At 40.7% G+C, this 121896-nt stretch overlaps 1 protein-coding gene across 1 annotated transcript; it reads left to right on the top strand.

Moving 5' to 3' along the window:
- The first annotated feature begins 9334 nt into the window (after positions 1-9334).
- LOC137049057 (uncharacterized) lies at positions 9335-118776 on the top strand. Its single transcript, XM_067427450.1, has 29 exons — positions 9335-9405; positions 10290-10393; positions 24717-25068; positions 25142-26753; positions 35810-36187; positions 36482-36904; positions 37199-37621; positions 37916-38338; positions 38717-39166; positions 55462-55884; positions 56179-56601; positions 98527-98949; positions 99320-99769; positions 100065-100487; positions 100782-101204; positions 101576-102025; positions 102404-102853; positions 103148-103570; positions 103942-104391; positions 104684-105106; positions 105401-105823; positions 106119-106541; positions 106836-107258; positions 114338-114580; positions 114748-115005; positions 117379-117693; positions 117773-118021; positions 118107-118190; positions 118469-118776. Exons 3-29 carry the CDS (start codon positions 24735-24737, stop codon positions 118533-118535), a joined length of 11289 nt encoding a protein of 3762 aa, XP_067283551.1. The 5' UTR covers positions 9335-9405; positions 10290-10393; positions 24717-24734; the 3' UTR covers positions 118536-118776.
- Positions 118777-121896: the final 3120 nt, after the last annotated feature.

Below are 121896 nucleotides of genomic sequence, written 5' to 3' on the forward strand. Positions count from 1 at the left end.
CATTCAATCACTGAGGTCATCAATTTTGTGAAGAAACAGGTGTGAATCAGGTGGCCCCTATTTAAGGATGAAGCCAACACTTGTTGAACATGCATTTGAAAGCTGAGGAAAATGGGTCGTTCAAGACATTGTTCAGAAGAACAGCGTACTTTGATTAAAAAGTTGATTAGAGAGGGGAAAACCTATAAAGAGGTGCAAAAAATGATAGGCTGTTCAGCTAAAATGATCTCCAATGCCTTAAAATGGAGAGCAAAACCAGAGAGACGTGGAAGAAAACGGAAGACAACCATCAAAATGGATCGAAGAATAACCAGAATGGCAAAGGCTCAGCCAATGATCACCTCCAGGATGATCAAAGACAGTCTGGAGTTACCTGTAAGTACTGTGACAGTTAGAAGACGTCTGTGTGAAGTTAATCTATTTTCAAGAATCCCCCGCAAAGTCCCTCTGTTAAAAAAAAGGCATGTGCAGTAGAGGTTACAATTTGCCAAAGAACACATCAACTGGCCTAAAGAGAAATGGAGGAACATTTTGTGAACTGATGAGAGTAAAATTGTTCTTTTTGGGTCCAAGGGCCACAGGCAGTTTGTGAGACGACCCCCAAACTCTGAATTCAAGCCACAGTACACAGTGAAGACAGTGAAGCATGGAGGTGCAAGCATCATGATATGGGCATGTTTCTCCTACTATGGTGTTGGGCCTATTTATCGCATACCAGGGATCATGGATCAGTTTGCATATGTTAAAATACTTGAAGAGGTCATGTTGCCCTATGCTGAAGAGGACATGCCCTTGAAATGGTTGGTTCAACAAGACAATGACCCAAAACACACTAGTAAACGGGCAAAGTCTTGGTTCCAAACCAACAAAATTAATGTTATGGAGTGGCCAGCCCAATCTCCAGACTTTAATCCAATTGAGAACTTGTGGGGTGATATCAAAAATGCTGTTTCTGAAGCAAAACCAAGAAATGTGAATGAATTGTGGAATGTTGTTAAAGAATCATGGAGTGGAATAACAGCTGAGAGGTGCCACAAGTTGGTTGACTCCATGCCACACAGATGTCAAGCAGTTTTAAAAAACTGTGGTCATACAACTAAATATTAGTTTAGTGATTCACAGGATTGCTAAATCCCAGAAAAAAAAAATGTTTGTACAAAATAGTTTTGAGTTTGTACAGTCAAAGGTAGACACTGCTATTTTTTTTAACACACCCCTTTCAACTAATTGCCCAATTGCACAGCCTTAAGAGCGTGCATATCATGAATGCTGGGTCTTGTTTGTTTTCTGACAATCTACTGAACCTACTGGTAACTTGTTTGCCACGTAGCAATAAAAAATATACTAAAAACCTTGATTATTCTGGTTAGTCACATTGTACTGCTATTATTTTGAACAAGACTGTATCTTGAATTATATGTTGTAACTCCAAGAGTTCACTAAACTGAGAAGTGTTTTGCTGAGAGAACTGAGGAGAACTCACTACAGCTGATACTAAGCATGCGCGTGTGCGAACGTACAGAGGTTCTACAGTTAATAGTTCTCCAATCCGAACTGAGACAAGTTTAGTTTTGCTAACGAAAGGCTAATACGTTTTTCTCAAAACAAAATGTTAAAACATAGGCCACATTGACAAGATAACCCTCAGTGGAGATTCTTGTTGAAGAAAAAGGCATAAAAGATAAGTTTTTAGCTAGAGTTTAGTACAACTAACTAATGGATGATAAACTGTTTCAGAAGAAATATCTGAACATTTCCTATTGCATGTGGATGTTTATTAGGGGGCGGGATAAACGGTTGTCTTTCAAACTTCCTCTGCATGGCGTGCACGCGATAGGATAGCGCTAAAACCAACCAGAGCAACGAAGGTGAAGCAGAGCTCGCTGACTGATTAAACATTCTTTTCTCAGAGAAAAGCTTAACTCCAAGTCTTCCAGAATTGCGGTCAAAGCTGATTCGAAAGACCGCCATTCGCCAGTTTCTGTGTTTACTAGAAGCACGCAAACGCATTTCGGCCGTTGTCATTATGGCCCCGCCCACCGACTCTATACACGATGTGATTGGCCGATTTAGGCGATTACAGCTTAGAAGTGTATTGAGAGTTGCTAGACGACACTCGCGGGCAGATTCGATTTGCTGCCGCTAGGGTGCGTCTAGATTTCTAGGCTAGGTTTTTTTTGTATACTCATAAGCACTGTCCAGTGTGTTTGGAATTGTCCGCGCTAGGCTAGCTCTCCAACCCTAGTGCATGCTGCGCTCTACCTGCAGCTCTATTGTTCCGCTTGGCGGGGCAGTGGCCAAACAAGGCCCGCTCCTTTCTTCAGATGCCAATCCAGAGCCGGTGATAGCCGGTTTGGGAGAGGCCACGGAGAGTTGGGATGATCGGGTGTAGACCGAGGAGTGTCAGTGTAGCATTCACGGGGTGAATCGGTTTCGCTGGAGGCGGGTGAGGAATGCTCTGACGATATAAATATTCAAGCAGGGAAGATCGCTGTTCACCCCGAGGTGAGTGGAAGTGAAGTGATGGTCCTTGCAATGGTCTGTATTGGAGAGTGGCAACAAAGTTTGTAGGTTGTCACCTGCCATGATACAGACAGAGCCGGCCCAAGCCTTTATGGGGCCCTAAGCAGAATTTTATTTGGGGGCCCCTCGGTACCGATTGACTATTTTCAATTCTTGATAATAATCGCACACCCATTATCAATTTTATTAGTTGTAGCTGTGTTACTTACATCATGTCTGTCTGTCATGTTTTTACCCTTATACGGTTTTTGATTGTAGCAAACCCACAAGAGTTCATTTGCACTTTAATATTCAAAGTCTTACGGTACGGTTCAGACTGGGATATGTACGATTTAAACTTTTTTTTTTTTAAAGAAGTCTCATGCTAAATATGCTCAGAATTCGTTACCCCAGGACTCTTTTGAACTTTCTGAATAGAAAGTTCAAAAGAACAGGATTTATCTAAAATAGAAAGCTTTCAAAGAATCCTAAAAAAGATGTTTACACAACTGTTTTCAACATGATAATAAAAAATAAATGTTTCTTGAGCAGCAAATCATCATGAGAATAATCTGTGAAGCATCATGTGACAGTGAAGACTGGTGTAATGATGTTGAAAATTCAACTTTGATCACAGGAATGCATTACAATTTACTTGATATTCATATCATATATGAATATCATATATATATATATATATATATATATATATATATATATATATATATATATATATATATATATATATATATAATAGAAAGCAGCTATTTTAAATTGCAATAATATTTCACAATTTAACTGTTTTAACTGTAGATTTGATCAAATAAATGCAGCCTTTGGTGAGCAGAGACTTTTAAAACAAGAAATAGTGGATTTCTTTCAAACATTAAGCAGAGCTTTTATTTTGGCGGAAATTCACGCAGAAAGACATCAGTACTTCTGTTGACAACAGCATATTCATAAATGATTCTCGTTACAAATTTGGGAAGGCTTTTTGGGAAGAACGAATTTGCATTCCCCCCCCAAAAAAAGAAGATAATTTTGAGCGACTCGATTATAGCACTTGCAGAGAAGCATTTACTGAAACTGGAAGCTATGCGGTAGCCTACTCCGTCCAAAACATACAGCATGTCAAATAAGATATTTGCACTAAACCAAAGCGCATTCTCAAATCCATCCATTCATTAAAAAGGTTACCAGGCAACTGACGAGTAGCGCCGTTTCAGCGCCAATTTTTTTCTCGCACTGTGGACTTTGAACCCTGACGAACAAGCTTCAGTCCAGCCGATGGCACCGCGAGCTCGTGCAGCGCTGTCAGAATCAATCCGTGCATATATTAGAAAACGTAACATTTTGCAGTTTATTTAGTAATTGTTTTAAGGCCATAAAGGTGATTTCAAACATAAAGGAACATACAGCTAGCCTGACAAGCCAGACCCACATCAAGATGTTTGGTCTGGAAACTCACCATTGACGGGGCAGGATAAACGGTTGTCTTTCAAACTCCCTCTGCACGCGATAGGATAGCGCTACCACCAGAGCAACGAAGGTGAAACAGAGCTTGTTGATAGATTAAACATTCGCCGTATCCGGTCGGCAAAACTCTGAACACGTCTTCCCTTTTTAAGAATGACTTCAGTGCCGTTCTTTGTTCTTTTCTCAGAGAAAAGCTTAACTCCAAGTCTTCCAGACTCGCGGTCAAAGCTGATTCGAAAGACCGCCGTTTGCCAGTTTCTGTGTTTACTAGAAGCACGCAAACGCAACTCGGCCGTCGTCATTATGGCCCCGCCCACCGACTCTACACGATGTGATTGGCCCGGCAAGAGTTAGGCGAATATAGCTCAGAAGGGTATTGAGAGTTGCTAGACGACACTTGCGGGCAGATTAAACTTGCTGCTGCTAAGGTGCGTCTAGATTTCTAGGCTAACATACAGCGGCAGCAGGAAGTTATTTCAAGTGCTCTTGGGGGCCCCCTGGTGGCCAAGGGGGCCCTAAGCAACCGTTTAGTTCGCTTATGCCTTGGGCCGGCCCTGGATACAGAGAAGCTTGTAGTTTCTTTTTTCACTTCAGTAAAATCAGAGGTGCCGATCTATCCAGACTGGGTAGAAGTAACCCTGTGAAATAGCGTGTTGAGTTGTAAGTATGTTGAGCATACAAGACTACATGCTTTGATTTGTCAAAACAATCAGAATGCACTGGAACCGCTAACCTCTTGCTATGTACCAACAGAAAAGGAAAATGCAGTGTCATGCAATTTGCAGCAGGGTTCCACAAGTGGTGCCTGGAAATCCATGCTGTCCGACTCGAAGTCGATCGGTGGTGTGTGCGCGCACTAACACTAACGTTGGCTTCTTCGCATGATTCCAGTGGGGCTGTCGGCTGCGGGTTCTCTTGCACCCCCCTCTGTTTCGGTGGAGTAATCGCAACTTTGTTGGTCAAGAGGACTTCCCCAGTACTGAGAGGGGAAATCCGTGCTTTCCTCAGCAAAATGGCAGTTGGAGTTTTGCCACAAGGAAAGATGGAGGAAAAGGTATTTCAACATTAATTCCTCCTCCTAAAAAACAAACAAAAACATTTGCAGCAGTTGAACACACAACTTAGAGTGGTTAATGTGTCAAGATCAAAAATGCTTGCACTATGTCACCTGTTCTGCGCTCTGCATCCTTGGGATTGCATCAGTGGTTTTGGCCAAAGCATCTTGCCGCAATCCACCGGGAAAATAAAAACGTTTCTGAGGTTTTATTTTGAGGGGACTGCACACAAATTCCGGGTCCTGCCGTTCGGACTGTACCTCGCACACGTCTTGCATATGCACAAAATGTTCAGAAGTGCCGATGGCTCCACTGCGTCATAAGGGCATGAGTGTTCGCCTTTTTGGACAACCTGCTCCTGGCCGCAGACAGCAGGGAACATGCAGTGTTACAAACACAGGTGCTTGTTTCCCTTCTACAAGCTCGGAGGTTTTTAATAAATCTCAAAAAAAGCCTCTTGGTTCCGTGTCAATGGATTTCATATCTCAGTGTTTAGAGATAGATTCAGTACAGAATACAGCTATGCTGCCAGTATGAAGGGTCGAACATTTTTCGGCGTCTTTCGGCGGGGCATTCGAGTGTGTTTTCGTAAAGTGTTGGTACTGCTGGCGCTCATGGCCTCAATGATAGCAGTCGTCCGGCTTTGTCTCCTCTTTATGCGTACATTTCAGAGATGGGCACTGAGCACTGGTCTGAATGTTGCGCAGCATTTAAACAGATGAGTGACTATAATGCCGTTTTGTATTCAAACTCTGATATCATTATCTGGAGTTACAGGTGGTCCTTTTGGCATTACAGCATTTTACTCAGCACTTACAGGGCAGACGTTTTAGTCAGAATGGACAACACGATAGTATTGTTGTATATAAACAGACATGGAGGTACTCGCTCTCTTCCTCTGTTGCCACTCACGGACGCTTCTCCTGATATGGGCCACCGAGCATTTAGCGTTGCTCCGAGCAGTGTATGTCCTGGGCCCAGAAGCAGACAGAGTACACAGCTTCATTACTTGAGGAAAAGCACCGATACCACTTGCTAAATTTTACTCAAGTACAAGTAAAAGTACTACAGTCAGATGTCTACTTAGGTAAAAGTACTAAAGTACTTATTTTTAAAAGTACTTGAGTATCAAGAGTAGCCTACAAGAGTACATTTTCTAAATATTGCATTACTTCTGCCACATTACTTACATTTATGTATAGAAACGTCCTACATGGAGTTATGAAAAATGTAATGAAAAACCTTGGAGAATGTAAAAGGAATTGAAAGTGAAATCAAGTCATTTTCATCTTTTTACCATCTTGCTTTATTTAACATTTTTCACTTGACCACAAGGCAATAGCACAATGGCAACGCTCTGACAAACCTCTGCTAGAGTTTTAATGGATGTTTTGCAGCCAAATTTGAACCTGACTGTGTTAAAAACGCAGCATACTCAAGAAAATCATGGGTTGGCACATTCCCGGATGGACCTGATGCATCTTCATCCATGGTTTCATCTCTTATCTAAGGGTGCTTTCACACCTGCCTCATTTAGTTCGGTTGAATCGTACTAGAGTTCGTTTCCCTCTTTGGTGCGGTTCGTTTGGTCAGGTCTGAAAGCAGCAATCGCACTCGGATGCGCACCAAAAGCGGACCAAACAAGCGTACCGAGACCTCCTTGAAGAGGTGGTCTCGGTACCCTTTCAAACAAACTCTGGAACGGTTTGTTTGTGGTGAGAACGTGATCCGACCTCGAACAGAACCAACTGCAAAAGTACTGATCATTTTTGGACTGAACCAGCTGCCGTAGTCGGCTGCGCTGACATTGTGTGCATGATATTATTACCTGATAGATCGTTGGCAATATTTTCGGAAGATGGAAGCATGTCAAGAGTTAATAATTAATGCACGCCTCCTCTTGAAGTGACGAGCGATGCACGCTCGCCGTCTGCAGTGCATTACAACATTGTTTTCATGTCGCATCCGTGCTTCATTATAGAAATGTTTTGTTTGCATACTGTGGTAAATACACACCGTGTAGTAGATTATGGCCAGGGACAAAACTGGCCCGCGTAGTCGTCTCTCCATAGTGTTATTATATTTTGCTGGCTTTGCCTCTCCTGTTGGAATTTTCCCACATGTAAATTCTGACCAATTGAAAAGCAGTTTAGGAAATACGCCATGGCCAATGAGTGATGTGGATGTTGTCACATGCCTGCGTTTTGGTTCGTTTCAACTGGTTCGGACCAAAGCAATCAGTGTGGTGTGAAAAGGAACCAAAAAATCTGAAAAATGCAACAATGTATAATTGTTTGCCCTTGGTTCGGACCAAATGAACCGAACTAGAGATGTGAAAGCACCCTAAGGGTGCATTCACACTTGTCATGTTTGGTTCGATTAAAACGAACCCTGGTGCGGTTGCTCGGTTAGTGCGGTTTATTTGAACATATGTGAACGCTGCCGTCCGAACCCTGTGCGCACCAAACAAGCGGACCGAGACCGCTAAAAAGATGGGTCTCGGTCCGCTTCCAAACGAACTCTGGTGCGGTTCGATTGATATATGAACGCAAAACGGAACAAAGACATGTAACCGGACCAAAAACCAGACATATAATGTCACAAGATGCAACGCATAGTCAGCTGATTTAACGATGCGGAAAGATCGGTGTATCCAAAATGAATAACTTTCATTTTAGAGGGCAACCGTGGAGGAACGACGAAGTGCCTAATCAATATTTGGTCAGACGAGCATGTTTCGAAAATGCTAGAAAAAACACTCAAAAAGCATACCTGGCTCTTCTCATCAAAGTTCCTGTGTTGCCCATTATTAGCAGGTACAGACGACAGAACGGCCGTCTCTTTTCTACACAACGGAGTAAATCCTGCTGCTGTTTTGAATGTTTTGAACATTTTATGAGCTCTTCATTCTCAGCGGGTAAAAATAATGCCACATGTACACGCATAAAATGATCGCGTTTAATCCAGCACACAGCGTTGTTTTGAATGTTTTGAACATTTCATGAGCTCTTCATGAGTTCTCTGGTAAAAAATAATGCAATATGTAGGCTACACGCATGATCGCGTTTAATCCAGCACACAGCGTTGTTTTGAATGTTTTGAACATTTCATGAGCTCTTCATGAGTTCTCTGGTAAAAAATAATGCCATATGTACACGCATAAAATGCCCGCGCGTGTAATCCGCACACAGCATTGTTTTGAATGTTCGGTAAGCGAGCTCCTACGTCATATAAGCCGACCAATCAGGTTGTTACCGTCTCCCTATGCCTTTGGTTCGGTAACTTTAGGTTCGCTGTTAAAAATGCCTGTGTGAACGCTAAGCGGACCAGGACTATTATGTTTTGTTTTTGTTTTTTGGTCCTGACCAAACGAACCAAACTAACCGAACTACAAGTGTGAACGCACCCTAAATCTGATCATGGAGTTGACTTTGGTGGAAAGCTGAAGGTGATTGTGCAGGGACAGCCTAACAGCAATCCAAACACGTTTGAGAGGGAAACAACAAATTGAGGGTTTCCGAGATTTTCTTTTTTCCTTTTGTTTATTTTTTATTTAGAAGTAGTAATGGGTACTTACGGTTATGGATAGAAATGTAGTGGAGTAAAGAGTACAATATTTGCCTCTCAAATGTATTTCATGAATACTCCCCAAAAATGATACTCAAGTAAAGTACAGCTCCCTCAAAATTAACGATAAAACCCTGATAAAACTTTTCTTTTTATCAAGAAATAAAAAAGTTTTCCTTTTTATTATATTTCCAGTTACTGTTTTTGGTGGTTTCTCATTGTCCACTCCCCTTGTGTTGACTTAATCCTAGTTTCTGTGTACATATTCATTATTAATTTGTCTACAAAGCTCTATTCCAGGAAAAAGAGGTGACCCATAAGTAAATTGATGTATGTAAAAAATCACTGTTTGGGCAACGGTGTGTCATTCTGAACATGTACTCTTCACTCTACTAGGTAGGCCTACGCATAGTTCAGTTTAACATTATCATATAAAGCCATTCTCAGATTATCTTAAAATATATAAGGAAAAGGTCCATGGGCCTGCTCATAATAATTAAATGTCCTGCTATTATATCAGCATTTGCCACAGAAAATTTATATTTATAATTCAGGTAAATGTATTGGTAATACAGCGGTTTCCTGAGAGCTAATATAATTAATAATACTGTGAGTAACTGATTGAGGAATTCAGTGAGAAAGTCCGAATATATTATGTGATTTCCCATTAAAAAATGTGCATATAATATAGTATGGCTATGGGGACATCTAGAGACAATAGACACAACGGTCTGGTTCTGGAGAGGAAGCAACGCATACACTCGAGTTTCCTGTACAGTCGGAAGTTGCCGTAGATGCATGGCAGGTAATTTATCTCCAGTCCAAATTGTTAACATAGCTTCGTTTGACATTTTTTAATGGACCACATGTCGCTGGAATTGATTATTCGTTCCATTTCATATCAGAAGTAAAGCCAGTCTGATCAAAGATCACTTCACAAACTCTTCCGAGTTTAGTAGTAGCTAATCAGCACATGGCTTAGCCTAACTTACATGGATCGCATCTTATGTTTTATTCATGAATGATCGTTTAATTTATTTCTGCGTATATGCTTGTCATGTATTGCCAAATTGTATGTTCTGAAAGCATATCGTGTATTGTTATTAATCGCGTCGCATGGCTAAACCCCATTATTTCTTTATCACCAATTAGAGCCTTAAGAATAGCCTACTTTGAAACGAATGAATCAAACTAAAACACAAAGTATTCTAGCACTCACAAACTTTAACTGTTATGAACGGCTTGAGTCACTTTTTTTTATTTTTTATTTAGTCTTGGTTTTGGTTTCGGTTTTGTTTTTGTTTCTCTCCAGAAAGTGCCGTTTAGCGTTCAGTTCAGCGATTCAGCTCCGTACAATCCGGTAACTCCTGAGTTTAGGATTTTTTTAACTGTTCTTTCAAATAATCGGCTCATATTAGGCTAATTACTGGTTTGTGTGATTGATCGCGAGGGGCTAAAACTTCTAGGACATTCTTTCACGACAACGGTAAAGATTCGATTTACAACAGTTGCTTTATGATTTAATAATTCAATATAATTCATAATAATAAATGCCACTGTAATGTATTGATGACGTTGGAGAGCGAGAACTGAACATGTGTATTCAGAGTCTATAATGCAGATGGTGACGCAATAGCGCCTCACAGCGTTCACTCATTACATTTCAACATGTTCACATCATACACACAGGACAGACACATTGGTGGATATTTAGTTCTGCTCAGCTTGAATGAGTGCTGTGGGTGAGATTCCTCTGTGAATGCTTCTGTTCCAGAATTTCTTCTCATGTTCAGGTAAGCAGAAGGAGAAATGCATGATTTTAATCATATTTAACTATTTGCTAAGAAAGTTCATACATTTTTATGCATTAATTTTACATTTTTAAAGGCTACTATTAAGAAGCACTTTGATATGTGGGGATCAGTCTGAATAAAGATTGATGTGCCTTGTGTTGGCAATACATCTTCAGATATAAATATTCTTTACAATGTAAATTAAGACATGTAATATTGTTGAACGCATATGCTTAAAGGGATACTCTACCGCTTTTTCATATTAAACTGTTATTCTCTTAACTTAATCTCGATATATTTTGCTATATCTCGATATACGATATATATCTCTATCTTTACAGGGAAAATAACCCCCTAAAAACGGCAAAAACAAATATGCCAAATATCATAGTCTTTTTTTTATTGAAGTGCATAGAGGTAGTCAGTTCATGTAGGAACAAAGTGCTTTTGACATTAAAAAAAAAACTCCCTGGTTAAATAAATATGAATAATTTAATTTTAAATTAAAATAATACATATAGCCTTCTTTTCATTCATTTCATGCTTTCAAAAGACTCCCCTTTTTACAGTTAAAGTAATCAGTAAGCATTTTGCAGAAAGATGGGGGCATGACTGAGATATAAATAAACCGATTTTGTCATAACACCACTTACTGTTAAATTTGTATCAAAATTCAAACAGTAGGCTAAATGTCACGCTCTTTACTAAAGCGTGACTGAGCGCCTCATCATGCGGCTCATGTAGGCTACACATGAGGCGAGCTTCCCTTCTTTTCCAGTTACAGAACGAAATATCAACGTCAGAACGTCAGGTAGGCCAGGGCTCGCAAAATTTTGAAATTCCTGGTAGCCCTTCGGGCAGACACCCTTGAGATTTTGGCAGCCTGAAAATAATTTAACCAGCCCGAATAAAAATTAAAATAAAATGTATGTAGAAAATCGGATAGGAGTTGAAATATCAATTAAAAACAAAAACACATGTATTTGGTTCTAACTGAGCTGAAATTTCTATGAATTTCTATCCTGACCTTTATTTTTTTGGATAAGCAGAACTGAAATATCTTTGTAAATCCATGCGCCTCTTAACATGTTTGCGCACACAGAGTAGCGTCATTGTTCTCACAATTTTCCCCACTGCACGTGCAATCTTTCATTCAGCAACAACAACAAAAAAATACTATATTGTATATGTATATATATATATATATATATATATATATATATATTAGTCCTGGGGAAAAATTAATCGTGATTAATCGTATCCAAAATAAAAGTTTGTGTTTTCATAATGTGTGTACTGCAGGGCTCGCAAAATCGCCTGCCCGACGTCCCGGGGCTAATGCGTTTTCCAGTCGGGCTACCAAAATGCATCACCTCCCTTCACGACGGGCTATCTTAAATTGTGAAAGAATTCCTTTTTTTGATGTGCGTTCAGGGGCGGATTGGCAATCGGGAATACCGGGAACAATCCCGAACGGCCGGTCCATTTCAGGCCGAACCGGCCGCTGGGCAAAACGTTTTTATTTATATACACACACACACTGTAAAAAATTTCTAGTGTTTTCAACGAATTATTTAGTAACTAGTTCCACAGATTTTTTACGTTAACTCAATTTCGTTCTAGAAATTGTTACCTGAATTAATATTTTTTAATTGGCTCAAACTTGACTTCAACATTAAAATGTATGTTTGCTCAATTATTTTTCAAGTTAATTGAATTAATAATTTTTAGTTGGCTCAAACTTGACTTCAACTTTAAAATGTACGTTTACTCAACCTGTTTTTATAATTAATTCAACTAAAACGTTTTAATTAGGGGTTTCATTTTAAAATGGTTTTAACTGTTACTAGAAATTGCAGGTGAACTAGTTACATGTTATAGTGAGGATAAAAACAAATTAAAGCACATTGTATCATCTGCATTTATAACATTTGGCATACAAACAATACATTTTCATAAGAATTCATTTCAAATTTCTTTAAATAATAAAAAAATGACCAAAGCCTGTGTCACTTTTCTATAATGTCTTTAATGCACCTTTAGTTTTGAAAACACACACAGTCAAAGTAGATACAGTGGAGCATTCTTGCTACTTGTCAGGGTTTCAGCTGAAAAAGGGATAGTTCACCCATTTAGTCGCCCTCATGTTGTTCAAATACTGTATAATTTTCTTTGTTCTGCTGAACACAAAATAAGATATTTGGAAGAATGTTTGTAACAAAGCAGATAGAGCAACCATTACCATAGTATTTCCCCCCCCACTATGGTAGTGATTGGTTGCTCCATCTGCTTGGTTACAAACATTCTTCCAAATATCTTATTTTGTGTTCAGCAGAACAAAGAAACTCATACAGGTTTGGAACAACATGAGGGTAAATGACAGAATTTTCATTTTTGGGTTAACTATCCCTTTAAGAAGAACTGACTGGCTTGGATGAGAAACTTTGCAACGACAAAGCATTAATGGATATCTTGGTCACACCCTGTTGGAGAAAGAAAGAGAAATTAATTATAGTAAAAAAAATATATATTCTTTATACATTTTATCAATATTAAGAATTTACTTCCATGTGTGACTAAACTAAAGTTTAGAATTCGTCTCACTTGAGAGGACGATGAAATGAGCGCCATGGTGTTTGACAAGTTTCAGTAAATTTGCACGTATAAAAATCATCACCATGGCACCTTGGCCTATAGCTAATGAGAGAAAGTTTGTCTGACACAAAAATAGCACACAACACGCTGAGATTAAATCTAAAATACATTATATAGTATTATAGTTTAAAACAAAATTATGTATTATTACTTAAACATGGTTAAAGACCACATTAACGTAACGTAAATCATTTATTCGATGACGAGTGAACTTGACGTAGCATCACTTAAGCCTAAATAATCCCTATTTCCCTTGGATATATTTACTTCTAATGTACTTCTTACTTCACGTCTAACGTTAAATATCCACACAAGCCTAATATGTTCGACATATTTGTCTTGTCAATTTAATCATTAACACTTACCTGACGCGTGAACTGCATCCTCAAAATAGCTGCTGCTGCCTTTCTGGTGAACCTCGCGAAGTCCTTTGATCTGTATCCTTCCGCGAAATCTAACAAGCAATACAGATCCTTCCGCGTAGTCAAACAAGCTCTTGTACGTATTGTAACAACCGGATATAATGGAGGCAGAGAACATTACACCAGGATGGCAGTTTACAATCAATTACTTTATTATTAGTTAAAACAAAACACTTTATAAAACACGTTACCCCCCTTGTTATGGGTGCAGTCGTAAGGGACGGGATCACGTCAGCAGGGAAGTCACTCGGGGGTTCCCCTTGTCGATTGCATCACAGTAGGCTTAAATTATTCTCTCCGGTTCAGCATCCTCCACAGTCCGGGTGCGGGTCAGATCACTTAACAGTTCATTCTGTGCCTTTAAAGAGCTCTCCTATCCAGCGCTTGAACCCCTAACTCTCTATTGCATTTGCCCCCCACTAACTGACTATCTTCACCGCCGGAGACACTATTTGTCCCGAGCGGCCGTCTAGCATTCCCCACAAATGAGAGCTCCTCGCACAAGCAATTCACACCGTCTCTCTCGAGCGTCCCGCACCCATTCCATAAATAATCAGGGTTCACCCGCATCACCTGTGCACATTCATTTAATTACGAGTAGCTTATACGTTAACCATAGCCACTCCCACAACCTACTACAGTATTCATTAAAATTAGGCAGATTAAATGCCACAATTAACTACATGTTCATGAATTATATATGTATATTAAATATGTAATATGTAAGTGTTGTAGGATCCATTTTCTCATTATAATGCAGATACCATCATAAACAAAACATGGAAAATACATCTAATTTCACAAATATTGTTCTGATATAGGCTATTTTAACAGCTCATTTCAACAGCACAAACAATAATCTATTTACCATAGTAAAATATTGTGTGTAAATATTGTGTTGGCCAAAGCCTACTTTTATAAAATGTTGACTGGATTCGCGTTTTTTAGTCCAGTCAACATTTGCAATTCTAAATGTTAACTGGATTTGAATATATCAATTAATTTAATGTTTTTCAAATATATTTCTGCAGACTTAATATAATTAGTCTTAACTAAGCACAAGTAAGAAAATTAGTTCAACATATATTTTTTTGCTCTTCCAACATTTTATTAATTGGAGTTTTTAGAGTGTGTATATATATATATATATATGATACGTAACATTACCGTATCGGCCTGTGGCCGGCTGCTCAGCTGCAGCGGACCGCAGCTGTGTGTCAGTGTGTGTGTGTTTCAGACCGGGCCAAACCAATACTTCCAATCTTCCAACTTGGACTGATCCTCGTATTTCCTGACATCCGATTGGCTCAAAGGAGTTTACTTGGTTAGGTTTGGATATGTGTGAATGCTCAGCAACAGGAGACAGGCGGTAAAAATGGCGAAAAGAAGAAAAGAAGAGAAAGAAATGGGTGGTGCCGAAAAAATAAGAATGAAAAAGAAAAAAATGTTGGCACAAGAGGCAGCTAAATATGCCTAATTAACGGACCTTTTCTGCACTGAAAAGGGTGCTGTGGCAGGAGGTGCAGATGAGGAAGGACCCAGCAGCATGGACAGGATAGGTGCACGATTAGGCCGGCGAGCAGCGGCGACACGCTGACACACTGCCTGTGCGTGATGTTTCTGTTGAGTGTCAGCTGCGTGGCATTTGCGTACCACATTTGCACACCAGAAACGTGTCTGACGCGGCGCTGCTGCTAGGTGTCATGATAAGCCTCTGGTGATATATCTGTTTAAATTACATTTATATCTGCATTTATGTCAACCTAGAGACTTTCAAACATCAAAATGTAATATATTAATATTTATTTGTGTCAAAATGACAAACATCTTTTCCTATTCTATTTTGCTTGGAAACGCTTCCAATACACTTGTGTATAGGGCTGGGCGATATGGCGATATAATTTTCCATATCAGTCGATATCGATAAATAACACAATAAATGTAACATTTTTATTTCTTTAAAATGTAAAGGCATATTTTTGCTCATGAATGAAATATGTAGAAAGCAGACAGTTAACTGTGACAGTTTAAACTATCCTTTATTGTCAAAACATGATAAACACTTCCCGACAGGTGAACAATTTATTAAAACTGAGGTAGATTTATTTATTAAAATATTAATTGTGGTAAGCATTTTTTTTTTACTCAACACTGTATATCAATAACATCATCACTTAATTGTGTAAGTAGTAAAACACTAAAAATGCAAACAGGCAAAAAAGAAAAGCGTTTTAAGTTAAGAAACATTTTGAGTCCTCCCTCTCTTGCATCACAGTGGATTGGTCCACCATGCATCGCTCTCTCACTCACACACACACACACACACGCCCATCGCACCGACGCCGACACACACACACACACCTCACCGACAGTGGGCCGGTCGGGAGATGAGGGAGAGAGAGCAAAGGTCAGTATTTGCAGATCTCCAGAGCTCTGTCTAGTCTATTTTATTCATTTTAAACATCGGATGATATTATTTCTCGTTTGATACAGGCGATGCTGAGCCAATAATACATCACCAAAGACAAACAATTATGATAGCAATGTACAAGTCCGATGTTTTAGTGATTATAGTTTGGTAGCGTTAGCTTGCAAGTCACCCACTACAACTAACAAGGTAATAAGCCTGCTGTGTGTGAATGTAGTTTATAGATTTACCGCTGTGTTGGCTTAATGTTACTTCGAAGAAGCACGATAATATAATAAATTCCACGTAGTGAACCTATGATAAGCAGCCCACGCACGTCGCTCTGTTTTATGTCGGATGGGATCGCCAAAATATCTCCAAACCACTGAAGTTGAGCGAACTAACTTGTCAACGATATCTGTGTCCTCCGAGCTGGTTGTGAGCGCTGCATTTTCTTCACTATTGCTCATTTTTATGGCTCCACTTCACTCCGATCCTCCCAGCCTGTCAGCCACTGACTGTAAACAGCAGCGCGTGCAGCACCCAGAAGCCTGGTCTGCAATACGCATGCGCAGCATTACACATAGCGCGTAAGCATTATATCGAGGATCTATCAAACTGTTCTTATCGTTTTATCGAGGAATATTATATCGTGATAATTATCGTTATCGTTTTATCGCCCAGCCCTACTTGTGTCACATAAAAAATAGAGGTCTGTTCTATTTCTAGCATGCACGCGTTTTCCGCGGTCAGGCCCCGCCCTGTCACGCAGCTCTAACCTGTTAACATGGGAGCTGAAATAAAAACGGACATGCCACGCATCCAGTCTGTCGCCGCCTGCCTTAGTGATAAATGACACAAAATATTGATTTGAAAAGGAGTTTATTGATTTAAAAACGATTGTATTGATACTGCTAAGAAAACAGTCCATTCCGGCGTGGTGAACAATTGAGTGAAGAGATGAGTTGGAGCTTAGGACCCCATTAGCATGCCTGATCTAAATCTGTTCTTGCCATAACTTGTAACTAACAGGAGCTGTCTAAACTGTTAATAAGAGAAATTGTAATATACACAAATATTATTTTATGGTTCTTTGTATTTGAAAAAAGTGTAATTGTAACATATTTTTCTGATTATTACGATAAAAAAATAATGACAATTAAAATTACATTACGAATTGCTGTGAATACGGTAAGCCAGTATCAGGGCAGTAGAAGCTCAGATAAAGCTCCGCTAGCACGATCATAGGATCACTTTAGCTTTATGCTATGCTACTATCTAAGCTGACTAAAAAACAGACTAACAATGAGAAATATTTAATTTCACAGTCTATAGCTTCAGTTAAATATAAGTTTCTGAAACGTATAAGTTAAAATACATGAATGACTCGTTATAACGTAGTACAAATGTCTTCTATAATAATTGATTTTGTATGATTTGTAACCAGGCACTAAAGCGATTACACATAAAACGTTCTTTGAACCAATCCTATTGCTTGGGTCCTAAGCTCGGACTCATCTCTTCAGTAGGACTAATTTGTTCACCACAATGTCTCTATGGTTAGAATCCTGCATGTCCATGGCAATGCAGTGCAGCGCTGAAAAGGGGTGGGGCTACATAAACTATAAGCAAGGAATGTCTGTAAGGAGTCTATGTATGTATATTAGCTGTTAAGGTCAGTGATGGAGAGGGACAGTTTGATTATGACCCCTGCAGTCATATTGATGAGGAGGGAGAGAAGGAGGAGCAGCAGGAGAAAGCAGAGCAGAAGGAGGAGGAGCATGAGGAAGGAAAGCAGCAGGAGAAAGCAGAGCAGAAGGAGAATGGAAGCAGAACAAAAACTGACAGGTACAGGGGCTGTGTGTAGGACTGGGTATACAATAATATTATGCATAAAAAGAATAAGATTTCACTAGTTCACACTTACATCAAATTAAATAGAGTAAAGATTATGCGTATTTGGCGTGCTGTCCGGGGGAGGGCGCTGGGCTCGGAATTTGGCCCGAACCCAGAGTACCCCCCCCTTTAGAATCAAGTGAGGAGATGGGGTGGTGGAGGGATGCTAAAATGAAAATGGTCAACGAAAGAAGGTAAATCAGCTGCATTTATACACCCCTCTTATCGTTGATTAGCTTGATGTGCTCCACTTGTGTTTAATTAGGTTTAATTATATGAGCGTGCTCCGCTTGTGTTTAGTCAGGTTTAATTATCTGCACGTGCTCCTCCCGAAATTTTGTTAATAAAAACTTCACATAGTGACGTCACGTTCTTCTCATGCAGTACAACCAGTACAGACAGAGGCAGGGTCCAACACAGGTGAAGATGCACCAGGGATAGACCTAAACAGAGCTGAAGATGAGGGCTTTGATTTTTATACACGTCCGGCCTCCAAAAAATTATTTTTTTTCTTACCACCCTCAACAACCCACCAGAAAAGTCACGACTATTTATCATACTAAAGATTATGAGAAAGTGGCTCACATACTGTAAGAAAGAACACTCACTGTACTGCACAGTATGTTTGGCATATGCAAAGCCATCTGCAAGTGAAAGTGCGTTTATTAAGGGGGGAATGACAGCCTGGAAGCATGTACATCAGAGAATAGAAGAGCACGAAAGAAACCAAGTTTCTTTCACAGAGACAGTGCAGAAGCATATTTTATGATGGCCAGTCAAGCAGACATAGTAAGCTTACTAAGTGGAAAACAAGTGTCTCTTCACCGTGACCAAGTCAGAAAGAAACGCCAAGTCATGGACCATGTCATTGAAGTGATAAAAGTCATTGGAAAGTGTGGTCTTAGCTATAGAGGCACCAAATTTGAAGCTGCATACACATGGGACAACATTGCTGTTGATCATGGAAACTTCTTGGAAATGAGAATTCTGCTGAGCAAATTTGATGTCTCTCTGCAAGAACATGTAAATTAATGTGTGCAAAAAAGCCAAAGCCTAAATAAGACAGAGGTTAAAGGCAGAGGATCTTTCGTTACACTGCTCTCTAAAACATCCTTCAACAAAGTGATTGATGTAATCAGCCACTTAATCAAAGTAAGCATTTCAAGGGAAGTAAGGCAAGCAGGAATGTTTTCTCTGCAGATTGACACCACGCAAGATGTTACCTCCACAGATCAATGTGCTGTTATCCTCAGATATGTGACTGATGTGGTCCATGAGAAGCTCATAGGTGTGGTTGATTGTGAGTCATCAACTGGAGAGTATTTTGTGGAGCTACTTAAAAAAACTCTAGCAAAGGTGGATATTGAGCAATGGTGGATATTGTGTTGGCAACTCAACCGATGGAGCCACAAAAATGCAAGGCCAATACAAGGGGTTCTCTGCTTTACTGGCATCAGAGTCTCCTAACCAAGTGCACATCTGGTGCTATGCACATGTGCTTAATCTTGTTCTGGGTGACACCACGAGTGCTGTGATAGAAAATGCATCCCTTTTCTCCATAGTAAACGATGTTGCTGTATTTATCAAGGACTCATACAAGCGTATGAAAATGTGGGAGGAAGTGAGTGATGACAAGTGACACAGACGGCTGTCTCCTATAGGGGAGACAAGATGGTGGGCCAAGGACCAGGCCCTAAGCAAGATATTTGGCTGTTTTGGTAACCCTGACAATGCTTTGTATGTTGATTTAATCTTAACACTGAAAAGGATAGTGGAAGATATGTCAATCAAAGCACATGTCAGAGCAAGAGCTAAGGGATACATGGAGGCCCTACTGAAGCATGAGACAGTGCTGACAGCACAGCTATTCTTGAGAATCTTTGAGATTACCTCACCACTCTCCAGATACCTCCAGACCAGTGGCATGGACCTAATCACTGCTCATCGACTAGTTATGGGGGCCCAAGACATCCTAAAATCCTGCAACAGGGACATGGATGGTGTCACAAAAGCTGCAAATATCTTTGTTGAATGGGCTAACAAGGAGCTGGAGGAGAATGGATCTAAAGAAGTGGTTCAGGGGGCTCTACCTGAAAAAACCCCCAGAAAGAAGTCCATGCCAGGTGAAGTAGCACAGGAAGAACATTCGTTGAATACAGAGGATCAGTACAGGATCAATGTGCACAATGTCATTTTGGACACAGTGACTCAGAGCATTCAGACTCGCTATTCTGCAAATGGAGCTCTTTATGATGATTTTGCATGCCTCGACCCAAGGAATTTTAGTACACTAAGAGATAGGTGGCTTCCATCTGAATCACTCAAACACCTCAGTAAATGCCTCCTTAGGTTCGATGAAAGAGCAACATCTGGAAGGCTCAATGCCGAGCTCTGCAGTCTGGCCAACCAGTGGGAGAGACTTAAGTTGCCACATTTAGAGTCATACACTGTCCGGGCTGCAGGAGAGACTAAAGATGGAGAAGACATGGAACTGAATAACCCCAGCTGTACCTCCTTTAAAGACTGTGCAATTTGTGTTTATCATATCCTCTCCAAATACAACCTCTTCACTGATGCCTATCACGTCATTGGACTGGCCTACAAGTTCTTGCTTACACTCTCTTTCAGTCAAGTGGCCTGTGAGAGGACCTTTTCTACTCTCAAGTTTGTAAAGAACAGACTGAGGAGCACCCTGACACAGGAGTGTCTTGAGGCATTCATGATAATGTGCACAGAGAAAGAGATCCTAATGACTTAAGACAACGATGGAGTCATAGACAGATTTGCAAAGTCGAGTAAACTCCTCCAAAGATTGCTGGTGATGTGAGGTAGGACAGTTGTAGGCACACACACACTGAGGAGGAGAAAAGAGGAAGAGGAGCAGTAGGATTGAGGAGGAGGAACAGCAGGAGAGAGAAGGATGAGAAGATAGGAAGAGGAGCAGCAGGAGGAGAGAGGAGCAGCAGGAGAGAGGAGGAGGATAAAGGAGGAAGAGGAACAGCAGGAGGAGAAGAGGAGGATAAAAGAGGAAGAGGAGCAGCAGGAGAAGAAAGAAGGAGCAGCAGCAGGAGGAGAGAGGAGGAGGATAAAAGAGGAAGAGGAGCAGCAGGAGAAGAAAGGAGGAGCAGCAGCAGGAGGAGAGAGGAGCAGCAGGAGAGAGGAGGAGGATAAAAGAGGAAGAGGAGCAGCAGGAGAAGAAAGAACGAGCAGCAGCAGGAGAGAGGAGGATAAAAGAGGAAGAGGAGCAGCAGGAGGAGAGAGGAGAAAGGAGGAAGAGGAGCAGCAGGAGAGAGGAGAAAAGAGGAGGAGCAGGAGAGAGAAGAAAGGAGGAGCACCAGCAGGAGGAGAGAGGAGGAGGAGAAGAGAGGAAGAGGAGCAGGAGAGAGAAGGAGAAAGAGGAGAAAAAAGGAAGAGGAGCAGCAGGAGAAGAGAGAAGCAGGAGAGGAGGAGGAGGAGAAAAAAGGAGGAGCAGCAGCAGGAGGAGAGAGGAGCAGCAGGAAAAAGGAGGAGGAGGAGAAGAGAGGAAGAGGATCAGCAGGAGAAGAGAGAAGCAGGAGAAGAAAGGAGGAGGAGAAGAGAGGAAGAGGAGCAGCAGGAGGAGGAGAAAAGAGGAAGAGGAGCAGCAGGAGATAGGAGGAGGAGAAGAGAGGAAGAGGAGCAGCAGGAGGAGAAGGAGAGAGGAAGAGGAGCAGCAGGAGGAGAGAGGAGGAGGAGAGAGGAAGAGGAACAGCAGGAGGAGAGGAGGAGGAGGAGGAGAGAGGAAGAGGAGCGGAGGGAGGAGAGAGGAGAAAGGAGGAAGAGGAGCAGCAGGAGAGAGGAGAAAAGAGGAGGAGCAGGAGAGAGAAGATAGGAGGAGCACCAGCAGGAGGAGAGAGGAGGAGGAGAAGAGAGGAAGAGGAGCAGGAGAGAGAAGGAGAAAGAGGAGAAAAAAGGAAGAGGAGCAGCAGGAGAAGAGAGAAGCAGGAGAGGAGGAGGAGGAGAAAAAAGGAAGAGGAGCAGCAGGAGAAGAGAGAAGCAGGAGAGGAGGAGGAGGAGAAAAAAGGAGGAGCAGCAGCAGGAGGAGAGAGGAGCAGCAGGAAAAAGGAGGAGGAGGAGAAGAGAGGAAGAGGATCAGCAGGAGAAGAGAGAAGCAGGAGAAGAAAGGAGGAGGAGAAGAGAGGAAGAGGAGCAGCAGGAGGAGGAGAAAAGAGGAAGAGGAGCAGCAGGAGATAGGAGGAGGAGAAGAGAGGAAGAGGAGCAGCAGGAGGAGAAGGAGAGAGGAAGAGGAGCAGTAGGAGGAGAGAGGAGGAGGAGAGAGGAAGAGGAACAGCAGGAGGAGAGGAGGAGGAGGAGAGAGGAAGAGGAGCGGAGGGAGAAGAGAGGAAGAGGAGCAACAGGAGGAGAGAGAAGCAGGAGAAGAAAGGATGAGCAGCAGCAGGAGAAAGGAGGAGGATAAGAGAGGAAGAGGAGCGGCAGGAGGAGGAGAAGAGAGGAAGAGGAGCAGCAGGAGATAGGAGGAGGAGAAGAGAGGAAGAGGAGCAGCAGGAGGAGAAGGAGAGAGGAGGAGGAGAGAGGAATAGGAATAGAAGCAGCAGGAGGAGAGAGGAGGAGGAGAAGAGAGGAAGAGGAGTGGAGGGAGGAGAAGAGAGGAAGAGGAACAACAGGAGGAGGAGAGGGGGAGGAGGAGAAGCAGAAGGAGGGGGAGGAGGAGCAGGAGCAGGAGAGAGGATGAGGAGATGAAAGGAGGAGCAGGAGAGAGGAGGATGAGAAAAGAGAAAGAGGAGCAGCAGGAGGAGGAGAAAAGAGGAAGAGCAGGATCCAGGAAACAGACAGGTAGAGGGGCAGTGTGCAGGGCTGGGTAGGCAATCATATTAGGCATATAAATCAATCAAAGCTTTATTAAAGGGTTAGTTCACCCAAAAATGAAAATTCTGTCATCATTTACTCTCCCTCAAACCTGCATGAATTTCTTTCTTCTGCTGAACATAAAGGAAGATATTTGGAAGAATGTTTGTATATAAGCAGATTTTGAGCCCTATTGACTACCATAGTAGGGGAAATAATACTATGGTAGTCAATAGGGCTCAAAATCTGCTTATATACAAACATTCTTCCAAATATCTTCCTTTATGTTCAGCAGAAGAAATTCATGCAGGTTTGGAACAACTTGAGGGAGAGTAAATGATGACACAATTTTCATTTTTGGGTGAACTAACCCTTTAATAAAGCAAATTGACACGCACACAAAAATAGAAAAATACAGCACAATGTTACATATTTACATATATGATAAAATGCCAATAGTTCCACATACTAGATAATAACCTGACTGAAGCACAGATTGAATTAGAAAAATAGAATATTATTCTTTGCCATATTTATTACTCATGTTCTTCTCATGCATATGTTATGTAGCTGTACAATCAGTAAGCAGAGGCAGGGTCCAGCACAGGGGAAGCTGAGGCAGGGAGAGTTGAATGTGAGTAGCCTACACACACACACACACACACACACACACACACACACACACACACACACACACACACAATCTCTATTGTATGGGACTGCATTGTAGTTTTTAAGTATGAGTGGGTGTGTATTTTTAACTATTTTAACACTCTGACTGACTATACACATGACATGATGGTAGTTAGCAGCATTTAGTAGTTACTTACTTGTCAATAACGCACACAATACTGCCCAATATATAACAATAACAAAGAACAGTCTTCACTACTTCGCCACTGCGTACGATCTAGTTCAGTATAACAGGAACATCGTTAGAAGTCACTGCTTTAGATATGTGCAATACGTTACTGTCACCTGCTGGCTTTGTTGTGGAACTTAGAGAACTTTGTACAATAATATATGTAGTATATATGAGTTTATATTTTTGTTGCTGAATAAAAGAGATTGCACGCGCAGTGGGCAAAATTGTGAAAACAATGACACTTTATTGTGTGTGCGCAAACATGTTAAGAGGCGCATTGATTTACAAAGATATTTCAGTTCTGCTTATCCAAAAAAATAAAGGTCAGGATAGAAATTCATAGAAATTTCAGCTCAGTTAGAACCAAATACATGTGTTTTTGTTTTTAATTAATATTTGACTCCTATCCAATTTTCTACATACATTTTATTTTAGTTTTTATTCGGGCTGGTTAAATTATTTTCGGGCTACCAAAATCTCAAGGGTGCCTGCCCGAAGGGCTACCTGGGATTTTTAAATTTTGTGAGCCCTGGTCTCGCACCAATATTGTCAATCACCTGACTGTGGGTGAAACTTGCGATTTGAACTATGATGAACATTAATATTGCTTTATGAATTTTAGCAAGCAGTTGTGTCAGAGGAAAAATCGTGGTCTCTAAACTAAGTCTTAAACAACGCACACGCTTGTCAACATGATAACTAATCCTAACCTGGTTGGCTAGCAGAAAACATGCAGAAAACCCACGTAATTTAAAAATACTACTGTTAATGTGACACAAAATGTAGTTTTAAGTCCTTTTCAGGCGAGAAAGTAGTTGTATAAAGCTCAAATATTTGGTTTGTTTATAAAGAGAGCGCCTTTTTTAAAATTTGACCTGGCGTTTTCTGAGTTGTAGGATCCACACTATCAGCGGGCCCTCAGCGAGCCCTCAGCGCTCATTAACCCGGCAAGATCAGCCTTTCCTCGGTTAGTCCTTCTTACATTTGCCGCTGACTCTGATGTCATTGATGTTATGACATTTTTAGGTATAGTTTTACTGTTGTAGATAGCACTAACTTTGTTTGACTAAATTGTTCACATTATTTTTTGTATAGCTTCTTATACGTTTTACTTATAGTTTATCATTGATCACACAAACTGATTTAAAAAAAAGAGACTGGCCTGGGTTTTATGTCATATTTGTTGAGGGAATAACATAGTTTAATATGAAAAAGCGGTCGTGTATCCCTTTAAAATTCTGTCTTGTACCTCAGGTTTGAAGTGCCTGCAGCATGGCGTGTGCACGGCAATCTGCTATTGAGTACCTCGAAAACGCCAGGATAAAACTCATCAAATATATGAAGAACTTTCCTCTGATCATTGAAAATCTTTATCAGAAGAGGGTCTTCAATGACGATAACGTTGATGATCTCAAAGCCGAGAGGACAGAGTTTGATAAAGCCAGATGTATATTGGATTGGGTCATTAAAAAAGGGGAAGAAGCCAGTTATGAATTACTCAGGATTCTGGATGTCACTAAGAAGAGGACATTGGATCCTGATTTACACCCCTGGATCAGCTGTTTTCCCTTCAGATGGGAAGATGGAGAGATCAGCTATTCATTTGGTGAGTAGATAAATAAAAAAATTAAAAAAAAGACAAATTTCAATACAAATGTTTGTTTTTGCTGCTGTTTTAGGTACAAAACCATGTCAAAACTATCAGACAGCGCTCAAGAAGAAGGCAAAAAGGATTCTGAAGGACCAGAGGGAACGTTGCCGTACATATCTAGACGAGGCACAAGTAAACTTCCATTTTATACCTGTTGTTTTAGAGACAGACCCTGTGGTGAAAACTCTGTGTAAAATAAACCGCAAAACCAAAAAATTCCGAAAGCTACGGCCAAAAAAACTGAGAGCTTACATTCCTAAGCAACAAGCACTTTCACCTGTGGATCTGCTGAGATGCCAAGACAAAAACATCCTCCTCATAGGCAAACCTGGAATAGGCAAGACTACAGTTGTCCAGGAAGTGTTGCGTCTGTGGGCAGAGAAAGATGATAGAGAGCTGGACTACATGTTTTACTTTGATGAAAGTGTTTTGGCTAGTTCTAGCAATGACGATTTGGAATCTCTTTTGTTTAAAGTGTATTTGAAACCAATGGATAAAGACAGAAAAGACGTGTTTGAAGATATTGAGGAAAACTCTGAGAATGTTGTCATTGTATTGGATGGTGAGACATATTTGGAAAAAAATTCCACCTTATGGAAGATCTTGACCCACGAGCTCCTGCCTGATGCTAAGATTATAATGACATGCAGATCAGAGGTGGAATATGATCCACTTTTCTCCAACTGGCCGACATGGAAAGTGTATGTCCAAGGGTTCAGTGAAGAGTCTATCAACACTTACTACCAGAGTATGATGGGTCACAATCCTGTTCTTCTAGATGTTGTTTTGAAGAATAAAGAGCTCTTCAGTCTCAGCCATGTGCCAATGTATGCATCCATGATTGTAGACTTGATTCAATTTAAAAACGGCAACATTTTCAACCATCGACACACAGTCACAGAAATGTACAGCCACATTTTCCGTGTTGCTGTGAAGAAACCAATTGAGCAAATAGATAAGTACTTCAAAGACATAAAAGCTCAGGTTCAATCCTTGATGGAAAATGCATTCAATGCAACTATGCAGAAAACCCTAAACCTTATTAGCTGTGGTGAGACAGACATTTGTCGTGCTTTTCTGAAGATGATCACAATAAGAGACTCGCCTACATCTGCAACAACATACTGTGCGTTTCTCCACAACACAATGCAGGAATTCTTCTCAGCGTTGTGGCTTCTTGGACATCCAGATGAAATTGAGAAAGTCCTACAACTCTGTCAGACTGAGGAGCATAAACACATGAGACATGTTCTTCCCTTCCTTTGTGGACTTCTGGGAGAACACAACATTAAACTCATCAAGTGTCTCTTCCCAGAGGATCAGATAAAGAAAACATCTGATTGGTTCATTGAGAAGTTTTTGGAAACTTTCCTCCAACCTCAGAGTGGAAGTGAAGAGTTTGATCTTCTCTATGTGTGTCAGTGCTTGTATGAGCTCCAGTCTCCTAAAGCGTGCTCAATGTTCCTGGACAAGATGGACCATCAGCTTGAGCCTGAAGAAGATCTTGACCCTCATCAATGTTGTGCTTTGGCTTATGTGATTACTCAGTCCACAGATAAAGAGGTGTATCTGAATTTGGAGGACTGTAACATGACTGACACAGGAATGAACATGATGCTCAGCTGCTCATCCAAGATAAGGTAAGGAATAGAGATATATCGCAATATAAAAAAGTGACAAAAAATCTGTTGCAATATATTGTTTTTTTCTCTCCAAGACTGAGCTTACTGTATTTATACGGTGTAGTTCACCCAAACATGAATATTCATCATGTATTCACCCTTGTGTCGTTTCAAACTCATAAGATTTTCATTCATCGTATTTTTATGAAACCTGAGAGATTTCTGTCTCTCCATTAAAGGTGGGGTAAGTGCTATCTGGTAACTGTTGTTGATATTTCAAATCACCAAAACAAACACGCCCCTACCCCCAAAAAGGGTCTCGGCCCTATTTAGATAGCTCCGCCCCACACATGCGTAACCCAGACAACGACTATGGCAGACTCTGTGTGTAACTAATCCAGGTCGAATATTCAATAAAAAAGTCACCCCTTCTATCACAAAAACACAAACTAGTTCTCATGAACAACTCGATAGAACACAAGCCGACGGTCCAGCTAACGACATATTACAATTATGACAGGATTAGGATTATATAGGTCATGAAAAGAGGAAACAAATATATATTATAGTATCTTACTTGTAGGATTGTGACTTGTATTTTGTGAGCTGATGCTTGCAACAAACAGTGAGGAGATTATTAGATGCTCCATACGGTGTGGAAATGAACGGGTCTTTATCATCGCTGAAGGGAGTACGATTGCAAATGGACAAACAAGCAAACATGACACACGAGCATATTCAAGCAAAAACCAGCATATATTAGTTCTTGGCTAATGTCCGTTATGTTTATCTTTTGTTTTGAATAATGACGTTGAGCCTCTCTTCTCACCATCAATAGTAGACACGCCCCTTACCTGCTGATTGGCTACATGTTTGTTATTCCACTTGGCCCGAGGCCTTTTTCTAAAACGGTTTTGAAATAACACTTACCCCACCTTTAAAGTCCATTCCTCTAAAAGAGAGACGGTATTAACATTGTGACATGGCATGTGACTTGCAGAAGCCAATGGCACATGTCGCTGTGCTAAGCACATCTGGTCTCCGTTGGCATGTCATTTGGATAGTGTCATGTGTCACTTAATTTGTCGCAAAACACTGACACAGAGTCGCGGAACGTCGCCGTTTGTTGTGACACCTCCAGTAGCGACTGACAGATGAGTTGAGCAGCTATACTGATGTATTTATGACACTAAATACTAAATAAATAACATAATTTAATGATATTTTATAATAAATGTCAATTAAATGCATTTACGTCTGTAATATTTTTTTCAAACATGTTTTTTGTGTCACATCTGTGTTTGAGTGGCTTGTGCCACTGAATGTTTTGTAATACCACTGGTTTTGAATGTTGTTTATCACGTAAAGTTGCGTGCCTGTTCTAGGAAAGACAATAAATAAATATATCATGGGTCACTACAAATAAGCCATTTATTGCATCTCTTACTGTAAACCTTTATTTGTGCATGATGCTGCACTCATGCCTGTAGGTGTCAATATTCAGTTGCACATGCCACTTAAATACAGATGTGCCGCAAACTGACCACATTTGAAAAATATTACAGATTTATTTTAAAACATTTATTTTTAAATATCACTAAATTATGCTATTTATTTATGATTTAGTGTCACAATTGCTTCAGTAAATGCCAATGAAGACTGGATGTGCAACTAAGCATAGTGACATGTGCCATTGGCTTCTGTGCGTCAGATGCCAAACTTAAAAGATCCAAAAAGGTCATGAAGGCATGTAAAAATAATTAATGGCACAATTTAAAAAACCTTGATCTAGGCCACAGCAAAAACCTTTGTTGCAAATATAATTTACATTACTTTTAAGATTAATAAAACAAATATTGGCAAAGGGCATGAAGGTTTTTCTATTGCATACAGAAGACCTTTGCTAGAGATGAGGCAAATAATGGCATTGCAGTCCACACTACATAGTCCACCTCGTTTATACTACAATCCGGACTCGTATGGACGGCTGCGGACAGCACAGGAAACCAATTGAGTTGGTTTCGGTACACTCGCTAACAGGACTACTTGTATTTAGTACTGAAATTGTATGCTCAGATCTGCTCAGCGCCATGTTGAAGTAGTTTTTAGTCACATGACTGCTGCGGAGCCCTGGAGGGCAAAACAGCCAAAGAACTGCAGCACAAGAACTGCTGCCAATAAATTAAAAATAAATAAATAAATAAAAAAGTGAAGTATTTGCTGCAGTATTTCATTCATTTACATTTACATTTAATCATTTAGCAGACGCTTTTATCCAAAGCGACTTACAAAAAAAGGGTAGAGCAATAGAAGCAACGAAACAAACAAAGCCAACAACCTGTAAGAGCTGTAAGAAATCTCAATTAATTAGCAGAGTACACAACTTTTTTTATTTTTTTTTTTTATTTTTTTTTTATAGCCAGCTACAACAAATACTCACGTACGGAAAATACAGAACACTGGATTTGGATAGCTAAGATAACAACCCATTAGGACTAAGGCTGATGCCCCAACTGTTGTCGTTAATGCGGATTCAGTGGCCCAATGGGTTGGTTTTGTATGGCATTCTAGCTAAACGCGCAGCAATAGCCATCGACAGCAAAAACTCACGTACGCAAAATACAGAACACTGGGTTTTGGTAGCTATGATAACTATGTAACATACCCGCCTGAAGGCACAAATCCGGATGAGAGACGTAGATATGATCAGTAAGTGCTATTCTGTATTGGTCAAGTGCAATAGGAAAAGTGCAATTGGAAAAGATGTGTCTTAAGATGTTTTTTAAAAATGGCTACAGACTCGGCAGCACGAATTGAGATCGGCAGGTCATTCCACCAGGTGGGAACGGTCCAGGAAAATGTCCGTGAGAGCGATTTCATGCCTCTTTGGGAAGGAACCACGAGGCGCCGCTCATTCGCAGAACGCAAGCTTCTGGAGGGTGTGTAAGTCTGAACAATTGAGTTTAGGTATAATGGTGCAGAACCAGTGGTTGTTTTGTAGGCGAGAACTAGAGCCTTGAATTTGATGCGAGCAGCCATTGGCAACCAGTGCAGTTTGATGAAGAGAGGCGTAACATGCGTTCTCTTCGGCTCATTAAAGACCACTCTCGCCGCTGCATTCTGGATCAGCTGCAAGGGTTTGATAGTGCATGCTGGAAGCCCAGCCAGAAGAGCATTACAATAATCCAGTCTGGAGAGAACAAGAGCTTGAACCAGGAGTTGTGCAGCCTGTTCTGATAGGAAGGGTCTAATCTTTCTAATGTTGTATAAAGCAAATCTGCAGGACCGGGCTGTTGCAGTAATGTGGTCAGTGAAGTTTAACTGGTCATCAATCACAACTCCAAGGTTCCTGGCTGTCCTTGATGGAGTTATGGTCGATGAACCAAGCTGAATGGAGAAATTTTGATGAAGTGCTGGGTTGGTTGAGAAAACAAGTAATTCTGTCTTTGCAAGATTGAGTTTAAGATGATGCTCTTTCATCCAGTCAGAAATGTCTGTCAGACAGGCAGCGATACGAACACTGACTGTAGGATCATCTGGTTGAAATGAGAAGTAGAGTTGAGTGTCATCAGCATAGCAGTGATAGGAAAAGCCATGTTTCTGAATGACGGAACCTAATGATGACATGTAGATGGAGAAGAGAAGTGGTCCAAGGACTGAGCCCTGGGGAACCCCAGTAGCTAGATGATGTGACTTAGACACTACACCTCTCCATGACACCCTGTAGGACCTACCAGAGAGGTAAGACCTGAACCACTGGAGGGCAGTTCCTGAGATACCCATCGTCTTAAGTGTTGACAGGAGGATCTGGTGGTTAACTGTGTCAAAAGCAGCAGACAGATCCAGCAGAATGAGCACTGAGGATTTGGAAGCTGCTTTTGCCAGTCTCAGTGCCTCAGTTACCGAGAGCAAGGCAGTCTCAGTCGAATGGCCGCTTTTGAAGCCGGATTGGTTGTTGTCTAGGAGGTTGTCCCTTTCAAGAAACATAGAGAGTTGATTGAACACAACTCGCTCAAGGGTCTTTGCAATGAAAGGCAGAAGGGATACCGGTCGGTAGTTTTCTAAAAGTGCTGGATTCAGAGAGGGTTTCTTAAGCAGTGGAGTTACCCGAGCCTGCTTAAATGCTGTGGGAAAGGTTCCCGTGTGAAGAGAAGTGTTGACAATGTGAGTGAGTGCAGGAGTGATTGAAGAAGAAATGGCCTGAAGGAGGTGAGTGGGTATAGGATCAAGTGGACAGGTAGTAGGGTGATTGGAAAGGATGAGTTTAGAAATATCTGCCTCGGAGAGCGGAGAGAAGGATGGAAGCGTGTTCGTGTTAGTTGTTGAGATGTGCTTGTCAGTTTGTGATGAGGAGAACTGTTTGCTGATGAGGGATGTTTTGTTTGTAAAAAATGATGCAAAGTCATCAGCTGTAAGAGTTGATGAAGGAGGGGGAGGAGGAGGACAAAGGAGAGAGGAGAATGTTTTAAAGAGTTTGCGAGAGTCAGAGCATTTGTTGATTTTGTTGTGGTAGTATGTTGTTTTAGCAGTGGAGACATTTGTAGAGAAAGAAGAGAGAAGTGACTGATACAAGGTAAGGTCAGTATAGTTTTTAGATTTCCGCCATTTCCTCTCTGCCGCCCTGAGTCCAGAGCGATGTTCACGGAGAACATCAGACAGCCAGGGGGCAGATGGGGTGGGGCGGGCTGGTCTGGATGAGAGGGGGCAAAAACTGTCTAAGGAGGATGTTAGAGTGGAGCAAAGAGTGTTGGTAGCACTGTTAGTGTCCAGTACTGAGAACTGAGCAGGTGGAGGGAGTGAAGATGATACCATAGTGGATAGGCGAGAGGGAGAGAGGGAGCGTAAATTACGCCGAAAGGTGATCTGTGTTGGAGTGCGTGTTGTATCAGGAGTCAGTATGAGGTTAAGAGTGATGAGAAAGTGGTCTGAGGTGTGTAATGGAGTAACTAAAGTGTTGTCCGTGGAGCAGTTGCGTGTGTATACAAGGTCTAATTGGTTACCTGATCTGTGAGTAGCCGTAGTAGAATTCACTAAAAACAAAGGGACATTTTTAAAATGCTTAACATAAAAAAACTTAGGGTGAGTTGCACCAATAAGGATTAAATTAAGCAAAGTTTAACGCTAATCAAGGATTTGTTGAACTGGGCTGATATTTATTTTAAATGTTTTTTGCACCACTTAATTTTAAACCCAGATTAAAGGACAACTCCGGCGAATTTTTAAGTTTATCTTGATCGTTATATCTTTGTGAGTACAGTCTATAGAAAAAAAAAAAAAACGAACCGGGTTGGTGCTTGCAACGCGGAGCTATTACAGTTAATGCCCAGAGCCCCCCCCCTCAGCTACAACGGCAGTTATGGGGGCATAAACGTAAAGGGTGTCTTTGTGCCTCTAAACAGACACAAAATGCAAATAAAATGTCTGTCCAACATGAACAGGTCCCCTACATGACAAAGAGATGAGTTTAGCTACAACGGAGTTCCCACGGGACTTCAGCGCAAGACACAGCTAGCCGTCTAAAACAGGTGAATTTAAACAATGGCCAAGTGGCTAAACACATCTTGTTGTCATGTAAGGGCCCTGTTCATGTTGAACAGACAGTTTAATTGCATTTTGTGTTTGTTAAGAGGCCCAAAGACACCCTTTACGTTTATGCCTCCATAACTGCCGTTGTAGCTGAGGGGGGGCTCTGGGCATTAACTGTAATAGCTCTGTGTTGCAAACACCAATCCGGTTCTTTTTTTTCTTCTATAGACTGTACTCACAAAGATATAACGGTCAAGATATACTTAAAAATTCACCGGAGTTGTCCTTTAATAAAGTCCTTCTGAACTTTATAAAGTAAAGTTTCGACCGATTGCCTTCCATATTCAACTTATGGGAAAAGTGTTGAAAGTTCCTCTGCAGTTCAAAATGCTTACGCTAGCGTAACACTTTTTCTACAGAATGTGATCAGCTGGAACTTTACTTAAAAAAGTTTAGTCTGGTTACAGTTTAGGGCTATGATATTAACCTAATTTTATTTTTATTTTAAAATATTACATTACTTAACTATTATAGAGTGCAACTTCCTGCCCTTCACATCAGTCAGCAGTTTCTCCCTAAACTTAAACTTAATGTCAGATTTAAAAAATAATAAAAAGAGCTATTAAAGAGATGCACGCTGTGTGTGTGTGCATGCTGCGAAACGGACCGATTTGCACATTGTACTTTAGGCTTCATGTCTACACAACAAGTAGCCTAAGTCAAAATGACCGGCTTGCAGCTTACACACGGTTCATACCCAATGGGTAGAAATGGGAGAATGATATTATTAGATCTGCATTTGGTCTTAAAGGGGCAGCAGTCTAATAAACCTGCTGACGATTGAGACATTAATGTGGATCAAACAAAAGAAAAGCAAAGAGAAAATTACTCGCAGCCCTTGAATGAATAACTTTAGCTTTAAACATTAATCTATCAATTTATACAGTGAAAACATTTCTTATTTCTTTTGTAGGCCATATTACATTATGTTAGTAGACCTTCCTGAAATTGAAGCAGTTTTTTTCATTTGTGTCTTTGTTTTATTGTGTATTGATTTGACCATTTGTTTGCACGTTATTTCTTTGTTCTTATATTGTATCTTATCTTATGCATATAAAACACAAAAAATTCCTGCACGCTGGTGCATTTACCAATTTTGTTCAAATATTGCTGTTTCTTTTGCTATTACTTTCCGACTATAAAGCAATGTTAATTATGTTCTTAAAGGGATCCCCTGGTGTTGAGACTTGTATGGCTTAATATAACATAAATGATGTCTCTTACTGAATTATGTAGTAGAAAACCCATTAAAGATCTACGTTATTTAAAAAATCGATTTTATATTTGGACCATGGGCGGCGCCATTTTGTTTGCGTTCTAGGTTGATGACGTAGAGTGGTTGAACTCCTCAATCAGCTGGCGTTACCCGTAGCTATTTTTACCACAACGCAACTCGAAAATTGTTTCAGAGTTAAACAAAACCAATGAATTGCTTTGTAATTGTACTAAAAACACACTCAAACATACATGTGCAAACAAACTCACCTACACAAACAGATCGGCGGGCGGGCACACACACCTGACAGACTGCGTTGTCTCAATCGAGATGTTGGGCTGCTCAGTCTCCATGACAGGGGCTGAATCTGAAATCGACCCCCTATACCCTGAAATAGGGCATTATTTGAAGGGACGGCCATTTGTAGTGGTGTCCGACATCATAGTGGACATGTTCGAGTGCAGTCATTCAGTCTCACGTTGCACCGCAATAACGAGTGTAAAGCCGATTTACAAACAGCTGTCCGACTTCACGCACCCAAACATACATGTGCACACAAACTCTCTCTCTCACACAGACTCACACACACCCCAACAGATCGGCGCGAACACACACACACACACACACACACACACACACACACACACCCCAACAGATCGGCGCGAACACACGCACTGCGTGCGCGCATACATAACCCATGTTGATATCATAGATAGACTGTTGATATGCAGTAGATTAACTGTAATGCCTAATGTAACCAGCAGAGGGAAATATCTAGGTAGGATGATGGGATAAGTTAACGTGAGGAAGAGAGGCAGGATGTTTTGGTGATGATGCATGGGATTGGTTTGTGCATTAAAGTTTGAGCACAAGCTCAGTGAATTAACCTCAATCTTTAAACTTTCACTTTTAAGACACAAATTACTTTCGCTACTTTTGTTCACTAATACAACTTGAAGGAGTTAATGAAGACGATCGAGTGCGTGAAGTCGGACAGCTGTTGTGTGTAAATCGGCTTTACACTCGTTATTGCGGTGAACGTGAGACTGAATGACTGCACTTGAACATGTCCACTATGGTGTCGGACACCACTACAAATGGCCGTCCCTTCAAATAATGCCCTATTTCAAGGTATAGGGGGTCGATTTCGGATTCAGCCCCTGTCGTGGAGACTGAGCAGCCCAACATCTCGATTGAGACAGCAGTCTGTCAGGTGTGTGTGCCCGCCCGCCGATCTGTTTGTGACTTGTGTAGGTGAGTTTGTTTGCACATGTATGTTTGAGTGTGTTTTTAGTACAATTACAAAGCAATTCATTGGTTTTGTTTAACTCTGAAACAATTTTCGAGTTGCGTTGTGGTAAAAATAGCTACGGGTAACGCCAGCTGATTGAGGAGTTCAACCATTCTACGTCATCAACCTAGAACGCAAACAAAATGGCGCCGCCCATGGTCCAAATATAAAATCGATTTTTTAAATAACGTAGATCTTTCATGGGTTTTCTACTACATAATTCAGTAAGAGACATAATTTATGTTATATTAAGCCATACAAGTCTCAACACCAGGGGATCCCTTTAATTGAGTTATAGAATATAGAAAATAGAATATAGAAAATATATAGAATGCTATAATAAACAATTTTGCAACAGGAAAAAATCAATAATAAATCCACTCTATAGTGGATTCCAAGTGATCAGTGGACACTCATGTAACAATGTGAAGTGCGATATTTTTTTTTTATTTTTATTTTTTATTCATAACAAGTCAATGTTATGTTTACACCTGATGTTTACAGTCAGTGCTTAGAATGGAGATGAAGATCGCTGGATAAAGGGCTAAATTTGGATCTGTTCCTTGCAAACAGATTCTCAAGCTTTGGATTACAGCAAACAAATAAAACTGATGTCTTGTGAATTTGTTGTGTTTTGATGTGTTATTGTATTGTCAGTCATTGCACAGGAGAAATAATTCAGCAAGTAGACGATTAAACTGCATTTTATAAATGTGACTGAAAACATGTCATTGATATGACAATTAACGTTAAATACAATATATTCAAAAATTACATTAATGCCACAATTTTAATATTCAACTGCTACACATTCACAGGTATATGAAAATATTTAATGTTTTTAGTGCTGTTAATACATAAATATTTTATGTTGTAGTGTTTGTGAAAACAACTTATTCTCAAGAGATCACGTTGAACTAACATAATTCTAAGCCTGTTTTAAAAAATCTATATTAATTGTTTTTGAATTCTGTGTTTCAGATTAAAGATTTGGGAAAACCCACTGAAGCAAATCTCATTCTTTCGAGAATTCTTCCATAAAGCATCACAATGCAGTTGCAACTTTTTTGATGTGAGAGACCGTTACAAACAAGAACAACTCAATGCCCTACTGGATCTTTGCTCACATGTGAAGAACTATGAGACTCAAACAGGCAGGAGTTTCCTTCCAGCATTACAGTCAGTTTTCCAGTTACCTGATGTCTGGATCATAGATCTCTCACAGAGAAAGACCTCCGTCCTCCTGGAAGTGCTGAAACTACAAACAGTGAAGAAACCAGTAGAGCTGAGAGGATGTTCAGAGGAAGAGAGTGAAATGAAGAGTTTCCTTCAGTGTCTGCCCTACATCTCACAGCTGAGGTACCTGAACTTTTGGATAGTCACTTACAGCCTTATCAATTAAAATTGTTTTATTGTATTTTAGATTTGTATATGTAGCAGATTTTTGTCATTTAAATCTTCTTTATTTTGTACATTTATTAGTTTTTAAGTAAATTGTCTTTATTGTTTCCTTTAATTCACTTCATCTGTTGTGTTTATAACAAAGAACACTTAAAGTAGCATGTAAAGACACAAATACAGTGTTTTTGACTGTTTATCATTGTCAGAGTTCTGTGATATGTCTGTTTATACTCATTTTTCATCTGGAAACAGGTTTGAAAATGTGAATATCAGTCTTGCAGTCCAGTTTGTCGTTCGACTCTTCATTAAAGCAGCGGAGACTGAGACACCGACAGGAGAGCAGATGCTGAAACTGTTAACATCAGTCTGCACCTACAGCTCTTTTTCTTCTGAAAGGACTGACAGAATTAAACAGAGTGATTTCCTGCTGGATCTTTGCTCACATCTGAAGAGCTATGAGACTCAAACAGGCAGGAGTTTCCCTCCAGCATTACAGTCAGTTTTCCAGTCACCTGATGTCTGGATCATAGATCTCTCAGAGAGAAAGACCTCCGTCCTCCTGGAAGTGCTGAAACTACAAACAGTGAAGAAACCAGTAGAGCTGAGAGGATGTTCAGAGGAAGAGAGTGAAATGAAGAGTCTCCTTCAGTGTCTGCCCTACATCTCACAGCTGAGGTACCTGAACTTTTGGATAGTCACTTACAGCCTTATCAATTAAAATTGTTTTATTGTATTTTAGATTTGTATATGTAGCAGATTTTTGTCATTTAAATCTTCTTTAATTTGTACATTTATTAGTTTTTAAGTAAATTGTCTTTATTGTTTCCTTTAAATCACTTCATCTGTTGTGTTTATAACAAAGCAGACTTAAAGTAGCATGTAAAGACACAAATACAGTGTTTTTGACTGTTTATCATTGTCAGAGTTGTGTGATATGTCTGTTTATACTCATTTTTCATGTGGAAACAGGTTTGAAAATGTGAATATCAGTCTTGCAGTCCAGTTTGTCGTTCGACTCTTCATTAAAGCAGCGGAGACTGAGACACCGACAGGAGAGCAGATGCTGAAACTGTTAACATCAGTCTGCACCTACAGCTCTTTTTCTTCTGAATGGACTGACAGAATTAAACAGAGTGATTTCCTGCTGGATCTTTGCTCACATCTGAAGAACTATGAGACTCAAACAGGCAGGAGTTTCCTTCCAGCATTACAGTCAGTTTTCCAGTTACCTGATGTCTGGATCATAGATCTCTCACAGAGAAAGACCTCCGTCCTCCTGGAAGTGCTGAAACTACAAACAGTGAAGAAACCAGTAGAGCTGAGAGGATGTTCAGAGGAAGAGAGTGAAATGAAGAGTTTCCTTCAGTGTCTGCCCTACATCTCACAGCTGAGGTACCTGAACTTTTGGATAGTCACTTACAGCCTTATCAATTAAAATAGTTTTATTGTATTTTAGATTTGTATATGTAGCAGATTTTTGTCATTTAAATCTTCTTTATTTTGTACATTTATTAGTTTTTAAGTAAATTGTCTTTATTGTTTCCTTTAATTCACTTCATCTGTTGTGTTTATAACAAAGAAGACTTAAAGTAGCATGTAAAGACACAAATACAGTGTTTTTGACTGTTTATCATTGTCAGAGTTCTGTGATATGTCTGTTTATACTCATTTTTCATGTGGAAACAGGTTTGAAAATGTGAATATCAGTCTTGCAGTCCAGTTTGTCGTTCGACTCTTCATTAAAGCAGCGGAGACTGAGACACCAACAGGAGAGCAGATGCTGAAACTGTTAACATCAGTCTGCACCTACAGCTCTTTTCCTTCTGAATGGACTGACAGAATTAAACAGAGTGATTTCCTGCTGGATCTTTGCTCACATCCGAAGAACTATGAGACTCAAACAGGCAGGATTTTCCCTCCAGCATTACAGTCAGTTTTCCAGTTACCTGATGTCTGGATCATAGATCTCTCACAGAGAAAGACCTCCGTCCTCCTGGAAGTGCTGAAACTACAAACAGTGAAGAAACCAGTAAAGCTGAGAGGATGTTCAGAGGAAGAGAGTGAAATGAAGAGTTTCCTTCAGTGTCTGCCCTACATCTCACGGCTGAGGTGAGATATTGTACAGCCTCTTACTTAACATGCTTTAAAAAAAAATGGAGTAGGTATTTGTGTATTAAATGGATCATTTAAAAATAATTGTTTTGTATTGATTTCTGGATGCAGAAATGTGTATATTTGATTGAAAAGTCACAGAGAAGCTGGAAAACAGTCAGTAAATGTAAACTGACTCGTTAAAAAAACCCTCAAATAATATTTTATTTGGACCTTGGAAAAAAGTGAAATAAATGTCATTAGGTTATGTCCTCTTATATAAATGATGCTGTTATATTCCTTCTTATCAGATTAATTGTTTTTGTTTGTATAGTTGTTTTATAATGCTGTGTTATCATAAATTATTGAGATTTTTGGTTCTCTGTATTTGATCAGGTTTTGGGGTGTGGGTGATAATGAAGATCTAAGAATGTCATCAGTAAGGTTCCTGCTGAAGCTCAGTGTTGCTGCAGAAGAAAATGACAGAGTTAAAGGAACAAGATTCTCTATTCTGCTGTCATCTGTGTGCAGTTACGTAACCTTCCCTTTTGATGAAGACATGGATGAATTTATTCCTTATTATCAGAGTGATTTCCTGCTGGATCTTTGCACACATCTGAAGAGCTTTGAGACTCAAACAGGCAGGAGTTTCCCTCCAGCATTACAGTCAGTTTTCCAGTCACCTGATGTCTGGATCATAGATCTCTCAGAGAGAAAGACCTCCGTCCTCCTGGAAGTGCTGAAACTACAAACAGTGAAGAAACCAGTAGAGCTGAGAGGATGTTCAGAGGAAGAGAGTGAAATGAAGAGTCTCCTTCAGTGTCTGCCCTACATCTCACAGCTGAGGTACCTGAACTTTTGGATAGTCACTTTTTGGATTTGTATTTGTAGCAGATTTATGTCATTTAAACAGTGTTTTACAGTAAATCATCTTTATTCTTTTGGTAACACTTTAAAATAGTGATCTATCATTAATGAATAACTACACAGGAACAGGTGAGTAATGCATTATTGACATTCTAGTAACTACTATTAACCAACAAAAAACTAACAATGATTAAGAAATAAGTAAGAAATAGTGCTAATTCGAATATGAACTACAGTAAATGATAAACGGACTGCATTTATATAGCGCTTTCAACAGACCTATGGCCATCCAAAGCGCTTTACATATTGCCTCACATTCACCCATTCATTCACCGACGGCAGTGTCAGCCATGCAAGGCACCATCCAGCTCATCGAGAGCAGCTGGTGTTAGGTGTCTTGCTCATAGACGCCTTGATTTATAGACAACCTACATGAGCCACTGAGCCACTGCCACCAGTGAACTACTATATACAGGTTCATAATTAATGTGTATAATGCATAATGTATAATTAATTCTAAAGTGAAGATTATGGTAACCCAGTAGTAATGACTTGGGTATTATTAAATCCTTCAGCAGGAACTCACAAATTTTTGGATCAGTATTTTAAAGTGAGAAACATGATAATGCTCTAGTAGTGACTGATGTGATTTGTAAACTTTTGAGATTTTTGTAAGGTTTTGGATCGTAATGACTGAAGAGTTACTACATACTTCTGTAGGAATTACTACTTATTTGGATCATTATTCTAAAGTGAAGATCATGATAGTCCATTAGTAATTAATTAAGTGTTAATAACCAAAACTTTACAAAAACCTCAAAAGTTTTCAATGATTTCAGTAATTACTAGAGAGTTGTGTTTTTCCACTTTAGAATACTGATCCATATAATTAGTAATTACTTCTAAAATGATTTGGTAATACTTGAGTCATTAATTCTGTATGGGATCAGATTCCCGCCAATCGTATTGCAGACAAGCATCAAAAAATAATAAGCGTGGGTCAAAAAATTTAAAACACATGTGAAAATATAACGCACACAAATGAAAAATCAATGCAAAGTTACCCAGAATCTCAAACAACGTGGTCATAGAAATACAAATAATAAGCGTGAGTGAAACATTTAAACAAGTTTAAAATTATATTGTTAAAAAAAAAGATCTGAATTGCACACAAAATCATGTTTTCTGCTGTTATTTTCATTTTTTGTATGCCTGTGCTCTTTTCTCCTTTGCTCTTGTTTCCACATTCTGCGCTTGCGTTTCCAAATGTTGCAGTTTGAGTTTCATGTTAATCAGAGGCGGGTCTAAGCATCACCATATGTCCACTAGTTCTAGATTGACAGCTCATCTTGTAGCCAATCAATCAAAGAGGGAAGTTGACGTCACAAAGCCACTCATGCCGCTTCAGTTCAGCCAGCCGCTGTTGACTTGAGCTATGAGTTTAACGCGTTCTCTATCACTGTATCGGTAAGGAAATACATTATTTTATTGTTATAAATATAATCTTAGGAATCTATTCTTTTTTTATGATAGTCGTTTTAGGTGGGTTTCTCACAATTAAAGCAGTCAAATGAACGTGATCACGACTGGGTGCTTACCAACGCTTGGCTGGCCACTTAGTTCAACAAGTATAAAAAGCATTCTCTTAAACCTATTTAAACCTTTTAATAAACAGGTTATTGAGCTGTTTACACTGTCATATACAGTGAATGAGTATGCACAGCGACAGGAAATAAAAATGAACGCAAAAAGTGAGAAAAGAGTGAGAAAATTAATGAAGTAAAAACAAGTTTAAACTCTGTTTTCCTTTTTATATATTTAGATAATTTTGAATTCATGATTCAGTTTTGAGCAATATAATTTTAAACTTGTTTAAATGTTTGACTCACGCTTATTATTTGTATTTCTATGACCACGTTGTTTGTGATTCTGGGTAACTTTGCATTGATTTTTCAGTTTTGTGCATTATATTTTCACGTATTTTAAAATTTTTGATTAACGCTTATCATTTTTTTATGCTTGGCAGGAATCTGATCCCATACTACTGGGTTAACATTACCTTCACTTTAAAGCAGCACTTGGCAACTTTTGCACTCGGGGTCCCCCTATAGTTTGGAAAAAATAATGTCCTCAACTACTGTCGTAAGCTCTGTCATCCTACACAGGGGATGCCATCGCGCATACATTTGTTGACATGACAGCCCTGATAGCCCTAAACTAGTGATGCACGAGTCGTCTCATAACCCGCGGACCCCGTATGTCTATTTAATGGTCGCGGGTGCGGGGCGGGTTGTAAAAATATATACAGTGGTGTGGTGCGGGCCAAATAACTTCATAAAAGTGGCGCCGCGGGTTGGTGCAGCACTAACAGTTCCCCTGAACACTGCAGGAGGAGTTCACATGCAGGTGTTCTTCTGGCGGCGCGTGTGAAATGTCCTCATCCCAGGTACAGTCAGTGGCATATGTTTTAGCATGTCATTTGAATATAATTTCATGGGTTTTATTTTTTTTCAAACGCCAAATAATCACGATGCTCACGTTTACAAGCCAGCGTCATTATAGTAGTCTATTGGTTAGCGTTTTACAGAATCTATATGATATTTCAGTTCAATGTTTGAGTGGTAGGCAATCACCTTAACAAGCATGACAGCATCGGTCGGGCACGACTCCTTCAGCTCACGCCAACGAGCAAACGCTGGTCCGATGTTGATCCTCGTCCTGCCTTTAATCCCATCACTTTTTCGTTTCCTCTTATTGCTTTCCTCCAACAAAACCTTTACTTTCTTCTTTGTCTGTGCTGCTTCGGACATGACTATATAATCCGACGAACAAAGTTGGGCTCACACGTCTGAATTTAAGGAAGTGTGGGTGTTGGTGGAAGTGACGTATATGCCGTAAAGCAGTCGAATTTTGTAGTTCTTTTTGTTCTCGGGTTACTACCCGAAACCCGAAGTTTAAAAGTATGATTAAAAACGATACAGACCCCATCAGTCTATGGCAGACGTGTCATTCAACCTATTGTAAGTCGATTTATCATCAAAAGAGTCTTGAAAATATATTATGAAGGTTGAAAAGTTACCTAGTGCTGCTTTAAAATTAATGATACATTATGCATTATTCATGTTAATTATGAACCTGTATATAGTAGTACCAAGTAGTCCTGTTGGAGTTATGAAAAAATGTGTAGCTATTGATTAGCTAATAGTGAACTACAGTAGCGTACTGTGGGGTTTCAGTCAGGGCCTTCACTAACGATCAACACGCCCCACGCCATAACAACACACACACACACGATCAACAAGCCCCACGCCGTCGCCATAACAACACACACACACCCACATGTTTGTTTTTGTGACATATGGGGACATTCCATAGGCGCAATGGTTTTTATACCTTACAAACTGTATTTTCTATCCCCCTACACTGCCACTGCCCCTAAACCTACCCATCACAGGAAACATTCTGCATTTTTACTTTCTAAAAAAACCTCATCCTGTATGATTTAACGTTATAAGCATTTTGAAAAGTGGGGACATGGCCAATGTCCTCATATTTCACCCTCTCCTTGTAATACCTGTGTCATAATAATACACATTTGTGTCAGCACACATACACACACACACACACACACACAATACAATAATGCACTGTACGTAATACTACTACGAACTTTGCTTTCATAGTGTTCGTTGGGAAGGGGGCAAGCAAAAAGTACAAGCGAGACAAAAAGGCAATTTGACTATTTATTGATGATACTGCACTCACCTGTCACCGTTTAGGCAAATGGTGAAAAGAATCCAAATCAGCTGGCACAAATACTCTTAAACAAACAAAAATACGGACCAACAGATCATCCAAAGAAACAGAAAAAACACTGCTTGTTAGCTAACATTACCGGCTTGACATCAGGATCGATCATTCGCACGCAGCCCGTCATCTGCGGCGGCCATAGTTTATTTCACACAGAATTCTCACAACCCGTGAAAAGTTCAGACGGCTGATGACATCAGCAGGGGGTAGCACATCGACACATCGCTGGGCTTCTGGGCCGTTCTATCACTACACAAATTTTGATTGGCTAATGACCCACGTCAGTCAAAGCTATGGTCCAATGGAAAATAGCAGCTTCAATGGAAGGCAAGCTATTCTACTAGTGCTGGTCCTCGGGGCTGTGATGCGTTTAGATGATGACATATGGAAAATACACCAAAAAAAAATACATTCTTTCTGGAAATATAATCGTAACTATATATATATATATATATATATACAGTCTTGTTCAAAATAATAGCAGTACAATGTGACTAACCAGAATAATCAAGGTTTTTCGTATATTATTGCTACGTGGCAAACAAGTTACCAGTAGGTTCAGTAGATTCTCAGAAAACAAATGAGACCCAGCATTCATGATATGCAGGCTCTTAACGCTGTGCAATTGGGCAATTAGTTGAATTAGTTGAAAGGGGTGTGTTCAAAAAAATAGCAGTGTGGCATTCAATCACTGAGGTCATCAATTTTGTGAAGAAACAGGTGTGAATCAGGTGGCCCCTATTTAAGGATGAAGCCAACACTTGTTGAACATGCATTTGAAAGCTGAGGAAAATGGGTCGTTCAAGACATTGTTCAGAAGAACAGCGTACTTTGATTAAAAAGTTGATTAGAGAGGGGAAAACCTATAAAGAGGTGCAAAAAATGATAGGCTGTTCAGCTAAAATGATCTCCAATGCCTTAAAATGGAGAGCAAAACCAGAGAGACGTGGAAGAAAACGGAAGACAACCATCAAAATGGATAGAAGAATAACCAGAATGGCAAAGGCTCAGCCAATGATCACCTCCAGGATGATCAAAGACAGTCTGGAGTTACCTGTAAGTACTGTGACAGTTAGAAGACGTCTGTGTGAAGCTAATCTATTTTCAAGAATCCCCCGCAAAGTCCCTCTGTTAAAAAAAAGGCATGTGCAGAAGAGGTTACAATTTGCCAAAGAACACATCAACTGGCCTAAAGAGAAATGGAGGAACATTTTGTGGACTGATGAGAGTAAAATTGTTCTTTTTGGGTCCAAGGGCCACAGGCAGTTTGTGAGACGACCCCCAAACTCTGAATTCAAGCCACAGTACACAGTGAAGACAGTGAAGCATGGAGGTGCAAGCATCATGATATGGGCATGTTTCTCCTACTATGGTGTTGGGCCTATTTATCGCATACCAGGGATCATGGATCAGTTTGCATATGTTAAAATACTTGAAGAGGTCATGTTGCCCTATGCTGAAGAGGACATGCCCTTGAAATGGTTGTTTCAACAAGACAATGACCCAAAACACACTAGTAAACGGGCAAAGTCTTGGTTCCAAACCAACAAAATTAATGTTATGGAGTGGCCAGCCCAATCTCCAGATCTTAATCCAATTGAGAACTTGTGGGGTGATATCAAAAATGCTGTTTCTGAAGCAAAACCAAGAAAAGTGAATGAATTGTGGAATGTTGTTAAAGAATCATGGAGTGGAATAACAGTTGAGAGGTGCCACAAGTTGGTTGACTCCATGCCACACAGATGTCAAGCAGTTTTAAAAAACTGTGGTCATACAACTAAATATTAGTTTAGTGATTCACAGGATTGCTAAATCCCAGAAAAAAATTTTTTTTGTTCCAAAATAGTTTTGAGTTTGTACAGTCAAAGGTAGACACTGCTATTTTTTTGAACACACCCCTTTCAACTAATTGCCCAATTGCACAGCCTTAAGAGCGTGCATATCATGAATGCTGGGTCTTGTTTGTTTTCTGACAATCTACTGAACCTACTGGTAACTTGTTTGCCACGTAGCAATAAAAAATATACTAAAAACCTTGATTATTCTGGTTAGTCACATTGTACTGCTATTATTTTGAACAAGACTGTATATATGAAACGAACTATCCGCTCTTAGCAAAATCGCCAAGTAAATACACCAACATGCTTCACCATGTACACGACCTGACCGGATTACTTTTCAGCGTGCGTCCTTATATGACGTACACAGCGCGCGCTGCGCTATAATGTTGACAAGAGAGGGATAAACGTTTTATTTCGTGAGAAGTTATGAAGATAATGTTGGCATAATGACACTGTCCCTAAACCTACAAATGTAACAATCAGCTACTTCAACTGCGCCTGACATTAGAATTATTTTTTTCTGAAATGATTTTTACACTTTACAACTTGTAAAGTGTAAAAAATTAATAATAATAATAATAATAATAATAATAAATGTTATTTATAATGCACTTTATATAAAACAAAATCTCAAAGTGCTACAGAATTAAAAAAACAAAACAATCAACAACAATAAATAAATAAGTAAATTAATAAAATAAAATAAATAAAACTGAAAAATAAAATAAAATAAAATAAAGAAGTAACAAGTCAATTAAAAGCTCTGCTAAAAAGGTGGGTTTTAAGACCACGCTTAAAAGCATCTATAGTCTGTGGAGTCCGCAGGTGGTCAGGGAGAGCGTTCCACAGACTGGGGGTTGCAGAGCAGAAGGCCCGATCTCCCATAGTACGGAGATTGGCTGTGGGAGTTTTAAGGCGATACAGCGAAACAGAGCGGAGGTTACGAGTGGCTGTTTGTGTGGTGAGGAGTTCCTTAAGATAGGAGGGAGCATCACCATGGATGCACTGGTGGGTAAGGAGAGAAATCTTGTACTCGATCCTGAACGACACAGGAAGCCAGTGGAGTGATTTTAGAATGGGGGTGATGTGGTCGTATTTGCGTACCCTCATGAGGATCCTAGCAGCGCTGTTCTGAATACACTGCAGCCTCTGGAGATTTTTGCTAGGGATGCCAATAAGGAGCGCATTGCAGTAGTCCAGCCTGGAGGAGATAAAGGCGTGGACAAGCTTCTCCGCATCAGCCAGTGATAGAATGGGACGAAGTTTGGCAATGTTTCTGAGGTGGAAGAAGGAGGTCTTACACAGGTGTTTGATGTGCGCTTCAAAAGTAAGCTATGATTCCATTCTGACCCCCAGATTGGTGACTGAAGTGGAAAGTGGAATGACCTGATCAGAGAAAGCAATGCTGGTGATAACGGACTTCTGGACCTGAAGTGGAGTGCCGACTAGGATAGCTTCAGTCTTGGAGCTGTTTAGCTGCAGAAAGTTTTGCTTCATCCACGCCTTTATCTCATCCAGGCAAGTGATCAAAGTGGATGGTGTGAGGTCAGCAGAGGGAGATGAACTTGTCCTAAAGTAAAGTTGAGTGTCATCAGCATAGCAGTGAAAAGAAATCCCATGCCGGTTGATGAGACGGCCAAGGGGGAGTATGTAGAGTATGAACAGGGTGGGTCCGAGCACAGAGCCTTGAGGGACACCGCAGGTGACATTGTGTGACAGGGATGTAGCTTCTCCTAACGCAACATATTCAGTTCTCCCAGTGAGATAAAAAGAAAACCAGTTGTGGACCGAGTCAGAGAGACCAATGGTGGAATGTAAACGGTGAAGGAGGATGTTATGGTCAACTGTATCGAAAGCTGCAGTTAAGTCCAGGAGGATGAGAAGGGATGGGGAACCAGCATCTGCCGCCATCAATAGATCGTTTGTGACCCTGACCAAAGCTGTTTCTGTGCTGTGTCCTGAGCGGAAACCAGACTGAAATTTCTCATAAAGATGGTTATGCTCCAAATGGACCTGAAGCTGTGCAGCAACAACTTTTTCCAGCACCTTAGAGAGGTATGGGAGGTTGGAGATGGGCCTGTAGTTGTCATTAACATCTGGGTCTAAAGTAGGTTTTTTTAGAAGTGGTCTGATGATAGCAGTTTTTAGAGATGAAGGAACAAGGCCAGTCTGGAGGGAATTATTAATAATCTTGGTAATAAATGGACTTAAGACACTGAGGTTAGATTTTACCAAGGCTGTAGGAAAAGGATCCAGTGCACAGGTGGATGGTTTCATTTTTCTGATGATGTCCTCAACCTCAAGCTGTGTGATGATGGAGAAGCAGCAGAGATGTTGGAAGGTCCCTGGCTGTGGATCAACAGACGGGACAGGCAGAGCGGAGGGGCTAGATAGAAGCAAGTGGATGTTGTCTACTTTGTTCCTAAAAAAGGTCATGAACTTATTGCACCTCTCTTCTGTGGCTTCTGAAAAAGAGTGAGTTTGCGGTTTGAGGATGTGATTTATAGTGGAGAAAAGCTTCTTGGAGTTTCCAGGGTTATTGTTGATGATGCAAGAGTAGAAGTGTGACTGAGCATCTCTCAAGGACCTTGCGTAGGCCTTCTGATGATCTCTATAGGCTTGCCTATGAACAGTGAGTCCTGAGAGCTTGAGACGCCTCTCAAGTACGCGCCCAACCGTCTTCATCTTCCGCAGTTCGCTGGTGTACCAGGGTGCTGAGCGCAAGGTGTCCATTCTAGTTATGACAGGTGCGTGAAGATCTAGAAGGCTGCTCAGAGACTTGTTGTAGAAGTCAACCGACTCAGAGACTGAGGAGAGATCAACAGAGGAGAATTGCTGAAGGTCTGTAGTTAAAGAGTCTTGGTTAATCTTTTTCAGGTTCCTGAAGCAAATTTGACAGGAATCTTTGGAAAGGGAAGAGGGGCGTGGCAGTTCCAATGAGATGGCCTGGTGGTCAGACACACCCAGATCATACACCAAGAGGTTTCTAATATGAGGAGAGTTGGAAATGACCAAGTCCAGAGTGTGCCCCCTAGAATGAGTGGGTCCATCCACATGCTGTTGGAGATTGAGGCAGTCCAATAATTGCAGAAACTCAGCTGCCAGGTGGCAGGAGGAGGTATCTACATGAATATTAAAATCTCCTAATATTAAAATGTTAGCAGAAGTAGAGCAGAGTGTTGTGAGAAAGTCATGCATCTCAGAGATAAAAACTGAATTTGTTTTTGGGGGCCGATAAATAAGCAGTATTGTCAAAGAAAAAGGTGGGTTTACATTTAAAAGCAAGGTATTCAAATGATGACACTGTGGGCAGAGGGAGAAAAGACAGCTCCAATGATTGTCTATGAATTACAGCTAAGCCACCACCACGACCAGTGTAGCGGGCTTTCTCCAGGTAGCTGTAACCAGGAGGACAGGCATCATTAAGTGCTGCGTAAACTGCAGGCTGATGCCATGTTTCCATTAAGCACATAAGGTCTAATCTCTTATCAATGATGTGGTCTTGGATGAAAGATGACTTATTTGTGAGGGATTGTGCATTAAAAAGTTCTATTTTGAGCATTGATGGGGTGGTGAATCTCGTTATTGGCCGTAAAACACTAAAATCCACTCCACGTTTTCTGTCATGCGCTGTGCTAAAAGATCTCGCGGTGTTTCCCGTGCAATCCAGTTTAGATTGATGAGATCTCGCGGTGATTCCCGTGTTACCAAAACGGAGAGCAAAACTGTTGTGATGACGCGGCAGATGTGCGACGGAGGTCCAGATGGATGGTATGGCTGATGCACAATTTTCAGGCTGATGATTAACTAGCCCGCGACGAGAGCCTCCTTGGATGTAACGCGGTCTGCGCAGAAGTCCAAGTTCCTTAATGACCGCGATGCACGCAGGAAATGTGCGGTCGTTGAAATTTAGCAGCTGTGGGATGGAATATTTAAGCTTCATGACAGCCGCTGAAAGGTTTTGACTAGCGCTATGCATTATAGAAACACAGAGCTGGAACACTGTCAGGCACAGCGAGATGATGGTCCATACCATAGCAGAGGAGTGTATGCAACTCCCAGCAATTCCAGCAAACAGCCGATGTTAGAAGAGATAGCAGGGGTGAGTAAAAGTCTTTGAAATTAGGAGAAAAACCGTAAAAATCCGTACCAAAAAAGGTTTTAGATGTATAAAAGTTACAACAAATAAATAGCTTTTATAAAACCGTATAAGTCCTGGTGGCCGTTGAGAGTTGCTACGGCATCCGTAAACAAATTCCAGCTGCTGGAGATGACGGCATCGTAGGGGTGTTCGATTCCAGGTTTTTTGGAGTCGACTCCGATTCCCGACTCCCACTATGGGAGTCTATGGAATCGACTCCTCGACTCCATTTACTTTACATCAATACAGGGTTATTTAAAAAATCAGACAAAATTGCTGTTGTTACACACTTAAATTATTTCCTCCCAACACAAAGTCCTAAAATCCTCTTATTAAAACCACACACTTTCAGCTGGCCATCCAAATTAGTCCAATTTAGCGATGACTTTCATTGTTATCAACAGTTCTGTATTCTACATAACCTAGGAAAAGTCACGAAAAAAGATGTTGTCGAGTGATGGCGCTAAACGCATATGATCATTGTCTTAAAAGGTGAGTTAAAGATAATATGCATAAAATAATGCACACTATTGATGCGTTTCTTCTTGATTTTTTTATGATTTATGGTTAGTTTAATAAACACATGGTTACCATGGGAAACCAAATCTATATTTATTGCAATAATAAATAGCCTACCATCAATTAAACTAAAGCTAGCATGGAGGAAGCCTATAATTACAAACTAAAGTCACTGTGTGTTTATTTCTAAAGTAAGCACTCAAATAAATGTGTGACAAAGTTTCTGCAACAGCTCTCTGACGCGGTGTACACGATGTCAGTGTATTACCTCGCGGCTCGCTTCATTTCACTCACTCCTTGCTTATAGTGCACTCAACTTCCATGCACTTTAGATGAGAGATTCAGTAAAATAGAGCGATTTCGGACACAGCAACAGAGTCGACACCGAGAGTCGATTCCTGTACTGGAGTCGACCCTGACTCTACGGCTATTCAGAGTCGAGGAATCGACTCTTTTGGAGTCGACTCCCCATCACTAGGCGTCGCATCTGATGCAGTAGACAGCAAACTGAAAGCTGTGATGATTGCATAGTGGCTCTTCATATCGATTAAGTTGATAACCTGCTGTTTCTAACAGTTTATTTTTCCATACTGTTTGAGTCCTGTTTATGGCTGTCAGACTGTTAATGCATTTTTTATTCAAACTAGTTCCCCCCATCCCTCCGCCCCGCCACCCCACCCCCTGACGGTTATGTTACGAACCGTCACATTTGACTCACATCATAACCGTCATCACCAATTCTGAAACCGGCACACCCCTACTTACTAATATTACTTACTAATTTGTTAATCAGAGTTTCAGAGTTACATTACAGTCCTAGGTTTGAAAAGGCAGGATATTGCAGCACAAAACCCTGAAATGTGTCAAACATAACACATGATCAGAAACAACCATTATATACATGGTTTAAAACAAGCTAAAAATCAAATAAAATCACATAATTCTGACACAATATTATCATTAAATTCTGTGAGATAGTACAGCACAAATACACAAAAAAACAAAACAGAAATGGACTTCATACAATCAAACACCTAAAGAGTTATTTGTAAACCAATTTAAGAGCATGTGGGATAAAATAAAGTTTAAGATCTTTAAAGCAGAGAGACCTTTAGGTAGTCCACCCCATACTGGGCTATACTCCAGAACTGGCCGTATAAAAGTCAAATATAATTTTGTTAAAGGGTGTGATGAATTGAGAAATCAACTTTCCCCTGAGCTTTTGATATATAAAAGGTCATGATAATATTAGAATATCCTGTAAGTTTTAGAGCTGAAAACTTACTTGTTAGTCAAAGAAAAACTTTTATAAACACCAGTCCCAGAAAACTATCGTGTGCTAGAGGTGGGCAGATCGATACTAATATCGATAATATCGATACCAACGTTGGTATCGGTATTGATCGATACCAACGTGAAAATATCGATACTTAAGTTTCAGTTTCTCTCGTTTTGCGACCTGGCCGTGTTTGTCAAAATGCTGCTGCTGTCACAGAGCAGAGGAAGCTCTCAAGAGAGGGCTGCTCGTGCTCGACACTGCTCTCCTCCCAAGGGGGTAATCTAGCGCTCGGAAAGCGTTCCACCCCTAGGGGCTGCCATTGCTAACCAAGCCATCACCTGCTGTTAGCATCCCATTGACTCCCATTCATTTTTGAGTCACTTTGACAGTGAATAACTTTACATCTGAGTCGTTTAAAGACTCCATTTGTCCATTTTTTATTTCTAAAGAAACACGGCAATGCATAAAAGGCTCCGTTACCTTGTATCTTACACTATCACCCCGTAGAAGCTGTTTTTGTAAAAATAGGCTAACTATTATTGCGTCATAACCAACGCGACTCTGTCGCACAGTTGAGAAATTACCGTATAGACCTGAGGAGACGCTCGCAGGCAATCTTCTACTGTCTATGAGACAGTCGGGGGGACGTGGAGACATAAAGTCTGATAAAGTCAAGGGAGAAGAATGGAGAGAAGCCCATAGTGAGCCAAAAGCAACGGGAGAAAATATTTAAACAACGTGATTCAGCTTTCACTTTCCACAACTACTAGAAGACTTACAGCTGTCAGACAGGAGGCTCACGTCACATCTACGTCGTCAAGCTCAGTCTGAGCCTGCGCAGTTCGCTCAGCCATCAGGAAGTGAGTGCTCCTATACTGACATCACTTAACGCCGTAGAAGGCAATGGGATCGCTCCGTCCATTTCTTTTACTATCTATGTCTCCTCCCCCTCTCCGGTTGCCTGTTTTGTACCGTCACGTGACTCACCACTAGCGCTACCACCAGCAGTCAGGCGCGCGCGCCGCTCAGCCGTGCATTTTAATTTTCAGCATTATATCGTATTGCAAGGAGAATTTGTTTTACATTTTTTATATTTATTGTGAAGTAAAACTTTGTTTATTTAAGAAAAAAATCCTGAAAAGAAGTGCACTAAAGAGGAGAAACATTTTTTGTTAACATGCTACTTGAAAAGAGAATTTGTTTTTACATTTTTTATATTTGTGAAGTAATCATTTTGTAACTTTGTTTATTTAAATAAAACAGAAGTAACCAAAAGTTGTTTCTGAACAAAAGCTTATGTAGTACTGATTAATAACCCAAAATGCAAATCACAAAACAAATTAAAAGTCATGAAAATTCATTTAGATTTAGGTTGAAGACGCATCCACCTTAATTATTAAAAAGTATCTGTATTGGTATCGGTATCGGCCATACTGGCCCTGTATTTACTTGGTATCGGATCGATACCAAATCTAGCGGTATCGCACACCTCTATCGTGTGCTTCAACCTGACGTCATCTAGTGGTGAAACACCGCCAAAACAGAATAATAAGCATGTGTAGTTCAGTAGCCCCGCCCATCGACTCATCGGATCATGCTAGCCAGCAGCGATAAACATGTCGAAGAAGATCGCAAGATATTGTGGAAGAACACAGTCGCTGCATACGCTTCCTTCCTTCCATGACGTTCTAGCTCACGTGGGGAAGAACATACGCGCGTTCACTTCATTTCACTGCAGAATCATTTTTTAAACAAGTGTCCTGTCACGCTGGATTTGTAGACACAATGTTGTGCATTCTATATTGGATCCGACAGTAATTGTGCAACAAATTTATGTGAGTAAAACGTCTTTTTTAAAAGTAATATTAGTCCCAGTGCTGTGTGTTTTCTAGACAGGCTACCAAAACATACACCCGTCGGCAGAAATTCCTTTCTTGATCAGGGCGCACGTGTGTGTGTGTGTGTGTGTGTGTGTGTGTGTGTGCGCTTGCGTTTATATCCACAGATCGTGCGGGCCATGTAATAAAGAAATAATATTCCAATCAGTCGCAGGTGGATGAGAAATAGCTTTGTGTTTGTTTGATAAAGACGTTTACGAGCTCTGCAAGAGAATCATTACGGTTGCCGCTTTCAAATCAATCCTTCCTTCATGTGAATGAACTGACAGCCGAGCTGAAGCTCATTAAATATTCAAGTCTTATCCAATCCTAGCTGTGGGCGTTTACTTCCTAGTCTCCAGTGCGTCACGCCCATCAAAACCCAGCGTTCAAAAGAGAGCCTCAAAACCAGTGTAGAAAATAGCACATACTTTCATAATCATGGACTTAAAGAATTAGTTCACCCAAAAATGAAATTTCTTTTATTAATGACTCCCCCAATGTCGTTCCACACCCGTAAGACCTCTGTTCATCTTCGGAACACAGTTTAAGATATTTTAGATTTAGTCAGAGGCCTTTCTGTCCTTTGAATGTAAGTGTATACCCAATTGCTGTCCACGTCCAGAAGGTAATGAAAACATCATCAAAGTAGTCCATATGTGGTTAGTTAGACTCTTTTGAAGCGTCGATAATACATTTTGGTCCAAAAATAACAAAAAATACGACTTTATTCAGCATTGTCTTCTCTTCCGCGTTTGTTTTCAAACCTCAAATAAAGAATCAAACGGTTGCGAATCAGCAGATTGATTCGTGATTCATATCTCCAATGTCCCATGATTTCAGCAGTTTGCCAGTTTGACACGCAATCCAAATCATGAATCATGACTGTTTGATTCTTTATTTGAGGAACACGGATGAGAAGACAATGCTGAATAAAGTCGTATTTTTTGTTATTTTTGGACCAAAATGTATTGTCGACGCTTTCTAGGACGTACTTTCATAATCGTGGACTTAATGTGGGCGTCCCATGACAGATTGGAAGAGATATGAACTTCAAGCAGTTTAAAGGTGGAAACTCTACTAATTACATGTCCTGAAATAACAGGGGAAGAAGGACAGGGAATATTTTCCTCATTCCTAGCACTGATGACCATGACCACTGTCTTAGTTCCATTCATTGCCAATGTAAATCCCTCTCCCCATTCCGACACTGAATACAAGGCCTTCTGGGTTAGCCCAGGAAGAGATCCCATTAGAAGCTCAGTGATTGTTAGATCATCAGCATATTTCACTGGAATTACTGAAGGAGGCAGATGTGGATCCAAGCTGTTAATGCAGATGACAAAAAGCAGAGGGGATAGAAATCCCGCTGAGGAACACCAGCTGGAATCAGAGCCAGGGGTTTTAAAGTCAGTGAGGTCTCAAATCTGAGGTAGTTGGGGTGGGGGGTTCAGGGGAATAGTCCCCTGAGAAATGTTTTATTTTTCTGATCTACATATGTGCATTTTTAAGATGTTTGAAAGCCCCCAAAAAATTATAAAAAATGATATTCTATACTTTTATGAATTGAGAAACCATAAGAAAAGGATGAACAAATGCAGAGAGAGATGTTCAGAAAGTATTAATTATGTTAATTTGAACTATGTTTTATAGTTGTATTTCTGTATTTTACAATGTGTTTATTGTCAAACTCAAAAAATGCGTTTTTTTTTTATTTTATTTGAATTTTTATCGACAAAGTATTTTTTTTTCTATTATATCAGATAACATTTGAATCTTTCATATGCTCATGTTACACTGTACCTCACCTATGGGGCATGTTGTCACATTTCACTTCCATTCTTTCAGGGTAAATCAAGAAAAAGCATACACTGTATTAATGAAACAAAACCACTTAATTGTACTAGACATGTGAACTGAGTAATGTGGGGTAAAAATAATACTCTGAACCCCAAGTGGATTTACACAAACTGAGAAAGTCAAAAAGTGTTAGGTTGTGCCCCGCTCTCCCCTACACATTCTACCTAATCTGATGAAATCAGGTTCATTAATATTTCTTTTCCCCTCACATTGACAAAATATGTGCTACATTAGAACAAATTACATTAGTTACATGAATCATATTATATTATAAGCCTATTTTTAATTTAAAAAATGGCAAAATTAGACATTTTTATCAGTTGACCTTATTATTTTTGTCGGTTAAACATTTATATTCTAAAATAGCTGTCAAATATGAAATGTTAAGTTTAGCTATACGTGCACTCACACTTTAAGTCCGTTTACAGAAGTGTTGAGCTGAAATTCACGCTAAGCATCTTCTGTGAAGATAAAGCCCGCCTACTTTGATTGATTTGATTGGTCATCTCAAGTGTAATATTTTGATGGTTTGATAAACCGCTGAGGCAGCTCCGATGAGAAGTTCTTTGTGCTGTGCTTTATACTTTCAACAATAAAGTAGTGTTAATACTATATTAGGCATTTATTTCACAACATTTATTATATTCATCTCAGGAAAATACTGAGGTCCAGACCTCGTGACCTCATAGCTGTCTACGGCCATGGCTGGAATTAAATAAGAGTTAGAATAATAGTTGCATTACTCATTTGTTCCTGTGTAGTTATTCATTAATGATAGATCAGTATTCTAAAGTGTTACCATTCTTTCCTTTCACTTCATCAGTTGTGTTTATAACAAAGCAGACTTAAAGTAGCATGTAAAGACACAAATACAGTGTTTTTGACTGTTTATCATTGTCAGAGTTGTGTGATATGTCTGTTTATACTCATTTTTCATGCGGAAACAGGTTTGAAAATGTGAATATCAGTCTTGCAGTCCAGTTTGTCGTTCGACTCTTCATTAAAGCAGCGGAGACTGAGACACCGACAGGAGAGCAGATGCTGAAACTGTTAACATCAGTCTGCACCTACAGCTCTTTTCCTTCTGAATGGACTGATAGAATTAAACAGAGTGTTTTCCTGCTGGATCTTTGCTCACATCTGAAGAACTATGAGACTCAAACAGGCAGGAGTTTCCCTCCAGCATTACAGTCAGTTTTCCAGTCACCTGATGTCTGGATCATAGATCTCTCAGAGAGAAAGACCTCCGTCCTCCTGGAAGTGCTGAAACTACAAACAGAGAAGAAACCAGTAGAGCTGAGAGGATGTTCAGAGGAAGAGAGTCAAATGAAGAGTTTCCTTCAGTGTCTGCCCTACATCTCACAGCTGAGGTACCTGAACTTTTGGATAGTCACTTACAGCCTTATCAATTAAAATTGTTTTATTGTATTTTAGATTTGTATATGTAGCAGATTTTTGTCATTTAAATCTTCTTTATTTTGTACATTTATTAATTTTTAAGTAAATTGTCTTTATTGTTTCCTTTAAATCACTTCATCTGTTGTGTTTATAACAAAGAAGACTTAAAGTAGCATGTAAAGACACAAATACAGTGTTTTTGACTGTTTATCATTGTCAGAGTTGTGTGATATGTCTGTTTATACTCATTTTTCATCTGGAAACAGGTTTGAAAATGTGAATATCAGTCTTGCAGTCCAGTTTGTTGTTCGACTCTTCATTAAAGCAGCGGAGACTGAGACACCGACAGGAGAGCAGATGCTGAAACTGTTAACATCAGTCTGCACCTACAGCTCTTTTCCTTCTGAATGGACTGACAGAATTAAACAGAGTGATTTCCTGCTGGATCTTTGCTCACATCTGAAGAACTATGAGACTCAAACAGGCAGGAGTTTCCTTCCAGCATTACAGTCAGTTTTCCAGTTACCTGATGTCTGGATCATAGATCTCTCACAGAGAAAGACCTCCGTCCTCCTGGAAGTGCTGAAACTACAAACAGTGAAGAAACCAGTAAAGCTGAGAGGATGTTCAGAGGAAGAGAGTGAAATGAAGAGTTTCCTTCAGTGTCTGCCCTACATCTCACAGCTGAGGTACCTGAACTTTTGGATAGTCACTTACAGCCTTATCAATTAAAATTGTTTTAATGTATTTTAGATTTGTATATGTAGCAGATTTTGTCATTTAAATCTTCTTTATTTTGTACATTTATTAGTTTTTAAGTAAATTGTCTTTATTGTTTCCTTTAATTCACTTCATCTGTTGTGTTTATAATAAAGAAGACTTAGGGTGCTTTCACACCTACCTTGTTTGGTCTGGATTTTCGGACTTTTGAGTTTGGTACGAACCAAAATTACAGGTGTGAAACCTCCCTCGGACCATGGTCCGGACCAAACAGACGAAATTTGGTCCGACGAAAAAGGGTAGTCTCGGTCCGGACCAAACAGAACAAAGGTTCGGTTTGTTTCTTGTGTGAAAGCATTTTCTGTATAGTTCGGACTTTCAGACCATTTACAGGAAGTTCTGGTGTAGGATTAGTGAAAAAACACAGATTAAACTCACAGCACATGCAGTGATGGAGCGCGCAGCATTTTAAACATAACCGCTTGTGTAGTCATGTCAGCTCGCGTGAACAGCGTGCTCTGCTTGACCGCTCCAGTTCATGTGCAACGTAAATGATCACTCCATCACGGGATGTCTGCTACAGTGGCACCTCCAGAAATTTTTCATAGGGGTGGCCAGATGGGGCCACTTAAAATCCTGGGGTGGCACACCAAAACTAGAAACCATAATTTCAGAATTTTATTCTACTGGTGTAGTAAACCGTCCTGTAGCACGTCACGACACGTTCTATAAACTATAATACTGATCTGCCAACATTGTTGCTATATGATAAATTCAAATAAGCTGATAACATCACTGTTTTCTCCAGTACGACTATACAGCCAAATCTAATTTTGTCGCAATATTATCCTGTTTGACACTGTGAAGCTGCTTTGACACAATCGTGATTGTAAAAGCGCTATATAAATAAAGTTGATTGATTGATTGATTGACACATAATTCCCCGTTGTCTTTTACTAAAAAATATTTTAAGAAAAAAAGAAGAAGCTTAGTGTCTGGCATTTGAATAGAGTATAATAACTGCATATAAATGAGGGATTAAAAAAAATGTAAATCTGATGCTGCACACAAACTAACAATGCATCAGAGATGCCAGTGTTGTTACTAATCTTTGACATGTCCAAGACTGTGATAAAAGGTCAAAAAATATCTAGTCCACAATCACTTTTTATATTGAAAATAAGTTATTTTGTGTGTATGTATTTTTTTCCAAATCAGTTTTGAATCCGTTTTTGAAAATAATTTATGAACTTGGCAATTAAAGAGTCAAAAGAGTGACAATGAAACAATGACAGCAGCTCAACAATAAACATGGAATCAATGCAACAAAACTTGCAACAGAACACATTTTAAATTATTTTACTTTTGATTATTTTATTTATTTCTGAAGAACTCTTTAGAAGCCTGTATTGGTGTACTTTAAAGGGATAGTTCACCCAAAAATGAAATTTCTGTCATCATTTACTCTCCCTCATGATGTTCCAAACCTGTATGAGTTTCTTCGTTCTGTTGAACATAAAAGAATATATTTTGAAGAACGTTTGTAACCAAATGTTTGCTTTGGGGGCAACATTGACTTCCATGGTAGGAATGTGTCTTCATATGTGTTCTACATAAAGAAATGCATACAGGTTTGGAACAACTTGAGGGTGAGGAAATTATGACAGATTTTTCATTTTTGGGTGCACTGTCTCTTTAAGCAGTCCTTCTGAACCAGTAACCACTTTACTGACAATTCTGAAATTCAAAAAATGTTTAATCCTCTTTATTAATTTACTATTATGACTATATTATTACGTAATTATTTGTCCCATTTTAATCTAAATATTTTTTAAATATCAAACTGCTAAATGAAAAATTGATAACATTAATAGGCTATAATCTATTAATTAACTGTTCTAATGTCTAGAAAAGTAAGTCTGCCAAGCTCTGATAATGTGTGGAATATTATATTATATTATCTATTAAAAAAACAATAGGCCTACCTTTAGTTCACGGATGTGTCTGTCATCGCATGCTTTAAGTCAGACAGTCTGAGACACTGAAATGCTTCTCTGCAAAGGGTGCAGTTTGTCTTAGGTTCATCTTAAGTTACTGGACAGACCAAGCCTGCAGTCTCCCTCTCATTTACTGAAGCTTTCGCGCCTCGATCGCCCCCCGGTGACCGGTCCCAGTATAGCTGCCCCTCTGTGTTTTCTAATGGACGCGAGGCAAACTAAATAATAAAATTACACTTCAAATATTTTTTCCCCAAAGTTAGTTTATGTCACTTGTCACTTATCAGGCAGTTATCATCACGATGATTTCATTTCAAGTGTTCGTTTTTAAAATAAGTTTAGTTTGAGTTCGTTATTTGATGCTGTAAAAACGGGGGTCGTGATGTCACGATTGACAGCTGAGACTGACGGCTTCTCTGAGTGAAGTTGTCACTGAGGCACTAACTGACTTTTTTCGAAATTTTTGGGAGCAGATTGGAGCTTTAGCTTTAATTTCTACATTTCCATAACTGTTTATTTTACACCAACATAATTAATTGTTCTGCATCTGCGAGAGTGTGGGCGGGCTTTTGATATCGCAGCTGTACTTCCTGCTCTACTTCCTGCGCTCTACTGCGCAACTCCGGTCCCGAAATCGCTACTGCGCAGACTCGGTCCCAAGATGTCTGCGCCGTGCAAGGCCGCCTAAAAGCTTCAAATCTGCAAGCGGAAACAGATGATGTCGAGTCGTCCATATTTTTTTACGGTCTATGGGACAGACATGATACCTTTTTTTTCTATTCAGCCCTATATCTGGAAATCCTCTTGCGTTCAAACTGTGGACGCGAGCTCGACATGTTTTTAAAAAACCGCGCAAGTTTCCAGCGCATGTTCTCGAGACTACGTCGCTATGGCAGCAAAGCGCCGCTAAATGATTGGGACTAGTACCTAGCGTCCCCCCCAAACCTACGCCATGGCCAGTGGGGTGGCCAGGGGTGGCCGTGGCCACCCCCTGGTGGCGCCACTGGTTTGCTATATTATTTATTTAAGCTTATTTATTAAATTCAGGCAAACGATGAAACATTTATTAAAATTAAGATACAAAATACAAAGCTTTCTACAAAACAAAACTTCATGAAGTGGTCAAAATTATTTCTGACTCAATGTCTTTGACATATATTGCACATCTGTGCACGTTTCATAATCAATATAGCCTAGATGAAATTTAAAAATAACATTATAATATTAATTTGGTGAATTTGCCTCGAGTATAGTTGGTGCTGCAGATAGTAATGCCATAATATTAACAGTATTGGCAACGATGCGTCTGTTCATTCATTCTTGTCAAAGTTAGCCGCTGAATTGACAACACACTGACGTCAGACGCACGTCCGCCAACAAACCAATCAGTGTTCAGATGCAGCCCACATAGATGATGACGACAGGACGCCAGTGCGTCATGTAAAGTTCTTTGGTGCGTTAATTGCAATGTGAAAGCAAACCAAAAAGAACCAAATGTTCAAACACAAACTTTGGTTCGGACCTTGGTGCGGACTTTCAGGTGTGAAAACGCCCTTAAAGTAGCATGTAAAGACAAAAATACAGTGTTTTTGACTGTTTATCATTGTCAGAGTTGTGTGATATGTCTGTTTATACTCATTTTTCATCTGGAAACAGGTTTGAAATTGTGAATATCAGTCTTGCAGTCCAGTTTGTCGTTCAACTCTTCATTAAAGCAGCGGAGACTGAGACACCGACAGGAGAGCAGATGCTGAAACTGTTAACATCAGTCTGCACCTACAGCTCTTTTCCTTCTGAATGGACTGACAGAATTAAACAGAGTGATTTCCTGCTGGATCTTTGCTCACATCTGAAGAACTATGAGACTCAAACAGGCAGGAGTTTCCCTCCAGCATTACAGTCAGTTTTTCTGTCACCTGATGTCTGGATCATAGATCTCTCAGAGAGAAAGACCTCCGTCCTCCTGGAAGTGCTGAAACTACAAACAGTGAAGAAACCAGTAGAGCTGAGAGGATGTTCAGAGGAAGAGAGTGAAATGAAGAGTTTCCTTCAGTGTCTGCCCTACATCTCACAGCTGAGGTACCTGAACTTTTGGATAGTCACTAACAGCCTTATCAATTAAAATTGTTTTAATGTTTATTTGTATTTGTAGCAGATTTGTCATTTAAACAGTGTTTTACAGTAAATCATCTTTATTCATTTGGTAACACTTTAAAATAGTGATCTATTGCCAGGGTGGATCGCCTACAGTGGTTCTGACTGCAGGGTTGCCGAAAGACTAAAGAAACGTTATCAGCATGATGGTAGAAAACTGTACATTTCTTGTCTATAACCACCCACTGCAACTTATACCAATGACGGAAATAAGCGCAGTTACAATAGCAAAATATGTGAGAGAGCATTGCTTTAATGTGACTATATTGTTTTGCAATAGGTAGCACTTCAAAGTCAATACCAAATCAAAACTAGTTAGCAAATAATTTATAACTGAAAGAATTTAATGACAAAATCTGGTTATGGTTACACTTAAAATAGTTACAAAATAGATGAATGAGATGATAAAACTTATACCATTAATCATACCCAGCATGTATAGAAGGTTACCAGAGAGATAGAGAGAGATAGATAGAGAGACAAAGAGAAGAGGGCAAAGAGAAGAGCCAAAGAAGGCCCCTAGAAGAGACACCCAGAGAAAAAGAGACCGTCAGAGAAAAAGAGACCCAGAGCAAAAGTTGCAATCTTATTTTATGCATCCCTTGACCATGTGACTGAAACCCTGAGACATTCAAACTGACCAATCAGACCAAACTTCCCCCACTCATGTTAGAGGACATGAGCAAATTCAAGCCGAAGCTCTCTTCACTCTGCCGCCGCCGCGGCTCCTCTTCCGCCGCTGCTGCAGAGTTGCCCTCACTCTTACTCTTGTCTCGTTCCGTCACGCTATCGCCGCGGACAGGGAATACTAGAGTGAATAAACTAACTCGAGCTGAAGCTCTCGCCGTGCTAGAAGCGCCGCAGACGGAGTTTTTCCTCACTCTTCCAATTCTCTCGTTCAGTCGCACTATCGCCGCGGACAGAGAATACTAGGGTAAATAAATTAACTAGAACTGAAGCTCTCGCCGTGCTAGAAGCGCCGCGGACAGAGTTTTTCCTCACTCTTCCAATTCTCTCGCTCAGTCGCGCTATCGCCGTGGACAGAGAATACTAGAGTAAATAAACTAACTCGAGCTGAAGCTCTCGCCGTGCTAAGAAGCGCCGCAGACAGAGAATACTAGATTAAGTTAGACGAGCGAGCTTGGGCTGTTGGGTATGTCAAGAACGTTCTCGCTGCAGCGTGCGCTTACTGCCAAGTAAGTTGTAATGGCTGCCTTGTCATGGTAGCGCGCACCCCTTCCGCAGCGCGCATTTGCTGACTAGAGCGCGACTTACGTCATAGCACGCGCTCACTGTCAGAGCATAAGGGCGTCGGAATATGGCTGCCAAGCTAAGCCTTTTTTCACTCTATCACTTCCAGTCCCCTTTATTCAGGCGGCCGGAAAGGTTTTTACACTGTAGACAAAGTGTCCACTACACATTGTGCACCCCTACGTAAGCGCTGTTAATTCAGCCCCACAAAATCACAAATAATTCCCGCCGCGGCCGGATTACACCATGTAAAGTCAACTACCCTTATTGCAGTCAACTAGCCTGTGGTCAAACACGCTTGTCTGCATACGCGCTTCAGTCTAGACTATAGCATAACGGCATTGTGGAATGGCTCCCATACCACCCGCACTTCCTTACATTCTCCCAGTTCCCTTAAGTTAAGTGACTGGAGATTAAATATTGCAGTCAACTAGCCTATGTTAAACACGCTCGTCTGCACACTAATGGCTGTGTGCATTTACCCCTGTGGACTCGCTCACTGGTTTGCACCGTGGGTATTTTACGTAGGTTGCGCGCCACTGCACATTGTTTACAACTTCACACAAAAGAGCTTTTCTATGTAGGAAATGTGCCCACTTTACAGTCTGCACTCCTGAACCCAAGCACTTTTCACAAAGCCCACTCTCGCACACACAATATAAATGTGAGTAAACTGTATCCCCACAGTGTTACAAGCAGTGTTACAGCACAAGCAATTTTGTTAACAGGCCCCTATTGCTAAGCGGCCCGCCCCTGAATCTAATTAAACCCCTGGCTTCACAAGCCCAGGCCTGGCAGGCCATTCCTGGTATATAATATTGGGTGTTGAACATATAAAACGAGGTTCTCGCTACAGTTTTGCTCGCAGACCCCCGCGATTCAAGCCGTGGTCGAGCCCTCAAGAAGCAGTCACGCGCTTCTCGCTGAGGTGTTAAAACTGTTAAAGGAGAGAGCGGTGGAAATAGTGCACCCGACACTAGCGAGTCAGGTTTTTACTGTCGCTAATTCCTCATCCCGAAAATGGATGGCGGTCTCAGGCCCATTTTCCAGACATCTGAACAAAGCACTTATGACACGCTCGTTTCGAGATGCTGACGGTGAAACAAATCCTCGCGCACATTCGCCCCGGGGATTGGGTTTTCTCAATAGATCTGAAAAACGCATACTTTCACGTTACGATAGCCCCCCCCCTACAGCCATTTTTGAGATTTGCCTTCGAGGGGCAGGCTTATCAGCACATTCACAACGAGCGGCTTACGTCATAAGAACCACGTCTTGGTAACGTACATAAAATCGCCAGGGCAGCCGAGATCAGACTCTCTTCACTGCATGGCTAAGCATCTCCTTTTATGGGCAGAGCACAATCTGAGCTCCCTAAGGGCGGCTCACGTGCCAGGTATTCTGAATCAGGGTCCGGACATGTTATCCAGAGGACCCATTCCCCCAGGGGGATGGTCCCTTCACCCGCAAACGATTCAGCTCGCACAGCACACGCTGCCCAATATTTTTTTGCAAACGCAGGGACGCCCTGGCCCATGTTGGCCCAGACTCCCTCTATATGCTCCCTCCGATCGCGATGCAGCTGCAAGCCTGTGCTTTTAATAGCCCCACTTTGGAAGAACTGCACATGGTTCTCCGAACTGATTCAGCTGTCAGACACATCCCTATGGCCCATTCCGCTGAGGAAATATCTCCTTACGCCGGCGAAAGGGAAGATCTGGCATCCCAGTCCCGAGCTGTGGGCCCTCCACGTATGGCCCATCAACGGGTATCCGGGAACCTCTCTGACAAGTTATGAACACTATTTCAGAAGCTAGAGCCCCCGCTATCTGGCAGCTCTGCTTTGAAGTGGTCAGTGGTTTTCTAATCAGTGTGCTGCGCGAAACATCGACGTACACTCATGCGAACTGGCGTAGCTGCTCGCTTTCTCCAAGAGCTAATGGACGCGGGTCGTTCCCCCTCCACGCTCAAAGTATGTCTCCGCCATAGCAGCTAACCACGCTCCGATCGCGGCACATTCACTAGGGAAAAGTGATCTTATTGTATGTTTTCTTAAAGAGGCCAGGAGATTCAACCCGCCTTGCCCCTTCCTCAGTCCCTATTTGGGACCTCGCCGTGGTTTTAGAAGCCGTGAAGGGTTCCCCCTCCTAACCACTTCAGACCACGAGCTTGAAGCACGTATCACTCAAAACCGTTTTTCTGCTGGCTGTGGCCTCGGTTAAGCGAGTGGGTGGCTTACACGCACTCTCCATGAGCCCTTCCTGTATTGAGTTTGGGTCCAGCAACTTCAAGGTTGTGCTCAAACCGAGGCATGGTTTTATACTCAAAGTGCTATCAACCCCTTCAGTATGCAGGTCTTTTCACGCGTCTCAGAGAGAATAAGACGCGAACCTATTCTGCCCAGTCAGAGCATTGAGATTGTATCTAGAGCGCTCCGCCCCCTTCAGGCAGTCGGATCAGCTCTTCATTGCTTCGGTGGCCGCACTTAAGTTTGTGCTGTCATGAAACAGACTCTCACACTGGATAGTGGATGCAATCCCACTAGCATATAGGTCTAGAACCTAGGGCATTAAAGCCCACTCTACTAGAGGCATGGCCTCGTCTTGGGCTTGGTCATGTGGCACTTCCATGGAAGATATTTGTGCGGCGGCAGGCTGGGCCTCTCCACCCACTTTTATCAGATTCTACAATTTGGAGGTCCCAGCTTTACAAGCAGTGCTTTTCTCCATCTAGGGCTTTTTCTGCAGCCCTGGCAACACGATTGCTTATTGCGTTCTGCTTATACTCAATCGTTCATAGCACCTTTACACTCTACCATAGATCCGACAATGTCCGGTCAGGTGTTCAAACGAACCGACTCTTCCGGTTCTTTCACTCTCCTTATGAAGCCCGCCTGTGTCGGTCTCTCTAAAGGTTTTTTGACTTTCCCTCATTCAGTTGGGGATTTTGGGTCAGTCAGCACACACGGCGTTTTACATTGTGTTCCCATATGCAATACGAGGAACCTCTCTCGAAAGGGAACGTACTCGGTTACTTTCGTAACCCCGGTTCCCTGAGCGAGAGGGAACGAGTATTACGTTCCATGCCGTGTTCGTGCTTCTCAGGTTTCGCTTCAGTCGATTTTAAAACCTGACACCTATGGTGAATCAGGGTCTTATATAGCCTCCTGTATGCTAATATAAGCCCCCTTTTCGGCGGTCTCTCTGGAGCTCCCCCATTGGTTCAGCCGCCTCACCATAGGTTCCTGCAGTTGCCGCGGCCCGGACAATCAGAGCGCTCTTCGCGCCGGGCTATGGCCGTGCAGCTGCACTGCGCTTTACATAGATACCTTTATTAATAAAGTTTTGCTTCACATTCTCGAGAAAAGGAGTTTTTCCCATACGCAATACTCGTTCCCTCTCTCTCAGGGAACCGAGGTTACGAAAGTAACCGAGTACGTTTTCCACTTAGGAGACAAACAAATTCAACATAGAAACACATGAAACTTGAAATTGCTATACAATTCAAGTATTAAAGTTATTCCAATTTTCACAAGATATATGGCCTAGAATGCATAGCATCTACAACCTTTATCCTAAGTGTTTCATACAACACTTACAGTAAAGCAATCATGTGTTTAAAGAATTTAAAGAATAAACTTAACTAGTCTATGTGTATTTATTAACACAAACAACTATAATGTGTGTTCAATGCGCACAATGCGTTGGTACAATTACTAATTTGAAAATACAAACAGGATCATTGCAATCTGGATGTTTAACTATTAAACTTATTGCTATTAGGCTGCTAGACCACTAGCCATTGAGGTTAATAGCTGAAGGCCTTGCATGAACAATGCAGTTAACTCACTGAGAGTTTTACCTGCGAATGAGCGATAATCTTTGCCCTTAGAAAGGAATTTCCTATCTTTCTGAAAGTAAGGTGGAGGTCGACCTCTGCCCAGTGACCAGCATTTCACCTCTGAATGGCCTATTTTCTGACAGGAACTGCAAAACCTGTTCTCTTCGCCATAGGTTTGTCTGCTATGTTCTACTGGAGTTTGAGGATTTTCATGACTCTCTAATGCCTGAACACCATGCGTACTGGTACATGACTCTGCGCTATTGCAGTGCTGCATTAGCCTGGTTTTACCAGACTCTCGTACATTTCATTTGTACATAGAGTCTGGCCACTCTCCATTGACAAGGGTTTATTTCCGCGAAGGCGGGCACCCTGTTGAGGTTTAAAACTATTGGATCTGCCCTGAGCCACTCTGGATCTGCCATAACCAATCGCTAACGTTTGGTCGTGACGGATGTCATGCGCCCTTCGCCTGTTTCACTCATGGAAATCCAACAAAATAAAAAAGTGCACATGTGCATGCCACCTCAGTAATAAAACTATAGGATAAAACCTAAAACTTGTGCATTCGGATTGTGATTTATTCACGCCACGGTGGAGTGGAGAGTTTTGTTATCGGGAACGCGGCGCTCACGTGGTCCGTAACATCATTGTATGCTTTAAATAAAATGTCATATGCTTGGTATAAATGCTGCTATAAATAACGGGCCAATTCAAATGGTTAAGTGCTTTTATTTTAATTAGTTTGAGCGGTGATGAAATATATTGCTCTTCTAAATACTTGCCAGCATTTTAAGGAAATACAAGTCTAAATGCATCCTAATAACAGCAAAGCAACCGTATGGTGTTCTGCAGTGGTCAAAAATGATTACAAACAGTGAATTTTGAAGTGATATATTGTTGAAAACTCAGAGATGTGGATTCGGACAGCTATTACATCAACACGACCTTGCGTTTGTCAAAAGCAGTAGGTAACTCGGCCAGGGATTTTTCCGCGGGTGGTGAGAGACGGACGGCAATAAAATAACTGACCAGTCCCTGTAACTTAAATGATGGCAATACCTTCCGACCCCACGAGAAAGTTACCGTCCGAATAGCTTCAGCCAACTCCTTCATCACTAACGAAGCGATCTGGAAAATCAAACCTTTCCCGAATTTAACCTGTTGGAGGGCCATAACATCATAGCCACCAACAAACCCCAGCAAAGACTGTTATTGCTCCGGCTTTAACTTCTGGATATTCAACAGCGGTGCCACAATGCAATGAATGGTTTAGTTTGCATCTTTTTCCGCTGCCATTACTGAACTACATCTCAAACTAGCGCTTGACATCAACGTCATCGTTCTCAGCCACTCCCTCTGTTCGCTGATTGGACCGGTAAAAATTTGTTCGGAGAAAACCTAAGACTACACAGCAGTCCCAGACATAGTACTGAAGGAAAATGAAAATTGAGCGGAAGTACGTAGGAGGGCAGAGCCAGGCTAGTGCTGCATCACCTTTATAACTAAAATAGGCACACTTTCCTGGAGTTGCACATCCATTTGAACTAAACGTTTCAGATTCATTAGAGCAAGTCACCTCATCTAAATAGTGAACATGCATTTTAGTCCCATCGCTGTTAAGCGTTTTGGGAGGCATGGACTTTTTAGCTATTAGCTTAGCCTTGAGATCTGCAATGTTCTCCTTGTGATTTTTACAGGGCTAACTGCTCGGCTAGTAATTTATCTAGCTGTACTTGAAGATCTTGAATCTTTGCCTCAGACTTTTCTACTTCAGCATTTTTAGATTCCAATTCTTGACATTTAGCCTCTAGGCTTGATAATACTGTAGAAATGGTGTCACATCGTCATGTAGCCTTGTAAAATTAATGAAGTGTAAAGCTTCAATTATTTTACCACGTTTTGATTTCTTTTGGTGTTTGCCAATTATGTCCCACCATCTAAGCATTTCATCATATGAACTGTTAATTCCAATATCCTCTTTCTTAAGTTTGGTTAGGGTTAGTGTCCCTAAAAATGTCCCTATCTGATGAATTTCAGAAAATTCACTGCAAGGGATCCCGGGTTTCGGCACCATCTGTTGCCGAACGACTAAAGAAACGTTATCAGCGTGATGGTAGAAAACGTCTCGGGTTATGCACCTGAGAGGTAGGGCTGGGCGATATGACAAAATATATCGTCTGGGTGATAGAAAATGTCTATCGTTTTATATCAGGCTCTATCGCTTACGCCACGATAAGGCGTTTACGGCAGAATTTTACGTCAATATGCACCTCACGCCACGGCATGCCCATGCACGCTGCAATACATAAACAAACATGGAGGAAGACGGTAGTAGACGCAGTTCAGACCAGTGTAATTGTCAGAGTAATTATGCCAGAGTGGTGGCATAAGCGCTCAAAACAAACTTCAGACACAGACGCGCTATTTGAAATAACAGCCACGAGCCGCTTTCTCTCTCTCTCTCTCTCTCTCTCTCTCTCTCTCTCTCTCTCTCTCTCTCTCTCTCTCTCTCTCTCTCTCTCTCTCTCACTCACACACACACACACACACACACACACACACACACACACACACACACACACACACACACACACACACACACACTGTCCTAGCGCTGCCACCTCCCTTCCACTCACGTCACTTTTTTTAAATCCCCCACAGCGCGAAACACGAGTCCCGCAAATGCGCCGCCGAGGAGCTTGTTTGTAATCTGAGGACAATGGCTCCTTAGTTTCGAAATGGTTTGGGTACAAGGTGATCGCGTTGAAAATAAAGGCATTTGTCTAGCGTAAGAAGCTCATCTGAAACATTGCTGCGGCTCATTTAAGAAAATGACAGCTCCGAAGATCGACGCCGCTTTAGTTCGAGGTAGTGCTAACAATAATAAAGAAAGACGATCAACACCTTATGTGTTACCACTGAAACGTAGATGTAATATATTTCCAAATGTAAGCCCATCTTGTGCGAAATGCACGCTTCATCCCGTCGTTTGCCCTGACTCTAACCTCGAGTGTTAGCTGGTTTACTTTTTGCAAACCTTGTGAGCGCTCAAACCCAAACACTGTGTCCTCGTGCCAAATGTTTTTATTGGTTTATTAAGTACAAACAGGCGAGTTATGAAAAATTGAGTGTGAGGGATATGTTCACTTCACACAAAAAGATTTTGAAATGAGATGGCTAATTGTAGTAGCGTTTAGTCCACTGTAATAGCCTAATTTAGAGATCACTTTTTTTTTTAACCGACAACTTTGATTGGTTAACGTTGATACGGTCAACCATCGGTCAAGCGGTCATCGGTTAACATCCCTAGGCAGGTGTTAACTTTACCAACCGTCTTGCTGGAAAAAAAGGTTCTAAATAAAATAAAAATGTAGTCCATACTACCTTTATTTGTTTTGTATATCATTTCAAACTGCATTTCCACATTGCAATTTTGTATAGACTATTCATAAACTGAATTAACAGAAAAATTGCTATATCGTTATGTATATCGTTATCGGGATATCAAATGAGCTATATCGGGATATGAAATTTTGGCCATATCACCCAGCCCTACTGAGGGGGAACGAGACACTGCGTCATCGTAGATGACACATGGGGGAACGCCCTCGGTGTGACGCTACTGAAGTTCATTTGAAAAAGCCCAATCTTGATTGGTGTTGCGTCATGACGTAATGAGTGACGGCATACCCGGAGGTATAAAGGGACGCCGGCAGAAGCATACACAGCTTACTGCGCTCTGTGGCAGGGCTACGAGACGCAGTGTCTCGTTCCCTCTCAGGGAACATGGGTTATATGCATAACCCGAGACGTTCCCTTTATCGAGGGAACTCGCACTGCGTCATCGTAGATGACACATCGGGGAACGAGTACCCACTAGTCCTCGCCTATCTCGAGCCCCTTGGTATGGACTGAAGTGCATACTCAGGAGGCGAGCACCCTGGCGTCGACGGGAGGTGCAGACTGTAGTGTCTAATGGTCTGACTTCCTCCACTGGGCAGACCTCTCCAGATAGATCCTCAATGCCCGTACCGGGCAGAGGAGGTGAAGCCTGCCCTCATCTGCCGTCACATGAGGCGGAGGATGGAATGCCTGGAAAACCACCGACCGTACCGTGTTAGATGGCACTTTGGGTACGTACCCGGGGTCGGACGCAAGATGGCCTTCACTCCACCCGGGGCAAACTCCAAGCAATTTGGCGTGACTGCCAATGCCTGGAGGTCCCCCACTCTCCTCAGAGAAGTGATGGCAAGGAGAAAGGCAACCTTAAGCGTGAGGTTCTTGGCCTCGGCAAGCTCCAGTGGCTCAAAAGGGGTCTAGCCAACCTACTGCCAGATCCCAAGTTGGGATCCTGGAATGAGCCACAGGCCTCATCCTCTGTCCTCGGAGGAATCGTACAACCAAACGGTGCCTCCCCAGAGGTCCCTCACCTAATGGTGCATGGAAAGGCCCTTATCGCTGCCACGATATGGGGTAAGCCCGGCAGAGACACGATTTTGGAGAAACTCCAGTACTGAAGCCACTGCGCAGTTAACTGGGTTTACCTCACGGTCCCTACACCAAGTGGAAAACACCTTCAACTTCAGGTTGTACAGCCTCCTAGTGGAAGGATCCCTAGAGCTGAGTAGGGTCTCAACGATGCGTGCTGACAGACTCTCCTCTATGAGCTGTGCCCCCTCAGGGGCCAGACCCATAGGTTCCATAACTCAGCTGGGGGTGGTATATCGTGCCCCCTGCCTGAGTCAGCAGATCCCTCCTCAGAGGAATCCGCCATGGAAGGTCGTCTAACAGATCTATGATGTCGGAGAACCATACTCTGGACGGCCACCAGGGTGCTAACAATAGCAGGCGGATGCCTTCCCGGCGGACCCGCTCCAGAACTCCCGGGAGCAGAGTGATCGGGGAAATGCGTACAGACGCAGCCTCGGCCACGTCTATGACATGGCATCCAGGCCCAATGGAGCCGGATGCCTGAGGGAGAACCACACCTCAGTGGGACATCTCTCGAGAGGCAAACAGATCCACTTCCACCTGCTCAAACCTCTCGCATTTGGCCTCCACCACCTCTGGATGGAGACTCCAATCCCCGGGCCTCAGCCCCTGCCTCGACAGGATGTCTGCTCCCTGATTCTGGTCCCCAGGGATGTAAACTGCCCTGAGTGACGACAGTTTCCCTTGGGACCACAGGAGGACCTGATGCGCCAGTCTGCACAGTGGGCGCGATCTTAGACCCCCCTGACGATTTAGATACGATACCACAGCAGTGTTGTTGGATCGTATCAGGACATGGTGGCCGCGGAGGTCCGGGAGAAAGCTCCTCAGAGCCTTCTAGACTTCCAGCATTTCCAGGCAGTTGATGTGCCAGGATGAATGCCGAGTCCCCCACGGACCTCTCGAAAAGCGGCCTTCCATGACCGTGCCCCACCCAGTAAGGGATGCATCTGTTGAACGGTTTTCTGGCAACATGATGCTCCCAATACTAGCCCTAGGGACAGAAACCAAGGTTTCTTCCATATGACGAGGGAACGAAAGCATCTGTGCGTTACCCTAATCATACGGAAGGGATTCCCCTTCGGGGAAAACCCCTTGGTCTTCAGCTACCACTGTAGGGGTCTCATGTGGAGCAGGCCGAGCGGAAAAATGCTGGACGCTGCTGCCATGATACCCAGCAGTCTCTGGAACTGCTTAACAGTGAGGCTGCGGCCTCACTCTACTCCGGAGACCTCCGCCAGTATGGACTCGATACGCGCAGGGACCATTGTGCCCGCCTCGTTGTTTAGTCTCGTACAACTCCCAGGAACGTAGTCCCTTGGGAGGGCGTCAACACCCCTTGTGTTGAGTCCCCACCCCCAAGCACCTCATATGGGCCAGAACGACACCTCGATGCCGAACCGCCATATCGTACGACCTGGCCAGAATGAGCCAGTCGTCGATATAATTGAGTACACGATGCCCTGGAGTCTTAACAGAGCCAGAGCTGCATCCATGCACTTCGTGAAGGTGCGGGGTGAAAGAGCTAGGTCGAATGGAGAACCCGATATTGGTACGCTTCGCCCCCGAAAGGGAACCTCAGGACCTCCTGTGGGCAGGAAGGATGGGGATATGGAATATGCGTCTTTAGATCCATCGTGACGAACCAGTCCTCGAACTGGATCTGCTCGCGATGGGATAGTGAGCATCTTGAACCTGAAACTCCTCAGAGAACGGTTCAAGTACCTTAGATCTAATAATAGACTCCATCCTCTTTGGGAACCATGAAGTAGTGACCGTAAAAGCCGGACTTCCTGTCTGGCGGAGGAATACACTATGTAGCCTCCTCTACCATCAGGGAGCACACTTCCTGTTCCATAACCTGCCACTGGGCTGGGCACACCACTATTCAGGTCACACCGATGAACCCCGGTGGTGGAACTCTGAACTGCAGTCCGTACCCTTTGCCCACGGTACACAGGGCCCCAGCAGATATATTCAGGAGCATAATCATGCGCCGAGATATTCTACTAGGGAAACCAGCCTCTCAAAGCTGGTCTCTGGTACCCACCAAGCCTCCTGCCCGACCCCCTGAAGCGGCCACCCGGTTGGGCTTAGTCGGGGAGGATTTTCGGTGTGCGAACGCGTTCGCTGCCCAGCTGCAGTCTTTCTAGAGGCGGCTAGAGCAGCATGCGTTCGCTGGAAGTCAATGTGGCCCGAGCGTCGTAGACGGCGGATCGCAGCATCGACTTCCAGAAAACTCCACAGAGGAGGCGACCTCGATCGCTCCCCGGGAGAGAGGCTTCATCTGACTCGACAGGGCCGCTTAGGCCGGCCACCGTGAATCCTTAGATGAAAAAGCCCTGTGAACACAATTTGGATGATAGGTTGATAATCTAACTCCTCAAAGTCAGATAAATCCCATTTAATTCCTCAGACTTAAATGCCCCTAATCACCCCTCAAGTGAACATGGTCTGAATGATAGGCTGAATGAACATATCCAACTCCTCAAAATCAGATAATTTTTAAAACCTCAGAATAAAATGCAGCCATAATATCCAGACGATACTGTTTAAATATGTATTTAACAAATCGTCATCTACACGCTGCCTCAGCAACGCGAGATTCGACTTGTTTACAACATATTTGGCTTTTGTCCCTCGAGATGAAAGACCACAGGCGTGAGGCTGAAACACTCGAAAACGCACGGCTGTGCGCTGCGAGATATCTCTCAACGAACACAGCCAGCACCCTCAGGCATGTCTCGCGCCAAACAGTATCACATGTACACCACGTGTGTGATCGCGTGTGTTCAATTGATAGCGTGTGTTCACTTTTGTTGCAGACACGTAATCCACGCTCTGCCTCGACAACGCGCGATCGAGCCTTGCATGAAGAGGTGGCGAGCTCTCTTCTGCTTCACTCCGTCGACGCTGAGCACATCTAATTCCTCGGAATCAGATTGCTCAAGCATCTGGTTCTCCACTCCGGGGAAGAGCCGCATCACGGGCTTCCGCACGGGGACGGAGAACACCGGGTTACTACAGGCAGCCTCCTCGGGGACTGCCCGAGCGCCCCTATTTTATGAATGAAGCAGCGTGCTTGGTGCTTACGTCACCCGCCTCGATGCTGACCACATCTAACTCCTCAGAATCAGACGGCTCAAGCATCGGGTTCTCCACCCCGAAGGAAGAGGCCGCAGCGCGGGCTTCCACACGGGGACGGAGAACATCCGAACTGTCAGCAGGGACTGAGAAAGTGTCTCAGCAGCCCCAAGACCCGCTGACAAGTTCATTTGCGAGCTCGCTGATCTGCCGCCGCGCTGCCTCAACAGACGCGGGACAGAACTAAGAGGCTCACGAGGCTGCCACATAATTCTTATTGGACAAACAACACCAAATAGACAAACAATCAACAAAGAGCGCAACCGCTGAAGAGCAGAAGCTGTGTATGCTTGTGCCGGCGTCCCTTTATACCTCCGGGTATGCCGTCACTCGTTACGTCATGACGCAACACTAATCAGGTCCAAGCCCTGGTCATTTCTAGACTTGACTATTGCAATGCGCTTCTGGCTGGACTTCCATCTTGTGCAATCAAACCGCTGCAAATGATCCAGAACGCTGCAGCACGTCTTGTATTCAATGAGCCCAAGAGGGCTCATGTCACACCTCTATTCATCTCTCTGCATTGGCTACCACTCGCTGCCCTGATCAAATTCAAAGCCCTGACTCTTGCTCATGGATCTTCCACAAGCGCAGCACCCGCATACTTCGATTCACTCCTACGCGTCTACACACCCACCAGAAGCCTTCGCTCAGCTAATGAGCGAAGGCTTGTGGTACCATCACAGAGAGCCATGAACTCCCTCTCTAAAACTTTTTCTTTCATTGTTCCTGGTTGGTGGAACGATCTTCCGTCCTCCATACGCACAACAGAATCACTCACTTCATTCAAAAGACAGGTAAAAACTCATCTCTTCCAGGAGCACTTAATCTTACATAAAAAAAAAAAAATTCTTTCCCCCTCTATTTCTCCTTTCTTCTTTCCTTTTCTGGTCTTTGCTACTCTGAGCAGGGTACAACTCTTGGTATTTAGGGCACTTTTTGTGTTTCGTTGCCTCTTCTTGATGGATCGCTTCCTGTTCTCCTAAGTTGTAAGTCGCTTTGGATAAAAGCGTCTGCTAAATGCATTAATGTAAATGCAATCAGGATTGGGCTTTTTCAAATGAACTTCAGTAGCGTCACGCCGAGGGCGTTCCCCGATGTGTCATCTATGATGATGCAGTGCGAGTTCCCTCGATAAAGGGAACTGTACATTTCTTGTCTATAACCACCCACTGCAACTTATACCAACGACGGAAATAAGCGCAGTTACAATAGCAAAATATGTGAGAGAGCGTTGCTTTAATGTGACTATATTGTATTGCAATAGGTAGCACTTCAAAGTCAATACATAATCAAAACTAGTTAGAAAATCATTTATAACTGAACAAATTTAATGACAAAATCTGGTTATGGTTACACTTAAAATAGTTACAAAATAGAAGAATGAGATGATAAAAACTTATACCATTAATCGTACCCAGCATGTATAGAATGTTACCAGAGAGATAGAGAGAGATAGAAAGAGAGACAAAGAGAAGAAAGCAAAGAGAAGAGCCAAAGAAGGCCCAGAAGAGACAGCCAGAGAAAAATAGACCGTCAGAGAAAAAGAGACCCAGAGCAAAAGTTGCAATCTTCTTTTATCTATCCCTTGACCATGTGACTGAAACCCTGAGACATTCAAACTGACCAATCAGACCAAACTTCCCCCACTGTACTACAGGTGTGGCACACATTTGGCCTACAGGCCCTCAACATCTCTTTGTCTTTAGAAATCCCAAACAGCCCCACTGATAAGACAGAGGGGGGTGGAACACAGTAAAACAAATGTCTTTGTTCAAAGTCAAATATCAAATATCTTTGATTATTTTGGTTTCTTACACTATCATTAATGAATAACTACACAGGAACAGGTGAGTAATGCATTATTGACATTCTAGTAACTTCTAAAAAAACTAACAATGATTAAAAAATGAGTAAGAAATAGTGCTTATTAGAATATAAACTAAATGGTAAATGGACTGCATTTATATAGTGCTTTCAACCGACCTATGTGTCACGGGTTGTGATACAAAGAAAAACTGGTGCGAGAATCAAGTGCAAAAAAGGAGATATTTATTAACAAATAAAACAAACTTAAAGTGAAAACCCACGAGGGGGGAAAAACACATAAACAGAATAATAACATACAAAACACATACCAAGAAGGATCACTGGGAAAACGGGACACGTAGACAGTACAAGGATACGACCAGGACTGACAAACACAAGGAGCTTAAGAAAGGAGGAAATCAAGAGGGAACAGGTGGGACAAATGAAACCGATAACGAGATAACAAGGGGGGGGGATCTAACAGACACGAGCACATGCTCAACATAACAAAACCCACATGTGCACACAAGACAGGACAGGCATGTGACACTAAGGCCATCCAAAGCGCTTTACATATTGCCTCACATTCACCCATTCATACACCAGTGGCAGTGTCAGCCATGCAAGGCACCATCCAGCTCATCGAGAGCAGCTGGTGTTAGGTGTCTTGCTCATAGACACCTCGATTTATAGACAACCTACATGAACCACTGAGCCACTGCCACCAGTGAACTACTACAGTGGGGATCGAAGGTTTGGGCACCCCAAGTAAAAATGTGTATTAATGTGCATAAAGAAGCCAAGAAAAGATGGAAAAATCTCAAAATGGCATCAAATGACAGATTAGACATTCTTATAATATATATTAAAAAAGTTTGATTTTCTTTCCATCATTTACACTTTCAAAATAACAGAAAACAAAAAAAAAATTGTCTGCAAAAGTTTGGACACCCTGGAGAGTTAATGTCTTGTACTGCCCCCTTTGGCAAGCTAAGACCTGACAGTGTCATGGATTGTTCTCAATCATCGTCTGGATTTAGGTTTTAAATGCCCAGACTCATCTGGCCTTGCCCCAACAATCAGCACTATGGGTTCTTCTAAGCGGTTGTCTAGAACAGTGGTTCTCAAACCTGTCCTGGGGACCCCTCACCACTGCACATATTGCATGTCTCCCTCATCAGACACCCAATTCAAATCTTAGAGTCTCTACTAATGGCCTGATGATTTGAATCAGGTGTGTTTGATGAGGGAGACATGCAAAATGTGTACTGGTTGGGGGTCCCCAGGACAGGTTTGAGAACCACTGGTATAGAAAACTGAAACTGAAAATAGTTGATGCTCACAAAGCAGGAGAAGGCTATAAAAAGATAGCAAAGGGTTTCTGATGCCAATATTCTCTGTTCGGAATATAATTAAGAAATGGCAGTCATCAGAAAGAGTGGAAGTTAAAGCAAGATGTGGAAGACCAAGAAAAATATCAGACAGAACAGCTTGCAGGATTGTGAGAAAAGCAAGTCAAAACCCACGTTTGACTGCACGATCCCTCCAGAAAGATCTGGCAGACACTGAAGTTGTGGTACACTATTCCACTATAAAGAGATAATTGTAAAAATATGGTCTTCATGGAAGAGTCATCAGAAGAAAACCTCTTCTACATCCTCAACACAAACAAATGGAAAAATGGATTCAATAAAATTTCTGCAAATTTTGGATGCTAACTTAATGCCATCTGTGAAATAGCTGAAGTTAAAGATTGAGGATGGCTTCTACAAATGGATAATGATCCTAAACACACCTCAAAATCCACAGTGGATTACATCAAGAGGCATAAACTGAAGGTTTTGCCATGGCCTTCACAATCTCCTGACCTCAACATAATTGAAAATCTATGGATAGACCTTAAAAGAGCAGTGTGTGACAGACAGCCCAGAAATCTCAAACAACTGGAAGACTTTTGTAAGGAAGAATGGGCGAAGATACCTCAAACAAGAATTGAAAGACTCTTGGCTAGCTACAAAAAGCGTTTACGAGCTGTGATACTTGCCAAAGGGGGCAGTACAAAGTATTAACTGCAGGGTTCCCAAACTTTTGCAGACAGCATTTTTTTATTTTCTGTTATTTTGAAAGTGTAAATGATGGAAATAAAATCTAACTTTTTTTTGACTTATTATAAGGATGTCTAATCTGTCATTTGATGCCTTTTGGAGATTTTTCCATCTTTTCTTGCTGTCTTTATGCACATTAAAGGGGGGGGGGGGTGAAATGCTGTTTCATGCATACTGAGCTTTTTACACTGTTAAAGACTTGGATTCCCATCGTAAACATGGACAAAGTTTCAAAAACTAATGTTGGACGTTTGATGGAGTATTTCTGTGTCAAAAATACTTCCAGTTTCTCACAAGTTTCGGACAGTTTTTTCCGAGTATGGGTCGTTTTGATGTTAATAGAGCGGAAGGTCCTTGTATGGGCCGTACGGGCTCTTCTCCCGGTAGGGTGCGCACGTGCGTGACTAGAGGTGAGAGAGGAAATGCACGTCCATAAACACTCTCTCAAGCTGCAGATCCAGTCGTCCATGAACACTTATGACGCGCCACGCTCCCGCTCCACTTTATTCCTATGGGTGACATCAAGCAACTTCAATGCTTCAGCACAGCATTCCCGGAAGGCAGCGCTGCATTTGAACTGATTTGAATGCAGAAATGACGGGAAGCTTCACAACATCGCTTCAGTCGCGTAACAAAGTGGATCTCCACGGTCACTGCTGTCACAGGACTTAACCAAATCATACCAAAGAAGTGTGTTTTTGACGGAGTTGTCCCAGCGATAAAGGTTCGGTCCTGCTTTGGAAGCAGGCAGCGAGTAAAACTGCTTCAAATGTCTATGCTGTTGGCTATCGTCACGCAAGTAAACGACACGATCGCGTGCTTCGTCATTCAAATGCACTAACGGTTACTCCATTGTTGTTCAATGTATAACGTTACACTAGTCTGACGTGCAAAACCGTTTTGCTTGCTACTGCTAAGGTTTAGTCGCATACAATAGTCCATATATCCAATAAACTGAATCATGTCCTCAAAAACTGCGAGTAAACACACACATTTAGATTACATTTACATTTAATCATTTAGCAGATGCTTTTATCCAAAGCGACTTACAAAAAAGGGGAGAGCAATAGAAGCAACGAAACAAACAAGGCCAACAACCTGTAAGATCTGTAAGAAGTCTCAGTTAATTAGCACAGTACACTTTTTTTTTTTTTTGGGACAAACAAACAAAAATTAATGGATAGTTAAGTGCTATTCTTTATTGGTCAGGTGCAATTGGAAGAGATGTGTCTTAAGATGTTTTTTTTTTAAATGGCTACAGACTCGGCAGCACGAATTGAGATCGGCAGTTTATTCCACCAGGTGGGAATGGTCCAGGAAAATGTCCGTGAGAGTGATTTCATGCCTCTTTGGGATGGAACCACGAGGCGCCATTCACTCGCAGAACGCAAGCTTCTGGAGGGTGTGTAAGTCTGAACAAGCGAGCTTAGGTATATTGGTGCAGAGCCAGTGGTTGTTTTGTAGGCGAGAACTAGTGCCTTGAATTTGATGCGAGCAGCCATTGGCAACCAGTGCAGTCTGATGAAGAGAGGCGTAACATGAGTTCTCTTCGGCTCATTAAAGACCACTCTCGCCGCTGCATTCTGGATCAGCTGCAAGGGTTTAATAGTGCATGCTGGAAGCCCAGCCAGAAGAGTATTACAATAGTCCAGTCTGGAGAGAACAAGAGCTTGAACCAGGAGTTGTGCAGCCTGTTCTGATGTCCTGCAAGGGTCTAATCTTTCTAATGTTGTATAAAGCAAATCTGCAGGACCGGGCTATTGCAGTAATGTGGTCAGTGAAGTTTAACTGGTCATCAATCACAACTCCAAGGTTCCTGGCTGTCCTGGATGGAGTTATGGTGGATGAACCAAGCTGAATGGAGAAATTTTGATGAAGTGCTGGGTTGGTTGAGAAAACAAGTAATTCTGTCTTTGCAAGATTGAGTTAAAGGTGATTCTCCTTCATCCAGTCAGAAATGTCTGTCAGACAGGCAGCAATACGAACACTAACTGTAGGATCATCTGGTTGAAATGAGAAGTAGAGTTGAGTGTCACCAGCATAGCAGTGATAGGAAAAGCCGTGTAACACACAAATGTTGACAGGCCACTAAATACAGTACATACTACAGAGACGGACGTCCTGCTGTTGCTGTTTCTCCTGTTCAATTTATTTCAGCCTCCGAATCTGATTCTAGATCATATCTGTATTAGCTGAATCTGATCGATAGCCATGGGTTTCTCCACGCTTGAGGACGTCACCGCTTTGTGCGCACTCGTGATTATTTAGCTCCGCCCACACGATACGCCTCCAGGTGCTCGTTTTTTTCCGGAAAGACTCGGTACAGCCTATATTTCTTTTATAAATATAATAAAACTGAAGACTTTTCGGAGATATGAAGGATGCAATACTACTCTATAGGTACTCAAGATAGACATGAGATTGACTGAAACTGAGTGTTTCACCCCCCCTTTAATAAAAAAATGTACCTGGGGTGCCCAAGCTTTCGATCCCCACTGTATATACAGGTTCATAATTAATGTGTATAATGCATAATGTATAATTAATTCTAAAGTGAAGATTATGGTAACCCAGTAGTAATGACTCGGTATTATTAAATCCTTCAGCAGGAACTCCTAATTATTTGGATCAGTATTCTAAAATGAAAAACATGATAATGCTCTAGTAATAACTGATGTGATTGTAAACTTTGACGATTTTTGTTAGGTTTTGGATAGTAATGACTGAAGAGTTACTACATACTTCTACTACTTCCTCCTTCGCTACTGTTTGGACGCTCTTGCTTACTGCTCCACGCTTTGCTCTATCGCTTCTATATTTTATCTCATAACTTCAACTTCAGCAAATCAATCACAGTGCTCAAACAACAAAGCTTGACTTTAATGATAAACTTGAGACTCTGGAGACTGGATTACTACAAAAAAGCGAACATTTTATCCGACCAGCCTCTCACTGCCATCAGCTTACATTCCGGAAGGGAAAACACAGCTGCCTACTATCGAAAGGATAAGAAAATGCCTCTTTCAGTTCAAGAATCTACTTGCTGCACAAACTGCCACAGACTTTCACAACGGATTGCATTTCTTGAAACAAAGTTGTTTGCGGAACTACGAAACCGGACGAATCACACAGCAGAGCTTCATCACGAACGTTCTCTTCACCATCACCATCACACAGCTGGTGAGTCCAATAAATTTAGTGCTACTTAACAGATAGAGAAACTGATCAACACATTAATCGATGGCACAAACAGGGGGCAAGACCCAAACTCACTCGAGACGTCAGATTGTCACGAGCTTCATATATTGCTGCAGTAGCATGCCCTACCCCAGACACAAGGACTGCAAACACTTGTTTCCAACCACCATCTATACATCTTGAAAACAGATTTGAAATGTTAAAGGGGGGGTGAAACACTCAGTTTCAGTCAATCTCATGTCAATCTTGAGTACCTATAGAGTAGTATTGCATCCTTCATATCGCCGAAAAGTCTTTAGTTTTATCATATTTATAAAAGAAATATAGGCTGTACCGAGTCTTTCCGGAAAAAACCGAGCGCCTGGAGGCGTATCGTGTGGGCGGAGCTAAAGAATGACAAGCGCGCAAAGCGGTGACGTCCTCAAGCGTGGAGAAACCCATCTATCTCAGCTAATACAGATAATGATCCACAATCAAATCTGAGGGAGAAATAAATTGAACAGGAGAAACGGCAACAGCAGGACGTCCGTCTCTGAGGTATGTAAGTTACTGTATTTAATGGCCTCTCCACATTTCTGTGTGTTTACTTGCAGTGTATGAGGACATGATTCGGTTTATGGACTATTGTATGCGACTAGACCTTAGAAGTAGCAAGCAAAACGGTTTTGCACGTCAGAATACTGTAACGTTATAGAGAGAACAACAATGGAGTAACCGTTAGCGCATTTGAATGACGAAGCACGCGATCGTGTCGTTTACTGATGTTTACTCATGCGACGGTAGCCAATAGCAGAGACATTTGAAGCAGTTTAAGTTAACTCACCGTCGAAGCTTTATCGCTGGGACCGCTCCGTCAGAAACACACTTCTTTGGTATGATTTGGTAAAGTCCTGTGACAGCAGTGGCGTCTAAATCCATTTTGAGACGCAACTGAAACGATGTTGTCAAGCTTCCCGTCATTTCTGCGTTCAAATCGGTTCAAATGCAGCGCTGCCTTCCCGGAATGCTGTGCTGAAGCGTTGAAGTCGCTTGATGTCACCCATAGGAATAAAGTGGAGCGCGGCGCCGTTCACGGACGACTGGATCTGCAGCTGAGAGACTGTTTACAGCGTGCTCTAGTCACGCGCGCGCGTGCGCACCCTACCGGGAGAAGAGCCCGTACGGCCCATACAAGGACCTTCCGCTCTTATTAACGTCAAATAGACCCATACTCGAAAAAAACTCGCCGAAACTTGTGAGAAACCGGAAGGAGTATTTTTGACACAGAAATACTCCATCAAACGTCCAACATTAGTTTTTGAAACTTTGTCTATGTTTAGGATGGGAATCCAAGTCTTTAACAGTGTAAAAAGCTCAGTATGCATGAAACAGCATTTCACCCCCCCTTTAATGAATGAGGGTGATGAATCCCAAATCGTGATGAATGTGATCGAACATAGATTAAATCAGCCCAGAACTAACACTAATGCTAACAGGCGCTCAAGGTCGAGCAGACAGCGGCCCTCAGCTCAGAATGTAGCCGAGCCAAGGATTCTGATAGTGGGTGACTCCACAGTCAGAAACATTAGCAGCAGGGATACAACTACATGCTGCCTTCCACAAGCAACCATTTCTGATGTAAACAGGGAAATTCAGAACATCCTAAAACATAAGACTGCAAATCGACTTATCATTCATGTAGGGAAGAACGATATTCAGAGAGAGCAGTCAGAACTCTGGGGGGATTTCAATGAACTTTTTGAAACGCTTAGCAAACTGAAAGTTCAGCCATTCATCAGTGGACCACTGCCAGCAAGAGGAACAAATAGATTCTCACGGTTGCTTGGGCTTAATAAATGGCTGCAAAAAACCTGCATGATGAATGGAGTGAATTTCATCGACAACTTTAATCTCTTCTGGAGTCAGAGACAATTGTTTACATCAAATGGCCTCCACCCAAACAAACTTGGTGCAAGAGTGTTAAAGGGCAATATTTATTTTTCCCTTCATCATCCTTCAGTTGTGTGTTTTAACCCACTCAACCTGATACAGAGTATGGACGACCACAGGACTTCATTTCAGCAGCTGAATGGACATGTGGCTGACACATCCCACAAGGACAATGATAAGACCACCCCGCCACAACAACAATTGCTCACGGACACACTCCCAGCTGAGCCCTGCCCACAGAGCTCACCACAGACAGACTGTGAAGCATTAGAACTGCTCCAAGATTCAGCACCCAAGGATGATTTTCTGGAAAATGGAAAGGGAAGCCAGGACAACATATTTCAGCTTCCGATAACACCAGAGCAACAGCCCCTCTCACCGGACATGTCATTCCACTCTCCAGCATCCCTGCATCTGAGCTTCTCTGAGAAAATGGAGGACTTAGTCTGATTCCAGCATGAACCATCACACTCGATCGCTGTGAGCCTCCAAATATCGACCAAAAATCGTCGAGCCCCACAACCACCAAAGCCTGTCAGCCCAGCTCGCCCCCTTGCCTCCTCCTGTGAGATTTCTTTGGTCACAACGCCAGGGCCCACACCCTCCTCCATCTGTTGTATCAAATGTTTACAAAACAAGGGGGAACCCAGTGTCTCTTTATTTATCTCTGTTCTGTTACGTGAAAGAAAGTCTAAGGCCTAGTCAGGCCGTTTAACAAACCAATATACAGGGAGTGCAGAATTATTAGGCAAACGAGTATTTTGACCACATCATACTCGTTATGCATGTTGTCTTACTCCAAGCTGTATAGGCTGGAAAGCCTACTACCAATTAAGCATATTAGGTGATGTGCATCTCTGTAATGACAAGGGGTGTGGTCTAATGACATCAACACCCTATATCAGGTGTGCATAATTATTAGGCAACTTCCTTTCCTTTGGCGAAATGGGTCAAAAGAAGGACTTGACAGGCTCAGAAAAGTCAAAAATAGTGAGATATATTGCAGAGGGATGCAGCAGTCTTAAAATAGCCAAGCTTCTGAAGCGTGATCATCGAACAATCAAGCGTTTCATTCAAAATAGTCAACAGGGTCGCAAGAAGCGTGTGGAAAAACCAAGGCGCAAAATAACTGCCTGTGAACTGAGAAAAGTCAAGCGTGCAGCTGCCAAGATGCCACTTGCCACCAGTTTGGCCATATTTCAGAGCTGCAACATCACTGGAGTGTCCAAAAGCACAAGGTGTGCAATACTCAGAGACATGGTCAAGGTAAGAAAGGCAGAAAGTCGACCACCACTAAACAAGACACACAAGCTGAAACGTCAAGACTGGGCCAAGAAATATCTCAAGACTGATTTAAGGTTTTATGGACTGATGAAATGAGAGTGAGTCTTGATGGGCCAGATGGATGGGTCCGTGGCTGGATTGGTAAAGGGCAGAGAGCTCCAGTCCGACTCAGATGCCAGCAAGGTGGAGGTGGAGTACTGGTTTGGGCTGGTATCATCAAAGATGAGCTTGTGGGGCCTTTTCGGGTTGAGGATGGAGTCAAACTCAACTCCCAGTCCTACTGCCAGTTTCTGGAAGACACCTTCTTCAAGCAGTGGTACAGGAAGAAGTCTGCATCCTTCAAGAAAAACATGATTTTCATGCAGGACAATGCTCCATCACACGTGCCCAAGTACTCCACGGCGTGGCTGGCAAGAAAGGGTATAAAAGAAGAAAATCTAATGATATGGCCTCCTTGTTCACCTGATCTGAACCCCATTGAGAACCTGTGGTCCATCATCAAATGTGCGATTTACAAGGAGGGAAAACAGTACACCTCTCTGAACAGTGTCTGGGAGGCTGTGGTTGCTGCTGCACGCAATGTTGATGGTGAACAGATCAAAACACTGACAGAATCAATGGATGGCAGGCTTTTGAGTGTCCTTGCAAAGAAAGGTGGCTATATTGGTCACTGATTTGTTTTTGTTTGGTTTTTGAATGTCAGAAATGTATATTGGTGAATGTTGAGATGTTATATTGGTTTCACTGGTAAAAATAAATAATTGAAATGGGTATAAATTTGTTTTTTGTTAAGTTGCCTAATAATTATGCACAGTAATAGTCACCTGCACACACAGATATCCCCCTAAAATAGCTAAAACTAAAAACTAAAACTTCCAAAAATATTCAGCTTTGATATTAATTTTTTTAATATAATGAGTTTTTTGTGTTCATTGAGAACATGGTTGTTGTTCAATAATAAAATTAATCCTCAAAAATACAACTTTTAATAATTTATTATTAAAATAATAATTTTAATAATAATAATTCTTAATAATTCTGCACTCCCTGTAATCTGCTGCCTGTTACTTGTCAAAATAGGATTCATGTGGAGAAAAAAATTATTACTGTTAAGTTAGTGCTTTTAAACATCCATTAATTTAAGAACAAATCATTTCTAGTCAATGGCTTAATAACCACTAACAACCTAAATTTTTTGCTTCTAAATGAAACGTGGCTAGACGAAAACTGTAGTGCAACAGTCCTCTATGAAACAGCCACCCCTAACTTTACTTTTATGAGTGTCTGCAGAGCTGTTAGGAGAGGTGGAGGTGTTGTTGCTCTTTTTAAAGATTTCTATCAATGTAAGCAAGTATCATTTGGTGGCTATTTGTCTCTAGAATATCTGGGTATTGTGTTAAATGGTTCTCCACGCATCCTGCTTATCATTATTTACAGGCCTCCCGCCTCCGAAATACTCTGCAGGCTTTACTGAGGAATTTACAGAACTGTTATCAACAATTTCCTGAGAGTTTGACTGTTTTGCTATTGCTGGGGATTTTACATTTAATCATTTACATTTAATCATTTAGCAGACGCTTTTATCCAAAGCGACTTACAAAAAAGGGTAGAGCAATAGAAGCAACGAAACAAACAAGGCCAACAACCTGTAAGAGCTGTAAGAAATCTCAATTAATTAGCACAGTACACAACATTTTTTTTTTTTTATAGCCAGCTACAACAAATACTCACGTACGGAAAATACAGAACACTGGATTTTTATAGCTATGATAACAACCCATTAGGACTAAGGCTGATGCCCCAACTGTTGTCGTTAATGCGGATTCAGTGGCCCAATGGGTTGGTTTTGTATGGCATTCTAGCTAAACGCGCAGCAATAGCCATCGACAGCAAAAACTCACGTACGCAAAATACAGAAGACTGGATTTTGGTAGCTATGATAACTATGTAACATACCCGCCTGAAGGCACAAATCCGGATGAGAGACGTAGATATGATCCAGGAGTGTGCGCTTTTTGGTCGTTGCTGTGGTGATCAGTAAGTGCTCTTCTGTATTGGTCAAGTGCAATAGGAAAAGTGTAATTGGAAAAGATGTGTCTTAAGATGTTTTTTAAAAATGTCTACAGACTCGGCAGCACGAATTGAGATCGGCAGGTCATTCCACCAGGTGGGAGCGGTCCAGGAAAATGTCTGTGAGAGCGATTTCATGCCTCTTTGGGATGGAACCACGAGGCGCCGCTCATTCGCAGAACGCAAGCTTCTGGAGGGTGTGTGAGTCTGAACAAGTGAGGTTAGGTATATTGGTGCAGAGCCAGTGGTTGTTTTGTAGGCGAGAACTAGTGCCTTGAATTTGATGCGAGCAGCCATTGGCAACCAGTGCAGTTTGATGAAGAGAGGCGTAACATGCGTTCTCTTCGGCTCACTAAAGACCACTCTTGCCGCTGCATTCTGGATCAGCTGCAAGGGTTTGATAGTGCATGCTGGAAGCCCAGCCAGAAGAGTATTACAATAGTCCAGTCTGGAGAGAACAAGAGCTTGAACCAGGAGTTGTGCAGCCTGTTCTGATAGGAAGGGTCTAATCTTTCTAATGTTGTATAAAGCAAATCTGCAGGACCGGGCTGTTGCAGTAATGTGGTCAGTGAAGTTTAACTGGTCATCAATCACAACTCCAAGGTTCCTGGCTGTCCTTGATGGAGTTATGGTGGATGAACCAAGCTGAATGGAGAAATTTTGATGAAGTGCTGGGTTGGTTGAGAAAACAAGTAATTCTGTCTTTGCAAGATTGAGTTTAAGATGATGCTCTTTCATCCAGTCAGAAATGTCTGTCAGACAGGCAGCGATACGAACACTAACTGTAGGATCATCTGGTTGAAATGAGAAGTAGAGTTGAGTGTCATCAGCATAGCAGTGATAGGAAAAGCCATGTTTCTGAATGACGGAACCTAATGATGACATGTAGATGGAGAAAAGAAGTGGTCCAAGGACTGAGCCCTGGGGAACCCCAGTAGCTAGATGAGTGTGACTTAGACACTACACCTCTCCATGACACCCTGTAGGACCTACCAGAGAGGTAAGACCTGAACCACTGGAGGGCAGTTCCTGAGATCCCTGTCTTCTTAAGTGTTGACAGGAGGATCTGGTGGTTAACTGTGTCAAAAGCAGCAGACAGATCCAGCAGAATGAGAACCGAGGATTTGGAAGCTGCTTTTGCCAGTCTCAGTGCCTCAGTTACCGAGAGCAAGGCAGTCTCAGTCGAATGGCCGCTTTTGAAGCCGGATTGGTTGTTGTCTAGGAGGTTGTCCCTTTCAAGAAACATAGAGAGTTGATTGAACACAACTCGCTCAAGGGTCTTTGCAATGAAAGGCAGAAGGGATACCGGTCGGTAGTTTTCTAAAAGTGCTGGATTCAGAGCGGGTTTCCTAAGCAGTGGGGTTACCCGAGCCTGCTTAAATGCTGTGGGAAAGGTTCCCGTGTGAAGAGAAGTGTTGACAATGTGAGTGAGTGCAGGAGTGATTGAAGAAGAAATGGCCTGAAGGAGGTGAGTGGGTATAGGATCAAGTGGACATGTAGTAGGGTGATTTGAAAGGATGAGTTTATAAATATCTGCCTCGGAGAGCGGAGAGAAGGATGGAAGCGTGTTCGTGTTAGTTGTTGAGATGTGCTTGTCAGTTTGTGATGAGGAGAACTGTTTGCTGATGAGGGATGTTTTGTATGTGAAAAATGATGCAAAGTCATCAGCTGTAAGAGTTGATGAAGGAGGGGGAGGAGGAGGACAAAGGAGAGAGGAGAATGTTTTAAAGAGTTTGCGAGAGTCAGAGCATTTGTTGATTTTGTTGTGGTAGTATGTTGTTTTAGCAGTGGAGACATTTGTAGAGAAAGAAGAGAGAAGAGACTGATACAAGGTAAGGTCAGTATAGTTTTTAGATTTCCGCCATTTCCTCTCTGCCGCCCTGAGTCCAGAGCGATGTTCACGGAGAACATCAGACAGCCAGGGGGCAGATGGGGTGGGGCGGGCTGGTCTGGATGAAAGGGGGCAAAAACTGTCTAAGGAGGATGTTAGAGTGGAGCAAAGTGTGTCGGTAGCACTGTTAGTGTCCAGTGCTGAGAACTGAGCAGGTGGAGGGAGTGAAGATGAAACCATAGTGGATAGGCGAGAGGGAGAGAGTGAGCGTAGATTACGCCGAAAGGTAATCTGTGTAGGAGTGAGTGTTGTATCAGGAGTCAGTATGAGGTTAAGAGTGATGAGAAAGTGGTCTGAGGTGTGTAATGGAGTAACTAAAGTGTTGTCCGTGGAGCAGTTGCGTGTGTATACAAGGTCTAATTGGTTACCTGATCTGTGAGTAGCCGTAGTAGATACTAACTTAAGGTCAAATGAAGTCAGTAGCGTGCTGAAGTCTGCAGCTAGGTGTTTATCAAGATGGATGTTGAAGTCACCAAGCAGAATCAGTGGAGTGCCATCCTCAGGGAAGCTAGAAATTAACACATCCAACTCCTCCACAAAGTTACCGAGGTGACCTGGAGGACGATAGACCACTACCACATGGATTTTAACAGGGTGAGTAATAGTGATTGAGTGCGATTCAAATGAACTGGCCGGTAGAGATGGTAATGGATCAAATTTCCAATCATTTGAGATAAGCAAACCAGTACCCCCACCCCTCCCAATAGGCCGAGGAGTGTGTGAAAAAGTTAAATTGGTTGAGAGGGCTGCAGGAGTGGCAGTGTCCTCTGGTTTGATCCAGGTCTCAGTTAGGGCCATGAGGCTGAGCTGAGAATGAGTCCCAATAGATGAAATAAAGTCTGCTTTGTTTACAGCCGACTGGCAATTCCAGAGACCAATTGGAATAGAGAGTAAAGTAGCAGAGGATGTTAGGATATAGCACAAATTATTAGGATTACGGCGTCTCGTGCGTACAGAGCGTGATTTACGAGTGCTAGTAGTTATAGCTGAGATTTGAAAGCACATGGTGAATACAGATCAGAGAAAAGGCCAGATCGGAATGAGAAAAGAACCAAACACAAATAATGAAAGGAAGATGATACTCAAGTGCCTTGTCGGGGTCCTTGCTCGCGAGGAGTTGCACAGGGAAGAGTTGAAGTCTTTACACTCGTCGGTCTTCACACAAGGAGGGCTTCACACTGCCGCTTCCGCTGCCGCGGACTATCACGCTATTTATACTCACCTGAGTATCGTTATTGAAAGCAGCTGGGAACGCCCCCAACAAACTCACTCCCAACGTGGCAATGACCAAACAAATGCTAACTCAACAAATGCTAACTCCCACACACCGCAAGAATACACCAAAACTACTAATACACACCACTGCACTACACAGACACACTTATCCAACAACAAATGAACAAACAATTAAAAATGAGAAAAGTTACAAACACTTACACAGTAGTTGTCTATCAGTCAATCAATGCTTCACCTCTAGCCAACTGCTAACAAACACACGAGGCTTTTAATACCTCGCTGGCCACGCCCCCAACAAACTCACTCCCAACGTGGCAATGACCAAACAAATGCTAACTCAACAAATGCTAACTCCCACACACACCGCAAGAATACACCAAAACTACTAATACACACCACTGCACTACACAGACACACTTATCCAACAACAAATGAACAAACAATTAAAAATGAGAAAAGTTACAAACACTTACACAGTAGTTGTCTATCAGTCAATCAATGCTTCACCTCTAGCTTCATTTTAACATTCACATAGACAATATTGAATCCAGTACAACAAAAGAGCTCATGACTGTTCTTAATACTTTTGATTTGACCCAGCATGTACATGGACCCACACACAATTGTGAACACACTCTAGATTTACTTATCAGTAAGAGTCTAAACATTTCATCGATTGTTATTAAGGATGTGGCACTGTCTGATCATTTCTGTATTTTCTTTGATATATCAATCTCTCTCAAACTCATTGAAGCTAGATCTACATCGCTAGCACCAAACATATCTGTAACTCTGTTGATTTTCTCCTTGACTCCTTTAACGCAAAAATACAGCATGTAATGATGATATTGTTCCTCTGAAAGTCAGGAAAAAGAGTAACAAACAAAAAGCACCTTGGAGAAACTCAACAGCAATGCAAATAATGAAAAGACGGATGCAGAAAATCGGAACGCATGTGGCGGAAGACAAAACTCGTAGTTACTCGTTACAATTATAACATCTATAAAGACACCCTTCATGCTTTCAATGTTGAACTAGGCAAAGCTAGACAGACCTTCTTCTCAAATATTATAAACAGACACATAAACAACACACACACTCTTTTTGCTACTGTAGACAGACTAACAAACCCCCCGAGTCACACTCCTAGTGAAATGCTCTCAGACAGTAAATGCAGTGAGTTTGCTTCGTACTTCTCAGAGAAAATCAATAATATGAGAAAGGCAATCAGCACATCCTTGAGTTGCTCTGGGGTCAGTCAGATCAGACCAAAACCTCAGAAGATTACTATGTCAGATTTTCAAGCTATTGACACTGTCTGATCATTTCTGTATTTTCTTTGGTACATCAATCTCTCCTGCCATTGAAGCTAGCTCTATATCACTAGCACCAAGCATATCTGCAGACTCTGTTGATTTTCTCCTTGACTCCTTTACTACAAAAGTACAGAGTGTAATTGATGATATTGCTCCTCTGAAAGTCAGGAAAAAGAGTAACAAACAAAAAGCACCTTGGAGAAACTCAACAGCAGTCCAAATAATGAAAAGACAATGCAGAAAATCGGAACGCATGTGGCGGAAGACAAAACTCATAGTCCATTATAACATCTATAAAGAGACCCTTTATGCTTTCAATGTTGAACTAGGCAAAGCTAGACAGACCTTCTTCTCAAATATTATAAACAGACACATAAACAACACGTGCACTCTTTTTGCTACTGTAGACAGACTAACAACCCCCCCGAGTCACACTCCTAGTGAAATGCTCTCAGACAGTAAATGCAGTGAGTTTGCTTCGTACTTCTCAGAGAAAATCAATAATAACAGAGAAGCAATCAGCACATCCTTGAGTTGCTCTGGGGTCAGTTAGATCGGGCCAAAACCTCAGAAGATTACTATGTCAGATTTTGAAGATATTGACAGCAACATTTTAGAAGAAACGGTACAGCATCTTAAAACATCAACCTGTGCCCTTGACACACTCCCCACTTCTTTTTTCAAAAGTGTATTTAACTGTTTGGAAGCAGATCTCCAAGAAGTGGTGAACTCCTCACTTCTCTATGGGACTTTTCCAAACTCCCTTAAAACCGCAATAGTTAAGCTTCTCCTGAAAAAGAGAAATCTGGATAACTTCATAAGCAACTACAGACCAATCTCAAATCTCCCCTTCATAGGCAAAATCATTGAAAAAGTTGTCTTCAGTCAGCTGAACAAATTCTTAAACTCGAATGGAATTTTTGACAATTTTCAATCTGGTTTCCGTCCACATCCCAGTACAGAGACAGCGCTCATAAAGATTATAAATGATATTCGCTTAAATACTGATACAGGCAAAACATCAATTCTGGTACAACTGGACCTCAGTGCTGCATTCAACACTGTTGACCACACCATACTTCTAGACAGGCTGGAAAACTGGGTCGGGCTTTCTGGGATGGTCCTCAAATGGTTCAGGTCATACTTAGAAGGGAGAGGTTATTATGTGAGTATAGGTGGCCATAAGTTTGAGTGGACACCATGACACGTGGAGTCCCACAAGGGTCAATTCTTGCACCACTCCTGTTTAACCTGTATATGCTGCAACTGAGCCAAATAATGAAAAAGAACAATATTGCTTACCACAGCTATGCTGATGACACCCAGCTCTACTTAGCACTGTCACCTAATGACTACAGCCCCATTGACTCCCTGTGCAAATTCATTGACGAAGTTAACAACTAGATGTGCCAAAAATATCTTCAGCTAAACAAAGACAAAACTGAAATCACTACATTTGGAAACAAAGATGAAATTCTCAAGGTGAACGCATATCTTGAGGCTAAAGGCCTGATAACAAAAAATCAAGTCAGGAATCTTGGTGTGATTTTGGAGTCAGACCTGAGTTTTAGTAGTCATGTCAAAGCAATTACTAAATCAGTAAGTAAGCACCCAGTCGTGATCACGTTCATTTGACTGCTTTAATTGTGAGAAACCCCCCTAAAACGTCTATCATAAAAAAATAATAGATTCCTAAGATTATATTATTAACAATAAAATAATGTATTTCCTTACCAATACAGTGATATGGAGCACGTTAAACCTGAGCTCAAGTCAACAGTGGCTGGCTGAACTGACTGATAGACAGGGGCCAGTTAGCAAATTTGGCCAGGATGTCGGGGTTACAATTATCTACAACGCCGTCATCTCCAGCAGCTGGAATGTGTTTACGGATGCCATAGCAACTCTCAACGGCCACCAGGACTTTACGGTTTTATAAAAGCTATTCATTTGTTGTAAAGTGTAATAATCATCTCAGAAAAAATTAATTCTAATGTCAGGCGCAGTTGAAGTAGTTAATGATTGTTTGCTTACATAGGCTTAGGGACAGTGTCATTATGCCAACATTATCTTCATAACTTCTTATGAAATAAAAAGTTTATCCCTCAGAAAAATGTAATTTCCTCTCTTGTCATGCTTGGTGCATGAGCGCGACGTGTGCTCTTCAGTGGTGAAGGCGCGCGCTGTGTACATCACATAGGACGCACACTCAAAAGTAATCCGGTCAGGTCATTAACATGGTGAAATGTTTCGTTTGATCGATTCATGAAAAGGTTTATCCACCCATCTCAAAACAATTACAATTTCATTCAGTTTGGGCATTTTTATTACAATTGATCAGGTGTTTATATGGAGCATTTTCTTTCAGATTGGACTTCTAAACTGATTACAGTGCTCCATGTAAACGCACCGACAGTAAAAAAAAATTGCGCTACATGGCACTTTAAAAACCGGATAGTTTATTTATAGTTCGATTACGGATATTTCACGTCATCTTCGAATGCATATCGAAAAGTGACAGCCCTTGTCCGTCACTGGCTTAGAGGAACAGTCGCGTGCAGTCCTACATCACCGGACTAATTTGCCTTATCTTCTCGGAACTTTATCGCGGTCGAAACGTAGACAGCTGCAGGTCTGGGGGGGAGAAAAGTTCCTGTAAAAAAGTTCCTGGTACAAATTGTTCCGGTGTCATGAAAAATCCTGTCCCCCTGTGAAATCTATGAACTTTTTTGATTTTTACTGTTTAAATTGTGTTAAAATAGTCTTTAATGTCTTACAAAGCATTTGTTTCATATACTAGTAGTAGTATATAACTGAAGCTATAAGTGCTTATATAAGTATATAATTCAGAACATGTTTTTGCTCCCATTATAGCAATCAATTAAATATTTTAAATAAATGTTTTGCGTGTGTACTTATCATGGCAATGAATTCATAGTTTATTAGTTTATTATTTAGTTATTTTTAAACAATTAATTGTCCAGAACCATGTATAACAACTTTTGATCAGGCATTTAAAACCGCTACCAGCGGACACGATTTCACAGGGGGACAGGATTTGTCATGACACCGGGTAATTTTGGTGGAAACGGGGCTTTGGTCTCCCATCCAGGTACTGACCAGGCTCAGCCCTGCTTAGCTTTAGTGGGAAAGAGCAAAGGAGAAAAGAGCACAGGCATAATAAGAGCAGAAAACATGACATTTGTGTGTGATTCAGATAATTTTGAATTCCTGATTCAGTTTTGAGCAATATAATTTTAAACTTGTTTAAATGTTTGACTCACGCTTATTATTTGTATTTCTATGACCACATTGTTTGTGATTCTGGGTAACTTTGCATTGATGTTTCAGTTTTGTGCGTTATATTTTTACGTGTTTTTAAAATTTGGATTCATGCTTATTATTTTTTTAATGCTTGACTGCAATACATTTGGCGGGAATCTGATCCCATACTACTGGATTAACATTACCTTCACTTTAAAATGAATTGTACATTATTCATGTTAATTTTGAACCTGTATATAATAGCAGTGGTGTAGTCTACGTGATACGTAGGTATACGCCATATACCCACTAGGAAAGGACAAGGATTTCCATATACCCACTAAAAAAAGCGTGAGGATAGGAATATTGTTTAGTGACAGAACTTTCATTCATAAATTCACCACGTCTGTGTTGCGAACACAGACTGTGGTTGCGATTGCGAATCACTAACGTTTTTGACTCTTTGAGTGTTTTCGGAAGCCTGCCCCTAAAGCTACAGCAGCTTTGCTTGACACTTCAGATGTAGCAGATGCACGGACGTTACAGAAAATCCAGTGCGACTCGCAATTTTGACCAATCCCCGCAACTTTTCTGCACTTTGATCAATTATTCGCTGCGTCCTGATTTTTACACGAGCACCGGTGCAGTCTGAGCGCGATGCACTGAAGCTCACTCGCTCATATCTGAGGTAAATCATTAACAACATTACCGCTTACATTACAGGTTTTATTGAACTAAATACATTGCAATCGGCCAAAACGAATACGCAGTTTACTTTTCTAAACAAAAGCGCTCCAAGTCCGTGTTTCTTCCGCACACTGTTCGTGTGAATCGCGCCGCAGTTCTGCACACGCACAAAATACCGGCAGTTCAATGGGGGACGCGCATCTCTTAAAGGGGCCACGCTATATTCCTCCTCCAGGTATGGTGTAGTTCTGGTGCGCTCCCAGGTCCGCATGACAGCTTTCACATTACCAATTTTTCATAAGAACTGTGCCCTGTTCTGAACTAAACTGCCAGTGTAAAAACTCATAAACTCAGAAGACAACAATCTTCAAGATACTGTAAAGCTCCCATGTATAACGGATTGGCACCTCAAAATAATGTGTGTGTGAGAGTTTGGGGGGGGGGGGGTCACAGTATACTCACTACAAAAATCTAGATTACACCACTGTATAGTAGTACCAAGCAATCCTGTCGAAGTTATGAAAAAATGTGTAGCTATTGATTAGCTAATAGTGAACTACCACATTCAAATAAGCTTACTAATATTTCTTACTAATTTGTTAATCAGAGTTTCAGAGTTACATTACAGTCCTAGGTTTGAAAAGGCAGGATATTGCAGCACAAAACCCTGAAATGTGTCAAACATAATATGCTCAGGAACAACCATTATATACATGGTTTAAAACAAGCTAAAAATCAAATAAAATCACATAATTCTGACATATCATCAATAACTTCTGTGAGATAGTACAGTACAAATAAAAAAATAAAATAAAAAAAAAAGACAGAAATGGACTTCATACAATCAAACACCTAAAGAGTTATATGTAAACCATTTTAAGAGCATGTGGTATTAAAAAAAGTGTACATCTTTTTGTTTTACTCCTGGGCATGACAAATTTCCTGTGCTGCTGCAATTGATAACTGGATGATGGAGCCACCGACAGGAAGCAGTGCAGTGGTGATGAACTGTCCTTAATTGATTTAGTAAACGTATGTAATGTGGCTTCATCACGTCTCTCACTCAGTGACGGGAGTCTTGAAGTTGGAATACCTATTATCCAACAGCAACGTTTTTGAACCCTCTCTAACTCATCAGAGAGACCTTTAGGTAGTCCACCCCATACTAGGCTAGCGTACTCCAGAACTGGTGATGAATTAAGAAATCAACTTTCCCCTGAGCTTTTGATATCTAAAAGGTCATGATAATATATACGATTATCCAGTAAGTTTTAGAGCTGAAAACTTACTTGTTAGTCAAAGAAAAACTTTTATAGACACCAGGCCCAGAAAACGATCGTGTGCTTCAACCTGACATTTAGTGGTGAAGCACCGCCTCTACAGAATAATAAGCATGTGTAGTTCAGTAGCCCCGCCCATCTACTCATCGGATCATGCTAGCCAGCAGCGGTAAACACGTCGAAGAAGATCGCAAGATATTGTGGAAGAACACAGTCGCTGCATACGCTTTCTTCGGATCACAATAGTAGGAATGTCTGATACTTCATTTATTTTTAATGACGTTCTAGCTCACGTGGGGAAGACCATACGCGTGTTCACTTCATTTCACTGCGGAATCATTTGTAAACAAGCGTCATGTCACGCTGGATTTGTAGACACAAGGTTGTGCATTGTATATTGGATCCGACAGGAATCGTGCAACAAACTTATGTGAGTAAAATGTCTTTTTTAAAAGTAATATTAGTCCCAGGGCTGTGTGTTTTCTAGATAGGCTACAAAAATGTACACCTGTCAGCAGAAATTCCTTTCTTGATCAGGGTGCGTGTGTGTGTGTGTGTGTGTGTGTGTGTGTGTGTGTGTGTGTGTGTGTGTGTGTGTGTGTGTGTGTGTGTGTGTGTGTGTGTGCGCGCGCTTGCGTTTATATCCACAGATCGTGCGGGCCATGTAATAAAGAAATAATATTCCAATCAGTCGCGGGTGGATGAGAAATAACTAATTGTGTTTGTTTGATAAAGACGTTTACGAGCTCTGCAAGAGAATCATTCTGGTTGTTGCTTTCAAATCAATCCCTCATTCATGTGAATGAACTGACAGCAGAGCTGAAGCTCATTAAATATTCAAATCTTATCCAATCCTAGCCATGGGCATTTACTTCCTAGTCTCCAGTGCGTCACGCCCATCAAAACCCAGCGTTCAGAAGAGAGCCTCAAAACCAGTGTAGAAAATAGCCTATTACTTATTAGTTATGATGTTTTTGAATGTAAAAACCACACAAACGTCATTAGTTGACCTCAGACAACAGTATACAAATTTTTAAAAAGCTACTTAATGACACCTATAAAACATCACAAGGGAGACCTGCTTTTGTAGCAACACAAAGATAACAGATTCTAGGACGTACTTTCATAATCGTGGACTTAATGTGGGCGTCCCATGACAGATTGGAAGAGATATGAACTTCAAGCAGTTTAAAGGTGGAAACTCTACTAAATAATTACATGTCCTGAAATAACAGGGGAAGAAGGACAGGGAATATTTTCCTCGTTCCTAGCACTAATGACCATGTCCACTGTCTTAGTTCCATTCATTGCCAATGTAAATCCCTGTCCCCATTCCGACACTGAATACAAGGCCTTCTGGGTTAGCCCAGGAAGAGATCCCATTAGAAGCTCAGTGATTGTTAGATCATCAGCATATTTCACTGGAATTACTGAAGGAGGCAGATGTGGATCCAAGCTGTTAATGCAGATGACAAAAAGCAGAGGGGATAGAAATCCCCCTGAGGAACACTAGCTGGAATCAGAGCCAGGGGTTTTAAAGTCAGTGAGGTCTCAAATCTGAGGTAGTTGGGGTGGGGGGTTCAGGGGAATAGTCCCCTGAGAAATGTTTTATTTTTCTGATCTACATATGTGCATTTTTAAGATGTTTGAAAGCCCCCAAAAAATTATAAAAAATGATATTCTATACTTTTATGAATTGAGAAACCATAAGAAAAGGGTGAACAAATGCAGAGAGAGATGTTCAGAAAGTATTAATTATGTTAATTTGAACTATGTTTTATAGTTGTATTTCTGTATTTCTGTATTTTACAATGTGTTTATTGTCAAACTCAAAAAATGCGTTTTTTTTTTATTTTATTTGAATTTTTATTGACAAAGTATTTTTTTTTCTATTATATCAGATAACATTTGAATCTTTCATATGCTCATGTTACACTGTACCTCACCTATGGGGCATGTTGTCACATTTCACTTCCATTCTTTCAGGGTAAATCAAGAAAAAGCATACACTGTATTAATGAAACAAAACCACATAATTGTACTAGACATGTGAAATGAGTAATGTGGGGAAAAAATAATACTCTGAACCCCAAGTGGATTTACACAAACTGAGAAAGTCAAAAAGTGTTAGGTTGTGCCCCGCTCTCCCCTACACATTCTACCTAATCTGATGAAATCAGGTTCATTAATATTTCTTTTCCCCTCACATTGACAAAATATGTGTGCTACATTAGAACAAATTACATTAGTTACTTGAATCACTTGAATTATAAGCCTATTTTTAATTTAAAAAATGGCAAAATTAGACATTTTTATCAGTTGACCTTATTATTTTTGTCGGTTAAACATTTATATTCTAAAATAGCTGTCAAATATGAAATGTTAAGTTTAGCTATACGTGCACTCACACTTTATGTCCGTTTACAGAAGTGTTGAGCTGAAATTCACGCTAAGCATCTTCTGTGAAGATAAAGCCCGCCTACTTTGATTGATTTGATTGGTCATCTCAAGTGTAATATTTTGATGGTTTGATAAACCGCTGAGGCAGCTCCGATGAGAAGTTCTTTGTGCTGTGCTTTATACTTTCAACAATAAAGTAGTGTTAATACTATATTAGGCATTTATTTCACAACATTTATTATATTCATCTCAGGAAAATACTGAGGTCCAGACCTCCTGACCTCATAGCTGTCTACGGCCATGGCTGGAATTAAATAAGAGTTAGAATAATAGTTGCATTACTCATTTGTTCCTGTGTAGTTATTCATTAATGATGGATCAGTATTCTAAAGTGTTACCATTCTTTCCTTTCACTTCATCTGTTGTTTTATAATAAAGGAGACTTAAAGTAGCATGTAAAGACACAAATACAGTGTTTTTGACTGTTTATCATTGTCAGAGTTGTGTGATATGTCTGTTTATACTAATTTTTCATCTGGAAACAGGTTTGAAAATGTGAATATCAGTCTTGCAGTCCAGTTTGTCGTTCGACTCTTCATTAAAGCAGCGGAGACTGAGACACCGACAGGAGAGCAGATGCTGAAACTGTTAACATCAGTCTGCACCTACAGCTCTTTTCCTTCTGAAAGGACTGACAGAATTAAACAGAGTGATTTCCTGCTGGATCTTTGCTCACATCTGAAGAACTATGAGACTCAAACAGGCAGGAGTTTCCCTCCAGCATTACAGTCAGTTTTCCAGTTACCTGATGTCTGGATCATAGATCTCTCAGAGAGAAAGACCTCCGTCCTCCTGGAAGTGCTGAAACTACAAACAGTGAAGAAACCAGTAGAGCTGAGAGGATGTTCAGAGGAAGAGAGTGAAATGAAGAGTTTCCTTCAGTGTCTGCCCTACATCTCACGGCTGAGGTGAGATATTGTACAGCATCTTACTTAACATGCTTTAAAAAAATGGAGTAGGTATTTGTGTATTAAATGGATCATTTAAAAATAATTGTTTTGTATTGATTTCTGGATGCAGAAATGTGTATATTTGATTAAAAAGTCACAGAGAAGCTGCAAAACAGTCAGTAAATGTAAACTGGTTAAAAAAACTCATATGATATTTTATTTGGACCTTGGAAAAAAGTGAAATAAATGTCATTAGGTTATGTCCTCTTATATAAATGATGCTGTTATATTCCTTCTTATCAGATTAATTGTTTTTGTTTGTATAGTTGTTTTATAATGCTGTGTTATCATAAATTATTGATATTTTTGGTTCTCTGTATTTGATCAGGTTTTGGGGTGTGGGTGATAATGAAGATCTAAGAATGTCATCAGTAAGGTTCCTGCTGAAGCTCAGTGTTGCTGCAGAAGAAAATGACAGAGTTAAAGGAACAAGATTCTCTATTCTGCTGTCATCTGTGTGCAGTTACGAAACCTTCCCTTTTGATGAAGACTGGGATGAATATAGTGCTTATTATCAGAGTGATTTCCTGCTGGATCTTTGCTCACATCTGAAGAGCTATGAGACTCAAACAGGCAGGAGTTTCCTTCCAGCATTACAGTCAGTTTTTCTGTCACCTGATGTCTGGATCATAGATCTCTCAGAGAGAAAGACCTCTGTCCTCCTGGAAGTGCTGAAACTACAAACAGTGAAGAAACCAGTAGAGCTGAGAGGATGTTCAGAGGAAGAGAGTGAAATGAAGAGTTTCCTTCAGTGTCTGCCCTACATCTCACGGCTGAGGTACCTGAACTTTTGGATAGTCACTTACAGCCTTATCAATTAAAATTGTTTTAATGTATTTTAGATTTGTATATGTAGCAGATATTTGTCATTTAAATCTTCTTTATTTTGTACATTTATTAGTTTTTAAGTAAATTGTCTTTTATTGTTTCCTTTAATTCACTTCATCAGTTGTGTTTATAACAAAGAAGACTTAAAGTAGCATGTAAAGACACAAATACAGTGTTTTTGACTGTTTATCATTGTCAGAGTTGTGTGATATGTCTGTTTATACTCATTTTTCATCTGGAAACAGGTTTGAAAATGTGAATATCAGTCTTGCAGTCCAGTTTGTCGTTCGACTCTTCATTAAAGCAGCGGAGACTGAGACACCGACAGGAGAGCAGATGCTGAAACTGTTAACATCAGTCTGCACCTACAGCTCTTTTTCTTCTGAAAGGACTGACAGAATTAAACAGAGTGATTTCCTGCTGGATCTTTGCTCACATCTGAAGAACTATGAGACTCAAACAGGCTGGAGTTTCCCTCCAGCATTACAGTCAGTTTTTCTGTCACCTGATGTCTGGATCATAGATCTCTCACAGAGAAAGACCTCTGTCCTCCTGGAAGTGCTGAAACTACAAACAGTGAAGAAACCAGTAGAGCTGAGAGGATGTTCAGAGGAAGAGAGTCAAATGAAGAGTTTCCTTCAGTGTCTGCCCTACATCTCACGGCTGAGGTACCTGAACTTTTGGATAGTCACTTACAACCTTATCAATTAAAATTGTTTTATTGTATTTTAGATTTGTGTATGTAGCAGATATTTGTCATTTAAATCTTCTTTATTTTGTACATTTATTAGTTTTTAAGTAAATTTTCTTTATTGTTTCCTTTAAATCACTTCATCAGTTGTGTTTATAACAAAGCAGACTTAAAGTAGCATGTAAAGACACAAATACAGTGTTTTTGACTGTTTATCATTGTCAGAGTTGTGTGATATGTCTGTTTATACTCATTTTTCATCTGGAAACAGGTTTGAAAATGTGAATATCAGTCTTGCAGTCCAGTTTGTCGTTCGACTCTTCATTAAAGCAGCGGAGACTGAGACACCGACAGGAGAGCAGATGCTGAAACTGTTAACATCAGTCTGCACCTACAGCTCTTTTCCTTCTGAAAGGACTGACAGAATTAAACAGAGTGATTTCCTGCTGGATCTTTGCTCACATCTGAAGAACTATGAGACTCAAACAGGCTGGAGTTTCCCTCCAGCATTACAGTCAGTTTTTCTGTCACCTGATGTCTGGATCATAGATCTCTCAGAGAGAAAGACCTCTGTCCTCCTGGAAGTGCTGAAACTACAAACAGTGAAGAAACCAGTAGAGCTGAGAGGATGTTCAGAGGAAGAGAGTGAAATGAAGAGTTTCCTTCAGTGTCTGCCCTACATCTCACAGCTGAGGTGAGATATTGTACAGCCTCTTACTTAACATGCTTTAAAAAAATGGAGTAGGTATTTGTGTATTAAATGGATCATTTAAAAATAATTGTTTTGTATTGATTTCTGGATGCAGAAATGTGTAAATTTGATTAAAAAGTCACAGAGAAGCTGCAAAACAGTCAGTAAATGTAAACTGGTTAAAAAAACTCATATAACATTTTATTTGGACCTTGGAAAAAAAGTGAAATAAATGTCATTAGGTTATGTCCTCTTATATAAATATTGCTGTTATATTCCTTCTTATCAGATTAATTGTTTTTGTTTGTATAGTTGTTTTATAATGCTGTGTTATCATAAATTATTGATATTTTTGGTTCTCTGTATTTGATCAGGTTTTGGGGTGTGGGTGATAATGAAGATCTAAGAATGTCATCAGTAAGGTTCCTGCTGAAGCTCAGTGTTGCTGCAGAAGAAAATGACAGAGTTAAAGGAACAAGATTCTCTATTCTGCTGTCATCTGTGTGCAGTTACGTAACCTTCCCTTTTGATGAAGACTGGGATGAATATAGTGCTTATTATCAGAGTGATTTCCTGCTGGATCTTTGCTCACATCTGAAGAGCTATGAGACTCAAACAGGCAGGAGTTTCCTTCCAGCATTACAGTCAGTTTTCCAGTTACCTGATGTCTGGATCATAGATCTCTCACGGAGAAAGACCTCCGTCCTCCTGGAAGTGCTGAAACTACAAACAGTGAAGAAACCAGTAGAGCTGAGAGGATGTTCAGAGGAAGAGAGTGAAATGAAGAGTTTCCTTCAGTGTCTGCCCTACATCTCACAGCTGAGGTGAGATATTGTACAGCCTCTTACTTAACATGCTTTAAAAAAAAATGGAGTAGGTATTTGTGTATTAAATGGATCATTTAAAAATAATTGTTTTGTATTGATTTCTGGATGCAGAAATGTGTATATTTGATTGAAAAGTCACAGAGAAGCTGGAAAACAGTCAGTAAATGTAAACTGACTCGTTAAAAAAACCCTCAAATAATATTTTATTTGGACCTTGGAAAAAAGTGAAATAAATGTCATTAGGTTATGTCCTCTTATATAAATGATGCTGTTATATTCCTTCTTATCAGATTAATTGTTTTTGTTTGTATAGTTGTTTTATAATGCTGTGTTATCATAAATTATTGAGATTTTTGGTTCTCTGTATTTGATCAGGTTTTGGGGTGTGGGTGATAATGAAGATCTAAGAATGTCATCAGTAAGGTTCCTGCTGAAGCTCAGTGTTGCTGCAGAAGAAAATGACAGAGTTAAAGGAACAAGATTCTCTATTCTGCTGTCATCTGTGTGCAGTTACGTAACCTTCCATTTTGATGAAGACTGGGATGAATATAGTGCTTATTATCAGAGTGATTTCCTGCTGGATCTTTGCACACATCTGAAGAGCTATGAGACTCAAACAGGCAGGAGTTTCCTTCCAGCATTACAGTCAGTTTTTCTGTCACCTGATGTCTGGATCATAGATCTCTCACAGAGAAAGACCTCTGTCCTCCTGGAAGTGCTGAAACTACAAACAGAGAAGAAACCAGTAGAGCTGAGAGGATGTTCAGAGGAAGAGAGTGAAATGAAGAGTTTCCTTCAGTGTCTGCCCTACATCTCACAGCTGAGGTACCTGAACTTTTGGATAGTCACTTACAGCCTTATCAATTAAAATTGTTTTATTGTATTTTAGATTTGTATATGTAGCAGATATTTGTCATTTAAATCTTCTTTATTTTGTACATTTATTAGTTTTTAAGTAAATTGTCTTTATTGTTTCCTTTAAATCACTTCATCAGTTGTGTTTATAACAAAGCAGACTTAAAGTAGCATGTAAAGACACAAATACAGTGTTTTTGACTGTTTATCATTGTCAGAGTTCTGTGATATGTCTGTTTATACTCATTTTTCATCTGGAAACAGGTTTGAAAATGTGAATATCAGTCTTGCAGTCCAGTTTGTCGTTCGACTCTTCATTAAAGCAGCGGAGACTGAGACACCGACAGGAGAGCAGATGCTGAAACTGTTAACATCAGTCTGCACCTACAGCTCTTTTCCTTCTGAAAGGACTGACAGAATTAAACAGAGTGATTTCCTGCTGGATCTTTGCTCACATCTGAAGAACTATGAGACTCAAACAGGCAGGAGTTTCCTTCCAGCATTACAGTCAGTTTTCCAGTCACCTGATGTCTGGATCATAGATCTCTCACAGAGAAAGACCTCCGTCCTCCTGGAAGTGCTGAAACTACAAACAGTGAAGAAACCAGTAAAGCTGAGAGGATGTTCAGAGGAAGAGAGTGAAATGAAGAGTCTCCTTCAGTGTCTGCCCTACATCTCACAGCTGAGGTGAGATATTGTACAGCCTCTTACTTAACATGCTTTAAAAAAAATGGAGTAGGTATTTGTGTATTAAATGGATCATTTAAAAATAATTGTTTTGTATTGATTTCTGGATGCAGAAATGTGTATATTTGATTGAAAAGTCACAGAGAAGCTGGAAAACAGTCAGTAAATGTAAACTGGTTAAAAAAACTCATATGATATTTTATTTGGACCTTGGAAAAAAGTGAAATAAATGTCATTAGGTTATGTCCTCTTATATAAATGATGCTGTTATATTCCTTCTTATCAGATTAATTGTTTTTGTTTGTATAGTTGTTTTATAATGCTGTGTTATCATAAATTAATGAGATTTTTGGTTCTCTGTATTTGATCAGGTTTTGGGGTGTGGGTGATAATGAAGATCTAAGAATGTCATCAGTAAGGTTCCTGCTGAAGCTCAGTGTTGCTGCAGAAGAAAATGACAGAGTTAAAGGAACAAGATTCTCTATTCTGCTGTCATCTGTGTGCAGTTACGAAACCTTCCCTTTTGATGAAGACTGGGATGAATATAGTGCTTATTATCAGAGTGATTTCCTGCTGGATCTTTGCTCACATCTGAAGAACTATGAGACTCAAACAGGCAGGAGTTTCCTTCCAGCATTACAGTCAGTTTTTCTGTCACCTGATGTCTGGATCATAGATCTCTCACGGAGAAAGACCTCTGTCCTCCTGGAAGTGCTGAAACTACAAACAGAGAAGAAACCAGTAGAGCTGAGAGGATGTTCAGAGGAAGAGAGTGAAATGAAGAGTCTCCTTCAGTGTCTGCCCTACATCTCACAGCTGAGGTACCTGAACTTTTGGATAGTCACTTACAGCCTTATCAATTAAAATTGTTTTATTGTATTTTAGATTTGTATATGTAGCAGATTTTTGTCATTTAAATCTTCTTTATTTTGTACATTTATTAGTTTTACAGTAAATTGTCTTTATTGTTTCCTTTAATTCACTTCATCTGTTGTGTTTATAACAAAGAAGACTTAAAGTAGCATGTAAAGACACAAATAGTGTTTTTGACTGTTTATCATTGTCAGAGTTGTGTGATATGTCTGTTTATACTCATTTTTCATGCGGAAACAGGTTTGAAAATGTGAATATCAGTCTTGCAGTCCAGTTTGTCGTTCGACTCTTCATTAAAGCAGCGGAGACTGAGACACCAACAGGAGAGCAGATGCTGAAACTGTTAACATCAGTCTGCACCTACAGCTCTTTTCCTTCTGAATGGACTGACAGAATTAAACAGAGTGATTTCCTGCTGGATCTTTGCACACATCTGAAGAGCTATGAGACTCAAACAGGCAGGAGTTTCCCTCCAGCATTACAGTCAGTTTTCCAGTTACCTGATGTCTGGATCATAGATCTCTCACGGAGAAAGACCTCTGTCCTCCTGGAAGTGCTGAAACTACAAACAGAGAAGAAACCAGTAGAGCTGAGAGGATGTTCAGAGGAAGAGAGTGAAATGAAGAGTTTCCTTCAGTGTCTGCCCTACATCTCACAGCTGAGGTACCTGAACTTTTGGATAGTCACTTACAGTCTTATCAATTAAAATTGTTTTAATGTATTTTAGATTTGTATATGTAGCAGATATTTGTCATATAAATCTTCTTTATTTTGTACATTTATTAGTTTTACAGTAAATTGTCTTTATTGTTTCCTTTAAATCACTTCATCAGTTGTGTTTATAACAAAGCAGACTTAAAGTAGCATGTAAAGACACAAATACAGTGTTTTTGACTGTTTATCATTGTCAGAGTTCTGTGATATGTCTGTTTATACTCATTTTTCATGTGGAAACAGGTTTGAAAATGTGAATATCAGTCTTGCAGTCCAGTTTGTCGTTCGACTCTTCATTAAAGCAGCGGAGACTGAGACACCGACAGGAGAGCAGATGCTGAAACTGTTAACATCAGTCTGCACCTACAGCTCTTTTCCTTCTGAAAGGACTGACAGAATTAAACAGAGTGATTTCCTGCTGGATCTTTGCTCACATCTGAAGAACTATGAGACTCAAACAGGCAGGAGTTTCCCTCCAGCATTACAGTCAGTTTTTCTGTCACCTGATGTCTGGATCATAGATCTCTCACAGAGAAAGACCTCTGTCCTCCTGGAAGTGCTGAAACTACAAACAGTGAAGAAACCAGTAGAGCTGAGAGGATGTTCAGAGGAAGAGAGTGAAATGAAGAGTCTCCTTCAGTGTCTGCCCTACATCTCACAGCTGAGGTACCTGAACTTTTGGATAGTTACTTACAGCCTTATCAATTAAAATTGTTTTTATGTATTTTAGATTTGTATATGTAGCAGATTTTTGTCATTTAAATCTTCTTTATTTTGTACATTTATTAGTTTTACAGTAAATTGTCTTTTATTGTTTCCTTTAATTCACTTCATCTGTTGTGTTTATAACAAAGAAGACTTAAAGTAGCATGTAAAGACACAAATACAGTGTTTTTGACTGTTTATCATTGTCAGAGTTGTGTGATATGTCTGTTTATACTCATTTTTCATCTGGAAACAGGTTTGAAAATGTGAATATCAGTCTTGCAGTCCAGTTTGTCGTTCGACTCTTCATTAAAGCAGCGGAGACTGAGACACCAACAGGAGAGCAGATGCTGAAACTGTTAACATCAGTCTGCACCTACAGCTCTTTTCCTTCTGAAAGGACTGACAGAATTAAACAGAGTGATTTCCTGCTGGATCTTTGCTCACATCTGAAGAACTATGAGACTCAAACAGGCAGGATTTTCCCTCCAGCATTACAGTCAGTTTTCCAGTTACCTGATGTCTGGATCATAGATCTCTCACAGAGAAAGACCTCCGTCCTCCTGGAAGTGCTGAAACTACAAACAGTGAAGAAACCAGTAGAGCTGAGAGGATGTTCAGAGGAAGAGAGTGAAATGAAGAGTCTCCTTCAGTGTCTGCCCTACATCTCACGGCTGAGGTACCTGAACTTTTGGATAGTCACTTACAGCCTTATCAATTAAAATTGTTTTTATGTATTTTAGATTTGTATTTGTAGCAGATTTTTGTCATTTAAATCTTCTTTCTTTTGTACATTTATTAGTTTTACAGTAAATTGTCTTTATTGTTTCCTTTAAATCACTTCATCAGTTGTGTTTATAACAAAGCAGACTTAAAGTAGCATGTAAAGACACAAATACAGTGTTTTTGACTGTTTATCATTGTCAGAGTTGTGTGATATGTCTGTTTATACTCATTTTTCATGCGGAAACAGGTTTGAAAATGTGAATATCAGTCTTGCAGTCCAGTTTGTCGTTCGACTCTTCATTAAAGCAGCGGAGACTGAGACACCGACAGGAGAGCAGATGCTGAAACTGTTAACATCAGTCTGCACCTACAGCTCTTTTCCTTCTGAAAGGACTGACAGAATTAAACAGAGTGATTTCCTGCTGGATCTTTGCTCACATCTGAAGAACTATGAGACTCAAACATGCAGGAGTTTCCCTCCAGCATTACAGTCAGTTTTCCAGTTACCTGATGTCTGGATCATAGATCTCTCAGAGAGAAAGACCTCTGTCCTCCTGGAAGTGCTGAAACTACAAACAGTGAAGAAACCAGTAGAGCTGAGAGGATGTTCAGAGGAAGAGAGTGAAATGAAGAGTTTCCTTCAGTGTCTGCCCTACATCTCACAGCTGAGGTGAGAGAATCTACATCAACTTACAGTTTGAGTTTTCTCGGGTTGGTCTTATTCTTAATTTGGTGACAGTACTCTAACAATCACTACACCTGATGCTACAGTGTTCACGCTGCGAGGCTCCACATCTTATAAGTGGTTCTACACTGGACACGACAAAGCAGCCGTTATAATTATGTTTATTGTGTCAGAAATTGGGGCTGTGATGGTGACTGTTTTTTACTACCAGGGCTGTGCCGGTAAACTTGAACTGCACCATTGCGGTGGCTGAGTAGCACCGGCTTTGGTTGGCCAAACAATTTTTTTTTGTATGTGAATGCTTTTTTACGTGGATATTATAATAATAATAATAATAATAATAATAATAATAGATTTTATTTATAATGTTATAATATATTAATACATTTTCATTCTGAAGAATCTCAAAGTGCAAATTATGACACGAGTGAAGAACAATGCTTTATTTAAAAATAAATAATAGGTCCACAATTAAATATTACTTCACAGCCATTACCTTGCAGCCATGGAAACATATATTCATGCCTAACGAGAGAGGTAAACATTGTGAGGTGGGTCAAATTTAAAGGTCCCGTTCTTCACTTGTTTTCGTAGCTTTGATTATGTTTACAGTGTGCAATATAACATGAGTTCATGTTCCGTGTGTAAAAAAAACAGTATTTTTTACACAGTTTACTTATCTGTACAGCGTTGTTTTCTCTGTCCTAAAAACGGCCTGATGATTTCCTTGTTCTATGAAGTCCCTCCTTCAGAAACACGTAACGAGTTCTGATTGGGCCAGCGCTTCCCGTGTTGTGATTGGACAGCAGCTTAGCGCACTTTGCCCGGAAAGGTCCCGCCTCTTACCATAACGGGGAGATGCAAGCGCTGAATGCGCGCTCTTCTCCACGTGGGAGAGCAACAAGACCACGCCCCCTATTTTGCGTGTTCTTGTGGGCGGAGGGTTAGTAAACAAACGGTTCTAGTGACGTCATTCCTGAAGGAAGTGCAGCGGTGTAGTCCAAACCGGCCGTTCGCTGTAGGCTTTGAAAGGGAACTTCTGTTAAATAAAATATCTCGCTTGGCATTGAGCTTTGAGCTTTATAATTTTACAGGTATTATTTATGCTCTAACAGCAACATTACACACTGACTAAAGTTTAAGATGGAATCGCGAAGAACAGGACTTTTAAGAGACCCAGATGCAATGGTGGTATGTCTTTACCTAACTTTAAGTTTTACTACTGGGCCGCTAACATACGAAATATACTGTATTGGTGGAATTTTTTCAAGGGCACCTTTTGCCCAATAGACCATCATGGGTAGATATGGAACTAAATGAGTATAAGCAAATGTCCCTTCCAGCACTCCTTGCAGCTAAATTACAGTTCATTTCTTTAACTTCGGTTGATTGGCCAGTTGTGAAACACTCTTTGAGGATTTGAAACCTATTCAGGAAATCGTTTGATTTTCAGGATCCTTCTCTTCTCAGCCCTGTTGCCCATAATTATTTTTCTCTCTCCTTCAATGCATGATGGATCAGATTTGGTTCGACAAGTGGATAAAAAGTTTCAAAACCTTTTTTTTTGATAATTAATTTATTTCCTTCCTTTGATCAGTTATCGCTACATTTTGGTCTTGCCATGTCAGATTTCTTTAGAGTCTTGCAAGTAAGACATTATGTCAAGTCAATTGCATCAGACTCCCTAGAGATCCCTTTTAAAAACCCTTTGGACAGTTTCCTTTCATGTAATATATTATCAAAGGGCTCAATTTCTATTATCTATAATTTAATAACCAATCTGACATCTTCCCCTTTAGATAACATTAAGAGGGTTTGGGAGGAAAAATATCAAGTGGTCTTGATAGACCACTCTCTGAAGACACATGGAACTGTGTTCGTAAGTTGGTCCACTCACCATCAATGTGTGCTCGGCACTCACTTAAACAGTTTAAAGTAGTACACATTGGCCCTCATTTATCAATCTTGCGTAGAAACTGGTGTATATGTTGGCGTAAGATTATGCTTACACTCCTCTCACCGCCTGATTTATGAAGCTGTGCGTACCTCTGCAATCCAGGTGTAAGCAATACTTGCCCTTGATAAATGCCGTGGCTGAAAACGATCGTCATTAGAATAACACGCCCCTATATATTCAAGTCTCCGCCTCTCCCACGCCCTCATTTTACGTCATGGACAAACAGAAGACGGCAAAGAAGCGAAACTTCTCCGACGTGGAGATCGGGCGCGATCAATCATCTCACTAGTCCACTAGTCAGGGAACTGATTAGGACATAAGTCAATGGGCTGACTCCCTGATCAGTGCCCTGACTACTGAACTAGTGAGATGATTGAGACGCGCCCATCGAGACCATCACCAGGGAAGTGGAAAAAAACCCGAAACTGTTTTATTTGAGAGTTTAAAGAGTGGGATTAAAGGCGCTCACAAAAACAAAATATGGACACAAATTACGAGTACTGTTAATAGTGTGGGGGTTGAGAAGTGCACTCCAGCAGTTTAAAGCTGTTTGGATGATATTACCATCACAATGCATTCTTTTACAGCACGTTTTGGAAAAATTAGCATTTAATTTCGTATCACAGCATGTATTGGGGTGTACAATAGTGATGATGATGTGATGTGGAGTACCATTCATTCACATTAATGACAATTTGTAAGATTCTTATTCTTATTCTTATTATTAATGACGCTTGTTATTTAGAAGAAGAATGTCGTTTTTATTGATTTTATTATTATTTAACAGAAGAAGGTCATTTTTATTATTTTGTCAGTCTGAATTATTTTAGTCCCAGTCCGTGCGCAGCTGCCGGGCCAGGCGGGCCTGAATCGTCAGATAAAGCGCACAGGCTCGCGACTGGAGGAATACATATGCCTAAAAATCAAACGCTTTGGTAAAGTCACACAAATTAAACATTGACGTTCATGTTGCACAAAAATAAACACTGAATGTTGTTGTGGTTTTTAACAGTGGGTCATATAGCATATCTTGTCAGTGCGTTTTGTGGTGTTAGGAATTGTTTTTCTGCGCATTTTCCCACTAACTCAAACGTGCGTACACCACCTCCTGAGCTGGCGTAGGATTTGAGCGTGCCGTACGCCAACGTCCATATTGATAAATCTCAAACCCTGCGTCCCAATTCGCATACTATCCATTCTAAATAGTATTCGAAAATAGAATTAGTATGTCCCAAATCGTAGTATGTTGAAAAGAGTATTCCAAAGATTCCTGGATGGTTTACCATTTCCAGTCCGAATTCACAGTATGGATCGATGGGCACTCTAACGGCTGATATTACCCACAACCCATTGCGAGTTGGACGAGGATTCGATTAGAACTACAAACGCGGATAAAAAGCGTTAATAAACTACAAACATGACGGATGTGCGAGTTCGACGGTTAAGTAGAGAAGTTTAGATAAAGGGGTTTGAGTGACCAACTATCAATATTTAACCTGACAAAAATATATTTATTCAGTGTTGTCCACATTATATTTCACCTGCAGCAGCATTGTGAACTTTTGTAATGACACGTTTGGCCATTAACTTTTAAATGCATCATTATATTTCAACTGCAAACACATGAGAAGAGTCTCTGCATTAAAGACCCACAAATGGCAGATCAACGAGCGGCTACATTTCTCTCCGATACGGTAGGAGATTAAACTGAATGTGAAGGATTTGAACTGTGACCAATCTGACGATGATTGACAGGGCAGATAAACGGTGACGGGATGCACGTAACTAAGAAGTAGTATGTCCCGAAGCTTGCATAGTTTTCTGCTACACACTCAAAAGTATATACTTTTTCTTCACATAAAGAGTACATACTTTTAGGACGTAGTATAAGTAGGCGAATTGGGACGCAGCAAAAGTCACCGTGGGTTTGGGTGTACGCTGGAAATTTGGTGTACGCACTTTTGATAAATGAGGGCCATTGAGTTTAGCTCAAATGTTCCCTGGTACTAGTCCCTTGTGCAATCGATGTCGTAGTGCTGATCGATATTTCATACCCTTTCTGCGATCCTCCAGTACAGATTAGAGCGAGACCCTATGGTGGCATTATTTGGGGTTGCTCCAGAGGAGTCATGGCTGTCAGCATTATTGTGTACACTCAAAAAAATTATACCATGGATTTACTTAATTGTTTTATGTCAACAGGTTCCACGTTATTGGGTTATGTTGAATTTAATTAACATTGTTCATTTCGGTAAATGTAATTTTTTTACGTAAAGCTAATTCAATGCCATTTAGTTAAATCAGGTTAACATTCTTAATTTTGTCCAAAACTTACATTTGATTACTCTGAAATGAATATAAAAAAACAAAATAAGTAATCCAGTTTAAGTAATTATTTTTATTTAGTGAAATGCTATTTTTTTTTTACAACATTTAGAAAACCTTTTACATTACAAGATTGTATTGGCTAGATGGTTTTGTTACATCCATGGCATTCCCAAAATAGTTGTTTTTTATTATTAAAACAACTTTAATTGTTATTAGCAGAACCTCAGCCCAAGCACAAGCTCTTAAAACCGTTACTCTTTGACTTCTTTTAACTTGATGTAAAATAAAAACATCAAGTTATGTCAAAGAGTAACGGTTTTAAGTCAGTTTAACATGAATCAATTACATTTGAACCAGAAACCTGATATAATGATGTTAAATCAAGATGAATTACTTAAATAAAGTGAACAGCATCATAAGTTCATTTTTTTGAGTGTAAAGTCCTTGCTTTCGCTTCCTTGCTAGCCCGTAGAGCAATACTATTAAAGTGGAAGGATCCCTTTCCACCTACTCATACTCAGTGGATTAAAGATATGATGTCTTGTCTCGGCCTTGAAAAAATTAGGTACTCATTAAGAGGATCGGAATTTTTTTTTTTTAAGATGTGGCAACCTTTTATCGACTTCGCTGATAAGTCTGTCTAAATGATGCCCTATTATTGACTGTTTTATTATTGCAATTATTTATTTTATTTATTTATTTTTATTGTATTTGTTTATTTTCTTTTTATTTATTTTTCCAAATGTATGTGATACTCCTATATTGTGTATTCTTGCTTATCTGTTTCTTTATTTAGCTATTTAGAATTATTGGACAGTATGGACGCTATTGGTGGTGAGGGTTGGGGATTGTTAAATGTGATCTGTAGTGTAAAAATAAATTAAAAAAAACTTTGAAATAAATTTAAGCATTGTGTTTCGCGATCTGGTAACCCGATTTTCCACGTATTTAATAAAAGGCTTACTCCATTTTATTCTGCTAGACATGGAATCTCTTATTTATTTTCCCAAATCTTGAGAGACATAAATGAAGTAGTCCTATCTCGTTCGGCATGAATGTTATTGTTATGTTTCCATGGCTGCAAGGTAATTTAATTGCAAACCTATTATTTATTTTACAAATAAAGCGTTGTGCTTCACTTGTCATAATATTCATGTAAAACAGCATTCACATACTAAAAAAATTGTTTGGCCGACCACCGCCGTTGCTACTCAACCCCTGCAGTGGTGCGGTTATGTTCACTGGCACAGCCCTAGACCACTGCAGTGGTAAAAAAACTGCCACCGTCATAGCCTATCAGAAAGTGCGTGAGCGCTGGAAGTACGTCTGGAATGGAAAGGGCACAATTTACTGTTTGGAATTTGTTCTCCACCACACCATATCCAGTGTAGACAGCATCACTGCTTTTATCATGTGTAGACACAGTGTCATGAATTTTCTTGTCCTTGTGTGAGCCCGTGGCTTTCGAGTGGCTTCCGTCTTGTGATCTACTTTATTGGTCAGGTGCTCTTGTGTTGTCTTTAGTTTAGCACATGCTTGTAATGTTTTGTGTAAGCATCCTGCCCCCTCATGTATCCTAATGGGACAAACTAAACAATCAAATTACACTTCAAATATTATTTTCCCAAAGATAGTTTCTGTCATTTTAGGTAGTTTTTATCACACTGATGTTAGTGTTTGTTTTTAAAATAAGTTCGGTTCTAACTAGTTATTTGATGCTATAAAAACAGGGGTGTGAAGTCATGATTGACAGCTTCTCTGAGTGAAGTTGTTACTGTGGCATCAACAGACTTTTTAGGGGATTTTCAGGAAGAGATTGGAGCAGTAAACTGTATTCTGCAGGACTGTGGATGGATTTATATATTGCGGCTCTACTGCACAGACTCAGCCAGATCAGCCTCAATTATAATACATTTACAAAATTCATAAATGCACAGCACAATTCACATTTAAAAAATCAGATTTGTAAATTCAAAACACAATTCTTAAATGCACAAGTAAAAGCATAAATATTTCCCCAAATGCTCACACATATGCATCTTACCGAAATAAACGTAAAATCTTTACACAGATTTATATGTCAAGTTCAAGTATATGCCAATGTGTTTATTTCACGCTCACGTGCTCTGCATTTTTTACTGGTTGCCGAGATTTGGTAAAAATCATCATTGTCTATTTTTACCCAGCTGTCAAATCATAGAGGAGAGGAGGGGCAGGACAAATACAACTCTGACCAACCACCACACTCTGCTTGTACATTGTCAGCAGATGACAACAACAAGCATAACAGAACAACATATTTAAAACCAGAACTAGAGCAAATACTTTACATCATATCAACATTTTTATATAGAAAAAAATTATTAAAAAAACAAACTGAGAACCGAGGTACTAATAACACTTCCATGAGTATTCCGTATCAGAGCAACCAAAGAATCCCACCTGAAAATAAAAAATGCTGCGCTGGCAAAATTATCTCAAGCACTCACAGCTAGGTGTTTTAAACTTTGTTGCTGTTAATGAACTCACATTTGATCCGAATAATGAACGGCCATCAGACAGGAAGCAGTCACAGGTCCTAAACGGTTTGGGCATCTTTCTGAGACTCTGGACTGTCCAGTGTTTGAACCTGACAAAAAGGATTCTGTTTATCTATCTGTCCTACTGTATCACCAGGGCCCAGTGACTATCAGGTCGGACTGAAGGACAAATTTCATCAGTGTTTGATTTTATATTTATCATGGTATAACCAATCTAACAGTGGATTCTGTATGTGTAGGCCATCTAAAAAGAGTCTCCAGAAGCTGGTTGAATATGTCTATGAAGCTCAGGAAGAAGAACTGACTCAGCACTTCCTGCAGAATGTGGACGGTGATCTGACTTCCTGTTCCTTGAGCTGGGAAGAGCTTCACTATTTCCTGCAGCACAGAATTCAACTAATCACTGTGGACTTCAGAAAGAGCAACATCCAATGCAATATCAGAAGCATTCTGCCATTTCTGAACAGGATTATCTTTAAACGGTAAACTACTTTATAATTTATTATCTCAAAAACCCTTTAGGAATGATAGAAAACCTCCAATCAATGGCAGTGTTTTAGGAATTCTTATTTCACATAAATCTCGAACTGAAAAATAAGTGATAAAAGGTCAAGATTTAATCATGATTATTTGTGTGATGTCTGTACAGGATGAGCTCCACCTTCATGCTGTCTGTAATCCGAGAGATCTATGAGAGCAGCTCTGTTGGATTTGTGTCCAGTCTGTTGAGTTCAGTGGAGAACTACATCAACCTTCAGAGCAGAGAGCTGGACTCTGTCCACTGCGCGGCCCTGCGCTTCACACTGCAGCACTGCACTGCAGTTTCACTAAACCTGCTGTGGACCTCCATACCAGAGGAAGAGCTGGAGAGCATCATGCTTCTCTTCAGACAAGTCTCCTGCCTTAGGTCTCACTGCTTTCCTCCACGGGTGCTTCTCAATGTGAAGGCTGCATCCTTTCTTTACCAGTTCTTCTGAGGCATTTAGGCTAGAGTTCTCCCCACATTGAACGGTAGAATGAGAAGGTCTAGGGCCCTGTCCACACGAACACGGGTATTTTCAAAACCGCAGCTTTTTCTACGCGGTTTGGCTGTTCGTCCACACGCAAACGCTGTATCCGGTTACTAAAACCGGACTTTTTTGAAAACTCCGGCCAGGGTGAAGATTTTTAGAAACTCCGGTTACAGCGTTGTCGTGTAGATGGTGAAACCGGAGATTTCGGTTTTTTAAATTGAAGTGCGCGCCGTTCTCTCCTTTGTTTGACGTCAGATTTTCCACATCTCCTTTTGATTTACGTGAGTCGATTCTATGCGGTGGACTCCACTAACAGCGCTTATCACATGTATATCCTACAGATACATGTTCAGTTATTTCATTGTATTGCAGAACAAAGGCGCCAGAATGCAATAATACAAAATAGTAAAGCAAGTGTGTGAAGCTATACAGTCCACTTCGGCCCTGCACCTGTGTATACAGTTACCTGTCACTGAGTCCAAAGTAAATTTATGAACTTGTAGAAGGGTTTCAGTTGAGCCCATGGCATCCCTCAGTCAGTGCAATGTGCATCGGTGCAGTGAATGGGACCCATGTGGAAATCAGGCAGCCAATCATAGCGTAGTTTTGCGTTCTCATGTGGACAGATTTTTTTTTAAAACCGTGCTTGTGTGGACGTGATTGTTTTTTAAAACGGAGGAGGAAAAACTGTCAAAACCTGCTCCTGGTGGGTCCTGCAAAGATTAGCTCCAATTTGCCTCAACACACTTGCCTGGAAATGTCTAATATGTCTAGTAAGACTTTGATTAGCTGGTTCAGGTGTGTATAATTAGGGTTGGAGCTGAACTCTAATGACAGTGGCCCTTAAGGAGTAGGATTTGACACACCTGGTCTAGTAAGTGTGCATGGTGATATGGTGTCATAAAGGGCTCCACTCCATTTTCCCAGCATGAAAATATTATTGAAAAATATATTGAAATTCAACAGTCTGTGATCACCCAGCATTATGTGATTAAATTACAACAAAAGAAAACAATGCTTTTTTTGTACCAAAAGTACCAATTCATTTCCTGCTAATTCTTAGTGAAAGAGTGCTATAGGAATGATGCAAAGTAAAGGCTGACTTTAAGGATCCTTCAAAATTGAGATGGTTCTCGATGGCACTTGATGTAATAGCAGCCTAGATTTGCAGATTTACTAGGATGTAGCCTTCCAGTTGAGATTTATATCCATCTCTCTCCTTTCCTGTTTCTCTTGTCTGCATGTGTGTTATTGACTAGCTTTTAGGGTGATGTTAAAGCCTTGTGGGAGTGTTGCATTGTTATTAGTTAAAGGCAGATTATTTTGTCATTAGTATTTTATCTATACAGCTTATTTTAATTTAATATGCATTTATGGATAGTTATTTGATTGTATTTATGGTAGCACCTTTTACAAGTGTAAACAACCTTGTTGAAAACATTATCATCATCATTTGACATTTCAAATTATTTTATGTTTCCAACCATTTCTTCCTCAAAATTACTGGAAAATGTATTACCAGAATGGTGAGAGTCCAGAGTTAATAAGAGCAATTGGAATCACTGAATTCCTTAAAGGATAAGTTCCTGATAACAATCACATACCCCCATGCATCCAATATGTTCATGTCTTTCTCTCAAAAACAAATTACGTTTCTTTGATGAAAATATTCCAGGATTTTTCTCCACATAATGGACTTCAATGCCAACCAATGGGTTGAAGGTCCAAATCAATGCAGTTTCAAAGGAAGGGCTTCAGAGGCTCTGCACGATCTTAGCCGAGGAATAGGGTCTTATCTAGTGAAACCATCTGTCATTTTAAAAAATGTATACATTAAAAAAACATGTAAAAAAAATTTAATGACTTGACGTGACGTATGTGGAAGTATTGACCCAGTGTTAAAAACGAACAGCAAATACTAAATAAAAAAAAAAGATTTGGACCTTCAACCCATTGGTTGCCATTGAAGTCCATTATATGGAGAAAAATCCTGGAATGTTTTCCTCAAAAACTTATTCTTTTTGACTGAAGAAAGAAAGAAGTGAGCATCTTAGACGGCATGGGGGGGGTTGAGTAAATTATCAAGAAATTTTCATTCTTAAGTGAACTAATCTTTTAAGAATCAAATCTGTGCTTATTGGTTAAAGATCACAAACTATTACTATAGTAACCTTGAGCAAAACACTTACAAGAAACTACAATTTATGATGTTTGATGATATTGATATGCGCAGGATCTGTGTTGATTTAGTGTGTGTCTGTGTTCAGTGTTGACAGGCTGCTGTTACTGAGGATGCTTCACTGCTGCAGTGTCTCTGATGTCCAGCAGGAGGCATCAGCACTTCTGCTCTCCGTCCTGCAGCACAAGCTGGATTTCTCCTGCCATTCTGCTCGTGATCTAACAGCAAACACAGACTCTGAGACGCTACATCTGACCAACGAGGACTGCCGTGTGATGAGCACAGTCATTCAGAGAGCTCACACACACACAGACAAAAGCACACGACTGGTTCTACAGGACTGTGACATTAACACAGCTGGAATGGACCAGCTGTTCCCAGTGTTACATTCTGTTAAACTCTGGTGAGAAACATGAACAGATTACATTCACACCCAAGCTGACTAACTGATCCATAATCATCTCTGGCTCTGTGTCTTTCAGCTGTGATAAATCCCTGCTGCTTCAGTTTCTGGCTCATGTGGGGCCTGAGGAAGCTGAGTCTCTTTCTCGAGCTCTGGGTGGCGAGGTCGACCTCAGTCAGACTCATCTGGAGCCGCAGGTCTGTAGAGGTCTGGTGCTGATTCTGGAATATTCTGAGGGACTGACTGAACTGGATCTGAGTCAGTGCCGTCTCACTAATCACAGCCTGGATCTGCTGCTCCCAAACCTCCACAAAGCACAAAACATTGAGTGAGCGACCGGAAAAACCCAAAGTATAAAGTATAATCTGGAGCATAATGTAATATTTGTGTCTGATTTGTTCTTTGATCTGCAGTTTTAGTGGTAATGACATCACTGACGCTGGGGCTCAGAAAATCTACAGCATCGTCTCTCACAACAGTAACATCAAGACAGTGAGGTGTGTGTCTGAACTTCTGAATCACATTCCCTTCTAAAGTTATTTGAACTGAAGTCGTCTCAACAGACATGAGGCTCAAAAATAAGTTGAAGTGCTTTGTCTTTTATACGAGCCCATTGTGTTACTGCTTTTCTTCTGCTATCTACTACAATTTATCATCCATTAAAAAAAAAAATAGATTGGAACAATTTATATGTTTACACATCAGATTTCTGTTCATGACGGTGTGTTTGTGTCAGCTGGCTCTTGCTAATTTCAATGTGTTTGTATCTCTGTAGGCTCTTTAACAACAGAATTGAATCCAGAGAGCTCTTCCTCGGAGACCCACGATTTGAGATCTGGTGATGCCAATAAACTCTCTCTGGAATCGACAAGCAGGAGAAACAACCAAAGCCGATCTAAAGAGATGAGGCTCATGATAAGGGAACAGGTGTGAACACTTTTGAAGAATCTGCCCATCAGAGTCCTAGAGATGAATCTAGCAGATAGTAAATCACATTCATGTTTTTTCAGAGTGACATTTTATGTGTTTTATTTTATTTTTTAATGTTTTAGTACTTCTAAAGTAAATATGCTAACTGTAAAAAAAAAAAAAAAATATATATATATATATATATATATATATATATATATATATATATATATATATATATATATATATATATATATAAAGATTAACAGGGTTAATTTTTCAGTACAGTCTTGCAGTGTAGTGTTTTTGCTATAGAGGCGTTTTCATGTTTAATGCAAGCGAGTTGTAAAGTGTCATGTATCAAAACCTAAAATTATTTGTTAGTCTATTTTAGTACATTTTGGAGTCTTTAAGTCCTTTTTCAGGGCGTAGTTTATCACTGTATGTAAAAATGTTTGCGCTCCATTGGATGTGTGCCATACATTGTGCTTCTGGCACGTTTTCACAAATGGCAACAGTTTAGATGCAAACTGTTTTAATGTGATGTGTGTAACATTTCACTGCTTGTTTGATCATCTCAACCAATTCAACCAGACAACACCGACGAGGTTAACATGAACATTATTTTAAGACTAAGATCCTGAATAAATTAGGGTGAGTAGTTAATAGCTTTTATTTTTGCAGATTTGTTTGTACATGCTAGAATCACACACTTCACCTAAAAACAAAAAGCGAGATTTGCATAATACTGGCAGAAATCCTTATGAATGCTGAAAAATGCTTTTGATATACTTCAAGAAAACTGTTGCAGCTTTGAAAACTTGCTGCTTCAATTTCAACATCTTTCCAGTAGAGAGCAGTAATGATTTGTCAAAAATGAGAGCCCAGATAATTCACATCGAGAATGGAAATCAAAAACCAGGGCTGAATGTGAAATCGCCCCCTATCCCCTTAAATAGGGCACTATTTGAAGGGACAACCATTTGGTGTCCAAAACCATAGTGGACATGTTCGAGGACTCATTCAATCCCACATTGCACGGCGATAACGAGTGTAGGCTACAGCCGATGTCCACTCAACGGCTGTCGTTTTCATTCACTCCTTCAAGTGAACTGTATTAGTGGACTAACATAGGGAATAGTGAACGAGAGTTTAGGGAGCGGTTTCAGATTTACCCCAGGGCAATGACCGAAAACTGGAAAATGCTGCCTTCGGACACATTCCAGGGTAGGAAGGCATCAAGGCACGTCTGAATCCAATGTTAGCTTCACCTCCTGCCTCGTGAGATCCCTTCATCTGATGGATTTTTGAAGGCATCAGATTTTTTGAATTTGTTGAATTTATATCCCACAATTGTATGCGTTCCATTTGGTGACAGTTGAGCTAGAAAAAGAAAGATGGCGTCTGAAAGTTTCTGTTGCTGGTCAGTTGTGTAAATGCTGTGTAAATGTACGTTTTAGACCAACATTTTTCCCTTTTGACGAAAAAAAAACTGACGAATAAGGTGTTGGAGCAGGGAATCAGTGTGCGGACTACGGATGCTGCTTGTCATTGACTTACATAGACATTACTTCAGTGGACATTATGGAAATTTCAGCAATTTCGTGAAACTATCACGGATTTTAAGTTAAGGGTCCGTGTTCATTTCACGGAATTCTGTGAGACCAGGTTGAAGAACATAGAGTAATGCATTTACACCACTGATGACCTGATCTTCCCCTTTTCATCATGAAGAAGACTAGAAACCGTTTGACTGCCTGATGTCTAGTGTTTACTGCAGACAGAACATAAGAGGGACATTATACTCAGGAAAACACACTTACCTCATTCCTGCGACTGAAATGATTGGTTGGTTAGTTAATGGTTATTTTGGTGAGTAGGTCAAACTTTCCTTTGTTTCAAAATCTTTTTCTGGTACTGAGGCAGTTGTGATGTAGTGTATTATTACTAAGTAACTGTTGTTACTTGTCATTCTGGTACTTGACCAGTTTTCAGATGTTTTTTTAATAAGTTTTTACATATTTTAGTAACTTTTAAGTCCTGTGTGTACTTATTACCTTTAGATATATTATGAAATAAAATCTACCTTTTTGCATATTCATGTCATCCAGCATTCATTTTGAAACATTGTGGTAGACTTTTAAAAAGTTTAATTAAAACAATTACATGATAATCATGATCTGTACTGTATTTCATGCTTTATTTTCCCCCTAAGTGTGGTAGATTGAGTCGCCATTCACACACTGTAAAAAAAACACAAACAAAAATCAGGTCTCCAATTGAACATTTTCAAGTGGCTGATCACATTTACTTTTTTCAGTTGGCCAAATTGATTTTCTGTGAATTCAGTGCAAGGAGACTGTTTTTGTCTTTCTGAATTGAAAGCTATAAACTTATAGTATTTTCTTATTTTAGCAGTTCTTTTGAACAATAATCTAAGATAGAGAAACAGCGGGCAATCTGATCGAGATGCACATTAGGGAGGTTGATAAGGGCACTTGCACTTGCACACACTTCAGTTTGTGAACTTTTACCATGATGATTCCGTTTCCACAGACATTTCTTATTTAGAAATCACAAAATATTATAATTGAAAAGCATTCCCTACACTGTAAAAAAAAAAAAAAAAAAAAAAGAAAGAGAGAGAGAAAACATTTCTAATTGAAAATTTTCTAGTGACTGATTACATCTAAAATTTTCAGTTGGTGGAATTGAAATTCTGTGGATTGATGCAATTTAATTCACAGAAATTCAATTCGGCCAACTGAAAAATTTAGATGTGATCAGTCACTAGAAAATGTTCAATTGGAGACCTGATTTTTTTTTTTTTTTACAGTGTAAATCCAACACATTTCAGCAACGTTTGAGAAGTTTAAATGATGGGCAGTAAATAAAGAGTTATTGCTGTTATTTAAGTCATATATTTCCAGGCATCATTATGGAGAATGTAATGGGCTTCTGGAGTATGCTGACATTCACACTGCGTGGGAAAGAATTCACACTGCAAAAGTCATTGGTCATCTGTTTCTGTGCAACATGAGAATATAAGACAAAACATTGCATTTTGTGCAAATATGTGGTTTTTAGGTGACACTCAGTTGTAAAAAAAAGAAAAAAGAAAATAAATAATCATTAAAGCCATTCAGCTGAAAGGTTAACATGCTTTGTTATTTATGGCATGTGTGTGATTCATTAGGTGTACAGAAATAAAATAAGTTATTGTCAATAGAAACAAACTGGTGATTACTGCATGCAGCTGATGCACAGTAAACACTTTGATAACTTGATAAGATT

This window comes from Pseudorasbora parva, chromosome 2 (genome assembly GCF_024679245.1).
Source record: "Pseudorasbora parva isolate DD20220531a chromosome 2, ASM2467924v1, whole genome shotgun sequence".
In the NCBI taxonomy this organism is placed as follows: Eukaryota; Metazoa; Chordata; class Actinopteri; order Cypriniformes; family Gobionidae; genus Pseudorasbora; species Pseudorasbora parva.

What these genes read in the sequence shown, in the direction of transcription:
- LOC137049057 (XM_067427450.1), top strand. Translation starts at nt 24,735, where the DNA reads ATGGCGTGTGCACGGCAATCTGCTATTGAGTACCTCGAAAACGCCAGG. An exon ending in AGAGATCAGCTATTCATTTG is followed by an intron (nt 25,069 to 25,141) that starts GTGAGTAGATAA and finishes CTGCTGTTTTAG; the next exon opens with GTACAAAACCATGTCAAAAC. An exon ending in AGTAACATCAAGACAGTGAG is followed by an intron (nt 118,191 to 118,468) that starts GTGTGTGTCTGA and finishes GTATCTCTGTAG; the next exon opens with GCTCTTTAACAACAGAATTG.